We start from the raw sequence: 109,233 nt of genomic DNA on the forward strand, positions 1-109,233 counted from the left end.
CTTTCAACAGTTAATCGTAAGTGTTAATGATTGATGAAGAAAGCACTAGTTTATTATGTGGTCTTTGCGTGCGACAGGTTTATGTCTGTAGTGTTAAGAACGCCTACTTCAAACCCCAGAGGTAGAAAACATAAGGCTGTATGCACAGCCTTATTTCAGTGAAAATAATCAAATCAAAATCAGAAGGAAATAGACCTGCATGACAAAAGGCAACATTTTACTGCTTTCGTGATAAACATACCGCATCCTCATATGATACTCTGCTGCAGTATAAAATCGACGAAATAAGTTTTTCCTTGCTCCTTGTGTAGAGAAGGTGAAAATGTAGAGCCTCTCACGTTGATCGTGTTATCAAGATCCATTGATGACAGATTAAAACGCCAACCCTCACGGGTAAAAACTCTAAGTCTCTTAAAGAAGCGACTCTTTTACCAATACAAAAATCGCAAACAAAATATAACGAAATAACTATAAAGGAACCAAAAACGTAAGCTGCTTGTAGAAGGTAAAAAGGAAGCCCAGATGGGCAGAGATGAAATGTGAACAAGGAACATGTGCCCCTTTAATTTCTTTGTAAACTTGACGAAATTGGACAAAAAATGAAGATATCTATTCCCGATTACCCCCCCCCCCACACACACACACAAACAGCACACTTACAAACACTCTCTTTCAGGAAAAGCGTGAATCCACAGGTATATGCAGAAAAACTTATTCTGCACGGCATGCTGTACGTTGCACTGTCGCGTGTTGGCTTTAAAATCTGCGTTACCACTTCAGCCACCCGCAATGTTGTGTACAAGGAAGTATTGTAAATGTAAAACCCAAGGTTCTGTTTTTTAAGACACTGTAAAAACCAATGCATTTTTCTTATACATGAACTATCTCAGAGCCCTACGCGTCCGTATTTCGTCTTCTCTAACACAATCCCGCGCATGTGATTGTTTAGGACTTCTGCATTCGACCAATGAAATCTGATTGCTGAGCCTGACGATTTGATATCAAATATAATGGTTGATAAGCAGGGGCGGATCCAGGATTATTTGAAGGGGGAGTCCAGTTTTTTAAAGAGTGCCAGGCCTCGAATGCTAAGCCGACCCTTGCCCTTTGGGTGTGAGGTTCGGTGTTTTGGAGGGCAAACAGTACCATAGTAACTATGATTCAGCTTTTCAAAATTCTAATATCATCAAGGGAATATTAGTGTGATTTTTTTCCAGAAACCGAAGGGGGGGGGGACCCCTGACACCCTCCCTAAATCCGCCACTGATAAGATGCAATTGTTTTGCCATTTTGTAACAGCAAACCCAAACCACCATCCCTGTAGGAATTTGGGGTCCCATGGATTAGTTGGAGCATTGGAGTTAGTATAAAATGGGACGAATCTCACCTGCAGTAAGCAATGCTGAACGGACTACGGTTTTCAGTGGACAACCATGCCTGTCACGCCGGCTAGAGATCCATTGTACTGCATCAAATATAACTATTTTACATCGAAGCTTGCGTGCGGAAAGCGGGTGACCTGTGCATTATTATGGAAATCAGGTGAGCATTTTGTGAGAGGTGTTCAGATAGGCCAAGTGTCAGTAGAAGATGGAGAAGACAGATTTTTCATGGTACGTTGATACAATTTCCACATAAGACAAAGAATTTAGCACGGAAAATGACAGCAAACTGCCGTATAAGTGTTGTATAGATGATATAAGATTATGTTACGCATTTTGTGTTGTTGTGTTCGTGCATTTTCCTACCTTCACCCGGTGTGCTCTCCCTGCGCGGAGAGCGCGCAATTACGGTAAGTACTGCGCACACCAGGTGGAAGGCCCAACTTCCCTGCCTGATCCCGGTGAGTACAACTCAACCACAGCTACCGTGCAGACGTGTACGGTACAGACGACAAAAAATAATCAGAATTGAGACACAATACACAGTGATCTACAATCTCACTCCGTAAGTAGAACCAGTGAATACTTTATTGGCGACAAGGATGAGATTGTTGATTTTCTCTAGCTGTAAGATCAAGAGAACATATTTGAATTTTTTCACGAATTTTTCTTGTTTCTTTTTGACTATTCGTGGGTTTACAAACATGTTGATAGTCCACCATATGTGTTATTGCGTCGCTGATGCTTGCTGGATGCTTTAAACTAGTATAACGCCCAGCATCCTGATCAATACAGTCTTGACAAAATTTTGATATTGTTTCTTTTGTCCTAAAAGACTCCGATTTATCAGGATAAGCATCTCTGACCAATAACAAAACGCGGCAAAGCCATTGGTTTAACGTTTCGTTTTGCGATTGAACGGCAGTAAGAAATGCCAGGCGAGCCGAATCGGGATGTTTTTTAATCCCGAACACTAAGTCCATTTCTTTCATTATAGATGTGTACGACACATTTTTATTTGCTCTGAGATGGCTATTATACAGGGCCAAAGCCTCGCCTTCAAGACACCACAGAAGGTAGTCCAGACACTCGTCTTCTGACCACTCTTTTATCTGGCGATAACTTTCATATCTTTTTCTGAAAGACTCCCAGTCGTCACTGTTTCCGTCAAACGATAATTGTTTAGGTAAATCACTGGGGTCTACTCTGTCCTTTTTACTTTTTGGACCTACTTTTTCTGGTTTGGGTAGCCGAAAGTATTCTTTTTCAATGTTATCCCTTTCATAAATTAGTGGTTCGTCACAGAAAACGGGAGGCGAGATTCTAGGGCGCGTATAATGTTTTCCTATTGAACTAGACCGGTATTCATGATTTTGTTGAACTGTATCGGCAAAATTTTGCTCAACATGTCGTTGCCGCCTTCCGGGTTTAGGAACATGAAACTGATACAGATCACAATTCACATCACCCTTATGGACAGACGGAGCAAAGTGCCGACTACTGTCCTTACCATTCGGAAAGGAAGTAACAGTATCAGGGTTCATGACGCGGCCTGGAGACTTTGCATGCACAGAAGATGTTACTTTTTTATCTTTGTTATTGGCACGCAGTCTCTCAATAGGCAGAGCAAAAATGTCGTGTTCAGAGGCTAAAGTGGCTGGCTGCGATGTGAAAGATTTTGGGTCAATAGCTGAGTGAAAATGTGATTTTGAACAAGATTTTAATTTAGAATATGTTGATGGTGAAAAATTAGCAGCGTTTTTTATATTTTTACTGCGAGAAATTTGTTCTTTGTGTTGAATTTTCTCACCCAGTTTGAGAATTTTTTCAAATTCCGCCCTATATCTCTCAGCAGCCGCCCTTCCTTCATGTTGAATGTAGGAAGTCACTTTAGAAGTTGTTTTATGACTTTTTTCAGTGGATAATACGCTAGGGTCTAGGTCACCCATCTTGACTTCAGATCCTATTTCACTTCGGTGAGTACTTTCAAAACAGAGATTTTTGCTTACATTTGATCCAATATTTGATCCACAAATCTCAAAAACGTTGGATCTGGTCAGCGGGATCCCATGTTCTCTAGCATATATCCTTTCTGCACGCTTAGGACCTATACCTGGCAGTGTAACGAGCTCATCGGAAGTCTCACGATCGATTGGCAACCTTGATGCACTCGCCATTGTACATTTGTAAGCGAGAATTAAATTGATTCAAAATAATTTCACCTATCAAAGCACAATACACTACCAAGCTTATAGCGAAATTCACTATAAATAGAATCCAAAAACGTACAGTTAATTCAAATTTGGGGAAGGAAGACTTCGGCACACAACGCAATAAGTTGAATTTAGACAGAAATTCTGTTCAGAAACCTATCTAAAATACAAAAGAATAATCAACAAAAACACTGAAGTCAATATTTTATTCTTTCAAATAAACTAAAGAAACAAAGAAACTAAAATATTACGTGTGCACCTCAGTCTTGGGGAAAATTCAGCTTTGATAACAACACACAGGGGAATGAGACCAACGTCTCCTTTATATCACAATTCACACACGTAAGCACTGAAAATACAGTAGATACGCAACAAATACCAGTGTCTCCTGAAGCGGTAACCTTTATGATCCAAAACTGAAACTACAATTTTGACCGCCGCTCCACCCAATTATTCAAAAGGATGTTAGACAAAGGAATTTCCCGCGTAATCTACTTTCAGCTAGATCGCAGCGAAAACTAAGCTTTAGGCCCGCAAAATTAGAAGTTACGAATGCCTTGTCGCCAATAAAGTAAAAATAACACAGATAAAACAGCACCAGTAAGTGTAGCGAAAAGAAAAGGACAGTGGTATCCCCAAAATCGGAACATGATTCCATGCGAAATCAATAAACAGACTGAAAGGTAGTCATGGAAAGAAATAAAGAGTAAAATGGGGTTACTGATTCAGAGAATGGTGCTGTCCGAAAATTCCGATCAATAAAGAAAACTTCATGCGATAAAGTCATGTGGTAGCTACAGTAGCAAATGATATTTTGGAAATCTCTAAATTGGATTGATATTAGCTTAGGGGGGTGGATTGTAAAGTTGAAAAAAAAAAAAAAAAATCTGTGCCTGCATTATCAGTTACAAAGCTGATGAGACAACATGTACCGATGTACCGGTGGGAACACCTGAAATTATTCGTAAAATCAGCTGTCCCTAAAACCGGTATCGAATCTTAAAATACGCTTGTGGGATAAAACATACTAGTGGAGGTTTTCATTCACCCTCCTATAACTGGTAACATCCCTAGAACAAGTGTACACCCGAACCAAGACCTAACTTGTGGGATTAAATTCTGCAGGGGTTTCAAGTGTTAATTCCCCTAATTTCGAGAATATCCCTAGAACAAGTAACCGATTGAAAAGGACTAAATGTCACAGACTCTGAAGGTGGGTGGAAGCACTAAGGGCCCTTCAAGTGCCCCATTCACTGGAAGACGTTTGTAAAACTAAAAATTAACACAAAACTACCGGTAGTATAACATCTTTCAAGACTCCAAACATCGGGAGTCCAAATTTAAATAAAAATGCTGGTGACGTTCACATCGGGCTAGACTCTTCGGGTTGCGTGTCTCTAGTAAAACAGGTTATCCCTGGACATCTGGAAGTGATGTTTAAAGTATCTAAAGGGAATAGTGTAGAATCAAATTTAGAAGGGGTGTTTTCTAAATTGAAATATGTTTTTACTAGAGACAATTTTGATCTTGGTCGGTCTTAAGTCACTCAACGTGGAAATGAAGCCGAGAATGCCGAATCCCTTAAATCGCGTATGCGGTGGATGCTTGCGTGTGTCATGCAGAAAACATAGGGGGCATTGTTAACGGAATGTTAACAACCGGATTCATGCAAGGCTGACAAGAGTCTCAGTTTGTGTGGACATTAGCACCAGTGTTAAATAAGAAAACGTGACGTCACGGTGAAAAATTTTCAATGGGGAAAATAAAAAAATATTGCTAGCAATATCCTTAAAGAATTAGACTATCACTTTGTGATGTAGTTTATTTTTGTGTTTAAGAAAAATGGCTACAGTCTATTAAGATCAATTAATGGACTATAACTGTTATGTAGCTTATTTCTGTGTTAACACATGACTACAGTCCATATGACTGTCACTCTGTGATGTAGTTTATTTTGTGTTAATAAATCGCTACAGTCTATTGTGATCAATGGACTATAACTGTTATGTAGCTTTATTTTGTGTTAACACGTGACTACAGTCTAATTTGATGAAATTTTTGAAATACCGGGATCTTATTTTTGCATTCCATTTTTCTTTTCATTTATTTATAAGAATTTTTGGAACGGACTATCACTTTATTTTTAGTGATGTGACTGGCTGGTGAATGAACAGCTCATCACAGTCTGTTCTGCTGTTTATTTATTTTTTGTATTTTTCTTCGGCGGACTATCACCTCGGTGATGTTGTTAGCACTAACAGCTAATGACAGTCTGTACGAATATTTCAACTGGAATCCACTTTATTTCATTTATCCAAAGGAATTTTAAGTTTGTACATGGACAAACATGTATTTATAATTAGCTCCTTTCAAATAAAAGTGGGGGGAATGTTGTGTTCGTGCATTTTCCTACCTTCACCCGGTGTGCTCTCCCTGCGCGGAGAGCGCGCAATTACGGTAAGTACTGCGCACACCAGGTGGAAGGCCCAACTTCCCTGCCTGATCCCGGTGAGTACAACTCAACCACAGCTACCGTGCAGACGTGTACGGTACAGACGACAAAAAATAATCAGAATTGAGACACAATACACAGTGATCTACAATCTCACTCCGTAAGTAGAACCAGTGAATACTTTAGTGTTGACAACGTTCGCCCAAATGGTGCATTTAGCACAATATAGTCCATATGGCCGTGGAGACTTCATAGTCATGTCAAAAACACTCTCTATTAGAAGTCCAAAATCATCTTAAAATTTGAATAATTTTTATTCTGTAATTTTAGTTAGGAAATGCATTTGACAAAGAGGCGGGAAGGGTCTTATTTTGGCTGTCTGGAGGTCTGAAAATGTTCTCCGTTTTCAATAATGTAAAACTACTGGACACCGATTTCTTGGCGAGGACATTGACTTGTTTTTCAAAGTACGAAAAATGTCCTGTTTATTTATCAAACTTTAAACATGCACCTTTAGCAGTAAGAAGTTGAAATATTGTGTCACATTCCTGGAAATGGCGGAACCAAGCTAGTGGGTGGTTGAAACGAAATGAGACAAACCCAGCTATTTTTCATCAATATGCCATACAAATAGCAGTAAATGTATCCTCGTCTTATGTTCTTATTGTGCTCACCCCCTTCTTTTAGAAAACCCTTGTTTGGCCTAAATGCCTAAATAGTTTTTTTAGATTCTGTAAATTTTATGCAAATTGGGCCCACACGTTTTCATTCACTGGCTGTTGTATCCGTGATTATCTTCTTAATCCGACATCCTGGTCTTGTCACATTGCATCTTACGTATGAATCTAAAGAAGTTTGTTGAGTTTAAATAGTGTGCACAGGGAAGAAGTTGTAGTTCTACAACTTCTTGGCACGGGGTATAAAGAATAGGAATCACACCGTTGCAAAGTGTGTGATTGCTGAAAACGTGATGCTTCATTTGATATGTTTCAAAGTTGAATGGTGTTTTGTTAATGTAATGGCATGCGTACCAAATGACATACTGTTTTTTTGTGAGTGTGATTTTCTTCTTTTAATTTCAGTGACTCCTACCTGCTGCTTTACCGGGCGATTGGATGCGTCCTCCATCAAAGATTTCTGATTCGTGTTCAGCAGCGCCCGAACCCATGCCAAGTTTATTTTGCCTGCCAGAGTTTGTGTTTTAGTTAATTTGAAGGGTTAAATTTTTATATGAACTGTAATGTTTGCGTAGGATTCCAATGCAATGCATAAAATGTGCATCAACTTAACGGTAGCACGCAGCGATCATTTTCTTTAATAAACTTATGATCAGAAAAGAAAAAAGAAAGAAATGGACTAAATCTATACTAAGCACCAACCTTACATGTTGTTGGTTGTATGTTATACACTTGCTTTTAGGTCGTAGTACAGTACTCTGCCCGACAGCATGGCGCTTTGCGTAGTTTATTCAAACATCTGTGTCGGGAGGAGGTATCCATCAATTCTCGAACTGGAGTTATGGCAAAGATAATTCCAATGCATTGTGTTTTGCCTAAGTGCTGGATGAAAAGAAAAATGATAGTTATGAAGTTATCACTGAGCCATGTTCCGGTAAAGTATTGTCCTAACACCACTGATTTTTATTTGATGGGCAATAATTTTCTGTGGGTAAATTGGGTAAATCTTCAGTTAGGCACTTGGCTGATTATTGATTTTTATGATAAGTAAAACTCTGGGGAGCAAAATATCTCAACTTCATTACGTAAAATGCTTTGACATAAAACTTTTAGGAGATAATCAAATACTTCCAGTTTAAAAAAAGAGCTTCCAGGTTTTTAATCAAGAGGATTTTTCGTGTGAGCAGCGATTTCCAAATGCATAAAATTTCCAACACGTTTTAGTTAGCGATAGTGGGCCTTTTTTGTTTTGTTTTTTTTTTTGTATTTTGGCGTGATTTATATTTCGGAATACGATGTTGTAAAACAAAAATGTCTTTATTATAAAGCAAAATCATACTTTTCAGTTTTCATATTCAAATGTTTTGTTTGTATATGTTTGGACATAAATAAACCTATATATGTAACTTTGTTACAATATTTGCAAAATCTTAATTTTATTACTCGCCGCGAACCCTTATCACCCTTACGATTCTCTTGTCCCTGAAGAAAATCCATCTGTTTTTATCTCTGTGCAACTACCTCAGCTTTCCTTCTAGAGTTCGTGCGCCCCTCTTGTAGTAATATAATGGATTATTTTTGCAAAAAGAAAGTTGCTGGGACCCAGGAGCGCCAGCATTCGAACCCGGGACCTGCTGACTCGGAGGCAAGCGCGCTACCTACTCCTCTAAGTGTTCCCACCCACCCACCTTAGGTAGACCTTCATCTTATAGTAACCAAAGGGAAAATTATTTTAAAAAATGCCATGCGTGAAAAGTATTCAGTGATATCTAAGTACCCAAATTGAACTCTAATCCAATGGGTACCACCGAGTCAATGAAAATGCTACATTTTGCAACTTTGGAAAATCCTTTATTCAAAGCAAAACAAAGTCTGTTAATGAATGCAATGAAATTCCATTTATTTTAAAGTATCTGCATGTAAATGCACAGTTTTGAAAAATGCCTTAAGGTTTAAATATTCAAATATAACAACAAAGAAAATGTTATTGATACCTGCATTAGAACTCTCTCAACAGTGTGACAATTTCAATCTTTTTCTTTATTTGATTTGCAGAATAAACCTTTAAACCAAACTACTAGCATTTTCAATGTCTAGCATACTACATAATCAAACGAATAACAAATGATAAATAAGGATGCGGAACTTAAAAAGTCACAAATTCTGTTACATAAAACGATATTGTACAAAAGTATTTGCCACTTGTACGGCTATCAGATCTGGATAATTGTGACAGATCAATGAATAAGTCCAGGCCTGTAGCCAGCATTTTCAAAAAGGGGGTTCTTTTTCTGAAAAAGTGGACCCTTTACCATGAAACCTCCTTGTACCTAGATACAATTTTACCCAGAGGGCACCTGTTCCCGGCAAAAAAAGGGGCGGTTCTTTCGAACCCCCCGAATCCCCACTGGCTACGGACCTGAAGTTGTACTGGATACATTCATTATCTATACCAAAAATCCCGTAACCTTCATAACATAACTTGCTCTCACACACGAGTAAATAAACATCATTACTGCACGAAGCAGTCGAAAGAATGAATTCAATTTCAATTCAGTTAATTAAACCTTTGAGCCCTACGGCTCATCAGAATATAAAACAGTGACAATATAAAGTTATATCTAATCAACTGCCATTACTACAAGCAACTACTACTGATACAAACAATAATAATAATGATAATAATAATTCATCGGACTGACATTAATCTTAGTTCCGATGCACATTTCAGATATTTTTCTAAGTTGTTTAATTGTGATACATTGTTAAGTGATAGTAATTTAATTAATTTAAAGACGCTTGGCTTTGTATAATAAAATTTCTTAATATATTTCTGCCTAATCGTGTTGTAGTGAGGGCATTTAAGGATAAAGTGAAATTCATCCTCTACATCATTTAAATTGCATAACTTACAGATTCTTAATTTCTTATTTGTGTCTGTGTATCGGCCAGTCTCTACAGCTAGATTATGTGATGAAAGCCTAAATTTTGCGATAAATTCCTTATTTTTCTGTGAAATTGGCTTATTCAAGTAAAATTGCACTGTGAAATTATCAACAAGGTGTTGATACAGAAGCCCTTTACTCGCTGTGAATATTTCTCCTGTCAGTACTTGTCTAAAATGATCCTTCAATCTTTGTTCTATCAAGAACAGTATACAAACATCCGACGTTTTCATAAAAAGTGAATGTTGCTGGTGAGAGAAATTTCAAAGAACAGCAGATTCTTAGAAAATAGGACAACTCAAATGAATGACCCCTTCAACTTAACGCAGTTTTGTCCAAGATATCATTGTCACTAATGCCAGTTATACCAGTGTTTTAATATAAGAAGTTTCACATTGTACATTCTATGAACCTGTACTCAAGAAAATGGATGTTATTGATCTACACAATTAGACTAACCTTAATAATTAAGATTAGATCCACAACTGTGGTGAGCAAATCAAGATAAATGCTAAAAAAAATTCTTTTTTTCGTTTTATGCACGTCAATACAGATTCTATTCACACCTGTCAAAGCAGCTTTTCAACCTCAGGAAATATTTGCTGATGGAGATTGAAATTTGCCAGCTCTATTTACACGTCAATTCTAAAACTAAACAATCGGTCATTATCTTGAAATGACATTGAACACAAACAAAACACTTTTTTCTTATTTCATATTAAAGCATTTAAAGTAAAAAAAAAACGTTTCAGGCACGAAAAACAACAATCAAAATGTGGAAAAATACCCAAACAAAGTTTCCAAGCATAGCATAACTAGAACTCAGCTCAAATATTTAAACTTATTGAAATGTAACAACTTTTAATTTTTGGAATTAAATTACTACTACTTGTTTTATATTATTACTACTAATATAGGCCCTATTACGTTCTTTAGGGGTACAGAGCCAGGGCTTGACAAAAACTCATATTACTACATAAGCGTACATGTTTTGGATAAAAGATAAATATTCATTGTTCATGGACGTCATTACATTTATACTAATGGCATTTTACCGATGACGTCATAATTACAACTTGGGTAAAGATTTCAAAATCACTTTCAAAAGTCTCTCCTATACCTCAGCTCAAGTATTTTTAAATACGTACTGAAATATAACAACACTACGAAATTAAACTATTATACCTATAATCCGTTCTTTAATTTAGAAATGGAAATATAATACTCAACTACTGGGCACTAAATATCAACAATGTTACATGTTAATAACTATGGATTCAAGCTGCCCAATCCACAACATTTCCCCATTCTTGACATTTCCACACGTAAACATTTTACTGCCACTACTATCTCTACCATCAAAATAGTAAACATGAGATGCAAATGCATTTGTCATTTCCGTGGGCTGTGAAGAGCTGAAGGAAATATGGAGGAAGCAAAAAGGGGGAAATTGGGGCATTACAAAAACCATTTTGAGCATTTCGATATGAAATACGAATCACAAATAAGTTGTCGTCAAATACCTAACATTAATATCTTACAACGTTGTACTAAATCGGTTGAAAGTACCATATTCGTATACTTAGTATCTTGACCGTCTCGCATCCACCTCCTGGTCACTCTGAACTGATGGAGAAGTGACATCTCTTTCTAGAGTGCGAGTTCAATTAGATTCACGGGGGAGGAGGCAGAATGTGTTGGACGCATTTTAGTTCAATACTCATAATTATCCTATAGTTCAACCTTTATTTACAATTTACAGCAATAAAAATTCATAGGACGTATATGTGCTACATACTGGTATACTAGTATTTCAAAACACACCACTGATACAGTAAATCTCATATCCTAATCCACCCCTAGATGAAACAATATTATGAAGATCACTGGCTGTGTGAACAGTTTTAAGTATGCTTGACATGTACTTCCAGGGTTTGATCAAAGTTTGGTCACTTGGAGAAAAATACCATTAATCCCAGGGAATTTCGTGAAGTATTAATTTTTTGCCAGAAAATCTTACAATGCACATCTTTACATAAATAATTCAACACGCTTTAGAACAAAATTGCATAAAGACACAATAATATGTACTATGCCGGATTACTATTGTTTCACTTTGCGCCATTTACATGTATTTTAAGTTACACCAGGTCTGCCAGTGATATTGACAGGGCTACGTACGCTTTTAACGAATTTTTGCTCAAATTTCGCTCTGAATTATATTCATTCAGGGGGGGGGGGGGGGGGGGGGGGGGGGGGGGGAGGGGGACAGCTGCCCCCCCCCCCCTCGGATTTGAGGTGCAAAAAAAAAAAAATAAATAAATAATAATCGCAAAGGTAAAAAAAAATGCAAAGTTGGTATCAATTCTGTGAGAAAATGCACTCATGGCCACTAGACAATCATTCAACAATCTGTTTACAAAGGAGTACTGTTTTTAGCCAACTCACTTCATGCTCACTCTCCCTTAGGGAGCTATCCCCCAGGCCAATTGGCGTGTTGTGTTGAAAAAATGACTGTACTTATGGCAAAATGAACCCACAATTTCTGACTTCTGATTGAGCAATAAATAACAGTTAAAATGCACCAGAATGCAGTATTATACTTACAGTTTTTTTAAAAAATTTTCCACACCGTGGAAGGGGGACACCCCCTCCCACACCTTACCCCCTAGGGGGCTTCGCCCCCTCGTGTCCACTTACTGCCCCCCCCCCCCCCTGGCATTTTGCTCAGGCTACGGCCCTGTCATTAGTAAAATCAATAAGTTAGAATTCCACAAATTGGTGCAACTTTTTTACTCTGCCGTCTTTAGACTTACGACTGCGACTGTATGTTTGAAATGACAGCAGTTTAAGTAACCTGTCGGTACTGTTTTATTGGCAGCTACGTAAACAAACGTCAATCTCTACAAACATCCACATGATAGATAATATAACTATAGCTGTCGAAGAGAAAGTAGGCCGAAGAGAGCCACGGTCCTCAGAAGTATAAATCTGAGCAGATGAATGAAAAAGGTCTGTTTTCACATAGTTTAAAATATGTATCATATCACTAGCTGGTGAAGCATACTATTTCGGTCTCTATGATTTTAATTATTTTATTTTTAAAAAATTAAAAATTTTGTTTTAATCACAGGAGTGTTTGGAAAAAAACTGTCAGCTTAAGCATCGTTCATGGGGGGGGGGGGGGGGGGGGGAGAAGCGTACTTCTGAGAGCTGTTAATTAAAAAAATTAAACCAAGTTTTCAGCTCACCTAATTTACACCTGAATTAATACACGCATTTGCACCCCCACCTTTAATAATTACATATTTCTTTTTAGTTAATTAGTTAATCGTGTCACTATAATATATCAGCCTTATCGCATAATTATTTTTTAAATTCCATTACAAAACATTCCGGTGACTCCCTTCGCCACATAAGTTTTCATGTAATTATTAAACAGAGCAAAAAATGTCCTTATCTCTGTAGTATTATAAAGTAGATCAACAACGCCAGATTAGGAATGGGATGGGAGACTTGAAACTCATTATCCATAATTAAAGAATTTGTACTTCTTTTTCTAATTATAAACGACCAAGGTGGTCACATTTTGAAACCTGTCATGTCTCAACATGGTTGTGCTTGTTGAAGCTACTCTTAAAAAGGTTTACTCTAGAAAAAAAGGAGGCAAATCACATACAGCATTATATGCTCTCCTTAAGAAAACAGAAGGAAAAATATAAATAATGTTTATGTCCGTACATATAGAAAATAGAAAAAAAGAAAATTTAGATAAGAATTAACAGTCACAAATGAAAATTATGCTAATAAGCAAATAAATTGATGAGTAAAAAAGAATTTATCAATAGAAAGATTTACATACTCAAAGAATAAAAAATATTGAAATTAAAAAATAATAAAAACTGGTTCAGTTCTAAATATCAAAAATAGGAAAAAGTTAAGGATTGAAGGGCGTTGACGAGCCTGTATCCGCTGCACAACGACAACAGTAAATAAATAAATAAATAAATAAATAAATAAATAAATACTTTTCAAACTAGGGCTTCGACACAGTCCAGACTGACATACTGAAAATGTACAGATACAAGTAAATAAATAATGTAATAGAATAAAGACAAAAATAAATGATAAACAATGATTGCAATAAAATTCTTAAAAGAATGCCCCCCCCCCCCCAAGCTTACAACGTTGGACAGGGAATTGTTAAAAAACCACAAAGACGACAACGTCATTTGACCTTACACACTGAGGGTAGTAAGTCAGTGTGACGTGCCGGACAAACGGGGTCACGGTGTGCCGTCATCAGCCGAGCGAATCCTTCCGTATTTCAGTCTTGCCTCGGGTATAGACTAACATGCAATTTGTTTGCGTTAAGACATCCTTTAAGTGAGATGTTCTTTTACCTGGCTCATTGTTATCAATATGGCGAAGGCAATGTCGACAATGTCCTCCCAGCACCCCTAACACCTCTTGTCTTTCAACCCGTCCTCACCTCACCGGCCCCTGTCATTACGGGGCGACACTGCCATTTACATAAAGGCTAGTTCCAGCTTTGTTCTTTTTCAGTCCGTTTGAATATCTGTTGACTGTTAACTCCAGTGCAGGTATGTCTTTCTATCGTATTATTTTCTATATGTAGTATAACGCCAATGAAGGCAAGCGTTTTATTACATGTACTGGTATATTCTGATTCTTTATTGACAAACACCTTCACATAAAGGTATAATCAATTACAATACGATACTAGTGGCTTGAAGCACAAGTTGAAGTTGTATAAGCACAAGCACAAGTTGAAGGTATAAGCACAAGTTGAAGTTGGTCACCTTTGGAGTCAGCCGATGGAATAGGATATTATGAAGATATGAACAACCAAGATAGCTGTGTTTTACTTTTTCTTCTAGAAACGTAACATGCGTATTTACCAGTATATGTGTCGCATCACTCTTCAAATGATGTATCGATTTAGCCCATTTTATAAGCATGGAAATGCTTGTCAATTTCATCAGTCGGGATATTTGTGCCTTAAAGCTGCTAAGAAAGACGTGTGTCGGTTTCTAGCACAGATTTACAATATTTGGGACTCCATGTTAAGGTGTTTCATACATGCAGGGCAAATTCAAGCGAGAACCTTGGTAAATAATAAATCTACAAAAAGTGGCCACTTAATATTCTGTAAATGCGCGCACTGCTTTTAAGGCATTCAAACGGACAACTAACACATTGTTGTTCTAGCCGACATTAATTTCGTCTGTTTTTCATGTTTCAATGTTCTCCACTAAAGTCATTTTCCGCGTATGCATACTCCAGCTACATTTTTTTCTTTTGACTTTCCTTGCTCGAAGTAAAACGCCATCCAAGTAATTCAGCATCCACTTAATTATAAGGAAATATATTAGTAAGTAGTTAACAAATGGAATATTATTCTCGGTCTGTTTTAACAATAGCACAGCCTTTTAAAAATATGGCCACGCCAAACGCCGATGGGAGGACGTTAACATCTAAGATGTTTCCCAATTTTATCAAAACAATAATTCTTTTGTTACACTAGTTTTCCGGATGGAATCCTCTCTAATCTGTTTCACATCTTACAGGTTTCAGTGTTAGGCGTCCCAAGTCATTGTATGGTCTTTAGGAACACGTGGTAATTACCGCCATTACGTAATCTCAAGCACACATATTAAAAAGCCCCCCGTGTATGTATGCAGACCCCTATGCACGATTATGTATGTATGTGGGTCACACTGGCTTTGTCTGAGCATTTGCACAGTATGCATATGTGATATTATCACTTCAGCTGAAGACGGAGGTACGAGTAAGGGCAGGGAATTAACCAAACCGCAGAACGAAGGACGCGAACGGCACGTACTTATTGCATCGACCTGAACGCCAACGGTTGGGTTAAATATTAAGGTAATGTGTGCTCTCTTAGTTTCTGTTTGTTGATTGTTTTTAGACACTTGCTTTTGGTTTCTTATCTAAAAATTGCTGTATTCGATGAGGCAGCTAAAATTCTGCTCATCAGGCTGAATTTATCTTTGTTTGGAAAAATTTCACCTTGCCCGGCCGGTTTGTATGGAGAAAAACTCCTTCTCGGAATGCTCTTTTAAACAACGTGTTTTAGTGACAGAATTGTACTAAGTACTTTCTCAATGAGAAGCCATCTTTTGGGGAATTTCTTTTCTGTAATGGCTACCAAGACAGTAGACAAGGTGAAAACGGCCTCCGAGTATCGCTGGAGTATCAGCAAGACTCCCCTGCAGTGTACATGCACGTTATAAGCATATACATTTGTGATACCGGAAAATTTTATTCTTTTGAAATGCCACAAGAGTGGGAGACCTTTTCTTATAATCATATATAATCATAATCATATATCAAATGTGGAAATATGATATTCAAGTTTAAATGTAATCGTCAGTCTCCCAATGTAACGATAGTTTTTTTTTCACAGGGCAGTGTTAAAGAATGCCGTGGAGGCGTCTTCTTTTCGCTCTCCAACTGGTTGGCTTAAGCAGGTTTCAAGTCAATGGAGAGGATACATATTGTAAGTATGGTACAAAAGTGGACCCAATGCCCCTTCCCCATTTTCCTAAAATACGAAAAACGGATAAAACGGATAAAACTATTTAAACAAATATATACACTTAAATGAAAAGAATAAACATAATGACAATAACAAAAAGAAATTAATATATAAAAACATGAGAATATAATGAAATTATAAAACGATGGAATAGGATTTCAACCCCTATTTCTTACAACGTATATATATATATATATATATATATATATATATATATATATATATAAAACGACCAGAGTTAGTGCACAATTAAAAAAATTAAAGCCATTAAAAAAAGTTACTTATCCTCTTTGTTTTTAAAACACTTGGAACAGGAACTTATGATGTTTTATGAAGAATAGAAGTGGAAGAATTTTAATATAATTAAGTTGCAGCGCCACCTGCTAAAAGTAGTTGAAGATTTTGCTTCAGTAAATGATGATTTGTCTGCTCGTCGTCTTGACATCTTTTCTAAAACATTGACGCTGGGTTCTTTAATTTAGACCCGCTGTACAATTCTTGTGAAACATTCAAGATGTGACGAACGAAATGGCATTATCTCGGGATGATAAACTGCATACTTATCAATAGTGAATTGAAATATTTATTTCTTTGCACCCTCCCTCCCCCACTTCCCCGTTTCACCACCACCACCACTTGTGCTACATGTATGTTTCACAAATGGAAGTTTAAATGTTATGATGAAATATTTGGTCTACTTCAGTTCGAGATCAGTTTGTGTAAGCCTTCCAAATCAGAGTTACTATTTGTCAGAAATAATATTTTCCTTATGTAATAGGTACAATATTTTTCTTATTTGCACTGCTTCTGATTTATCCTGGGACAGAGAAGACTAATTGCTAGTCTGAAAGTTCTTTTATAAAGCAGACTTAAGGGTGGTCACCTCAAGTTACGTGTCCTTACGTGTCTTTATTGATATACCTTCACAAATAAGGTACAATCAAAGACAGCACATCTAACTTTAACAGAGTACAATCAAATTAATGAATAAATATACATGATTTTAATGTTTGCATAAAGGCGATATAGATAAATACGTGTTAAAAAATCAGTTTACCAGGTCTGGCAGCTTATATTAGATCTCACACTGGAAAAGGAATGTTTACTGACCTTTACTGATCTCGACCTTTACGTATAAAGTACATTCATAGAGGTTAAACAGACAACTCCTGCTACAGATACGTAAATCTGCAGGACGTGGACACACATTTAGATCCAATTAAATAAATGTATAATAATACCAATAAATTAATTTATAAAAAGATATATTTAAAATGTACAATGATAATCTATAGGTGATGAGTTTAAATACATATACTGGAAAGAGTACAATGTATTAAGAGAGGGCCTGTTCCCTTTGTTGGAAGCATCTATTTACAAAACACATAACCATTCTAAGAATATCTAAGTCTTGAGCACCCAGAAGAAAATTAAACAGTTCATTATTGCTGAGGTCACCTAGGGGTAGGAACTCTGACAGCTGCCCTCTAAAGGGATCACGTATTGAATCATATGCTTTGCACTCTAGCAGGAGGTGGAACTTATCTTCTACTTTATTCGAATCATAATTCAAGGCCTAAAGTTCAGAACATCACTTGACCGGATTCATTAAGACGTGGTCCTTTTCCATGCGCCTACACAGGTGTAATTATGTGGTAAGTGCGGTGTAATAACCTCACCCGGCCTTCTTCCTGTAGTTAGGCTGTTTGAACGTCTACTGGAAACTCACCTCTAACATCAGCGAACACTGATGGAAGATACAACGCCGCGGGGAGGTGTACTGAAATCAGGGCCTACGGATTTTATAAAGTGCGCAGTAGTAAGGGTTGCTGTTGGTTGTAGCGGATGGTTGAGTGTTGAGTCGAGGGGACGGACAACTATTAACGTCGTTCACTGGTCCAAGCAAAAGATGCAAAGCGGTGGTCCACTTTACGCCAACCAGTAAACAAAGCAAAGCGGGGTCCCATCTTCATCCAACCAATGATAACCAATGCAAGCAGCCCCCCAGCCCCCTCATACATGTAGACCACGTGCAGTACAGTGGCATCACAAATGATATCTCATTTTGTAATCTTCATTTTACCTACTCGTGTCTGGAGACCAGGTGTTCTTTCTTCATCGAAAAAGAACTTGTTATCCCAAGTTCCACTTTTTCGTTTCCTGTGATGTATGTATGCATCTGCGCTGTTGTAGTCTCTGATGGAAAGTTTACAAAACAAATATGCCCGAAAATAAGTCAGTTTGTGTCGATCACTTTTATTTGTGAAATTGCCCATCAAATACTTCATCTGTGTGAATTGTAAGCGTTCAGCATAGAAGAGGGTTTTACTGATGAGTGAATGAATGTTTTCTTTATTTTAATAGACTCGATGGACGATGGCGGGAGTTGCTGGAGGAAGAACGCCAAGTATAAAGCACTGTCGTCTGCGTCAACTGTGGAAATGTACGCGTGGGGTCCTGGCGGCACGAGCAGCGGCGTCGTAGGGGATCCGACAAGCTGTCGTTTTCTTTTCAAGGCGCAGGATTTGGATCATGTTCTCACTGTAGACTTCAAATCAGGCTTCTTCTGGAGCAACAGAAGTGATTCCTATTTAGTCTTTTACGACGGCGACCAAAGCAGTCATGAAATGGTACGTTAACAAAACCGAACATCATGAAATTCGAATCTTATTTCTAACTAGAGGTCTTCCACGATGTGTACGCCCTCTTCTCTTTCTTTAATATATTTCTTTTTTTTCTTTCGTTCTTCCTATTATTTTGTATCGTTACATTTTTATGAAACTATACACAGAGCTCATGAGTGTAAACTTGGAAGTGGTATGGTAAATAGTCAATCTGTTTTTACATTTTAGTTGCGTTTATCTTCCAAATCATCGACACCTAAGATGCCATACAGTACCAACAGTCGATTCCTATCTGTTCGCATGATAGCGGGCAGTAGGAGCAGCATAGATTTTCACTTTAAAATAGTCGCAACACTGCGGATAGAGGAGAAAGTTAAAATGATGACGCGTGACCCAGACCTGGGTAAGTTAAACCACCCCCCCCCCACACACACACACACTCTCTCTCTCTCAGATACAGGCTACTCGTAACATACTACCTTCATTTGCTAACTGCATTGCATTCTGAGAAAAGTAAAGGTTGCACATAGTTCCGATTCTGACAGAGAAGTGCTGCCGCTGCTTCGCTAACACAGTTGATTGTAATCTTGTAAGTAGTGAGTGATTTAGAGGGAAACGCATTATCTATATATAATGTTATATGGCATTTACTTTGAATCCCTCCTAAAAACGCATATTTCACTGTTTTTGTTGAAATATAGTGGATTTAACTAAAATAAAATTGGACAAACAGTTCAGACAGAAAATATCGGTTCGCCCATTTTTTTAAAAATAAACTACGTCTACTGAACCGATTCGGCGTTAGCCTACTATTGTTAAATGTGACCTACGTTCACGTCTGCATTTTAGACTTTTCTTCTTCCACTGGGATTTTCAGCGTATTATCATCGCTCCATGGACAATAGTGGGAGCTGCGGGGAAGTCGTATCTGTCTATCGCTCCGACGTGGAGGACGTCAGAGCTGCGCCGGGATCAAATCTGCCATCAGTGTGTCAGTTAGTATTCAAATCCGCGCTCGCCCCAGTGTCGCTCAAAATGGAGTTTCACGAGATGAATCTGATCAGCATTTGGTCGATCCTGAGACTTTACGATGGAGATAATGTGAAGAGTCCACTTTTAGTAAGTTTTTATGTATTTGTTTGCAGATTATTAGTGCAATACGTAATCAATCTGTGTCCCTGCAGTTCTTTTTTACCAATATGTAATTACCTTTGATGTATATTGGACATGAATATCGACGACAAGTCTCCCTGTTAGACCAAAACGATATTGTACAACCATGAAAACTGAAATCTGGAGAGGGGACAGAGGTGAATTATGACCGGGAATTCCTCCATGAAACAGGTTGCTGCTGAACTTTCTCTGATAATGTCTATATTGGCTTTAATTAACTAGTTAATACCAAATCACAATCTCAGCATTGGTTTGTAAACAAGATACACAAGAGTAATTATGAACAAGCTATTCCGAATACATAATTTCATCACAAACTTACTTTCCTTTTTTTTTATTGTTTTCAGATGACACTGAACAGTACCACAGATATGCCCAGCGAACCCATCCTGACGTCGGGCGGGTTTCTTTTGGTGCATTACAGTCGTGACTCAAGATCGTTAGACTCGCTTCACTTTACTGTTCGCCAAGGTAGGTTGAATCCGTGTGGGCCCTCGCACTCAGACTGAAAAAGACGTCACCAGATAGGTGCAATTTTGAAAGTAAGCGCCACGGCGAAAGAATTTTTTTTCACTAACTCTCTTTTGTTGTTCGTATGCCGTCACGTCTCTTGTTCCTTTTTATAAACAAGAAAAGCAGGAGATATCTCGTAAAACACGAATGGACAACATATGATAGCAAAAAAAAAAAAAAAAAAAAAAAAAAAAAAAATTATTTGTGTAATTTCGCGATTGTCCCGCTTCATAAATAATACCCCATGAGCTCCCGCTACTCCGACGCAGAAGCCACGAAAATGGGCTCATTTCTTTAGTCACAACCTAGTTGATGCGATAGCTAGATCAAATATATACATTAAACAACGTTATCTGGACATAAAAAAATCTCTTCGGTATCTTGGAAAAATTCTTTTAATGGAAGGCTTGAGCTACTCTGCAAAGTCATATATTTTTCATCGAACTTATGCTCATGGTGGACTCAAGAAATCACCCCGTTTTGCTTCTTTTCAGGCACCCCTTATAAAACTGGCCAGGCGTTCCACGCTGCTGCTGTGTTGGGAGGCATGTCGGCCACTTTGGTGGTGTTTCTGATCATCACAGCGGGTCTATGCACCTACTTTCCTCAACGTGCCGCAGAGCGAAGACTAATGGAACAACGTAAGTCACTGAGAGTAGACCCCATAGTTTCTATGGAGGTGCATGGCGGTATTGATTCGTTTCGATTGTTTATTTATCTATTTTCCCTTTTTGCGTTATTGAAGATTAATTTAGAAATTTTAGTTTTCCGTTTTTTTAGATTTATTAACAAGGTTGAATATACAATCAAGGCGATTTATAAGGCTTGCTGACGACAAAATCTCGGCTGTTTACATAAATCAACAAAGTTAATTATATTTTTCACAATCGCATCAAAGTTTTATAAGGAGCAATCGTGGAGAATGTGATGAGGTTGCATAATGATGGCATCAGTGTGAGTAGCTTACAGCACATGGGGATTCTATCATCATTTGTATCTAGGCCAGTGATTTATGGGGTCCCTAGGGCTACCTAGCTACTTGAAGGGAGTTCGAAAAAATCAGAAAACGTGTAAGATAAAAGGCATGTCGTCGTTTTATAAATCAAAATTACAGTATTTACGTAATTTTTAGGAAGAGCGCAGGCAACAGAGCAAGCCCATCGTCAAAACCAGGAGCATATTATACGCAGTTACGTCATAGCTCCGCCCCCTGCCTACAGCGACTTGGACTTTCCGGATCCGTCTTCTCTTGCTCAACTACCCACTTATAGTGACATTGAAGCAAATCCTCAAGCATATTTGGTAGTGATGCCTCTTCCCTATGGTTTTATCCCACGGCCGACGAGTGCAGACAACCACTGTGATAGTGCACAAGGCATTGACCATGATGCTTCTACGTCATGCAAATCCACGTGACGAACGGAAGTGACGACATGATGTGAAGAGAGAGAGAGAGAGAAATAGAGAGAGGCAGCATTCACAACAGATGATCCCCAGATTTACCAGTCCGAGGATCAAATATTGCCAACTCCACTTGAAAGCAATGCCGATTAATCCCCTAATGGTCTCCCGCCTACCAAATGCGCCATCCCCGCAGGGGTCTAGCAATCAAAACCATTTTTATTTAGCTTTAATTGTTAGGCCTCTACAAGGATGGCTCATGTGGTAGGCAAGAGACCATTAAAGGTTAATCGGCATTGCTTTAAAGTATGGTCCACCATATTTGATCCACGGACTAGTCTGTCCGAGGGTCCTCTGTGGTGAATGGGACCAGAGAGAGCAGAAAGAGGAATTTTAAATTTAAATAAGGGACAGATATTTTTTCAAAAGAGTGAAGTGCAGACTAACATGGGTCTGCTCTTATGGAACACATTATTTTCAAGATAGATATGTGCTTTTATGGAAAATTTGACTGTGGACAATCTAATTAAAACAAAGCAAGGGGGGTATGGAGAGATACCATTATTATATGGGGATACTGGGTTCACTTCTCATCATGGGCTTTGGAGGACATAAGAATCGAGTTAGGGTGCATTCCCTATTAAACCATCAATCTATACATAGATTGTGACTCTGAATGCAAATAAGCTTAATTGAATGACAAGCCTCTTCAGCAGCAAGGGGGGTATTGATTTTGTGTGAAAATATTTTTCTTAAAAGCTGAACACACACAAAAATTAATCACTCCTTAGATGTTGAGAAAATGTCATTCAGTTATTCTTGACTGCATTCAGCAAGGGTCCCTGCAAAATTGGATCGATTTAAAACAAGTTTCGTTGGATTATGAAACAGTCACTTTGAAATGCAGGATATAACCTCCATCACTGCAAAATATTCAAGGTCTCAACCTTTTCATAAGTATGCTTGTGTTGAAGGGAATATCCAACATTTGACAAGAATGTATGTATCCATGTATTATATAAAATAGAGCTTTCTCTAAAGTGATCCTTAAAAAATGATAGATACAATTCAAATCACTCAGTCAATTTTATTCTGCAGTTAAAGAAACAGTTACAAATACAAAGAGTGACTGTAACATACATAAGAGACTGGACGTGCACATGGTAAAGTTACGTCATATCGTGTGACGTCATGGTCACCATGTTACTGTCAAGACTGTTGCATGTTGGAAGATACTGGCCTACTAAGTTGGACGCTATAATTCAATCATTTATCACTTGGAATAAACTGATGTTAAAACAAAGCAACTATGGTATACAAGTCCTGTCCTTTATGTGTGGGTGATGTATATTTATCGTAAAATATGAAATAATGGATATTCAACACCTTGTAATGCTTCCAGTAGTCATTTGTATAGAGTTAATTTTTTTAATACTTGATAGAGCTGTTCCTGAATTTCTCAGGAACTATCTTGAGTTGAGCTTTTTCTTCACTACTTTTTCTAATAAATATTATTCCATAGATAACAATTCTAACTGTTATGGAAAATTGATAAGAAATGACACTTTTCAATCGAAAAATATACACACCCATAAAGCCAACAAAAGTTTATGAAGCATTTTTACAAGTATTTGAACAAAGTAATGAATAGGTAAACTCTATGTAAAGAGAAAGATTTAGATAAACATACAAAGAAAAAAACAACTGAATCTGATCATTGCTGATTACATATTTTTGTACCCTGGTGCCGATTCAAAATATACAAATACCGGCTTGAAATACCAGCAATACCGAGTTATAATCAAGTCCATAATTATATCCAATAAACAAAGTATACAAAGATGATATCAACTGTAGCAAAACCACTACTAATTTAATGTAAATGCAGGAATTTAATTTCATCATTCGTTGTTTCATCATTTCTATCCCTTCAAAAGGAACTATTTTTATATTTGTTCATGATTTACAATCAATTGTCAACCTTTTTCATTATTAGTAAAAATCTATAATTTTGCTACTTCTTTGTAAGAGGATCACAACAGCTGTCATATATATATATATATAGTAAAGTGTGCTGCAGGTTGCCAAACCACCAATTATAAGAAGAGTAGTTGCATAGTTATCCAGTGGTTTGTATCTAGAGGATGATTCAGGCATTCAGCCACACCAAAATTCAGTACGTATATCTCTATATATTTTTATACATATATTGGATTCTTTTTTAGTACAGTCTAAAGCATTAACAGCCAAGAAAAAAAAAAAGTAGCAATTAATTGAGGCAATGACTACATTCCCCAACTGAAAAACTGTATGTAATATACTGTAATTCATTTTTTTTTTTACTTTTTCACAAAAATGTCTTTATGTCTTGCAGACCATATCATCCTCAGATAATAATACCCACCACAGCAATAAAATGAAGCTGACCTTTAGGTTGATGCACTTAATCAATGTAATCCCCACTATGTTCCTTCACCAACACAAAATTAATGTAATAGTATAATCACTTAAAACTACATCTATACTAAAAGTTTGAATAAACTACATTAAATGAACATACACCTTAGCTAATTTTAACATTTGCTTTAAGCTTCATTCCAACTTTTCTACGCAATTAAAACAGTTGGACTTCATCAACACTCTGTGTACATTATTCCATGACATCATTAATGTATGTGTATTACATCATTAACAATGCATATTACATCATCAAAAAATGAGCACTACTCATCACACAGCACTTCACTACATATTGCCTCAGGCAAATAGATCATCAACAAAATATACACAAATCACCTTCTAGTGCTTGTCCTTCGTCAATTTTGTGACACTATGTCACAAGTTTGCATAGATCTCTCCCCCACCAGATCACGCTATATACAAGTATTAAATTCATTTAAAAATGCTGTTAATTGATACATATTTTCTCTGCTGGATTAAAAGTTGCAGTTTATTAGGAATGATAAACAAAGGAAGATAACTATGAGAAAAAAATTATATATATATATATATATATATATATATATATATATATATATATATATACGTATATAATCATAATCTTCCTTTTGGTCCTCTTGGGTTATTTGTACTGTACTGACATATCTAAATCATCTCATTCAAACAGGCCTGAGCCTCTATACCATATAGTGTATGTGATAATACTAGTCTTGCCTGTTACAACCCAGCTTCACAATATGGTTTACCTTAAAATTAAGTGCCAAATATACAAAGCATAAGCAGATGACCAAAGTGATTGAACAGAAAGGCAATGTGCACACACTACTACTCTATCCTACCAGCAGTATTACAGATTATGTACAGCAATATTATTTCATGGTAAGAAAAAGGCACTTTCCTAGTATGGTCCTGGATATATATTAATGTGTGTGTGTGTGTGTGTGTGTGTGTGTGTGACATACTTGTGTGCTTATTTAATCAATCTATACATATTAGCCCCTAACTAGCTTTACATTATATTATAATAATTAGAAGTTATATGTAATTTATTTTAGCTTAACTATAAAGCTTGCATAAAATATCAGTAAATAAAATGTGCCTAAGAGATAAATACGCATATCTGCCAGTACTTAAGAAAATATTTTAGACTGCCATACTTGTGACCTCATATTCTTTCTTTCTACAGTAAATTTTTCATGATTATATGGTGAATCATAACAAAAATTAACAGTTGAATTTGGTCCCTCTGAAGAACTGGGTCGTTGCCAATGAAATGGAATTGGATGGAAATAATGTCTTCAGGAATGTTATGTTTTATATTTATATATACATATATTCAAATATCGGAAAGCAGATGGAAAAGGTACCTTTCACAAGGAAAGGCAACACTGGAATAAAAACTCTCAGAACCCATCTGTGCTCAAAGACTGCTCACAACAACAACAACAACAAAATATTATTTGCTTAGGATTTACTGGCCTTTTCTGAAAATGTATTTGAGAGAGAGAGAGAGAGAGAAAGAGTTACCTCAACTAAGAAGCAATCTGTAAGGCCACCCTTTTAAGACAACTGTTTTGCATCCTACCAACATTTTTTCATAAGATTAACCTTGGTTTTCACACCTAAATTTTGACATCGGATTTTTGGGGAAATGACCCATGTTTATAAAGATAAAAAAGAATATAAGGCCCAAAAAATAATGTCTCCATACATGAAAACTAAGACCAATTGAAAATATTTGCCTTTCAAAAATGTAAATACTTCAGCTATCTGCAAGCCAAAGTACCAATATGTCACTTCTGAGACTTGTTGTTATCTTTTAATTGTTATGTTACAGAAACAATTTTATAGTAACAATTTATAACACTGCATCCATTGGCCTGTAGAAAATGCTAAAAACTGGGTGACCTAAGCTGTTATAAACATGTCACATGTTAGTCCAGTATGTCTGTAATAGGCACTGAATATTAGGTTTGGTTAGCCTGAATCAGTATTAAAAGAGGTCAGCAGTCCTAATTCTAAATTTACTGGCAATATGCAGCATCATAACATAGTCATGATGCAGTCTCCAACTTTTTTTTTTATTCAGCATAAGCTGTGTTGTGTGTACTGATGTCAGTAGATTGGTACTCATTTACTGTCAGGGTTAACATGATCATATGGTCACTACCAAATACAGTCTTTAAGAGCATTCTTGAATTTGCCCAAGTTTGATACTTAAAAGGTACCACTGATGGCAGTTTAAAGCCTGCTTGATTATCATACAATAGTAACATTCATTTCATTCAACCTATTCAGCAAGAAAATAGTTCCTCAGGTTATGTATATCAGTCCATAACTTATAATCTAATTGATAGCTTTAGCATTGTGCTTATATGCCTATATATGATATATATGTAATACTATTGTAAGTAAATGTCTCTACTGGCCTTTTCTCAAGTACCGCTGGCCATTCCATTTTTCTGATCCATCATATTACCTGCAACATGAGCAAGGGGCCCAAAAAAAAGTTCGATGTCTGCCAAAGGATACTTCAGTATCCATACTTTAAAAGTCCACAGCATGTGATATGAATGACACTTCACTTTTCTAGCAAGATCAGTCTTGATAACTTTCACCGAGCAAAAAAAAAAACAAAACAAACTTGGTTAATTGCCATTCTGATATCCTCTTACTTAAAGGTACATACGAACCGAGCATCGGTGGAGTGTGGATTCCGAGTAACACATGTAAACCACTTCTACTAGATTCTTATATGACTCAAATAAATTCGACATGCCAAGGGATAAACTGAATAGATCACTCGATCAGCCATAAAAGACCTTTAGACTGCTCCTTTCTTTAAATTTATGGTTGTAAATTTAACCTACTTCCGGGACCTACTTTCCTGCCCCATTGACATACAGCTTAGAATGCCAGCAGAAAAATCTGTTCAAACATCATTTTCGGGTAAAATTAAACAATGCCTTTTGGTAATTCTCTTAGTTATACTACATGAAACTATATGCTGGCATTTGGTTGGTTTTTGTGATAAAAAATTGACTTTGTATGCATCTTTAAAAAAGTACATCTCATCAACAAATTGACTTCTTCCTATGGATCCTTTATATGCTTTCAGGACTTTTCTCAACTTTTGTCTCCTAAACAAACGGCCTCAGTAAGCAAAGTGGGTAGCAGTGCTTATCATAAAAAGGACATGCTATCATCCATTACAGGTACACTGACATTCCATCTTACACCCTTTTTCAATGCTTTGCACATGCCAATCCACTATTTCTGTACACCATGCCTCATCTCAGAGAAATTTTTATGTATAAACTACAGGTCAATTGTGGGAGAAAGGTGGACATTGGACAAATAGAAAAAAAATGCTGCCCTAAAAACGTATCATGTGGTTCCAGTAACAAAAAACAATTGTTGGTATTATAGACCAAGTTTTTAAACTCCAGGATTGAGTAATGTTCATGTTATCACAAGACAATGGGCTAAGTGAGTGGGACAAATGATGGAAAAATTCTCTACCTTGCTCATCTGAACTTGTCCAATGATATGAACTGACCCTGGCCAGCAGTACCTGATGTAAACTATATACAGTACACCATAAGATATTCAACACAAATGTTATATGAAAGAAAAAAAATAAAATAAGGGGAGTGCTCTTAAATTAATGCCTTAAACTTCAGTCGTAAAAATTTAGATTAAACTGAAAAAAATGAAGCCATAATCCAATGAATCATCAAGTTCAACTCTGCATATCAACTTGAAGCTAATAGCTATCAGAATTAAAAAAACTTAATTTTGATTAAGAATTGAACACATGACCAGACTATTACAAGGAATGATTCCACTCACACCTTCTGTAATCCTCACAAATCTAATTTAGATGAGATATATTTGGTAGTGACACGTTTTCCAGAAACATTGTTTTTTTTAGATTGGTGAAGCTGATGGTTAAAACTGTCACTTATTTGAAAGCTTTGTCAGCAGTCAACTATACCTGCCAATATACCATAATTGTGGTTTGATGTATCCAGTGACTATATGCTACCCCAAAATTTTACTTTGTCAGCAGAGGACTTAAAGCAGGGATTAAAATCCTTTGGAACATTTTTAGTCAATGGACACCGGGTTTCACTGTATGACTAAAAAAGTGTATTTTTGGATGGTTATCAAAAACAATATAAATATACCATTTTTAGATTAATGTAACCATCACTAACTGGCCTTGGCAAAAATACTTCTGGTTTGTACGAAAAATACAACTGCTTTTAAATCTTGATAAATTCTGTACGGGCAAAGATTTTATATTCAGTCTATATACACTGAAAAATGATGTAATATAAAATCAAATGTGTCTGTCTTATTAATAGAATCTTTAGCTTCAAGACAATGTCTGCAAGGAATGGAATATCTGAAGATTTTTTAAAATCAAAATTCACACACTCTGCCTCGCATTTTCATATACTTTATCAAAAATAAAAGTAAATGTCTTCATTTTCTGGTTCAGTACCAAAACCTCCAAAATTTAAATTATATCTTTGTAATTTTGTTTTTTATCATAATAAATAAAACCCTAATCTGAAGCACAAACAGAGCTTCTCATCTTGGAAGAGGTGTCTGCAGAAAACCTTTCGGCAATATGTCAACAGTCAAAGAAAAAGCTGACAACCTCTCTTTTCCATAATGGAAACTTACCAAAGCTTACATAGGCACTGCATCTCTGATAAAGCAAGGCACTTAAAACTGACACTTAAATCACACTTAACCACTATAGCATTATCAATATTTCCCAATACACATGAACCATAAGGCTAAAAAATGTCAAACACACAAGGTTAAATGTCGATACCAACGATTCATCAAAATAAAATCCATCAAACCTTCAATTTATAGAATGCAAGATATATCCTCGAATGATTAGTTATTTAAATGTATAACAAATTGAACAATTAAATTGTTAAAGAAAGAGTCTACAATAGACATTCACACTTGACACTAAAGCAGGAACAAAAAGTAAACCTTTCAAAATGAGCGAATAAAATTCTGAATGTACATAACTACTGACCTTATTATCATTTTTATTAAAGAAACTTTCAAACCTCCAAAAGGCACTTTTAATTTTTTTCTAAAAACTAAGATCATGTAATGACCTTGACCTTGGCCTCTCCCACCTAGGTGGCACTGATTTGCTGAGCTTGCGGTGGTGACTGTGGCCCATCTTGTGTATCCATATCTTCTGCTGCTGTGGGGAATACTGGCTGTTCCCTCTCAATGCCTGGAAACACTGGCTGAGAGTCAGGCACGGGAGTGGGAGGACCTTGTGATGATGAAGCCTCCTGGGACGAATCCCCGTCCATAGGTGCTAATTCTGGAGGCAATGGGGACTCGGCCTCCAATGGGCTCTCTGGTTCCTGCAGTCCTGCACCTGGGGTGTAGTCTTCAAAACCCTGCATGTAGCCCACAGCGTCTGGGCCAAGGTACTGATAGTGGTGGTTCATATAATCCAGGTCAGCATGCTTGAGGCGCATGTGTTTCTGCAGGTCTGCCTTGTAGCCAAAGGTCTTCACGCAGATGTGACATGTGAATGGGCGCTCCTTAGTGTGTGAACGCATGTGCTCAACAAAAGTTGAGCGGAACCGGAACCGTTTCAGGCAATACTGGCACTGAAAATGTGCAATCCCAATTTGCTGGCTTCCAGAATTTTCATGGATCACCAGGTGACGTTCCAGTAGACTCTGGAATTTGAAACGCTTGTGACATATGCGGCACTCATAGGGATATGTCTTGGACTGATCGTTGTTGCCTCTTTGCCTTACACGGTTGACATTGTGGTATTTCTGCATGTGCTTGTTATAGCTGCTGCTGAAAGAAAAGCCAGCATTGCACTGCTCACAGACGTAGGGCTTAGCTTGGGAGTGGACAGGCATATGTTTGCATAGATCCCCTTTATAGGAAAAGGCTTTGCTACACACAGGACATACGTAAGGCTTCTCCTTTGTGTGTGTACGGATGTGCTCATTGTAGCGGCTCTTAAAGCGGAACTTCTTGTGACAGTACTCACACAGGTAGTATGGAATGGATTCGAGGTCAATACTTTTGTCGGCATCCACTATATCTGGGTCATGGGTCAAATAGTGACGTTCCATCAGAGATTTCTGCTCAAACATCTTGCCACATATTGTGCAGCCAAATCCTTCATCCTCTCCACCTTGGCCTTCTGTGCCCCCGTCCTTCTTCTCCGAACTCGAACCTACTGTTGATGGGGAGAGAGAAGCTGGGTTGCTGCCGTTCCCCTCACTCTGTTGCAAGACAGGTCCGTTACTGATACTGGAGTCCAGAGAAACAGGACTGGCATTAGGGAATGTATCATTTTTGTTGTTATTATTGTTGTTGTTGTTGTTGCTGCTGCAACGTTGTGCGTTTACATTGTCGGAAATAGATAAAGGAGCCGAACCACCTTGGCTGCTGCTGCTGCTGGTCTTCTTTTGTAGTTTCTGCTTCAGGCTAGCAATGGTTTGGTGCAGAGACTTGGAGCTGATGGCGGCTTTGCTGCTGCTCTTCTGACTCAAATCAAGACAGCCTTGATCATCCATCTCTTCATCCTGCTGCTGTGGTTGTTGTTGTCCAGCCTCGTAGACAGATTCCATGGGGCCATTGTGCCTGACACTATTGCCCTTCGGCTGATTCCCCTCTTCTTGCATATACTGACCCTCCTCGTCAGAAGTAGGCTCCTGCTTAATATCGATCACCAGATTGCTGTCAGCATCTGTGTCTGTAGAGAGGCTTCTATCCCTCCTATCCTCAGACCCTGCATTGCTATGGTTACTGGAAGGCGGAAAGTGAGCAGCTTGCAAGTCATCTTTTTGACCCGACTGCCCACCACCCAAATCTTTCCTACGCAAATCCTGTGCCACAATTTCCATGCCCTCACCTCCTTCGCTTGCAGGACTGCCCCTGGCATTCATGGGAAAGTGGGGACTGTAAGGGGTAGGGCCTCTCAGATACATATTCACTGGAAACATTACCTGGTCCACCTGGGCTCTGATCTGGGATGGGCTCAGCAAAGGTGGAGGCATCACATGAGGGGGTCTGTGCCCTGGTGAACTCATGGGGCTCATCTGACCCTGCTGCTGTTGTTGCTGACCTTGAGATGGTCTTCTCAAGAGGTCCCGAATGGAGCCATCTGTGGCACCACCACTCGCAGTGCCATCTGGTGACAGATATGATGGACTCACTGTCTGGCTGTTACGACGTCGACAAGAGGCACTGATGAGAGGAGGCGGTCCACCTGGTGGGCTGTGCATATACTGCCCAGAGACTGGGATGATGAAAGGCGGGTGACCCATGGGGCCTGGGAAATATGGCATCTGGAAGACAAAAATGTAGTGATGTGAATGTTGAGGCCACTATACTCAACAACATGTGTCACATGTTATAATTCTTTCTTTGGGCAAATAAAAATATACTTGTTTTGACAATTTGGTAACATTTCTTTAGAAGCATTTTTCTAAATAATAAATCAAATGTTTCTGGGAATATCTCAATTTACTAAGGAAGATAAATGGCCAATTTTGTCAGTACTGGACACAAAACTGCGACATGTTCATGCAGCATGTAAGATGTTCAGAAGGTATGATTTAAATGTAACTGTTCATGAACATTTTCAAATTCCATTTATTGAAACTGGAGCAAGTTTTTTTTTTTTCTAATATCAAAATCAAAGCATTATTAACAGACAAGCTATAGGGACAGACCTACAGTGTATATGAAGATACTGGCTGCCAAAATCCATATATAGGAACTAGGAATGTTTAAAAGGAAAAAGACGCCCCTCCACATCTGTGAACTCTCCTAGTGAACTGATATTTTTTACAAAATCCAGTAATTTTCTTAGCTTAATTTTCACATGAAAACCAGAATACCTCTTCTCTAAACAATTTACATTGGTCCCACTGAGCAATTTCAAAAACCACACCTACGCGTTTTTTTTTTTTTTTTGTATTTGATTTCTTCAATTCTTCACAACAGACAACTAGTTTTTTGATACTCAATCCACAGGTGAATAAAAGCAACTCAATTCCTCAAAACGAGAGAAAATCATGATTCCAAAACAGATTTGGCAATAAACAGATAGTGGACATTCACTTGTGCCAAGTGAGAGGAATTAGGACCATGATGCAAAGTTAGATCATCTAGGGGAATTCTTCAAAATATCTCTGGTAAGTGACCAATCAGAGGCCTACAATTTTACAATAGTGAACAGTATACCTGCGGCGCTGGTCCCTGAGATGCCATGCCATTCTGTAGAGCTTTGCCTTGTGAGGTAGTCAAAGAGGAGGCTTCTACACCTGGGAATACACCAAGTTTATGAAAAATATAAGATAAGATCTTCATCACTGATATTTTCATTTATAATTTAGACAAAGGTCTTTTCATGCAAATTAAAAATTTTTATTATTATTATTTCAAAGTTAACATTTATTTTTTATTATTCAATCAATAGAAATTTACAAAAGAGAATTAGCAACATTGAACAGATAAACAGGAATAACTCAAGGCGGCTAAGAATTTTTAAAAGAAATAAAAAATAGTTAATCAGATCAAACCTTTAACACTTGATGCAAAAATAATAATAATAAAGAAAGAAAGAACGAAATAGCACAACTAATCCTTGTTAAAAGCCAAACCATCTCTTTTTATGTACGTTGGAAAATGTGCAGATAGACAAAACCCATCTTTTTTTCTTACCCCCTTCTGGACTCAGGCTACTAGTGCCAGGTTTACGCCCTGTCCCATTTCCCTTTTTCACTACTTCAGTGATCTGAACAATCTGGACATCGCCGCTGTCTGACGACACACACACAGTGCCTTCGATGACGAGGCATGCATGGTGACTGATCTGGTTTCGACACAGCTCTATAATAGCCTGGGTCATCAAATTTTTAATGTGTTTTTGCTTTTCCACAGTCATTGTCTCAGGTTCTCCTCATCTCTTTCATAATGATCTGGAAATATAGAAAATACAGTGATTATGAATTATCTTTGTTTTGCCTTGCCACTGTTATATGTCTTGGCTTGTTGGCATTTCTATTCATTGAATTCTCTTCTGGAATAAAAGGCATGCAGAAACAGTGAAAATGGTCAGAATCATTTCATAAGTTTGACCACATATTATGTTAATATATAACGTACAAAAGACTGCACTTTTTTTCAATGTCCAATATTCAGTCCTATTAAATAGACTCATTCCTCATATTTTCGGAGATTCTTAATAATTTTCATTTCCATCGAAAAATATGCTTAAATAAAATTGCATAAAATTAATGGAAGCCTTACTTTATTCAAAGCATCAGTTGGAGAGAGATTAGACGTTATGCTAAAAAGGGCATGATGTTCACTCAACTCAACATTAACAGAAACAAATTAACTTCTAAATGTCTCTGAATCTAAATTGTAAACCTATTTGTTTAGCATGAAAAAAACATAATTGTCTTCCATTGGGTATGGCATTTTTTCCTAAATATATGCAGTCTCAGCCTCTCAGGTATAAATTTCACTGGCAGACTATCCACAAACAGGGAAATGGCCTACAGGTATGAAATCCATCTTCACAAAAACTGACAGTGTCCCTCTTAGACACGAAAATCACATCAATGTGACAAAACCATATATAAAACCTTTTAATCTTATGACAAACCAGTAACAGATTAAATTAAAAAAAAAAAAAAACCTGAATGTTAAGTATTTCCTGCCCCTAAACTTTCAAGGAAATGCTCAAGTTTAATCGAAAGAAAACACATTTGCCACTGCCAAGCTGCGGGGCAAAGTACAGGATGTGTTAGATTAAACTATTGAAAATTGAAATTGAATTTTATTTGGTATGTCAGCCATATCCTTTTCCCCAGTTTGAGGTTTAAACATTTTTCTCTACATGGAGAATATGAAGTTTTCACAGTCAGCATGTATGCAAGTCAAAGTGTTAATATGTTGGTACACTGAAGTTATCCTCATCTCATTAAATGCTTTCACATCAACAAAAATTAAAATACTTTCCACTGATTGCAGCTAAGCCATCAGAGTTGCCAGCCAAACTTGAGGCCACTTGAGTGCACTGTACATTGCTAGATAATTTAAATTGGACAATTCAATGATTGTAATTGTGAGACTTTATTACATTTGCCTTGAATATATTGTTACAATGAAACTGTTTCAAGTTTGCATTTTCTGTTTCTGCTTCAACATGTCCAACTTGGCCTACTTCTTTAGTGGGGTTTATCTTTGTGGTGACAGATCATGAAATGGAGAGCATATCCTTACTGCATGTATTTACTCACTGTAATACATAAATAAATAATTGTTTTTACTGATGTAACCTTAGCAAAGGTCAACATACTCTGTAGTCTTCAAATTCATAAAAATTCACAGTAAAAATCAGAGAATGGTTTAACATTTTTCTTCTATCAAAAAAAAAAAAACATTTCTGGGTGAAAAACATTCACTTTAAATTCTTCCAGTTCATAGAAATTAAAACTAAAATTCACAGAATGGTTTAACATTTGCTTCTCCAAACAAACCACATTTCTGGGTGAACTGTGATTACAAGCAGCAGGAAACCCAACCCCGCCACCAGGATGTCAGATAGTACTGAGGAAAACATACTGTAAGAAGACTCCACACCAACTTCAAGAAACTATTAAGTTGACAAAGCCTTTTTTTGTTTTGTTTTGTTTTAAATTTCATCTGTATTGATGGTATTCCACATTTTGATCATAAAATTTTAACACTTGTTGGTATAAATAAAGCATTCTTCATCTCATATTTTTATGTATATTTAAAATACGAAAGTTAAGTGACTGTGAGAGTGGAGGCCAGTGCTGGGAATAATACAATGCATTCCTGTTTTTTCAGTATCACAAAGCATTCTTCTTTACGTTTTGATACACAAGCTGGTGTTTGGAATACTACCATACAAACACAACCAAATAAGTTGGGAATACTATTGCATATACAAGATCAAACAAGTCAGAAATACTACTACATTTACAAAACTAAATATGTTCCATTATACTTACGTTTTTGCACTACAAGCACCAACTGGCATGATAAACTTGTAATTTCACAAATTTCAATATTTATCATCTTTTCTCTGGGGAATATGTTATTTACATTGAATAAGATGAATACCTACATTATACCTATCAAACGTTAACAGATCAATGACCCGAGGTCTCAGATGATTGATTTTCAATAAACACCTGTATAAATGTTATGATACTATTGATCACTAGATCACACAGATGGAAAAAAACCCCAATAGTTTAAATACCATGTCTCCGCATTTAATTCAGATATGGAACATAAGACCTTTCAATTATATAAGAACTGCACAGTTGCCATGTGTCAAACTCCTCAATTTTTTTTAACATTCCAATTTTAAGCTATAAAAATAATAATAACAAATAACAGCAGTACATACCAAGACTTAATACATATGTATGACAAGTAATTTATACAATCAATAATGTCAGTCACTGAACATTCACATTACTGGCATAATAAAACTTCTACCATGAAAATGTTTAATAGCTATCCCTGTCATTATCAGAAATATGCAAAGGCAACTGTATTTTTTTCAAGCACTGCTATAAAAGCTGATATGTAAAATGATAATATTCCTTGGTCATACTTTTTACTGTTTTTGACATGATTATAATACATCCCACACTTGAAGAGCCACTGATTTATATGCCAGGCTCTGGATCGACTGAATAAGACAGCTGTAATTTTCATGTACAAATTTTAAAGTAAGGTTCACAGGAAAATCGGATACATACTCCTATTTTTATTTAACTGTTCTGTGTGATGAGAGATCCCTTTTACTTGCTTGATTGAACTTTTTATAGCCAATGAGTGTTCCAATCTTTAACTTCAGAATTTTTATGACCAAATCACTCAAATACTTTGAACATTTGTTTTAATTATAGCTGTCTTCACTGCCTTCAGAATCCAGCTCGGTAAAACATGAAAAAGTGAAAAATTTGTCTGGACACCTCCTCAACAGGTGGCAGCACTAAAGTAGATTGCCATGTGCAAAATAACAAGAACCAGGCATAAGAATACTTTCAAATCCCATTTGCAATGCAATTAGTGTAATTTGGTAAGTCCTGGAGTCTAAATACAAGTTTCAATTGGTCGATCAATGATCAATTCCAATAACTATTGCCGAACTTACAAATTGATCTTCTGGGTCCTTGCTCTTTGTGCTCTTTCCCTGGTAATCAATGCAACATAATGGTAACGCAGGAAAACATGGGACAATTACTTGTATTTATGGGAAACGGTCATCGAATTTTTGGATGCTTAATATTCACATGCCCATTCCCTCTCCTTTTAATATAAGGACTTTGATTTTCATTCCATGTTAAAATATAGGCACTGATTCATGTACATGGACGCTAACTTTACCATTAATTCAAAACACAAAGAAAAAGGTATCAAAATTGGAAAGATAATCATTTCATCCAAAGATGAATTTCAGGAACAAAATTCCTGCACATGACTTCTTTAATGACTAACCAAACTAAACCTCAGATAATAGATAAAATTTCTTTTGTTTGTCTTTTCTGAATTATCTGAAATTTCAAATACCCCTTTGATTTGAAAAATAATATTAGAAAGTTCACGGCAATTTCCATCAAGATTTAATGATCCATTTTTGTCTTTTTTTAGGCAAAAAACTAGGATATTTAGGTGTAACCAGAATATATAATCTCCATCCTCAACTCCCCCCCCTTCTCCAAATAAGCTCATTTTATGATCCAGACATTTAAGATTTATATGTAGCCCTTTGTTAAATAATACCAAGATGTCATCTCCCAGACACTAGAATTAATGTGAAAGTACACGGAACAGTCTAGCCAAAAGCATAGCATTAATTTTTGGACATATCCGCTGCATATCTTTATGGACTGTTTCACAAATTCCCCTTGCAAGATTTTCAATTTTATTTTTGAATTCAAACTTCTCACTTATTGCTCATCATATCCTAGAGGCAGAAAACTAGTTGAACTCCCCCTGATTATTTCACATTAAAGGGTGCCCCTATAACTTAAACCTGTGCTCTTAATGCTATGTAAAGGACCTGGTATGCTAGCCCCTTTGGCAGAGCTCTTAGCACCTGTATAGAAATTTTGAAAATGCTACACCAGTCCTCTTCTGAAGGTGTCACCATATCATTGAATAAACCTTTTGATATAACTGTTAATTTTTAAAGAAATAAATACATTTGCACATGCATAAACACACACACACACACACACACACACACTGATGGCCAAACAAAAATAATAAAAAAAAATTTAAATTACATAGTACCCTCCCCCTCCAACAAACATTCACACTTCCTTATATACTGAACTAGTGAACTTAGTTAAACTTCATAAGATTTAAAAATTAATAAAAAAAAACTGATGGTGGGCATTTTCTTTCATTTGTTAGCACAAAAGAATTACATGGTAGTGGCTAGATTGTCTAGTCTGAAATTTCACCAGATTTATAATAAATTTAAAGCTGAAGTGACCCCCCCCCCCCCCCCACACACACACACCAACTCAAATTCTTGAAATCTGAACCTCTGCTCTGAACTGATTCTACAATTCAAGTAGAACAGTTCTTTAATTCTTATACATGTACCAAAGAAGAAAGAACTTTAACCAAGAATACCACAGATTTTTCATTCTCAACTCATTTAATTGGGAAAAGGCAATAGTTTTCAACAAAAATTCAACGCAATTGATGAGTAGGTCTGTCACAGCACTCACATAAGAAAAAAAAACACTACCACTGACTAGATTGGTGGTTCATCTGCTGAGTAACAGGAGGCCTTATATATTGACTCTAATATGGCTGGTACACTACAAGCTTGCACAAGAGGCTCCACATCACACAGGTCATTATATAGAGGCTCTTCCCTGCTGACCCATGTCTCTAGAATAGACTGTTGTGGTTGTAAGAGCCCATTATATTTGGGAAAGAATGCGTGTCCCAGTGAAATTACAGGTAAAATGTCTGCAGCTTTTCTCTGGCCAGGTACGGTTACCATAGCAGTGACTTGTGATTTCAAGTTGACTGGATTTCAAAGGTCAAGTCCAGAAAATGTCATATTTTGCACTGTGTTAGTGTCAGCTTCAGTTTTTTTTTAATCTTTCTAATTCTATATTGTTTTTCTCCTCAGATTTCCCCTAAATTGTTAATAACCTGTAGTACTAGTGGGAAGCATCTTCTCATTTATGTTTTATAGGTATTTATATGTATATTATATATGTGTCACTGCATCAAATTAAACGGGGTATTATTAAAAGAAATTTCCAAAATTTATACCAAAATTTAGTCAATTTAACCAGTTAAATCTTGGAACAATCCAGTTTTTTATTCTAAAATAAATTTCAACCACATTTTCATTCTATTTATCAAGTTGGATGTCTACCTAAACTCAGACTTATTTAATAAATCTATATGATAATCTCTAGACTCTTAACCTTTTGAATATAATCTTTCTATCTAAAATGATAAAGTTCAATCTTTTTTAAACAACTGATGTGCATGGACCTTTTATAAGGTATGATGTATCAGTAAATGTAAAAACTTTATATATTTGTTTTTGCACAATAGTATGACATTTTCTATGACACTCGACACCTCCCAACTTTTATCGATTACGTAATGACATACCTTGAGCATCATGGTATTGAAGTTACATATGTAGCAAGGGTTATTCCCTGTAAAACACATGAATTTCTACTACCAGTATCTCACATAACTCAAATAAAGTCCACATGTTAACTTGATCAGCAAATAAATAAATAATAAAATAAATAAATAAAATAAAATAAAAACTGCATCTTCTACAAATATCTGGTCATAAACTTGACCTATTTATCTGTCCTTCCAGTTTGTAAAAGTCTGTCAAATGACGTTGGAATGCATGAGGCATTACTGCTGCACATGCAATGGCATAATTCTTCAAATGAGGTTTGGCAAAAAGGACCTAGTGTTATTTAAGAGCAGAAAAAAGCAGAAAAAACCATTCAAATATAATTTTTCAGGAAATATGAAATGACACCCTTTGGTGTTTCTTTAAGTTATGCTATTTGAAACTATACTGTGGCATTTGATTAGGTTAAGTGGCAAAAATATGACATATCAACTTGCTTCATATGTAACTTAAAGTCGAAGTTTAAGAATGTTGCATTTATATAATATCATCAAAACTGTTTGGTGCTTAACAGTATCTCCCATTTACCCCAGTTTTGGTAATCATTAAATGGAGCAAAAAAGTTCTTAGAAAGATAACATTGTTTCTTTTATTAGGATATCTTATGTTGTGATAAATCAATAAAATGTCCTTGACATGGGTACACAGAGGGGCACAGAACCTTCTCCAACAGTGCTTTTTGCTGACCAGTACATAAGCTGACCAAAGCAAAGAAAGCAGTATTTCCCTTATCTTAAAGTACATCACTTTTAAAAAGATACTCCTGTTTATAAAAAAATTCTCCTTCAGTACATTGTTACCCAATTGACAACACTTTATTTCCACAGAAACACCATTCTAAGAATGCCTCAGAGCCAAGATGTGTTAACCCAAGTCACTACAAATGCAAAACTACTCATACCTCTTTATTTGTGAAATATTAACTGATCTCAATAAGGTAAATTGCTTAGATGCTAAAGGATTTTTGCCCATCTTCCCATGACAAATCATTTTGAGATAATCTGAAAATAACAGCAGAATTAAGAAAAATGTATTTTTGTTGGAAAAGAGATGAAGCCGCAAGTCTGAACCTAACAGAATCTGCGGTAATAATGACCTCAGTTGCAAAATGTTAGAAGATTAACAAGAAGATTATATCTCCGACCTATCAAATGGGCTGCAACGCAGGTAAAAACATGGTACCTTAGTTCCATCACTTACGTCAAAAAATGGACATGAAACGCAACAGACATGCAGAAGCACAAAGAGAGGTTGGTTTTCAGTGGTAACAGGCCCATTCAGAATGACTTAGGCTGCACCAGCTACTCTGCCCAAACTCTGTGGGGATGCTCCCCAAATGCAATCAGATTAACATACCTCTTTTGTCTCTGGTGTACTCACATAATCACCAGCTTCTCTATACTAAGTATTCTACTCAATGCCAAGGGGAGGTTTGTCAGTCAGTTAATTTGTAGAGTTCGTGTGCATTAGCTGTTGCAACCTATCTCACTCTGAAATGGCCCCTAAGACTCACAACGACAATATCTGCTAAGAAGTACAAAGCCACAAACTGACTGGAAATTCACCTTCCACTTCATGATCCATTTTTTTTTTTAACTTCTTGTTAAATAAAATAAACAGTTTTATGCTCTTCGGCTGAGAGGCTGTTTTCAGAATCTTATGGGACCGTCCAACGGTAAGGCAGCCATTGTTTTGCTCGGAAATATAAAATTCACCATGAGTCTCACGTACCTACCTGAAACACACACATGCTCTTGCATGCTGCACATTCAAATACCAAACAACGCACAAAATCTCCCACTTACCACTCCCTATGAAGCCAATGCGTCTGCAACCATTTGTTGCCTTGAAGTTGTGGTTAGCTTAACCTTCCCGTATTCAGTAGTTTCTTTTTGCTTTCCAGGAAAACCTAATCCCAGGAATATATTCTTTTAAATGATAAGTGTACTACCTAGAAAAGCAGTCTACTGCAGTATCAACTCCTGTGAAATGGGGGGGGGGGGGGGAGAGACTATCACTTGGAATTAACAGTAAGTGACGATTCTGAGAAACTATCGCTTTCATACAAACCTAGAAAAACAATATTACACTATGTCTTTTTTTTAATGCCCTCATTACTTGGAATAAAAGCAATTTGTGTCACTTCAATAACAGTTTCTATATCATTAAACCAATCAATATTATTTAATGTCAACTTTCTTTCTGGTTTCTGGGAAAATCCTTTCCTAGTAATATTGGTGACAAGAAGAAAACTACACTTCCTTTAACACCCTCCATGTGCAGGCTTTTGAACCCTTTTTAATCTCTTAAATTGAAAAAAGAACCTCCTTAAGGAAGGAAAAGTCATAGTCTGTATGGTAATTTATGAATGAGTTATTTTTTTTTCAGTGACAGATGAGATATTATTTTTAGTATACAGAACCTGATTAGTCAGTCAATGTGTTGTGTGCAAGTGCATGTACACACAAGTATAAATGCCCATATGCATGTTTGTTTACTATAGGTATTGGGAATAACAGATCACATCTTCAGAAGGCAAGGGTATTTATTTATGGCAATGGTCAAACTAAATTACCCTCAACTGAATAGCCATTTTTATTTTTTTCAGATACCATGACCTCAAGGTCGACTGAAATTTGGTACAACTAGTCAATAAGCAAACTATGGAAAACAATGAGAAAATATAAAAGATAAATAAAATAAATAAATAAAGTTACTTTCATAATTTTCAACTCAGAACATCTTTCAACTCAGTCTACGTTATAAAATAAGTTGAATTTAGAACATTTTAATAAGAGCAATCAAGAGAAGTTGCCCGAGCTTGATGATGCAAGCACTGAGCCTCTGAATCTTGGAAATAAACTCGTCACCTTGAATAGGGGAATGTGAAATTACTTTCATGCAGTCATATCAACCAATTTTTGGAATCGACCTTAGATCCCTTCTGTTTCAGAAATTTGGATGCAGTGTGATGATCAAACCATTCTCAGCTAGTGAACCAAAGAAAAGTTAGCCTTCCATTCAACTCCTTTGAGAGTAAATGCTATTAGGCTATCTATAACTGCCATTCCGCAACTGGTGCAACTAGGGTTTTAGCTGCCCTGTGGCTTTTTTTTTTTTTTTTTCTTTTTTTTTTTTTGGGGGGGGGGGGGGGGGTTAAACCAACTGTCCTTTTCACCAGGAAAAGGTCCAATCTTGATGCAGATGCTTGAAGGTTTTATGGTAAAAGGTGCAGTATTTCAGAAAAAAGAACCCTCACCACTATTAAACTGCTGACTATGGGCCTGGTTTTAGGGTCTTATGCCACCTACATTTTTGATCAACAGACTTTATATCCTCAAAGAGAATTTAATAAATTATTGCCTGATAGATCCACAACATACAAATTCCCTTTAGTGCAAATGACATCAAAAATACTCCATACAAATTTATAGATGGCCAAAAAGTAAACTGTACTCAATTGATAGACTTGGTAAAATACTAATAGCTTAGTTTCTAAAAGTCACTTTAAACAAGTTATCTCTGTCGCATTCACAAGTTTAACATGTGAAGACCTGTCTAACCCTACAACTAGAGTGTTAGCAATACCCAGCAAGGGCCCTCTTCTGCATATCTCTGATCCAGAAACTGGACTGTTATGAACGTTCAGTCTACGTTTCCTCTTTGGGATCACAGGATGCTTAAAAGGTAAAGACATTTTCACGCAAATGGTAACAAACATGCTCTTCTTTATGGTTTCGAGGCTCACACCAGCACTGAGAAATACCAAAATCATAAAGTAGTTGCCTACGGCTAAAAGAACAAAAACAATATCTGATTTTTTCACACAAAATTGTCGTGTTTCTAATATTTAATTTGGTAAAATAGAAACGTCCACACCCCTTCCCTCCTCCCAGACAATTAAAAAAAAAAAAAAAAAAAAAAAAACTACTGTAACCCCAGAGCAGAAAAATCCATTTTTAATATATAGTGCCATGCTTTTGTCACCTTATCTTATTTGTCATATCATCCTATATGAATACATTCTAAGGGATATCTTTTTAATGGGTATTAACAATATAATGAAGAAAATAAAAAATACTAAAAATCAAATAAAAGAGAAAAATATCTGATGACAACTCAATCAGTAGGGCATAAGTTAACTCCTTTCTAACCTTGTAAGATACTGAAGTGAGCAGGCTGCCTGTTTTAGCAAAGCCCTCTTTATATTAATCCTTCCTATTCTCTGTAGATTTTATCTCTCCATACCCACACATCAATTTTTTAATGTTTCAATTTTGTTTTTCTGGTAGACTCAAGGAGTTGTAGCAAAAGATACTTTAAACATAGCAGACTAGAAAGAATATGCAATGAGAGCTATATACTTTATTTTGTTCTTTTCCATAATAATATTTTGTTGTTTCCAAAATGAAGATAAAATTCATTCTGTTCTTTCTCTCTAGAGTAACATGAGGTGCTTCACCTGTGGAGGTAAAAAAACCTATATGTCACATGACACAGTGCATTAGTACTATTAGGAATAAAAGTGTATATGAAGCCTTCTTTAGTTTTTGCATTGTTTAAGGATAATTTGCACATATGAGATTTGTAAGAAATGAAAAATTATAATATAAAAAATATCCTGCTTTCTTGTCTGTATCAATTACACTTTTATTCTGATATAATTCTTCATTCCAGTTGGTTGAAATAGTCAACTGACCTATTCCACTGTTTTATATCACCTCTTTTTTTCCTACTAAACTACAATCATAATAGCAAGGCTATTTTTAACATTTTTGCAAATTGCTGTAACAGTTAGCTACATTTAAGAAAAATGATAACCAAAAATTGCTAATTTTATACTGCTTTCAGTCATTTATTCCACATGACTTACTTTTCGGCATTTGGACTTCAAATATTTTACTAGCTAAGAACAGCAAAATACATCACTTTGCTTTCATATGAAAAAAAAAAACATTCTTATTGTTTGTCAACCTATTCCTACTTAAATAAAAATTTGTTTATTTGCCAAAAACAATGGCCTTACCCATTTTTTCTCAAGTTAATTTTTTTATCAATGACAAATGGTAGTTTTCTTTTCCGCTTTTTATCCTTTCTTACAAGGGGCCCTGATGTTTTGTATCATAAATACAGAAAAAAACCTAGACTGCAATACTCGGGGCCCTTCAAAATGGATAACTAGCCAAGTTCTCAGTGACTATAATTCAGTGAACTGTCAGTCTTAGTTCTTCAGGCTGAGAGTCCCTTTTCAGGTCCTTGCACACTTTTAAAGACAGCCCTGGTCAAGTATTTCAAAAGACACCTGTAGCTCCTTTCAATCTTCCCTCAGTGAATTGATCAACTACAAACCCCACAGACAGAAGTGGAATGCAATTCAGAGCCCAAGGTGTGCATTAAGTGTCCCCCATTAATTGGGAATTCCTTGAACTCCATTCACACAATACCCATACCCTGAGTCTAAGAAAGACCCACTATACCAGCCAGAGACGTAACCTGAGACTTTATTATACTGCTGTTATTATTCCTTTGAAATTGCAGCATAGCCCTGTACCTCCGCATACAATTGAGCCCACAAGAGAACAATGGGAACGGGGCCCAGGTAAAAATCAATATGACCAACTAGGAGGGAGATGAATAGGTCTTCCAAGCGACAAGTGAGGCAGCAAAGGAATTGAGCTACCTTGAAAGACCATGCCTACAACCTGATAGCTAGATAAATATGGAGAAAGGGTTGTATGAGTCACCGGATTTCGCTACATATACCTCGTCTTATGTTGTCAGTGTCTCTCACCAGATTTTTTTTTCTTTCGCATGTGTCATAGAGGAGTGGTTTCTTATTCATTTAAAGCTTAACAAATTCTACTTTCACTTTATCTTTTAATCCAAAACCCTGGAATTTTGCAATATTTCACAAGCACAATTGCTAACTTAACTTAATTTATGTTATCTCAAAGTCTTCAGACATTTATCTATATATATATATTTAAACATGCATGATCAATATCAACCCATCAGAAAAGATTACATGGGTATGGATGCAACTATTTCTCAAAATGATATTTACAGGCAAACAATTCTAGCACATAGTAAAATAAAACTGTAAAACCAACATAAATTACATTATACCAACAACTCCATCCGTAAAATAAAAGTGGAAAAATTGGTGGATTCCAATCTTTCAAACTATTCAAGAGTAACTTGCCAGATGCAAAATTTGACCAATTTTCCACTTCATGATTTTAGGGAGTTTCCCGAAAATGCCACATTACTAACATCCATAAATGGTAATATCAGTCAAACATACTTTAATAGAAACCCAACTTAGAAAAAACACATAGGTTTGAAGTATATTATTCTTATATAAAGAAATTAATAAAGAAAAATTAAGTCAAATATATTTCTCATGCAAAAAATATTATAATATTCCACTAATGATTGTGAGAAAAAAGTTTTGTTTTAAAAGATATCTAGATGGTCCCACCTCATCATGTAGAAACAGAATTAACTTCATACATGGCATGTCTTTATTCATCATCATCATTGAAAAAATTTAATAACTCAAAATCTCACAGCAATTAAAACTCCTCTTCAACTCAGGTATAAACTTCTCACACACAACTGATGGCTAAAAACCAGTTAAACAACTTCTTAGTAAAATGCCTCTCATTGTCACACACCCAGACAGTTCCTTGATCTGATCACAGACATAACAAAAGTCACTGTCTCGCTTTTAGTCAGAAAAAAATCAATACTAAGAACCATGGTATAATTGCACAAAAGGCATTAAGAAACATAATGAAATTCTTAAATGAAAAAATGAAAGTAAAGTGGATTTCAACCAACTTTAAAGCATGAATCACACTTCCTCAACACCATTTGGTGGTATGAATTTATTTCATGTAAATGTCTCTACAACCAATAATACTAATAAATGTAAAAGAAATTGATTCCAATGAACTTTTTATTATATAAATAAATTTATCCATGCGACGATGAATCATGCCACAGTAGTAATCTATGTTATCTGTGTTTGACTTTCAAATAGAAAAAGTACAAAAATAAATAAATAAATAAATAAATAAATAATAAGGAAAAGCAGAATAAAATCAATAGCTGATTTTTATCAAACTTGACTTAATAATTTGAACACATTTAGGAAAATGTCCAGTCCTATAATTACATATGGGTTAGCTTACACCACAGAGGTGTCTCTGCTTTCAACGTGTGCTTCTGTATATAAAAGACACCAGAGTATAGAAACCACCTGTGTCCAACCAAGCGCTACATACCTATGGTCACTGCTGCGGAGGCTGGACATAGGTCAGGCAACATATGAATCTACATTAAGACTACCTGTGCAAACAAATAACTCTGTGCAAATAAAATCAATATTACATGATTCTGAAAGTAAACTTTCACTTTCATGCCATGCAATTGTCTTTTGATTATGTTGGCAGAGGATATACTGTAACTAAATTGTCTTACAAATAGAACTTTATTTTTTATTGAAAAAAAATGAAGGCCCAAAATGAACACCTGTGTGCAAATGTATGCAAAATATGCCAGCAGCCAAAGAAATGTATGTCATGTACTTAAAATAAATGTATCTGATGTTAAAATACTAAATAAACATTATGAGAGCTGATAGGTCACCCAGGTGAGATATAAGTTTGCTAACTACCTTGTCTACAACGCATAAACTATGCATCTCCAACTCTTGACACGTCTGGAACTCTTCACGTGCTTAAAAAAAATCCAGTTTTAACTTTTCTGCTCAGCTTACCTAAATTCCAAGAAATAACCATCAATGCACATTTCACGATTGTCGGCAGACTCTGCACCCGCCCGTCACTTCCCCGAACTACGATCCCACACCGGTGAAATGAACACGCCGTTTGACCTACTTCCAGGAGGATAGGTTCCAAAGGTCAGCTTAATGTCCTGTTAATCTAGGCGCCCATCCCTCGAAAAGGGCCACCTGTTGATAGTCTACTTCTCCTATCTTACTGTCCATACATCTCGTGATAATCCAAAACAAAAATTAGGGCTGAAAACAACTAAAAAGTAACTTTGACGTAACTCCAAAAGTTGTCGAGAACTCCGTGAAAAGTTTTCCGGAACTTTTCAAAGTGTCCCACTTCCCTCGGAATATTGAAGCGGAAACGTAATTTTTATGCGACAGTCCTACTCACCTTTGTTATCCCCACTCTCGAATATTATTTTCTATCTTGTTTATGTTTTAATCACAGCCCAAGACTCGAGGAAACTGGTCCCTGTTAACGAAAGTATGCCATTCCGTCCCCTCCGGATGTCGTCTATTTGCAACACATTTTCATATGAATAGATTTTCTGTCCTCCCAGTATTGAACGCATCCGAGGAATGACAATAGAGGGCGCTATAAATTCCGTTGAAATATCTCAGAAATTCTAGGTATTCAATAGAAATCGACTTGTTATATTAAATTCCAGAATATCTCTTAGACAGGGGAGTATGAAAGCGCTTGCTGAACATCAAGAATATGAGTCATTTAGAATTTTATTCAAGTACCTGGAAATTAAGTGGCTCCTCTTGGATAAGTGACGTCTATCTTGCAGAGCAAGGTCACCAGGTGAGAGATGAATTCCCGGGAAATTCTGATCATTCATCTGAAGACGCATATTCGTCAGGTATAGGTTCCCCTGGCAAACAGAGAGATATTCGAGCAAAGTATGTTACCCAAAAATTGACAGAATACATAATATTGCATATTTTGGGAAAATTTTGTGGAGCAAATCTCACTCTTGCGGCTTTTCTGTGTATTAGGGTCGTTCACGACAGGTGTGTTATCATCCATTTGTACACGTCGCCAATGTGAAATATGCCATAATTAAATATTTATGACGATAAGGGTCCAGGTAGTGACTGAATGAGAGCCTTTACACAGCTGACTGTTAGATGATTTAGATAATTGTTATACTGTAAGTAGAGATTGTTTACGAGTGACAGCTAATGAACCAGGTGGAAGCTAGGATTTTAGGGGGGGGGGAGGTAGGGGGTATGTTCAACCTTTTGTTTTATTTATGCATTGTATTTCATTTGTTTATTATTATTTTTAATATTCTTTTTTTTTTTTTTTTTTTTTTTTTTGATAACTGTTTTTTGTCTGCTGTATAAGAAAGGCAAATATGTAGGAGGATTTAGGAGTTATAAATGATAATAATTTAAGCTTTGAAAAATATATTAGTGAAAAATGCAGGAAGGCCAACTCTATGTTCGCAATTATCAGAAGAATATTTCAACATTTGAACTCTAAGACATTCCTTCCTCTCTACAAATCACTTGTACGTACTCACCTGGATTATGCAAGCTCAGCATGGGCACCACACAAGAGCAAATTCATTGATCAAATCGAGGGAGTGCAGCGTAGGGCTACAAAACAGCTACCGGGTATGAATAACCTTAGTTACCCAGAAAGATTACGTAAACTTGGGCTACCAACACTTAGCTATAGGAGGGTGAGAGGGGACATGATTGAGATGTACAGTACAAACTAGTCACTGGGATATACGACAAATCAACTAGAGACTTTATTAAATTATGGTCCAGTCATTCACATAGGTCTGGTAATAGAGGAAATTGTTTCAAGCTATTCCCTCAAAGAGCCAAATTAGACTTGAGAAAATACAGCTTCACTGTGCGTACAACACAAATATGGAATAGCCTACCCTATCAAGTTGTCAGGGCAAAAAGCCTTGGCTCTTTTAAGAACAGATTAGACAAGTAGTGGGATGACCAGGAACTCAAATATGACAATTATAGGTCCAAAATTAACATCATCGGAAGTCACAAGTTAGTTTTGGAGGAAGAGTCCGATAAGGATCCAGTAGGAATCTGAATCAGAAATCAACGCTAATCTAATCTAATCTAATCTAATCTAATCTAATGTAATGAGAAAGGATATATGATTTTATTTTATTCATATAATGATTAATGGAGAGGCAAGTCAGTTGCCTCACCCTTATGTTTTATTTGCTAGGTGCTCACTGCAGGTCATAAACTTCAAATAGTCCTATGTTAAAGCATTACAAGCCAGAAGCCAGGGTTTTCCCAATAAAATCTCAAATTTAATGGATTTTCCACAGGGTAAACAACATTACCCCTCCCCCCAACTTTCCAACCTTGCATCTTCTTTTTCTGATACTCACCATAACTCTTTAACAATTTTGAAAAAAGGTAAATGATTTAAATTCCTGCTTAAATCGTGCTTTAAACTTCTGAAGATTGCAAGAGTCTCAGGTCAGATCTGACACAAGAGCCTGCATCATTTTCAAACTGTGTTAAGATAGCTGACCACTAAGGTTGAACAGGAGGCGGTGAATATGATTATTTTTTCCATATTGATTAAGGCCATTTTTATGTCAATATATGTTTTAAAAGCTTCATGCTCTTAGGATGCATTAAAAAAACTGGCTTTAGTCACTTTAAGAGCTTTAAATGCTATCAATTATACCCACATCAAGGGAAAACATAGCACCTTGAGTGGAGGGAGGAATCATGTGCCAGTTTGATTCTTTATTTCTCTTTTACTTCCTGCCATCCTGCAAAACTATCACCTCAGCATCCCATTTGTAAAACAGCATCTAAATCAGACAGTGTCACTAAGGTATTGTCTGCATAATTCTGAAATAATGACCTTTGTCTGAGAAATATTTGCCCCAATGTAGACAAGGTGCAGTTTCAATTACATTATATTTCTCCAACAAAGGCTGTACTTGCAGAACTGAAAATTTGCCTTTGTAAAATTTGCAATTTTCTGGGGTATATTTACAGTATAACACTGATGAGACTTTTCCGACTTTTTCAGGGTCATTTGGGTCATTCTTGTGAATCATGTTCCCTGGACCCCTGGCCAGTTTTCCTGCTTTTTCAGTGAGGACTAGTCTTATCCCTAGATTACTACCTGGATGAATTTTATATCACTGGTGCATCATGTTTGTCACGATAACCTGTGCACAAGTTGCCAAACAAGATAGACGAGAAATCTGAATTTTCAGGATTAAAAAAGTTAATGAAGTCTACAGCAGATCACTAGTAAATTAATGGTGCAGGGATGAAAGAAAATTAGCTGGCTTCATTTTGACATCTTGACAGCAGGCATATAACAAAGTGATACATGCCTGGCATTTAATAACATTTGCACATTTAACATTCTACTTATACATTTTTTTTTTTGGGGGGGGGGGAGGGGAGTCTCCTTGGATCTGTCATTTTAGAGATACAAAAATATGTTGATGCTCTCTCAGTCTGATTTGCAATAACATGTAGGTGCAGTGACATAATTCAATAAAAAGGAAAAAGGGGCTTTAATGAAGACAAATACAACAGGGGATTGGTGTTGATGTTAGGAATTGGGATTTCCCAGTTTACATTTGAAATTTTTTTCTCTTTTATGTGAAAATGAGAGTTGAAAAGGTTGCTGGAATATATATATGTATATGAACAGATAGAAGATAGGAAGGTGTACTTATTTAAGCATTCTCTGTTCCCATCCCTGCTATATAGGGTCATGTTCATAGTTTTTGCATGTATTTAAAAAAAGGACTTCATAGTTATTCTTGGATTTTGTTTTTATTTCTGAGTAAACATGTGTTTGTAGCCTTGTAGAAAATTCACTTAGTTCCTGTATCCATTGGTTTTATCTTACAATACCAGTTTAGTATAAAAATCATGTGATATACACAAATTATTTTATTTCTGAGTAAACATGTGTTTGTATAGCCTTGTAGAAAATTCGCTTTGTTCCTATATATATTGGTTTTATCTTACAATACCAGTTTAGTATAAAAATCATGTGATATACACAAATTACATGTATTTCAGCTTTGTTCTGAAGATGTTATCTCATCAATATCACTTGACCTACTTTGGGCTATTTACCTGGCTCTCTTTATGACCCTTTTATCTTTGCAAGGTGATAGCTGTTAAAGCATGTGACCTAATAATGTAAGTCTAAGCTATGACAAGCATGTACACCTCTCTCCCTCCCTCCACTCGCCTGCTCACACACATGCCCTTACCTTTGGTCACTAAACCTACTATCAGTATGAATTAGGAATGTGGAAATAAACTTTTAGTAAAGTATATACTGAAGGTGACTGCATTGGAAGTAGCAATCTGGGCTTATAAATTTCTTTCTTTCTTTCTTTATTTATTTGTCACTTTGAGGAGTTAATGAAAAATAAAGAGGTTTGTTTATGGGAGGGGGTCTTTTTTTACCTGGTTTTACTCAACATGTTACTGTTTTAAAACTTACTGATGTTTGTACACTGTAATATGTATTTTTTCAGCTTTGAAAATTTAATTCAGTGACTGTGATAGTGAGCCAACTCACCAATTTTTTCATTTTCATAGCATCATATATTTCTTTTTCTTCCATACTACATTTCCCTGCCCAACTTGACTGCTCACAACTAGTTTCTAAGCTTTGCCCTGGGTGTTTGATTAATATGATTTGTATAGTGAATTTTTATTAGAAGCATTTTGATAATAAAAATGCTATCTAATGGAGACTTAGAATGTGTCTTAGCAGCCTTTTTTTTAATTGAATGCTTTTTGTAATATCCTTTCATTAAACAAAATGTGGTCAATCATTTCCACAATTCATCATGAGAAATATGGATAAGGATGTATACTTGAGTTGAAGCTGGTTTATAAATATCTATACTTTATACTTGAGACATTTAAATATTACATTTAAATATTTTTATTCATTCCATTCCTATATTGTTTACAGTCAAATGCAGTAAAGGATGTACTGTATGACATTTTAATAAAAAAATGGTGGCTGGAAATTCTGGCCTTTTTAACCAGGTGTAAAGAAAGTGTGCTTATTATAAATATCAAGAATAATTTGAAATTCTCTCTCTCTCTCCCTCTCATCCTCTCTCTTTTTTCCCCTTATTTTATTTACATGTATATACATTTTTTCTGTCACAGTCAGGGGATTATATATTCTACATGTACAACCCAGTATATTGTGTGCACCTTTGAAACTGTATATCAGTAAAACCAATGTGTTTTTGTGTTAAAACTCCTTGGTAAAACTGACTCCAATATAGAATTGTAAAGATTTTTGAAACTTGGAAAGTGGAAAAGGCAATGTCGTTTTATGTGTCTTTGAAAAATTTGAATAACATCTAAAGTTATGTGAGATTATTAATAGTCATTAAGAGAGATTTGCAAATTTATAATATTAAAATAGGAAAATACAAACTTTATTCAAGGTGACATATTACTAACCTTGAAGAGTTGCTGCATGCAGTGATGTTTTACCATTTATGAAAATAAATGTATGCCTTTGTTGCTGTGATGTTTGTCTTTGTCATAATCTTACTTGTGCTGTGAGATATATAAAATCTAATGAGGTTTACAGATTTCTATGCTTTCTCGTGTGCACTAACTAAAAAATTGTCCTCACAAGTTGCAAGTAATGTATATGAGTCAAGTTCTCCTGGATACTCTCCTAGGGTTGTGTTACTTCTATATGACATATGACAGTACAGCTATTCTGAGCCTTGAAGTCCTTAAAAAATTTTCTTAAATCAGAAGACTTAGAACTATAATGCTCCATAAAGAGCGACAAAGTGCATAAGCAGGGAAGAGGTGAGTCACCTCTATATAAGAGGAAAAAGATAAGAAGTAGGTGTTTTAAATCACTTACAAGTTGAGGCTTGGTGAATGTAAACAAACTCTACGTGACGTGATGTTGATTTTTATGTGATCAGCTAATGTGGTTGCATCTTCTTTCTAGGGAGTTTCCACTGAAGAGCCATGAATCAACAGACAGTTTTCCTGATAATTGTCTGCACTTGGTGCCAGTTGCAAGGTGGCTGTGCCCAGAGTTCAAGGCCACATATCATTGTAATAGTGGCAGATGATTTGGTAAGTTTACCCTTGAGATGCAGTCACGTTACTGTTTTAAAACTTACTGATGTTTGTACAGCGTCTCTTTGATGTCCGTACCAACTCTGCTATCCTTTATTTTTAACATATTGAATGTTTGAGCAAATGAATTGAGGGTGAACATTGAATTGTATTCAAACTGTCTTATTCCAGTAAATAGTCTTTTACAAATCTTATAAAGTTTATCTTTCATTAAATGTAGCATTAGTTGATTGTTACAGTATCATTACTGTATATGTCAGGTCTCTTCGCTGTACATATTCTAACAGTTCCCCTGTTGGTTTTAATCATGGCCCTCTGGCCCCATCCACGAACACGCATGCATGCATGTACCTATGTACACAGTGATGAAACGAGTTAATTCACTAAATAGCATATTTATATCCATATGCCAACATTATTTCCACATTATTTGCAAAGATACAAACAATTTAAAAGTTGTGTTTATTTCAAATCGTATCCAAAATATGAAAATGGACAATAAGTTATTCTCATATTTTAGGGCTGGAATGATGTCAGTTTCCATGGTTCTAACCAGATCCCTACCCCAGCTCTGGACACTTTGGCCTACACTGGGGTGATGCTGTCTAATTACTATGTCTCTCCAATCTGTACTCCCTCTAGGAGTGCCCTGATGACAGGGAGACATCCTATTCATACAGGTGTGTGTGTGTGTGTGTGTGTGTGTGTGTGCGTGTGCACATGTGTGTGCATGCTACAGAGTGTGTGTGTCACAGTGTCTCTGAATGTCATAGAGTGTGTGTGTGTGTGTGTGTCACAGAGCATGCGTTTTTGTCATAGTTTTATAGAGAAAAAAAAGGATTTTCCTGAAAATTTCATCAATTTTCCCATAATTGATAAGGTTTACCCTATTTCAAATAAAGGTCCATTAGGCCATTTTTTAGTTCAAAATTGTCAGCTTCCATCTCCAAATATGGCCCGCAGAGGGTGCAATGTTATCTTTAAGTGCCCAAATGGAGATTAGGAAATGTCTTGCAAGCATGGTGCTAGGAGAGGTAAGAAATGCTAGTCACATTTTCTAAATATAAATGTTACCTGCAGTGCATAATTAAAGATTGATGGTGATTATGCTATTAACCATTTAAGGAAAACCATTATGATTCCATAACTTACAGAAAATATTGGAAGGCCCAAAATACTGGTTTAGTTCTAAAAAAAGTCTGGTTGGATTCTTTTTTATTTTTTTAAGTAATGGATTTATTTATTTATTTTTTTTTTTAATTTATTTATTTATTTATTTATTGTGAAAATTTTCACATATTGGCATTTTCAACTCCATGTGCTTTTGAACTCCATGTGCCTGAAGCCCTTTACTAGTTATTTTTTGTAATGATACAGTATATTGTTTTAAAGTTGGTGGTGATTGTGCTGTTTAGCATTATGTAACCTATAAAAAATTTTTGCACTGCCCCTATAAATGCTCTAAGAGAAAAACTGTGTTACCTATTATTTTGTAACTTACAAGAATAATTAATAGGATTGACATACAGTTGACATTGGAAAACCAGCTTGATTAGATTATTTGTCTTTCTTAAAACTTTTGTGAAATTTTCATTTTATTTCTTTTTTTTTTCATTTGTAAATCACAGGCATTTTTAAGATGTGACTTGTAATTCCCATCCACCAGAAGCTCTGTAACAGTTACATTTCCTATATTTCCACAAAAATGGTGTACATGCTGTTAAGCATTATGTAATGTTATTTTGTGCACTGTCATCATTTTTCTCATATCTGGGATTTTCAATGTTGACTGTGCTGTTAAGCTTCATATATTCTGTACATCATTGTTTCTAATTTTGTAAACCCAGCTTTGTGTCAGGTGATATATTGCTGCATATGATCAGTCTTGAATGTCCCTTGTGGATAATTACTAGCTGTGAGATAGGAGTTGTTAAATCATTTGACTCATTAACTAACAAGTGGCAATGATATTTTATAACCAGGTTAATTAAACAGGGCCATAAATTTCTTAGCCATAGTGTTTAAGTGTGCACAGACTTTCTCGGAAATCCTTAATCCCAGCATTAGGTAATATTGCATCAAAATTGACATCACAAAAACCAAATAAAAGGAAGACCACAGAGGTGCTTCACAGAACTTAAAGCCTCAACTGAGAAAATTAGTCTGATTGGATTAATATCATTATTTTGAAGTTATTTGAAGTTTTTTTTTTTAACATTTTCCCCTGTATTGTATGTCTGACTTTCAAGAACATAAAACATACCACATGATTTTGAATTCTTATGTGCTTGAAGCCCTATGCTAGGTACTTATTCTGAAGTGGTGGTGATAATGCTGTTAAGCATTATATGATGTTCTTTTTAAATTAACAAAAAAATTGCTTAACATTTTTTTCCTGCTTTGTCTGAACAACTGACGACTTTGCTGCCTTGTTTTATTCAGTAGGTTGAAATAGCCCAGTTTAAATGGGACTAACTGTTTATAATCAAAAATAATATTATGCAACACAAATATGATTAACATGTTTGCTTCTAATGCATATTGTCTATCTTTAAGTTGTGAGTCAATATCAAAAACTTTATACTGAATTGAAATTCAGGTGGAATTTTCGATGAATTATCAAGAGCATCTGTAAAATAGCAGTTCCTTCTTGCTTTTCATCTTTGTGGTATTTATGTTATTTACATGCGCATGTTATTACAGCTGATATCTAATGTCATGATCTCTATAAATTACATAGGCTGGTCACAATCAGACATGAAATAATTTTGCATAGTATGTTTTTTTAAGCAAAATAAATAAATAAGTAAAATATGAAACAAAAGAAAATTACTGTTTTAAGCAAAAGTGTATATATTTTCAGGCCTCCAGCACGATGTCTTGGTGGGTGCTGCCCCCTATGGTTTGGGACTGAATGAGACCATCATGCCTCAGTATCTGAAGCAGCTCGGCTATGAAACTCACATAGTGGGGAAGGTAATGAGAGAGGATTTTTAATTACAGACAAGTTTCTGTATATATTTTAACAAGATGAGCATCTGTCTGCAGGCCCATAGCCAGCAATTTCAAAAAGGTTCTTTTTCTGAAAAAGTGGACCTTTTTCCTTAAAAACTTCATGTGCCTAGATCAAATTTTACCCAGAGAGGACGTTTTCCCAGCAAAAGGGGCGGTTCTTTCAAACCCCCGAACCCCCCCCTGGCCTGGTCTGTGACATAGCTGTCTCTGTTGCTGTCGCTGCCCGATGCATGACATTTGCCCTGTAACCTCCAAACCATATTTTTGTTTGATTTTAAAGTTACTAAGTGGCTTTGTTTGGTAAAAGGGCAGGTTGCTTTCGAAAATTGGCATGATCGATTTACATTTACAGTAATTGTTCTGTTTTTTTTTATGTGAAATTTTCATTTTTCACACATTAGCATTTTCAGTGGCTTTTATATCCCATGGAACTAGGTTTTCAATGTCCATGTTACCTGTAGTACATCATGTAAGAGGATAAGAAGGATTATGCTGTTTTAAAGCCTTATGTAACAGTGGATCAAAATTGACCAAAACATTATTTTGTGCACTTTTTCCAGCATAATGTCTGAACATTTGATAGCTTTGCTGCCTCGTTTCCTGGATGCTGTCTGTATATTTGCCAGCTTTTCTGTCTAGTTTTAAATTAAAATTAACGGGAAAAGAATTTTCTTGACATTCACCAAGAAAGGAAAGGTTTATGGGAGATGAATGCACAGCCCCAGCATACTGCATATACAGTAGATCAAAAGATAATGAAAAATAATAATAAGTTAATTGAATTATCTTGCCTTTAAAAGATCTTCAAGATACTAATGGTATTAGATACGTTATCTATTTTGACATAAAATGAGGATAAAACTTATTTTGTTTCACAATTTTAATGATAATCTAGCAAATATACTGGGAAATTGGGTCATTGACATACCTGCTTTTCTCCGTAAGGAAATTCATCCAAACTTTTTCATCGCCTTTTGAAAGAGCTCAAATGATTATGATATTTAAAGGGATAACAATTATTCATTTTGGCCAAAAAATGATTTTTCTTGGGGTAAAGAACAATTTTCCCATAGACTTGCCCTTCAAGAAATCGACGGAAAATAGCTCTTTTTCAATTTTGAATGGGCACTGTAGAAAACATATAACAGTTAAAGCTCTCAAATTAAGCACATATGTGTGATATCATGTGAAAAATAAGTTCTGTAAATTTCAATCCTAGCAGTTGAGTACATTTTGAGACAGAATGCTTTAAATGTGCAGCAAACCGTAACGCTAATCCCTTCAAGATCTCGACGAAAACCGGAAGTGCGTCATGACGTCACTCGCTTGTACTTGGAAAGCTGCTGGGTGATTTTCCAATGAGAAATATTCCGTAGCTTATACAAATGTTCGGAAAATGACCATGCAGATAAAAGAAAATTCACTAATCAAAATTGAAACTGTGTAATTACATAGAAAAACATTGTGCATTCCTGACCTCGACTTGTCAGTGTAAACAAATTGTACTGAACGCATCGCAAGCAAGCACGTGAATGCCGCGTTTGATACTTTGTATCAGACACTTCATTTTACTTGACAACACAGTGTTTACGATGGGCATGACAGGAAAAACAGTGCAAAAAAACACGCACTTCCGGTTTTCGTCGATTTCTTGAAGGCGTCGATTTCTTGAAGGGCGAGTCTACCTCCCAATGGTTAATGAATCCATTTCTACATTCAAAGTTAGTCCCTGTTTTTTTTTCTAAAAAGTTTTTTTTTTTTTTTGTAATATTCTCTTAAGAGTTTTTTTTTTTTTTTTTTTGTAATATTCTCTTAAGAGATTATCACAAAGTGTAGCCATCTATTATAGAGGTCAAGTGATGTGATGGCAAGCATAAACTCCAGAAAAAATGTGTTAACCGCCATTTTGGTGGTAAAATAGAATTTATTATATTTCTATGATTTGTTTGCAATGTATTTATAGTAAAATATGGATATCTCACAAACAGTTGTTATCCCTTTAAGTGTTAAATTTGATTTTTATTCAGGTATTTCTTTCAAATCCAACATTGTTTTGGAAAATTTTCATTTTTAATGGTTTTGTCTGAGATTCGTGAGAAGTTACGGTATGCTAAGTGAAAGAATTTACAGTGTGTTAAAAGTCGGGTATGTTAATTTTAATCATGGAGGATCAGCCAGTCTGGAAATGTACTCAGTTCTAGTGAAACCTGTTAATCTAAAGGTGTCCTTGTACTCTCTTTTTAGGGCATTGACACAGTTGTGTCAGCGGTGCTATCAGCAGATTTAGGTCATAGATAGCTACAATGTTATGCAAAACAGTGGCTCATAAATTGATACCCATCATTTATGCATGGCAGTGGCTCACAGATTTGCATTTTTTTGTTTCAGGGTTTATCACAAACCTTTTAAAGTTAAAAAGTTCTGTTGGACAAAATATTTTCGGTATGACATCATCAGTTTTTGTGCATAGAATATTGATTTTTAAAGAAGAGGTTTTGGGGAATAATTAAAGTGCTTCACCCATCAATAAATATAATTGCTGATCATATCCCTGATGTATGGCAATGACTTGATTTTATTTTTGTGAATATTACAGTTATAACAGTTGTTTTTTTTAAAGTCATTAAGTCATAAAATTTGACCATTTCCATCAAAAGGCAGCAACTGTTTTGTCAACTTATAGCTGTATTCTATACCATAAAAGCACAAAAAATGCTGCAAAGAATTACATTTTTAACACTTCCAAATTTTAATTAAAATGTATGTGAAAAATTGATAATTTATCTTCATTGAAAAGATTGAGTCATTACCGTGTACACTCATAATATTACTGACTGTGACCTGAAAATGACCTGATAACAGTTTAAGAACAACTTGATTAGATTAGGCCTGTTCACATGAGGTATGTCAAGGCTGGAAGTTGTGCCAACTGTGGTAATCAGATTTATTACTCAGTCTTTTCTCTGTCTGAGGTATAGTGGGAACTATGGAGAAAGGGACACAAATCATTATTAGCATTTGACTATTGTTTTATTTATTTATTTGGGGGCGGGGGGGGGGGGCAGTTTCCCACCTTAAGCAGCTGCAAGACCCCCAAAGCCACCAAGATATTTCTTCCTACTTTTATTGCACAACCCAAGAGCAAGTCTGGTGGTTACGACTGTGTCATTACTAATTGTTCACTTCTGTTGAAAGCATTGTTGTGTATAAATCCTGTAAAGAGAAGATGTTTGTTATGAAGTCTAAGTGAAACAGGACAATGGTTTTGAACTATTTATTTTTTTCTTTTTCGCACTGTCACTGGCTCATTCAGTTAGGATATATACCAGCATTCAATGTTTTAATCAGAAATTATATATATATATATTATAAACCCAGTGGCTGCTCAATGTTTTTAAGCCACAGCCCATTAAATTAATGGGAAAAGGCTGGATTGCAGCATGGCATAGGGCAAATGAATTTGTTTAAGTATTGTGTATTAAGTATTGTGCTAGGAGAGATGAATGTGTCTGGCACAGCCATCACAATTTTTATTTTAATGTTTGACCTTTTGAGCAACAAACAAACTTAAAGTGTACATGTTTTTATAAGAAATTTTTTCTTTGTAGTTGTTGTATTTTTTCAAGTGCAAAATTTGTCTCCTAGGCCATTTTAAAATTTGGACAGATAAAAGGACAGTGTATAACATTGATATTGTCTGTGAAATGTGTATTGAGATAAAAAAAAACACAACATTAGTGCTAGATACCCTTGCATTGTTGAAGACTCCTGAAAGTTTATTTTTATATTTTTCCACCCCAGTTCCACTCTATGTCTCCACCACCTTTTCTCCACTGACTAACAATTTACAATTTATTTTAAGCTGTAAATGAATTTTATGCATGTGTAAATATTGTGTGCATACATGTGACTTGAGAGGGTTTTTTTAAATTTACACATGAGAAAGTATTTATATGTTAAGCTGCATTATAACATTGATGTGTGTGTTTGTGTGTGTGTGTGTCTATATATATATATATATATATATATATATATATATATATAACCTCTTTTCATAATTATTCCTCACAGTGGCACCTTGGGTTCTTCAAGAAGGAGTACACCCCGACTTTCCGTGGCTTTGACAGCCATTTTGGCTACTGGCTTGGCGAGGAGGGCTACAACAATCACAAGGCTTATGCTTATGTATGTACCTCAACTAACTAATGAGTAATTTAAAAGATATCAATTAGACTGATTTCAGTATTATGGTATGATGTGCATTGTACAGTATGCCTTTTGCAGAAATTTCAAACTGTCTTTCATTATATGGAGCAAACATAGCTTTTCATTTCATTACTCTGTTTGAGAAAAAAAAAGAAAAAAAAATTATTACCAAAATTATAAAATTCATCCTGGTTTTCCAGCCAGGAGCATATGGTCTTGATTTCCGCCGTGATATGGCTCTGCAGTCAAACTACAGTGGGAGGTATTCAACAGAACTTTTCACTGAGGAAGCCACCAAAATAATTCAGAGACATGACACCAACAAGGTAAACTTTTGGAAATTTTTTACTATGGGTATTTTTTTTTAATTTCAATACCAGCCTAGCCACTGGCAATACCATTAACCCTACTTCTCCGCAACTAAGACCCATACATTCATACCTTTAAAATTTTATGCACTTACTCCCACTGGTGGTAAAATACCAGGACACGGTCTCACCTCTCAGATTCTTTAGTTATTTTTTTTAATATATATAATTGAAGGCGCTGGTGGTACCCATGGTTTTAGTCCCAACCCGTATGTTCCGCTGGCTCCTGCGGCTCTGCCGCCAAGTCATCGTTACTGCTTCTCCTCCTAGACTACAAGGGCCTACGTACCCATCTCTTGGATTTAGGTCATGTGTAATCTTAACTCGATGCACGTAAAAATTTGGGCATAGTCGGCGCTGGGGTCTAGGTGTGGCGCTTGTTGCAATGCACCCTTGTCCAAAATTGGCACAATTATATGCTAAATATCTACCATACCGAAGGAATTATGGGAAAAATTTCTACAGACGGCTGATTGAAAGTCATATGTGGAGATTTCAAATATGCCCTTGGATTTGACCTTTGACCTTTATTTCAAGGTCAAACGGGCCAAAATTTTCTAAAAATGGAAATTTTTTAAGATAGAAAATTTATTTCTTCCGATTTTTTAGAAACTACACAGACCTTACTTATAATATTATGGGCAGTTCATCTTTCATCTCCGTGAGTTTTGGGTAAATTGCTGCATTTTCACGGGAGTAGCTGCCATAAAATACTGAAACTGAAAACCCTCTCTGATTCAGGGACAGTAAGTGCTCTTGTTTTTTGCATTCTGTAGAGCATGTCAAGCCCAACACTGGAGGTGGCGTCCATTTTTTTGTTTTCCATATGGTTTACGAGTTATGCTGTATCAAAAAGTACATTGTGGTGGTGAAAGTAAAATGTGCAATACGGTAATATGTATAAAATTTCAAACGTCTGGAAAAGATAACATAAGGCTTAGCGAGGCAGACAACTTCTGGTCAAAAATGACATTATTTCATGAAATTCGAACATCTGGAATTTCTGAGCACCTCCCATTTCATGAATATCAACCAAAATTATCTTGTCTTTATTTCAGTGTGATATCTATATTTCACAATAAAAACATTGTGAATAACTCATAGAAATATAATATGTTTTGTTTTACCATAAAAGCGGCAGTTATAGCTATTTTTTCTGATATCTGAGCTAGTCTTTAGACCACGTGACCTCCATTGATGGCTATACTCAGTTAAAATCTCTTAAGAGATTTTAACAAAAAACCAAACTTTTTAGAAAAAAACCAGGGACTAACTTTGAATGTAAAAATGGATTCATTAACCATTGGTAAGTATGGGAAAATCGTTGTTTACTCTAGGAAAATTAATTTTTTGGCCGAAACGAAGAGTTATTATCCCTTTAAGTTCTTCTTTACTAAATTTATGGCACATTACTGTAACTCCAAAATTGCAATATTTTAGTCCCTTATATCCCCAAAACTGGCAGAGATAAGGCCATAGTTACTATTGAAACTCAAATAGGAAGTCATATACTGGCAATCTAAATGTGACCTTAAAATTGACCTTTGACCTACTTTTAATCATGAACTGAACTTTGCATTATTATAGTCCCTTACATCTCCAAAACTGGTAGAGATAGGGCCATAGTTACTATTGAAGTTGAATAGGAAGGCATATACAGGCAATGCAACTGTGACCTTATAATAGACCTTTGGCCTATTTTACACCGTGAACTGAACTTTGCAACTTTTCTATCCCTTATATCTCCAAAACTGGCAGAGATACGCCCAAAGTTACTATTGAAGTTGAATAGGAAGTCATATACTGGCAATCCAACTGTCACTTTCAAATTCACCTTTGACCTACTTTTTCACCACGAACTGAACTTTGCAACATTTTGGTCCCTTATATCTCCAAAACTAGCAGAGATAGGGCCCTAGTTACTATTGAAGTTGAATAGGAAGTCATATACTGACAATCTAAAAGTGACTTTGAAATTGACCTTTGGCCTACTTTTCACCATGAACTGAACTCTCCAAAACTAGCAGAGATAGGCCATAGTTACTATTGAAGTTGAATAGGAAGTCATATACTGGCAACCTAACAGTGACCTTGAAAGTGACCTTTGACCTACTTCTCGTCATGAACTGAACTTTGCAACATTTAGTCCCTTATATCTCCAAAACTGGTAGAGATAGGGCCATATTTACTATTGAAGTTGAATAGGAAGTCATATAGTGGTAATCCAACTATCACCTTAAAATTGACCTTTGGCCTATTTTTCACCATGAACTGAACTTTGCAACTTTTCTATTAACCCATTACAGTGACGTCATATTTGCTCCGTAACACTCGTCCAGCGGCCATTCTGGAGGGAAAGAACGACGGGGAATAGTAGCGTAAATATAGGTGAACCAGATAAAATGAAATAATCTTCATATCGTGATCAAGTACACCAAAAGGAAATAGTATATACATGTGAAAACTTCAGCTGATCAGCGTGATGGACCCATATAAACTCAAGACAGTCCAAAGACGTGAAATCCTGACCTACCCCTGTATCCCAACATCGTGGAATGTTGTCAGAAGCTAGTTCAGTTATCTTGTACTTCATTTTTCTTGTTCATTGGGTAATAAAAGTTATAGTTTTAGAGAGTTTACTGTGTAATCATAAGTTCAACCTTTCATAGAAGCAACTTTGTACATAAAGGATAGATATAAGGAGAAATTTGAGCTGACTATCGGGATCAACCCTTACGGACTCAAAGAAGAGAGTATGCAGGGTTGTGACAAGAAATATTGCTGTCAGATATGATTTAACTGTACATCATGAAGCTGTCAGAAATTATTTCAGCATTCTTGTGCTTCATTTTGGTTCATTAGGAAGTATTTGTAACATGACTGTTGTTTGAGAGTTCAATATTTTACCATGAATTCAACCATTCACAGTAGCAACATTGTTAGCATTTTATTATTAGTCCATACCTTCACAGAAGCAATGTATTTTTCAAACTTATGACATTCAATGTAACATAACAACAAGTCAGTTCATGAATTGATCTTTATTTGATTGAAAATATAGGAAAATGCACATTTTGTATGGATAAAAGTAAACATGAAATGTAAAACGTTGCACAATTCAATGACAGATTATCAGGGTCCCTTTCCTTTTGGTTGATAACACTGACATGAAAAATATTTCCATACTTTTAATGATGCAATGCAACATGTACATGAGCATATTAAGTCGAATCAAGCCACCATAATTTGAGAAACCTGTTTAGTATATTTTTTATCTATGTCTAGAGAAATGCTTGATTGAAGACTCACAATTGATATGTGCTGTGTGGGTATGTACATATAAGGCCTTAGATGGTGTTACTAAGCAGTTTGTAATTTTATTTAGGAGAATTCCACAACTGGTGGTCACAATTAAAAAATGCACAACCTACATGTACAACAGCCATCTGTTTCTGCATATCAGACCATCTGTGGGAGGTGCACCATACAAAATTATATATTTCTTGCAAACTTTTCCATTTAGCCTTTAAAAATATGAGAAAGAAAAAAGTGTTTTCATTTCTTCTTGTGCTTCTGCTCACAATTCTAAATAAATCGAAAACCTATCCTTGTTGTATGCAAGCTATCAGGACAACAACTTTAAAACAACAAATGAACAATTAAATAAATAAACATATCCAATTAAATAACTCCTGTCATGCACTGAATTTCACTCTCCTGATGTTCAGATCCTGTCTTCTCAGCTGGTCACAAAGATATAAGAATATTTTTTCGCTGCTTCTACCTTGTGTACCTGTCACCTTTTTTTTTTTTTTTTTGATAACCAAGATTTATTTGCACCCAATCATTCAGTGTGGCTTGGTGGGAAAATGTCAGATCAATTTCCTAAATGTAAATTAACAAAAAAAGGTAACAATAGTTATTTTTATTCATATTGTAACTTGCATCATAATACAGTAGGAAAACACAGAATTCAACATTTTTCAAATTCATTTCATAAGTTCATTCAATTAAATGGTACCTGAGCTAGAATATATACTTACAAAACAGATTTACTCCTAACACTACACTAAATCTAAAATCAAGCCACTAACTTCCAAATACACATGACACAGGTAATTGATTTAATTGGCCCAGCTGAGCTGTGTACATTGTACTGTAGCCTTGACACTAATTGACAATAATGCTAACCAGGTATTAAAGAGGTAGATGACAGCAGATAAAATCCAAAGAGCACCATAACTGATAACAAATTACACCCAAGGCAATAAGTGAGTCTTCATAATGAAAGTTGAAACCCTGCCTGGGTATTTCCACACGTTTTTACAACACACTCTCCACCAAGACTTTTTGGGCACTACTAATATGCAGTGTACGTGCGCTCATATCACCTCGGTCATTGGTTTTCTACTTTTTTTCTTTTATGGTAAAGGCTGCACAGCTGGGTCTTCATTCTTTGCTGTAAAATAAATTAGTTTTATCCTTTACTTGTCCGATGAGTCTTGATTCAAAGCCACTCCTCAGTCTCTCCTCCGTTTACGGTTTTCGTCCCTACACCTTGGATTGTTACCACTGCAGGCAGTCTGTGAACGCTTGTTAAGTTATTTATCTTCTCTCGATCATATACCCTGCAGTAATTTATCATTTTACTCGGTTTAATATCAAAGAAAACACAGAAATTAAATGCTAAATTGTACATGTAAACATGATCATGCGCAGCAGACGATTCCGGTCTCCCTCCAGTATGGCTGCCGTTTGTTTTGATGACGAGGGCTACAATGGGTTTATACATTATATCTCCAAAACTAGCAGAGATATGACCTTTGACCTACTTTTTGCCATAAACCGCATTTTACAAATTTGGAATAAAACTAATTCAAATTTTTACCCATGATTTTGTTTTAAATGGTAATTTTCAACAAAAATATTGAGAACTTTTGTTTACAGCATTTTGTAGAGCTTGTCAAGCTCAACACTGGAGGTGGTGTCCCTTTTTTTGCTTTTCCATACAAATGTACTTACTCCAGCAGTGGTATCACCTCTCTGATCCTCTAGTTTAAAATATTAGAATATTCAATTTTATTTTGAGTTATGTAGCGTTCATGAAATTGACATCAGGTGGTATATATAAGTTGCTTAGAAAGTTCAGTATTTTTCCAAACTTTGCTGGTGAAATCAGTTAGTTAAGTAGTGATGTCATTATACAAGGAGCTTGCCAGAATTTATACTTGTATCTGTAAATAATGCCTATAATGTATTGTTCTTTATTTCAGCCCCTGTTTCTGTATCTTCCACACCAAGCAGTCCACAGCGCCAATCCATGGGATCCACTTGAAGCACTGGACAAGTATTATAAACTGTTTCCTAACATTCATGATGAAAATAGGAGAAAATTTGCAGGTAAATACTGCAGCCATGGTCTGTGATTATAATACATGTCAAAGCAGAAATGAATTTCTTTTTTTGTTATTTTTAGGGTTAGGGGGAGTGTTTTAACACCTATAATTTTTAAAGCTACTTAAATTGTCTTTTTGACAATTAAATTAAATTGTCAAATATTTTGCAGCCATGGCAGCTGCCTTGGATGACTCGGTGAAGAATGTGACCAAAGCTCTGAATGAACGGGGCATGTTGAACAACTCTGTGATAGTGTTCAGCACAGATAATGGTGGTCCTGCTGCTGGTTTTAATGCCAACCATGCCTCCAACTGGCCACTGAGGTGCTCATTCTCTCTCTCTCTCTTTCTCTTTCTCTCTCTCTCTCTCATGTATTCACTCACCAAAACTTTTCCTCAGTAATATACTGCTGTACAGGTGTAGCAGCTAAATTTGGCATTGTATTTGTATGGCCAACATCCAAACATAATATGTCCAAAATTGATGAATTTTGTCATTTCTTTTTGAAAGACTCTCAATTGGCATTGTACTTAAGTGATTAAGAAATTGAAAGAAATGTTGCTAATGAGCCTAATGTCTTGTATTTCACATCTGTACGTGTACCTTTCATATTTGTTTTCTAGAGGTGTGAAGGCAACACTTTGGGAGGGAGGTGTGAGAGGCGCTGGCTTTATATGGAGCCCTCTCATCAAAAATTCTGCCAGAAAACTTCCTGATCTCATGCACATCTGTGACTGGCTACCAACCCTGTATCATATTGCCGGAGGAGACTCATCCACACTAAAAAATCTTGATGGATTCAATGTGTGGAATACTCTATCACTGGATGCCCCCACCCCCAGAGTTGATTTGCTGCATAATATTGATCCCATGTTGAATTACTCAGCTGTAAGGGTTGGCGAGTACAAGCTTATCTTGGGTCATACTTATGGTGGTACTTGGGATGGCTGGTATGCTCCCGAACAATACCATCTACTGGATGAAACAAAGCTCGATAGAGACTCGCAGCAGTACAAGACATGGCCAGACATTTCTGATACAGCAAAAAACACTGTGAAGATGACACAATCTGAGACAGGTAATAAGAAAAATGACATATCACATGAAGTAAAGCCCGATGGACGAATACTTCTCAAGAGGAGCATTGGATATTCAGACCAAAAGAGTGATTTCATGCCATTTTCTGATAAATTGGCGGCACATATTGGGATGTCTGCAATTAATTCTGGGAAACATGCAATGGAATCTGGGAAATCTCTAAAAAATCATGGAATTGAAAATAATGTGGTGCTAGACAAAGAGCTTCTTGGCATTGTGTCCCGATATATTCCAGTAGATGTGGACACGTTTCACCTCACAGTGACTCCAGATGTGGTGACTTGTGGAGCCAAGCCTGCCAATGCTAGTACCAACTGTCAGCCCACGATATCACCCTGTCTGTATCACATAGTGAAAGACCCTTGTGAGTACAACAATATAGCAAATGAAAATCCACAACTCGTGGCAAAAATGTTGACAAGACTGAAAGAATTCAATGCTACTGCAGTGCCCCCTAGGAATAAACCACAGGACAAGAGAGGCCTCCCTATGTTCAATAATGGCGCCTGGGTACCATGGATGGATGGGCTATGAATTTTCCATTTTTTCTTGTTAATTTTTTTCTATCTTTTGTATTCTTCTGTATCCCTTTTTTAAAATCTCTTTTAACAGTTTGAACTTGAATTGTTCACAGTATTTGTTCATCATTTTGATGTGAAATGATGTTCTTTGCATGGGTGCTTGATGTTATACATCATCATCATTTATTAACGTGTCATGTGTATAGAACACTGAGCCCTTCGGGCTTATAAGACACTTGTTGCATACAATTTTTCCTGTCTTAAATCAAAAATCTTAACAATAAATTTTGCTAATTGCCTCAAACTTTTTTCCATTAAGTCTTCTATAGAAATGTCATTTGTATAATTTTTTTGAATCTCCAACTTTTTATAAAATTTATATCTTTCCTCTGTGTAAGTAGTGCACCGAAGTAAGAAATAACTCTCATCTTCTAGTTCTTTTTTGCATACTTGGCATATTCTTTCATTTAAAGGTGTATTTGTATACCGTCCAGTTTCTACATGCAAAGGCAAAATTCCCAATCGAAATTTTTTTAAATGTCATATATGTTTGAAATTAAGGAAATTTCAAAATGTCTTTTTTCCATTTAATTTGGACTTTTTCATAAAAGAGTTTTTTAATGTATTCTATATCCACAATTTGTTTGTTTAAAAAATGGGTTTCCATATTACAGAATTTGAGTATCTCTCTTACCTCAGAGGAACAGTTTTTTTTTCCCCAATTTGTAATCTTCTAAAAAAATCTGTTTACCAAGTCTTTCATTTTGGGCGAGTATTAAATTGTTCCAAAGTCTAAGTATGTTCAACCACCTATTAAATTTCAGTGATATCCAACCTGAGTTGTACAGACTAATTTTTGGTGTAAATCAGTGTACTCCTAAATAGTATCTTAACGCATTGAACATAACTTTTTCACAGGTTTCACTTTCTGAAAATCCCAAGCCACACAACTGTTAAACAATTTTTGGTATGTGGAGAATCCCATTTGACCAACCTTTTTTGATTTTGCTATAATTAAACCCAGTGCTAATTATGGATGAAAGCAATCTGAAAGTCAAATGCATTTCTTTTCTCCATTTTCTGTCATTGGTCTCTGGGTTAAAAGAGTGTACTGGGTTATTTCTTTTTATCTTGTATGTTTTCATATTATATTTTCTCCAACTATTTGATCACCTGTTTTTGTTCATCATAATGATTTTTTACTTAATTTACTGTAGCATAATTTTTCTATAATTGACTCAGAACAATAAAGGCTGTCCTTTTGTTGTCAGATTTTAATTTGGTGGTTCTGGTCTGTACATTGTAGATGATGTACTCAGGATTTTTACAATCCTTGGAAGATAATCTTAGTTACCTGACACTTTAGGATTGGATGAGATCTGTCAACATAATGTACAAGTATAAATAATATTTGTTGTAAGTTTATACCATAGAAAGCACTTGCCTTTTCTATAAGTTTTCCAGATTTTTTTTCACTTTTGACTGCTGTCCCTGGAAAGTGGTTTTTGCTTCCTGAAAAAGGGGAAGGCATGCGCGTTATCTTCTATTTCCAATTCCTCAAAACTGACATGCACAATTTTATTTCTTTTTTGCGTATCTTGATATCTTCTCACATATCATCAAATTGTTTTTGAGAGACAAAAGGTAGATATAAGATAGATTAGTCATTAAGACCTTTAGAGATTATAATAACAACACTGTTTCCTCACAAACAGAAAATTTCCTATTTACTATTTTATGATAAATATTTTTATTGTATTATTCTTTTTTCAGATATTATTTCTGAATATTTCTTAGAACATAAAATCAAGTGCAATATATAACAATACTTTTTGTATTATACTTTATGATACATTGGGCAGTTTATTCTTATTAAGGTGGAGGGGCTTCTTGTTCAAATATTTTATTCAGAATAGATGAAATCCACATTGGAGATTTATTTAATAAATATGCACATACTAGAATCATACCAATGGGTATCCGTCTCAAATGTGTGTTACAGCATGTATAATTGTACCACCAGCGTTAGCGCTGGCGGTACACATGGTTTCGGTCCCGTCCGGATCGTTCCGCCGGCTCCGCCGGCTCTGCCGGCTCCGTTGGCTCCGCCGGACGGCTACCGTTACCGCTTCTCCTCCTAGACGGTAAGGGCCCCCGTACCCATCTCATGGATTTAGGTCACCTATAATCTCAACTCGTTCCACGTAAAATTTGGGCTTTGTCGGTATTGGGGTCTGGGTGTGGCACTCATTGCAATGCACCCTTGTCTAAAAATGGCAAAATTAAATGCTAATTATCTACCCTACGGAAGGAGTTATGGGAAAAATTTCTATAGACGGCTTTCCAAAAGTCATATGTGTAGATTTCAAATATACCTTTGGATTTGACCTTTGACCTTTACTTCAAGGTCAAATGGGCCAAAATTTTCAAAAAAATTAAATTTTTTACGAAAAAAATTTTTTTTGCCCTGTTATTCAGACACCACACAGACTTAACCAATAATATTATTGGAAGGTGTTACCCTTCAGGTCATCTTTCATCTCCATGAATTTGGGGTCAATCGGTGCATTTTCACGGGAGTAGCGGCCATAAGATACCGAAACTGAAAACTGTCTCTAATTCGGGAACCGTTAATGCTAGAGACCCATTCTTTTTTGCATTTTGTAGAGCATGTAAAGCCCAACACTGGAGGTGGTCTCGGTTTTTTTGTATTCCATACGGTTTTCGAGTTACGCTGTATCAAAAAGTGCATATTGGTGGTAAAAGCAAAATGTGCAGTACGGTAATGGATAATAAATTTTGAACTCTGGAAAAATAAAACATAAGGCTTGGCAAAGCAGACAACTTGTGTTCAAAAATGACATTATTTCATCAAATTTGAACTTCTGAAACTTCAGAGCACCTCCTATTTCAAGAATTTTGACCAAAATGACATTTTTTTTATTTTAATTAATTTTTTCTGTACGAAATTTAAGGCACATTATGGTAACTCCAAAATTATAACATTTAGTCCCTTATATCTCCAAAACTGGCAGAGATAGGTCCATAGTTACTATTGAACTTGAATAGGAAGTCATATACTGGCAATCTTACTATGACCTTGAAAGTGACCTTTGACCTACTTTTCACCATGAACTGAACTTTGCAAATTTTTCTTCCCTTTTATCTCCAAAACTGGCAGAGATAGGTCCATAGTTACTATTGAAGTTGAATAGGAAGTCATATACTGGCAATCTTACTATGACCTTGAAAGTGACCTTTGACCTACTTTTCACCATGAACTGAATTTTGCAAATTTTTCTTCCCTTTTATCTCTGGCAGAGATAGGTCCATAGTTACTATTGAACTTGAATAGGAAGTCATATACTGGCAATCTAAATGTGACCTTAAAATTGACCTTTGACCTACTTTTCACCATAAACTGAACTTTGCAAAATTTGCTTCCCTTTTATCTCCAAAACTGGCAGAGATAGGTCCATAGTTACTATTGAACTTGAATAGGAAGTCATATACTGGCAATCTTAATGTGACCTTAAAATTGACCTTTAACCTACTTTACACCATGAACTGAATTTTGCAAATTTTGCTTCCCTTTTATCTCTGGCAGAGATAGGTCCATAGTGACTATTGAACTTGAATAGGAAGTCATATACTGGCAATCTAAATGTGACCTTAAAATTGACCTTTGACCTACTTTTCACCATAAACTGAACTTTGCAAATTTTGCTTCCCTTTTATCTCCAAAACTGGCAGAGATAAGTCCATAGTTACTATTGAACTTGAATAGGAAGTCATATACTGGCAATCTAAATGTGACCTTAAAATTGACCTTTGACCTACTTTTCACCATAAACTGAACTTTGCAAAATTTGCTTCCCTTTTATCTCCAAAACTGGCAGAGATAGGTCCATAGTTACTATTGAACTTGAATAGGAAGTCATATACTGGCAATCTAAATGTGACCTTAAAATTGACCTTTGACCTACTTTACACCATGAACTGAATTTTGCAAATTTTGCTTTCCTTTTATCTCCAAAACTGGCTGAGATAGGTCCGTAGTTACTATTGAACTTGAATAGGAAGTCGTATACTGGCAATCTAAATGTGACCTCAAAATTGACCTTTGACCTACTTTTCACCATAAACTGAACTTTGCAAATTTTGCTTCCCTTTTATCTCCAAAACTGGCAGAGATAGGTCCATAGTTACTATTGAACTTGAAAAGGAAGTCATATACTGGCAATCTAAATGTGACCTTAAAATTGACCTTTGACCTACTTTACACCATAAACTGAATTTTGCAAATTTTGCTTTCCTTTTATCTCCAAAACTGGCTGAGATAGGTCCGTAGTTACTATTGAACTTGAATAGGAAGTCATATACTAGCATTATAAATGTTACATTAAAATTGACCTTTGTCCTACTTTTCACCATAAACTGAACTTTGCAAATTTTGCTTCCCTTTTATCTCCAAAACTGGCAGAGATAGGTCCATAGTTACTATTGAACTTGAATAGGAAGTCATATACTGGCAATCTAAATGTGACATTAAAATTGACCTTTGTCCTACTTTTCACCATGAACTGAACTTTGCAAGATTTGTTCCCTTTTATCTCCTAAACTGGCAGAGATAGGTCCATAGTTACTATTGAACTTGAATAGAAAGTCATATACTGGCAATCTAAATGTGACCTTGAAATTGACCTTTGACCTACTTTTTATCATGAACTGAACTCTGCTAATTTCTTTCCCTTTTAACTTCAAACTTGACAGAGATAGGTCCATAGTTACTCTTGAACTTGAATAGGAAGTCATATACTGGCAATTTACTGTGACCTTGAAATTGACCCTTGACCTACCTTACGAAGAACTTAAATTTGATTGTACCATATATATTTTTTGCAATAGTTTAAAAATTCTTGTTGATTGCATTTTTACAGCTTGTCAAGCACAAAACTGGTGGCTATGTCCCTTATTTTGTGTATGTGGGGGTCTATACGAATGCGCTTGCTCCAGCTGGTGGTACAATATTCGGAGGCGGTATCGCCTCTCTGATCCTCTAGTTATAAGTATAATTTGATGGAAAGGAATATGAAAATACTTGAAAATGAATAAATACATCAGTAAAAATACATGAACTATGTTTTATACTCACTTTGTAATAAAAGTAAGCATGAGTGTTTGGTCCTAATTGAATCATAAAAGTGTCACATGTAGCAGCCCCCTTGCTCAATATACTATATAACGATTAAATCACATCAAAAATTAATTTCTATTCCCTGGAATGGTGAACATCCTAAACGTCCTGGATCTGCCCTTATTTTGGTTCTGTAAATGTTTATTAACAACAAATTTATTTATTTTTGACTTCTTTATTATCCCCACATTTTGGGACAAAAGTCGGTGTTCCTGTTATCCTGCCCATGTGTGCATTCGCAATTCCCACCGTCTTCCTGTAATGGTCTCTAAGCCTCTCACATGCCTCCCCACGTGTCGTCCCTAGACTGGTTGCATTGAGACGAGTTTTACTTACTGTGCCCCTGCAGAGAGACCATTACAGGATTAAGCGGTCTTCCTTTCATGTAGGTCTGCCATATTTAGGCCATGGACCAGCTAACACTCAGCTTTTCTCATTTTGAATGGCCCCAATGTTACATTGTGTACCCTAACTGGCTCTCTAAGCTACAATTAAAATTGTAAAATACACTGTACTATATACATATCAGGCTAACAGAAACATATCCTTTTAGTTCCTGATGGCATGCTCACAACATTTCAAGACTTGGTATATTATGGCATCATGCATTATTAAATAATACATATCATGAATGTTAAAGCTGTCAAGATATTTCCAAGATCTTTAAGAGAAAATTAATTCTTTGGTCATGTGAGGTACAAACATCATTTAAATTATTCTCTGAAGAGGTCCGTGCTGTCCATAAACACTTGGGGACTTTGTATCTGTCATGTATTGAACAACAAAATCAACTTTGTATAGATGTATTTGTATATATACATTAAAACATTGTGTAGGGATTTTCCTTTTTTCCTGGTATATTAATAGTAATTTTGTAATCATTATTAATTTTTATTCAGGCAGTGGAGCACCTGTTGGAATATGGATTGGACAAAACACCAAAGATCTGCCAGCCAGACTTTTTAGTTCTTAGGCTAAATATAGCCATTCTGATTTTAAGAAATATTGCTATGAATATGGAATTTAATTTTGTTCAAATAGTAATAATGAGACTTCAGATATTTTGATTTACAAGAAAGAGTTGGACGTTACTTTTAAAATACCAAAATTGTAATTCTAAGAAAGACGTAATGTGTATTATTATTTATTTTTAAGACATGCATTAATATTTAAATTTATGGATTAAGTTGGCAAATTCATTAAATTGTTTAAAAGTTTACTGTTTGACCTTGAATAAAGGTCGAATGTCAAATCCAAGGGCATATTTGGAATCTCCACATATGACTTTTGGTCAGTCTTGTATAGTAATTTTTCCTGTAATTCCTTCGGTTTGGGAGATATTTAGCATTGAATGATCAAATATTTTGACAAGGGTGCGTTTCAAGGAGCGTCACATCCAGGCCAATGTACCGACTGAGACAAAAAAAAAAAAAAAAAAAAAAAAAAAAAAAAAAAAAAAAAAAAAACGGGGTTCAAGTTGAGATTATATATGTGACCTAAATCCAAGAGATGGGGGCACAGGCCCTTGTGGTCTAGGAGGAGAAGCGGTCACGGTGACTTAATTGTATCCCAGGCTGGGAGCTGGCAGAGCTGTACGAGACTGGTCAGGACTAAAACCATGAGTACTGCCAGCGTACACGCTGATGGTACTAATAATTTAGAGTGTTTCCCCCATCTCTTAAGAGATTATGAGAGGTTAATCACCTGTGAAGACTGAATGTCACATATGGTTCAAGGGCAAGCACAGATTCTAGAATAATTGCAAGAACCACCATTTTGGTGGTAAAATAGAATGTATTATATTTATCTGAGTTGTTTACAATGTATTCAATGTGAAATATTAATCTCATATATATATATATATATATATATATATATATATATGGCCTATATATTTATATGTAAATAAGTATGTATGTGTAATATATCCCATGATGGAGATTTATTTAAACTTCCTTTATAAACTATATCTTTTTCCTTCTTCCTTTTTCTTCAAACTACTTTTTCTGTGGGTGACATGGTTATGCTAAAAGTATTATAAGACTTATGTGAATAAATATATTTTTGGTGTTTTTGGTACTACACTTTTTTAGTTTTTGCTATTATTTGGTAACCAACGACATTGCTTAAAAGCGGACATGCATGTGCAAAACTCCCGACCCAATGTTTCAAAGGTTTAAGGGATCTAGGATATTAACGAAAAACTCCAAAACTAATGCAGCTAATGAAATTTCCTATTAACTTAAAGATAAGGTCTAGCAAGCAAAACAATTTTTCAAAGTTTGTAGTCACAGTGTAACACTAGTGACGTAATATCAGCGTTTTGAGGCTAAAATTGTCTTTTTTTTAATCAAGAATTTCTCTTAAACAAAAAGCCCTATTCATACGATTGAAATAGCTATCTAAAAGTTAGCACAAACTCCAGTGATCTCTGTCAGGATTTTCTCTTTTTATTTTTGCTTTTGATTTTATTTTGATAAAACGTGAATTTTACGAAATATATATGGACCTTCCAATTTCAGTATTAATAACTTCAAAAATAAAAGGTCAATCCAAAAACCAAGACTCAGTCGACTAGATATTATACTGAAACAGAGACACATCAAATTTCATGTCAATCTGACAGTTACAGAATGAGATATGGGTATTGAAGTTTAGACTATGTTATCAATCTTCAAAGCTGAGAAATCGCTCCTAAACCATTTTGCTCAGGTAATTGGGCTATTTAAGCAAAATAATTGCACCTCCACCTTACCTGTTATCATCTTGTTGATCGGGAAGGTCTATACACCATTACGTGTTAAAATTGGGTTGTTTGTTTCTATCTAGATGCCAGAAAATCTTACTTTTGTACGCAAACTTATTCGTACCACGAAAGCCGCTCTTCCCTGAGAAATGATTGACAGCTGAGTAGGTCTACCTTCTCTCGTTTCACTGACGTAATTAATCATAATTGTGCCTGACGCAGTAGGAGTCTGTGCACTGTCTAGGAAGTGTCTAAGGAAGCGCTTACAAACAAAAAGAGGATTACTTGGTGTGCCAGCAGAGGACATTTGCCACCCGTCGTGCGTGGACGCCGCTCTACACACCAAGACGCGAAAATTGAGAAAGCAAAGCAAGATTTACTCCGAGAAATGGCCGAATGTGGGTACGCATATGCCATGATGCCACAGAGTGCCAAGACCGTAATATGCGAATTTGAAAATGTTTTGGGTGGCAATATTACTTAAAAACTTGCTTGCTATTACAATCTTTATTGTGCATAAAATGATTGCCTAACGATTTTTTTCTGACAACCCCAGACGTTGTGCGAATACTCAGCAGTTCAAGTGTGATCTCGAGTCTTTACCTACACGTGATTTAGACGCTATAGGAGAAAATTTAATATATCGTACACTCTCTTTCAAAATTCTCTTGCTTTCCTCGCTCATCCGTTTTCTCACGACTTTCTTTCTTCCCATGACTGTGTATATAACTGTGTTCTGCTTAAGGCTGGGTCACACTGCGCTTGCAACCTTTTGGCAACCTCTTTGCAACCTCAGTCGCAAGGAGGTTGCCATAGGTTTTAAAGTGGTCGCATTAGGTTGCAAACAGGTCGCCTGCGATCGTTGACACACGAAGGCCATTTTTTTGGCACCGACAACCAGTGCGACTGATAATGAAAACGATTGGTAACTGAGAGGTTGCCTATAGGTCTCCTCTTGGTTGCCAGTAGGTCGCTGTAACCAGACTAAAACCAGTCGCATACCACCTGTAACTGCACGGTCGATTGACGGTCTTTAGTCGCTTAGTTGCAAACAGGTTACTAACCGGTTGCAAGCGGTGGGCAGCAGGTCGCAAGGAGGTTGCAGTTGAAACTTCATGGTCGATTAACGGTCTTTAGTCGCTTGGTCTCTAACAGGTTTCTTACAGCTCGCATGCACTCGAAAACATGTCGCGAGAAGGTCGCAAGCAACCGTGATAAAATAAGCGTAGGATGGTGGCCACTAAATATATAAATATATTTTTCATTTATATCATGCCATTAAGGCTTTCTAAATACCTTGACAAAAATCGTTATTTCTCAATTAAAACGTAGATTGTATTTGTTGTCATCCTTTTAAATTTATTTAGAAGGTTTTCATAAGTATTTTTTTTCAATAAAATAAATAAATGTATGAGTCCCTATCAGCCACCATACTTGACTAAAAGTGTTGTAAATAGAAGCCGCTGAGCCCGTGTCTTCAGTCCCCAGTATGTCATCCAACAGCGTGGGAAGGGTGGCCAGAATGTATTTTGAGAAAGCAAATGCCCGTGAAGAAAGTTCTTCACAAAGTTCCAACACAGACTCTGCTTCCCACGAAGAGGATCAACCGAAAGATGATGAACGCGGAGGAGACAGGGAGCCTAAATTTACTATTAAAGAGGAAGAAGAATTAGTTGATTTTTTTAAAGGTTTTTCTATAACCAACAATTGAAAGACTTTAAAAACAAATCAAATAAAGTGCCAAAACAATCAATAATGATTATCACAATGTAAACGATAAACTGTTATCTTTTTATCCATTCCTATATCATGGCTAATTTTTGACAACTATTGTTGTCAAATCTACTGGAAACATTTTTAATGACTAAAGCAGCCGGAAATATCTTACTTTTTAATTTGCCAAGTCATAATTTGCCAAGTCACAATGGAAGAAAAATTAAGCAAATAGGCGGGCGCAGAGAAAAAAGTAAATAGCAAAGTTTGATTCATACTTTTTACAATAAATTTAATTGTCAGGCATTTTTATAACAGTAAAACAGTGTCACCAATATAAAGAAGGTCAAATAAATACAAATTAACTTCCTCCCAGTACTTAGAATTCGTACCACAAGGACGGAAACAAATTGATGACGCGCAGGATCCTTCACTATTTAAAGATGTTGTATTGTAAGTGTAACGCTTGGGGCTACAAAGACAAAGGGAAAGCCACACAATCGGTCGCAAATCAGTTGCTAAGCAGTCGGCGACCTTTTAGCAACCGGTTGGATACCACAAATAGGCTTTTCGGTCGCCAGGAGGTTTTCGGTGCTGCACCGAAAACCGGCGCGACCGGATAGTAACCCAGCGTTCATTTGGAGACCACTTTGCGAGTTGTTGCAACTTGTCGCCCACCTTTCTGCAACCGGTGACAGTTGCAAGTCGCAAGGAGGTTTTATGTTCAGTGTGACCGTAACTGCACAGGCCTTACGACCTCAAAGATACCAAGTATTGAAAAAAAAAACTATGCATGCCTATTATTACATTAATAAGGCTGAAAAAACATCCAAATATGTGTTTTATTACACCACTGGTTTGATATAAATGCCAATATATAGTACAAATATATTTCTTATTTATTATTGTAAGTTTGACAATATTGGTAGTACAGAAATCGACTGTGACGTTATAACAGAATCTCATAGCAGAATCATACTTTAATATTCAAAATATTAAATCATTTGAAGCTGCTACGGAACGGATCCAATCGTTGTATAATAATGTTTAAAATATTCCCTCTGTTGTCATCCGAGAGGGAAATTTACGAGAAGGTAGCTATCGTCACAACTTATAAAATATATATAGTCTGTGCAACCTTGCTGCTACCAGTTGGCAAGCGATCGCTACAGTCCTGCAACCGGTTTTCAGTCTCCAAGTGGTTGCTGACAGGTTGTTTATCGCTCGCCTAACGGTGTGCGACTGGTAACCTCTGACTTGAAGATTGTCTGTAAGAGGTTGCAGATACCATACTGTAACCTTGTTGCAACCGGTTAGCAACTGCTTGCCGATCAAAATATGCAAATTAGGTCGCAAAGTGATCGCAAGCGACCACCAGATTTTGTGGTTGCAAAGAGGTTGCCAAAAGGTTGCAAGCGCAGTGTGACCCAGCCTTTAGCTGACGTAAGACTTATGAGCTGCCAGGGCACGCGTAACAGCTTAAGAAGTTAGACAATCATTCTTGCACCGCCCCCCATAGTAACGGTGCTTGACAACGGAGGCGGAGCCTAAAGCCTGCCACCCGTACCAGTCAGGACAGGTAGAAAAACTCGTCCAAATGTATATTTTTAGTCCGTGTTTCACAAATATAACTTAATTGAGTATTAGATACAAAATTGATTATTTCTAACGTATAAAAAACTAAAAATCGAGTTTTAGACGTATTTTTAATATCCTAGACCCCTTAAGCTCGGTGGATTACATATGTGCGGCTTAGTAAAACAGCGCGCAGTGAACAAATTATTCACTTCTACAATCCAAGTTACAGGATTCCTAACAAGAAAAAAAAACACCAAAACAAAATTGAATTAACAAAAGAAGGAGAGTTTAAACAAAAGAAAAATATCCATCTACAACAAATATTTTTCATATCGAATCCCTGATTTTGATTAAACATTCATTTTATAAGTCCTAAGAGATTGCTAGGTATCTAGTACGAAAATTCAACATGCAGGTAACTTTACACATTGATAATACCCCCGTCACACTAGAGGCGGAATGAGCAAGAATGCCGTCGGAAAGACAATTCTTTGTGCGTTCCTGGATATTCGAAGAGCATTCTCAGGCCTACCCAACTACCAGACTCGGCACATAAGGATACTGAATTAACCGGTATATCGGACCACACTACCCGTTTTCAAAGTGTGTGTCAGATCGCATTTCGGAGTATCAATCAGAGCACCGACAGGATGAGCCCGCGGTCGTCCTACAAAACGGGTAGTGTGGTCCGATATACCGGTTAATTCAGGATCCTTATGTGCCGAAGTGTATTCTAAATATTCTGACTGCATTCTGACAGCATTGTTGATATTCCTAGTTTTCCAACTACATTCGAGCAGCAATACAGCCGAAATGTGCACGAATCATTCCAGGCGGATTCAAGCGCATTCTGAGTATCCCAACGGCATTCTTACAAGAATTTAGGCCAATTTGAAATTTCTTCCCGAATGTAGTACGAATTTTTAAATTTAGTCATTCCGGCTGGTTCTGCTTGATTCCTGCTGATTCCGAATAAGTGTGACGGGGGCTTAAGTCAGTATCACCTGTTGCTCGAAAACATTCAAGAATACCTTTTCATCTCAGAAGCAAATTTGATGAAGAACTGAAACGTTTAGAAAACGAGGACATTATTGAACGTGTAACTGGACCGACAGAATGGATGTCAAGAGTGGTCATTGTTCCAAAACCGAGTAACCATGAGGAGATTAGAATGTGCATAGACATGAGAGAACCTAACAAAGCAACTTTTACGTACGTGGCACGTTACGCCTAAGATTGAAGAACTCATTGCAGATCTAAAGGGTATGACAGTATATTCCCATATAGATCTAGCCCGTGGTTATCATCAGCTCGAATTACACCCGGACAGTTGATATATCACATCATTTTCCACGCACGATATGGCATATTCAGGTACAAAAGACAGCTTTGGTATTAACTCAACTTCGGAAATTGTTCAATACACCATCCAATCTGCGTTACAGGGTGTTTCAGGAGCTAAAAATATCAGTGATGACATCATTGTACACGGAAAAACGCAAGAAGAACACGACAACGCACTACATGCGACGTTACGACGAGTGAGTGAGAAAGGATTAACTGTAAACGCTAAAAAGTCAAGTTTAATTGCAGAGAAATTTCGTTCTATGGACATGTATTTTCCGCTGAAAGACCAGTGATTTCACTTTACCCAGGTAAAGTGAAATCACAGGTCGAAATGGAAAAAACCAACAAATGTGTCTGAACTTTGTTCATTGTTAGGCATGGCGCAATATTCGTTGAGATTTATAAACAATTTTGCAACTATTACGGAGTCACTGAGACGACTTAGGGGAGACCGGGGCTAGTTGGACCCCGGGGTAAGTTGGCCCCCCGTCAATTTATGAAAAAGTAACTACGAGGTAAAAAAAATAATTGGCCACGGTACTCTTGTAAAGTGACCGTAGCCTACAATGCTAAAGAAGTGTCGGACGTCAAAAAGTTTTACTAAAGCGGCGAGTCGAAATAAACGATTTTTGCTCCTAAAAGTAATTTAAAAATCTATTTTCATAGGCTTTTGATCGAATATAATATATGTATAGGGCATCAAACTGAAGCTCATTGATTCAAGTTTCACAGAGATGTATCATAGTTGCTCATTCTAGCACCATAAATGGCTACCATCCTTCAAAATAAAAAATGTGCATCCGGGGCTAGTTGCCCCCCTTGACTCGGGGCAAGTTGGACTCTCATATTACCCACAAACCTTTGCGCGCAACAGAGCTAGAGACCATTGTTTAAACAAACTCAATGGTTTAAAAAATTTACTATTCGTTTTCATTCATTAAAAATCTGCTTTATACCATTATTAATTTATTCTTAATTAAAACAAAAATTATATTTATAGATATTTTGGTTCTTGCAACACATACAACGTACGGAAACCCCAATAAATCTGCCTCATTTGAACTACTTATTCATCAAAAACTCTCAAAAATTAATTTAATAAATTAGAAATGTATAAAAATGTATTTCAAGGCGTTTACATGGGATACTTACTTCATTTTCGTAAAGGGTGCCAACATGCCTCGACCCTGCCACGAGGCAAGTTGTCACCACTAACGTCTACTGCGTTTTTTGTCAAATTGTGAGCCATCTGGGATTATATATGAAAAATAATGAGGTTGCATACGTAGCTTAGTTCATGGGGCTTACTTTGAAACCGGGTTTGTTGCTCTAACTCATTCCTATGATGTGAAAAAACCGGTAGAAATCTATGTAGATGCCAGTCCAGTTGGCATTGCAGGTATTTTAACGCAAGACAAAAAACCGATATGCTACGCAAGCCGTCAGTTGACTGATGTAGAAAAGCGATACTCTCAGACAGAAAGAGAGGCATTGGCTATTGTGTGGGCATGCGAACAGTTCAATCTTTACGTAAATGGCTCACAATTTTCCGTAATTACTGATCACAAGCCTTTAAAGGTACATACGAACCGAGCATTGGTGGAGTGTGAATTCTGAGTAACACATGTAAACCACTTCTACTAGATTCTTATATGACTCAAATAAATTCGACATGCCAAGGGATAAACTGAATAGATCACTCGGTCAGCCATAAAAGACCTTTAGACTGCTCCTTTCTTTAAATTTATGGTTGTAAATTTAACCTACTTCCGTGACCTACTTTCCTGCCCCATTGACATACAGTACAGCTTAGAATGCCAGCAGAAAAATCTGTTCAAACATCATTTTCGGGTAAAATTAAACAATGCCTTTTGGTAATTCTCTTAGTTATACTACTTGAAACTATATGCTGGCATTTGGTTGGTTTTTGTGACAAAAAATTGACTTTGTATGCATCTTTAAACATATGGAAAAAGACAGACCCTCCACTGAGAATTAAACGATGGGGACTTCGATTACTCCCATATTCGTTTGACATTATATACCGAAAAGGCAAAGAAAATCCCGCAGATTACATGTCACGACATCCAGACTTGACGAGAAAATTATCCTCCCGTGAGAAGAAGATTAATTACTGAGGAATACGTTAACTTCCACGTAGAAGCAGCGTCGACAGCCGCAATTACGATACAGGACATCGTAAAAGCAACTGAAAAAGACAAAACTTTACAAGCCATCATTGAACTGTCACGAAATAATAAATGGCACGAAATCAAGAAAATATTCAGAAAATGATGACATTGACATTTCAGCATTGCAAACCTTCCGAAACGTGAAGGAACAAATAACCGTTAGCGACGAAGGTATTGTTCTGAAGGATAGTCAGATTGTCACTCCGACAGTGCTACAACGCTTCCCTCTACCAGGGCGAGTGATAGATTTTTTACAGATATTCACAGATATGCCTCTAGCTAGATAGATGGTCATTTAGGGCTGTTTGTTGGGATGTCACGCGGATTCTGGCGTTCATTCGAGACCAAAATAACTTCTGGCGCGAAAAGCCTGATGTAATACGCAGACGTAAGTTGCAAGTTTTTGTACAGTGCGTTGGATAACGAAAAGCCCAGAATAGCACACATGGTAGATATAAATGCATTTTGAGCAATAAGACGAATATATCTTATGAATCTTATATTATTGTTATGTAGTGTTGTTGTTGTCTGCTTTTCCCGCGGTTTTAAGTAGGTCACCAGAAACTATCGCTCGATATCGCGTGACTATGCCATGTCAGAGTGGGCTCCGTCAGTTAAAATCTCTTAAGAGATTTGAACAAAACACCAAACGTTTAGAAAAAAAACCCTGGACTAACTTTGAATGCAGAAATGCATGGGGTCGCTGAACATTGGTAAGTACGGGAAAATTGCCGTTTACTCCAGGAAAATCCAATTTTTGGCCAAAATGAAGAGTTATTATGACTTTAATTTTTTCTTTAAATTCAGAAATGCTCCACGACTACTACAAAACAAACAATGGATTTATCAGTGTCTTTGAACAAGCGCGTTTCTTTTCATAATGTTTTAAGTTAGATAATCCTTTAAATAAGTACTCTGTTTAACTTACTTGAACTCTGTTTGAAGAGAAAGAGAACAGTGCATCTCATCGATTGGACATCGAGAAAAAAAAAGAACTTTGGCTTACTTAAGAAAGGAACTTTTATTCGGAAAGTACTCACCTACAATTTACAGGGTTACTACTTAATATGGAATATTTTTATCATTGTTATTTTTTAGGGTTGATTAAAACAAATTTGGCTTGATTCATCAAAAGAGTATGTAATTGTGTGATAAAAATATCCAGTCTTCTATTGTGCGATATTTTGGTCAATAATATCAAATACGACATAAGATGTCATTCAAAAGAAAGGAACACCCACAGAAAACCATATCAACAGTTTGATGTCAGTATTTTAGTTAAAACTTTAAGATAAGATATTAAAGAAAATGATAGCCTCCCGACAGTAGCGGGTATGACCTCCAGCAGCCGCTTGCAGCGCCCTCATCCTACATGGCATACCCTGTGAAATGTTTTTTAGAGTTTGGATGGGGATATCATTCCACGCAGTGATATTTGCCTGTCGCAGTTCATCACTATTTACCGGCCGTTGACCATAGCTATTAATTCTGTGAGTTACTTCCGCCCACAGATTTTCAATTGGGTTCATATCTGGGGAGTTTGCAGGCCAGGACATTTGCCGAACCCATTGGTTTCGAAGAAAAACAGTGATTCTGCGAGCTCGATGTGGGGTTGCGCAGTCGTCTTGGTACACAAAGTTGTTCCTGAAGATGACTCTTACAAATCGAAGCATTGTTTGCTTTAGAATGTCCCTGTAGGAACCCTGGTTGAGGTTGCCTCCTAGAAAAACCAACTGTTTCTGGGCACCGGCATGAAATGCTCCCCAAACAGAGACGTTAACACCCTGTGCTTGTACCTTAGGCAGTACACAATTATCGTTTTATGCCTCCCGTACACGTCGGCGGACACGGATTCGACCGCCAATCCTAAAAACTCCATACCTGGCCTCATCACTGAACACGACGTGATTCCAGTGTTTTGGCTGCAAAGGCACGTGGTCCCCAGCCCATTGCAGACGTCACTGTATATGACGTACTGTTAACAGTGGATTCCCTACTGGCCTTCGTGCAAAATAACCGGCTTGCAGTAATCTCTTGTTCACGAGGGACCTTGAAACGGGCGTTTGAATGACATTCTGCCACTCTTTTCTGAAGACACTGGTTTCCCATTCTACGACCAGCACGGCGCACTCTAAGGAGAAGGCGATCCCGTCTTTTTTGTGTGATACGCAGACACCCTGGTCGAGGTATTGGAGTAGGTGCCCCTGTTGTAGCATTTCTTTGGAGGACTTTACTAACGGTTCCTGATAAATGTTGCATTGCCTGGCAATGGCTGTCCGTTTCTGGCCATTTTCTCTGAGAGCAAGAATCCCATAGTAAGCTGCGAACCATATCTTCTCTAAGGTACCTGTCAAGTTTCAGAACGATTTCTTTGTTGCTTCTCTCAATACACCCCAAAGATTGGCCAAACCCATGCGTTTTTATACAAGGGCAAAAAATGGCCGAAAAGACCACCCCTCACATTTCTGACCACAGAAAATGCAACTGCATGCATCAATTGTTTCGACAGTTGTGTGGTAATTAGGTAACACACCTGGCTACACATGGGGTGACACCTCAGTTTTGGATTTAAAGTAGTTAGATAGAAAATAAATCTTCTGTAGAAAATTTACTCGCCAAATATAATATTCCATATTAAGTAGTAACCCTGTAATTGTCATAGTTTTATTTTTAGATATAAATGTTTGTTTTTTTAAAATTTTTTTATTATTATTTGGTTAAAAAAAGGAGGGATGTAGTATCCTCATAAATATTCATGTGTATCATGTGACCCCAACGCTTACTATAAATGTCCACGTGTAGTGAAATAAAGTCAGTGTAAGTAAGCCTCCAGTGCATTAGCGTTCTCATTCATATCAAGAATATCACACATCTGAAGACGCATATTGGTCAGGTAAAGGTTCCCCTGGCAAACGGAGAGATATTCCAGCAAAGTATGTAACACGAATTTTGATAGAATACATAATATTGTATTTATTGGGAAAATTTTGTGGAGCAAATCAGTCTCACTCTTGGCAGCAATGAAAAAGTTAATGATATACTACAGCTAATTTTAAACATCTTAATTACCCTATTTTTATTTTACCTGCTATCTATACTATTTGTTTGTGTGATTGTTAGTTAGTTAGTTAGTTAGTTAGTTTTTTATTGTTAACTTTAAACAAATTTGACTTTGATAAAAGTGTATATATTCAGACCTTGTAACAACATGAGGGTGCATTTTGTTATAACATTTTTCAGAAAAACTGCTGAACTTCATATGAAGTAGTGAAAAAAATGTGCATAGTTTTGATAAACAGTTGAGAGTTGACACTGAAGAATTAGATATATCATACCAGGATATGCATCCTTTTGATGTGTTTTATTCCTACAAACGCAGTTCTAATTTTGTCAGTTGGAGTAATTGTAACATTTACCAAGCTGAAGTCTACAGCACATCACTAGTAAATTAATGGTGCAGGGATGAAAGAAAATTAGCTGGCTTCATTTTGACATCTTGACAGTGGGCATATAACAAAGTGATACATGCCTGGCATTTAATAACATTTGCACATTTAACATTCTAATCATACATCTCTCTCTTTCTCTCTCTCTCTCTCTCTCTCTCTCTCTCTCTCTCTTTTTATTCATTTATTTTTTGTAGGGGGGGAGTCTCCTTTGATCTGACATTTTAAAGTTACATAAGTATATGGATGCTCTCTCAGTCTGCAATAACATGTAAGTGCGGTGACGGCTTTAATGAAGACAAATACAACAGGGGATTGGTGTAGATGTCAGGAATTGGGACGTGATAAACAAATATTTTTAGCTTTGTTCTGGAGTTGTTATCTCATCAATATCATTTGACCTACGTTTGACTATTTATCTGACTCTCTTTATGACACTTTTATCTCTGCAAGGTGATAGCTGTTAAAGCATGTGACCTAATAATGTAAGTCTAAAGCACCCCGCGCACGATGAGCAATTGGCGCGCGCCACTTGCGCTGCGCCGTTTTCTGTCACCGTTTGCGGGGGTATTTTGGTGATATTTTTGCCTCTCGCGCAGCGCAAAATATCTCACGTGTTTGATATTTTTGGCCTCTTGAGGCAAATGGCTCAGCGTGTGCGTAATATCGTCAGCAGATCGTTCGCGATCCAAGCGAGACGAGAAGGCAATTTTCATATTTGTAGCGGACTCTGTTCGCGTAATATCGTCAGTGGGAGATCGTTTGCGATTCGAGCGAGACGAAAAGGCAATTTTCATATCTTCGGCGAGAGATCGTTCGCGATGTAAGCAAGAATAAAAATGCAATTTTCATATTAGTCCAAGGACTCAGGAACTTCGTGGAAAATCGTCAGCGGGAGATCATTATTTAACCCCCCCCCCCTTTGAATTTTTTAAAATAATGTATATTTTTTCATCTTATCTTTAACCCCCCCCCTCCCTCGCTCATATCTTCAGCGGAGAATCGTTCGCGTAATATCGTCAGGACTTTGTTAGCGTAAGATCATCAGAGGGAGATCGTTCGCGATCCGAGCTAGACGGGAAGGCAATTTTCATGTCTTCATCGGGAGATCGTTCGCGATGTAAGCAATAATAAAATGCAATTTTCATATTAGTTCAAGGGACTTAGGAACTTCGTTCGCAGTAGATCGTCAGCGGAAGTTCATTATTAATATTTTAACCCCCCCCCCCTTTGAAAATTTAAAATAATATATATTTTTACATTTTATCTTTACCTCCTCCACCCCGCTCACGGCATATCTTCAGCGGAGAATCGTGTAGTATCGTCAGGACTTTGTTCGCGTAAGATCATCAGAGTAGGGAGATCGTTCGCGATCCGAGCGAGACGACTCGACTTTGAAACAGCAATTTTCTTGTCTTCATCGGGAGATCGTTGGCGATGTAAGGAAGAATAAAATGCAATATTCATATTTGTTCAAGGGACTTAGGAACTTAGTTCGCGGAAAATCGTCAGTGGGAGATCATTATTTTACCCCCCCCCCCCCCCCCCCCCCCCCCCCCCCCCCGGTTTTTAAAAAAATATATAGGCCTATTTTCATTTTATTTTTAACCCCCCCCCCCCCTCACCCGCTCACGACGCTTGGAAGAGTTGGACTCCCTGTAATATTTTAGGAAGTTACAGATGGCAATTTTAGAAGGTCTGACACCCAATCCTGGTAAAAGCCCTGCATGCAACAAACGTTGCCAAGTGCGTAATTTGTTACATAGGCCGCGTCCAGTAATGAGTTTATAATGCAAAGTTGCAATTAGGCTTATCTTGATCCCTCTCCTCTATCAGGAGGTATGTTTGTTACCGAAAAGACATCGAGATGCAATAATAAACAGATTATTATTTACCACTAAAATGACTAAGGAAGTAGTGATAAATATCCAACAATATATGAGGAACAAGGATAAAAGCCGGTAAGGATAAAAGCCCTAAGGTCGGAGTTTTGACAATTTCGTCTTACCCAGGAGTCGGGGAGACATAATTTTGAAAAATTCGTCGGATTTACGCAAATGAAAGTTATAATTAATTTTTAAGCGACGAAATTTTCAAGTTTTTACCGCACGTAAGCTTTTTAGATGAAGGCAATATTGTTGTAATATCAAAATAGGAAAATACATACTTTACTCTAGGTGACATATTATTAACCTTGAAGTCTTGCTGTATACAGTGATGTTTTATCATTTAAAAAAAATGAATGCCTGTGTTGCTGAGATGTTTGTCTCTGTCATGATCTAACTTGTACTGAGAGATATGTAAAAGCTCTTGAGGGCTACAGATTTCTATGCTTTCTTATGTGCACTAACTAATAAATTGTCCTCACAAGTTGCAAGCAATGTATATGGGTCAAGTTTAAGTTCTCCTAGATACAGTACTCTCACAGGGTTGTGTTAGTTATATATGGCATGACAGTACAGCTTTTCTGAGCCTTGAAGTCCTTAAGAAATTCTCTTAAATCAGAAGGCTTAGAACTATGATGCTCCATAAAGAGCAACAGAGTGCATACGGCCGTAAGCAGGATGAGTCACCTCTGCTCTATATAAGAGGAAAAAGATAAGAAGTAGGTGTTTCAAATCACTTAGAAGTTGAGGCTTGGTGAATGTAAACAAACTCTACGTGACATGACGTGACGTTGATTTTTATGTGATCAGCTAATGTGGTTGCATCTTCTTTCTAGGGAGTTTCCACTGAAGAGCCATGAATCAACAGACAGTTTTCCTGATAATTGTCTGCACTTGGTGCCAGTTGCAAGGTGGCTGTGCCCAGAGTTCAAGGCCACATATCATTGTAATATTGGCAGATGATTTGGTAAGTTTACCCTTGAGATGTACTCATGTTACTGTTTTAAAACTTACTGATGTTAGTACAGTGTCTCTCTGATATGACCTTATATTATACCAACTCTGCTATCCTTTATTGACTTTTCTAAACAAATTGAATGTTTGAGAATTTTGAGGATGAACACACATTGAAGCTGCTAACACAGCAAGTACACATCAGAATCGTCAATAGGAGTGCTAACGCATGAATTTTCGTGCTAACATTGAAGACCCATTGAATTATATTCAAACTGTCTTACTTCAGTGAATAGTCTTTTAAAAATTTTGTGAAGTTTTAACTTAAAATCTTTCAGCAAATTTAGCAGTAGTTGATTAATGTAACAGCATCATTTCTGTATATGACAGGTCCCTACACTGCACACGCATATGCTAACAGTTCCCCAGTTGGTTTTAATCACGGAATTATAAAACCTTGCCCAATTCACACACACATACATACACATGATGAAAATGTGTATTCACTAAATAGCATATTTCTATCCATATGCCAACATTATTTCCACATTATTTACAGAGATACAATTTAAAGGTTGTTGTTTGTGTTTATTTCAAATCGTATCCAAAAATAATAATAATAATAATAATAATAATAATAATAATGGACAACAAGTTTCTCATATTTTAGGGCTGGAATGATGTCAGTTTCCATGGTTCTAACCAGATCCCTACCCCAGCTCTGGACACTTTGGCCTACACTGGGGTGATGCTGTCTAATTACTATGTCTCTCCAATCTGTACTCCCTCCAGGAGTGCCCTGTTGACAGGGAAACATCCTATTCATACAGGTGTGTGTGTGTGTGTGTGTGTGTGTGTGTGCACTACAGAGTTTGTACATCACCGTGTCTGTGCATGTCTTAGTGTGTGTGTGTGTGTGTGTGTGCATATGGCTCTATTCACAACAGTGGATTAACAGATCCTCATATCAAATGTGACTTACCTGCTTGAATGCTTGTTGCATAATCTCCCATGGAATCTAATCATTGTCTATTCAGGATTTACACGGCAAGCTTTTAACTGTGTCGCCATATTTGACCCGCAGATCTGTTAGTCCACTATTGTGAATGCAGCTTATGTGTGCTGCAGAGTGTGTACGCACAGTGTCTATGCACGTCTTAAGGCGTATTCCCAGAGCTTTTGGATCGATCTATCCCCGCGGGGAGTCTCACTTGATTACTGTCAGATAATCCAGCTTAAATGTCCATCCCGCCTACTACAAGCTGTAAGGGGGTAATTAACTTTCGTGCCCGCTTGGCTGACAGCTATTTAGCGTGAACCCCCAGGGAGTTAGGTCGATCTAAAGTAGATCGATATAATCTCTGGGAATGGGGTCTTAGTATGTGTGTGTATGCCAGTGGTGTGTCATAGAGTGCATTCCCAGAGATTTAGATCGATCCATCCGGATCGACTTAACTCCCTGGGGGTTCACGCTAAATTGCGCTCAGCCAAGCGCGCACTACAGTTAATTACCCCCTTATAGCTTTTAGTAGGCGGGACAGACGCTTAAGCCAGCTAAGCTGACAGTTATCTAGTGCAAGAAGTTATAATGAGAAGGAGTAGAAACAAGGGGTTTCCTTTCATCCTATCCTCGTAACGGGCTTAATCCTAATAATTACCCAGCTTGTGGTCTTAGGGAGAGCTTGTGCCTAATACATATTCAAAAGACCGTTCACGTGGGTTGCTTCAGCCAATTGGGATAAAGCCTCGCGAAGTCTCTAATAATCTCACAGAGAAAACATGGTGGGATTACAGAAAGGTGTAGAGAGAGATTTCAAGCCTGGACTCAACCATTTCGGGAAATAAAACTCAAATCATGCGAGATACATCTTCATTTGTTCTAGAGCCGATCAGTTATACAAAAATTAGTTACACATCAAGAATGTATGAGAACAATTTCACAAACCCACCTTCAACGCTAAAATTTGCACCTGTAGAAGTCTCATATTTATTTTAAATTATTTTTGTCGTGTAAAGGCGTGTAAAGGAAATTTACCTTCATCTAGGAATGACACATTGAATTCACAGCCGTGTGCACAAAACAGTAGTACTTGCAATTTCCGTATGCCAGCCTCGTTTCTTTCTTTTTTGGCACATTATTGCTTATATACCAGGTAGAGCTTAAACAGGAAAATTGGGGAAATGAAAATAAGATATTGCACTTAGTACGATTCTAAATAAAATTTCATTATTACATATTTTTGTTTATATCTTTGTCTATTACATGAGGCCAACTAATAGTAGACTGATAGTTTAAATTCATTAGAAGAAAAAATCAAAGAAATATTTTTATTGATTGATATTGCTTTATTTCAACATTCGAGCAACTTGTATAATATCTAAAACAAAGTACCAGCAATGAAAATATTTCAATATTGTTACACCCAACAGTGATTAAAGCAATACAAAAATGGTTAGTTTTTATTTTGATGTGATGACTATTTTATTTTATACTTTAGACAATTAGCCAGTGAACACTAAATTCCCTTTTAAAACTTGGACCACTAAATTCCCTTTTAAAACTTGCACCTCTTGTGCACTATAGTTTAATATTAGTGGTGGTAAGAAAACAGAGCCTTGTGCCTCATCAAGTTGCTGCTGGAAACAATCATTTTGCCAGCAAAACTAAAGATCTTTCACCTGCATTCTCTTCAACCTGAAATGAGTAAGTGCGGAATTCATTACAAAATATAACTCTATATCCTAAACGAAACTCTGCAAACATCATATTGCAATAAAAAATTGAAAAAAAAATTCCGAGAGTTCCCTGTCATCAAATTTTGGACCCACCATTTTGAAAAAGTCCCATGAAAAGTTGTTTATTTGAAACGATGTTTTTCATCTAAAGGATTGATTCATTTAATACCAAAGTGATGTATTGTAATGATGCACGTCCTTAACTAACCAGAAAAACATAAATTATTTGCATACACCACGTTAAAATTACCAAAAATTGCCCCAAACTGTCACCCAACTGTCTCTAACCAATTTAGGGACCCGCCATTTTGAAAAAGTCGGATGAAAAGTTGTCTATTTGAAACGATGTTTTTCATCTAAAGGATTGACTCATTTAATATCACAATGATGTATTGTAATGGTGCACGTGCTTAACTAACCAGAAAAACATAAATTATATGCATACATCACGTTAAAATTACCAAAAATTGTCCCAAACTGTCACCCAACTGTCTCTTGTGACCCGCCATTTTGAAAAAGTCGGATGAAAAGTTGTCTATTTGAAACGATGTTTTTCATCTAAAAGATTGATTCATTTAATACCAAAGTGATGTATTGTAATGATGCACGTGCTTAACTAACCAGAAAAACATAAATTATGTGCATACATCACGCACTTTAGAAGAAAAAAGTCCTAAACATGGAGGTCCCGCTGAATCGGCCTCAGATCTTCGAGCTAACGCTGCTTTCTGCACTGACAAATTTGACTGACAGCCACCGTATGAACATAAAACAATGCTCAAAGCAGATTATCAACTCTCACTCACCTTTATATCGCTCGACTTGGCGTTTTTCTAAGTATAACTTCCAAATATTCGCATTAAACATGAATAAATCAAGACGTATACGCACTGGTTCAGCTTCTCCGTCTTGAGTCACGCGGAGGCGAGCGGAGGATTAGACCAGTTACGAGGATCGAATTTCAAAGGACGCCGCTTTGAAAAGAATGCTGCGATCTGATTGGACGAGAGAGATAATTGATGTCCCGTTTCTACTCCTTCTCATTATAACTTCTTGTCTAGTGAGACTCCCCACAGGGATAGATCGATCTAAAATCTATGGAAATGGGGTCATGGTGCGTGTGTGTGTCACATAGCATGTGTTTTTGTCATAGTGTGAGTGCCACAGTGTGTGTATGTAGTGTGTCATTGTGTGTGTGTGTATTTTTTTTCTTGAAGTTATGATTTTTTTCTTTTTGTGAAATTTTTCACATTTTGGCATTTTCAAGGTGTGACTTTGAACTCTGATTGGATTAATATCCTTTTTTTTTTTTTTTTTTTTTTTGAAGTCATCCATTTTTTTACATTTTCCCAGTATGTCTGGTGATAATGCTGTTAAGCATTATATGATGTTGATTTTAAATTGACAAAAAATTGCTTATCACTTTTTCCTGCTTCGTCTGAACAACTGACAACTTTGTTGCCTTGTTTTATTCAGTAGGTTGAAATAGCCCAGTTTAAAAGGGACTTACTGTTTATAATCAAAAATAATCTTATGCGACACAAATATGATTAACATTTTTGCTTCAAACCTACTCCTATACAATGGTCTAATGCATATTGTCTATCTTTAAATTGTGAGTCAATATCAAAAACATTACATTGAATTGAAATTCAGGTGGAATTTTTGATGATTTATCAAGAGCATCTGTAAAATAGCAGTTCCTTCTCGCTTTTCATCTTTGCAGTATTTATGTTATATACATGCATATGTTATTACAGCTAATATCTAATGTCATGTATTCTATAAATTAGATAGGCTGGTCACATTCAGACATGAAATAATTTCTGTGCACATGCATAGTGTGTATTTTTTGTAAGCAAAATAAATAAATAAGTAAAATATGAAAGAAAATAAAATAAATATTTTAAGCAAAAGTGTATATATTTTCAGGCCTCCAGCACGGTGTCTTGGCAGGTGCTGCCCCCTATGGTTTGGGACTGAATGAGACCATCATGCCTCAGTATCTGAAGCGGCTCGGTTATGAAACTCACATGGTGGGAAAGGTAATGAGGGAGGATTTTTACTTACAGACAAGTGTCTTTACATATTCTAACAAGAAAAGTATCTGTCAGTGGCCTCGCTGTCGCTGCCCGATGCATGACATTTGCCCCATAACCTCCAAACCATTTTTTTGTTTTACTTTAAAGTAACTGAGTGGCTTTGCTTGGTAAAGAGGCCGGGTGTTTTTAAAAATCGACATGATCTGTTGACATTTGCAGTAATTGTTCTGTTTTTTTTTTTATGTGATTTTTTCCTTTTTCACACATAAGCATTTTCAGTGGCTTTTATATCCCATGGAACTAGGTTTTCAATGTCCATGTTACCTGTAGTACATCATGTAAGAGGATAAGAGTGATCATGCTGTTTTAAAGCATTATTGTATGTAACAGTGCACCAAAATTGGCCAAAACGTTATTCTTTGCATTTTTTCTGCGTAATGTCTGAATGTTTGACAGCTTTGCTGCCTGGTTATCTGCATGGCATCTGTATGTTTGTTAGCTTTGCTGTCTATTTTTAAATTGAAAATTAACTTGAATTAAGAATTGTCTTGACATTCACTGAGAAGAGAAAGGTTTATGGGAGATGTATGCACACCCCCATCATACTGCATATAGATAAAAGTAATCATGAAAAATAATAATATGTTAATAGAATTATTTGTCTCTAAAAGTTCTTCATGATACTAATGGTATTGGATAAGTTATGCATTTTGATATGAAAGCCACTGGGTTTATATATATATATATATATATATATATATATATATATATATATATAATCTCTCTTCATAATTATTTATCACAGTGGCACCTTGGGTTCTTCAAGAAGGAGTACACCCCGACTTTCCGAGGGTTTGACAGCCATTTTGGCTACTGGCTTGGCAAGGAGGGCTACAGCAATCACAAGGCTTTTGCATATGTATGTACCTCAACTAACTAATGAGTAATTTAAAAGATGCTAATTATACTGATTTCAGTATTATGGTATGATGTACAATGTATGCCTTTTGCAGAAATTTCAAACTGTCTTTCATAATCTGTGCTTTTTTATATGGAGCAAACATAGCTTTTCATTTCATCACTCTGTTTGACACAAAAAGAAAGAAAAAAAGATTATTACAAAAATTTATAACATTCATCATGCTTTTCCAGCCAGGAGCTTATGGTCTTGATTTCCGCCGTGATATGGCTCTGCAGTCAAACTACAGTGGGAGATATTCAACAGAACTTTTCACTGAGGAAGCCACCAAAATAATTCAGAGACATGACACCAACAAGGTAAATATTTGGAAATTGTTAACTATGGGTATTTTTTCATTTCACCACCAGCATAGGCATTGCCAATACACATGGTTTGAGTTCCGTCCACTGACTCTGCAGCCACGTCACCCTCACTGCTGCTCCTCCCAGACATGAAGGGCCTGTGTCACCATCTCTTGGATATAGGTCACATACAAATTCAACTTTTGTCTGTTGTGATGATAAACCAAGAACCAATAATTAAAACTATCATCAAAACTATAGCCTGTGTACAATCATAACTCTTGCAGAGAAAACCATCTGTTCCAAAGAAATCACACATTAAATATTTCACAGTTGAATATACCCTTTACCCTGCTTCTGCCCATATAATACAGTGTACTACCACCACATTCACCCAACTCTACTTCTCCACAACTAAGACCCATACATTCACACCTTCCTTAAAAATTTTATGCACTTACAATACCAGGACACGGTATCACCTCTCAGATTCTCTAAGTTAGTTATATATATATATATATATATATATACTTTAAAATATTAGAATTTTCAATTAAATTTTGAGTTATATAGCGTTCATGAAATTGACATCAGGTGGTATATATAAGTTGCCTAGAAAGTTCAGTATTTTTCCAAACTATGCTGGTGAAATCAGTTGGTTAAGTAGTGATGTCATCATACAAGGAGCTTGCCAGAATTTATAGTTGTATCTGTAAATAATGCCTATAATGTATTGTTCTTTATTTCAGCCCCTGTTTCTCTATCTTCCACACCAAGCAGTCCACAGCGCCAATCCATGGGATCCACTTGAAGCACTGGACAAGTATTATAAACTGTTTCCTAACATTCATGATGAAAATAGGAGAAAGTTTGCAGGTAAATAATGCAGCCATGTCAAAACTGAAATGATTTTCTTTTTTGTTATTTTTAGGGTAAGGGGGAGTGTTTTGATGCCTATAATTTTTAAAGCTACTTAAATTGTCTTTTTGGTTATACTTACATCCAGTTTTGTTTGGCAAAATGGGAAAATCTTATCATAAATGTTGTATTTCATCAGTTTACTTCTGATCCCTCCCCCCCCCCCCCCCCCCCAAAAAAAAATCACATCAAATGAAAAAATACATGTGGAGTTTGCAACAGTGCTTTGAAATCTCTGAATTCAAATATTTTGCAGCCATGGCAGCTGCCTTGGATGACTCGGTGAAGAATGTGACCAAAGCTCTGAATGAACGGGGCATGTTGAACAACTCTGTGATAGTGTTCAGCACAGATAATGGTGGTCCTGCTGCTGGATTTAATGCCAACCATGCCTCCAACTGGCCACTGAGGTGCTCATTCTCTCTCTCTCTCTCTCTCTCTCTCTCTCTCTCTCTCATGTATTCACTCAACAAAACTTTTCCTCAGTAATATACTGCTGTACAGGTGTAGCAGCTAAATTTGGCAGTGTATTTGTATGGCCAACATCTTAACATAATATGTCCAAAATTGAGGAATTCTGTCATTTCTTTTTGAATGTCCCTGCATTGGCATTGTACGTACGTTATTGAGAAATTGAAAGAAATGTTGCTAATGAGCTTAATGTCTTATATTTCACTTCTGTACATGTACCTTTCATATTTGTTTTCTAGAGGTGTGAAGACAACACTTTGGGAGGGAGGAGTGAGAGGTGCTGGCTTTATGTGGAGCCCTCTCATCAAAAATTCTGCCAGAAAACTTCCTGATCTCATGCACATCTGTGACTGGCTACCAACCCTGTATCATATTGCCGGAGGTGACTCATCCACACTAAAAAATCTTGACGGATTCAATGTGTGGAATACTCTGTCACAGGATGCCCCCACCCCCAGAGTTGAATTGCTGCATAATATTGATCCCATGTTGAATTATTCAGCTGTAAGGGTTGGCGAGTACAAGCTTATCTTGGGTAATATTTTTGGTGGTACTTGGGATGGCTGGTATGCTCCCGAACAATACCATCTTCTAGATGAAACAGAGCTTGATAGAAACTCACTGCAGTACAAGACATGGCCAGACATTTCTCTAGATTCTGATACAGCAAAAAACATGGTGAAGATGACACAATCTGAGACAGGTAATAAGAAAAATGACATATCACATGAAGTAAAGCCCAATGGAAGAATACTTCTAAAGAGGAGCATTGGATATTCAGACCAAAAGAGTGATTTCATGCCATTTTCTGATAAATTGGCAGCACATTTTGGGATGTCTGCAATTAATTCTGGGAAGCATGCAATGGAATCTGGGAAATCTCTAAAAAATCATGGAATTGAAAATGACGTGGTGTTAGACAAAGAGCTTCTTGGCATTGTGTCCCGATATATTCCAGTAGATGTGGACACGTTTCACCTCACTGTGACTCCAGATGTGGTGACTTGTGGAGCCAAGCCTGCCAATGCTAGTACCAACTGTCAGCCCACCAATTCACCCTGTCTGTACCACATTGTGAAAGACCCTTGCGAGTACAACAATATAGCAAATGAAAATCCACAACTCGTGGCAAAAATGTTGACAAGACTGAGGGAATTCAATGCTACTGCAGTGCCCCCTAGGAATAAACCACAGGACTTGAGAGGCCTCCCTATATTCAATAATGGCGCCTGGGGACCATGGATGGATGGGCTATGAATTTTCTATTTTGTATTCTTTCTGTTTCCCTATTTTTATCTCCTTTAACAGTTTGAATTTTAATTGTTCACAGTCCTTTTGAAATGAAATGACATACTTTGCATGGGTGCTTGATGTTAATTTTTTTTCTGTCTTTTGTATTCTTTCTGTATCCCTATTATTATCTCCTTTAACAGTTTGAACTTGAATTGTTCACAAATCGTCTTGAAATGAAATGATATTCTTTGCATTGGTGCTTGATGTTATAATTATGGATGAAAGCAATCTGAAAGTCTAATGCATTTCTTTTCTCCATCTCTATTATTGGTCTCTGGGTTTAATGTATGTACTGTGCTATTTCTTTCAATCTTGTATGTTTTAATGTATGTTTTCTCCAACTATTTGATCAAAACTGTTTTTGCTTATCATTTGTTAATGATTTTTTACTTAATTTACTGTAGCATAATTTTTCTATAATTGACTCAAAACAATAAAGACTGTCCTTTTGTTGTCAGATTTTAATTTGGTGGTTCTGGTCTGTACATTGTAGATGATGTACTCGGGGATTTTTACAATCCTTGGAAGAAAATCTTAGTTACCTGACACTTTAGGATTAGATGAGATCTGTTAACATGTGAAATAATAAGTTTATACCATAGAAAGCACTTGCCTTTTCTATAAGTTTTCCAGATTTATTTCACTTTTGACTGCTGTCCCTGGAAAGTGGTTTTTGCTTCCTGAAAAAGGGGAAGGCATGTTTGTTATCTTCTATTTCCAATTCCTCAAGCCATCCCTGCTCAATATGCTACATCAACTAAAATTACATATCAAAAATTAGTTCCTTTTTCTAAATGTCCTGGATCTGCCCTTATCAGTATCACCAGGGTGTACATTGGTGGTACTCATGGTTTTAGTCCCGACCAGTCTCATACAGCTCCCCCGGCTCCACGGGGTAGTGTGGGATACAAGTCACCGTTACCTCTTCTCCTCCTAGACCGCAAGGACCTGTGTCCCCATCTCTTGGATTTAGGTCACAACTTGAACCGCCTGGTTTTTCTTTTAAATTTTGTCTCAGGTGGTGCATTGGCCTGGGCGTGACGCTTATTGAAATGCACCCTTGTCAAAATTTTTTTGAAAATTCAATGCTAAATATCTTCCAAACCAAAGGAAATATGGGAAAAATTACTACAGAAGTCAGATCGAAAGTCATATGTAGAGATTTCAAATATGACCTTGGATTTCAAGGTCAAATGGGCCAAATATTTTTTAAAATGGGTTTTTTTTGCAAAACAAAAATTATTTCTGCTGATTTTCAGAAAGTACACAGACCTAAGTAACCTAACCTATTACACTACAGTATGGGCAGGTGTTTCCCTTAACATCATCTTTCATCTTCGTGAATTTGGGGTCAATGGGTGCATTTTCACAGGAGAAGTGGCCATTAGATGCCGAAACTGAAAACTCTCTCTAATATTCTAGAACTGTAAATGCTAGAGATCTCGTTTTTCGCATTTTATAGAGCTTGTCAAGTGCAACACTGAAAGCGGTGTCCATTTGTTTGTTTTCCATACAGATTCTGAGTTGTATTATATCAAAAGTACAGTACAACGTGGTGGTGAAAATGAAATGTTAAATACGGTAATTTCCTGTGAAATTTTGAAAGTCAGGAAAAGATAACATAAGGCTTAGCAAGATACAGACAACTTCCGGTCAAAAATGACAGAATTTCATGAAATTCGAACATTTGGAATTTCTGAGCACCTCAAATTTCATGAATTTCAACCAAAACGATATTTTCTTTATTTCAATTAATTTCTCCTGTACGAAATTCATGGCGCATTACTGCAACTCCAAAATTAGAAAAGATACACCCATTTTAGCCCCTTCTACTACAGTATCTCCAAAACTGGCAGAGATAGGCCCATAGTTACAATTGAACTTGAATAGGATATTGAACGAACAACTTCAATAAATTAACCCAAGAATTTCAAGTCTTTGATTAAACCAGCCCGACTTATTCCACTATTAGTTTATTAATTTTTACACATTATTGAAATCTGGAGTTTTTTTATACTTATGAAGTACTAACAATATATCGTAGATTAAAGCTCAAAAGATTGTTCACGCATTGCAAAAATATGTTTTCAATTTTTATTTGGCAGTTTTAATTGTGTAGTTTATTTAAAAACAACAGTTTTCACGCACGCACCTCTCAATATACAGCGACGGGCTACTTATTGCCCCGGCCCTTTATAAAGTACGAACAAAACCGGTACTTTTTATTTTACCTGGCCACTAACATCATTATCTCGGCATTTTTTCTCTCCGTAGCTCACGAAAAAAAAAAGACAAGGTTTTACTTTTTATACCATTCGTTTTTTAAAAATGATCCAAAAATATTCATTGGGTGTAAAAGAACAACGTTATACCATTCGTTTTTTAAAAATGATCCAAAAATATTCATTGGGTGTAAAAGAATAACATTAATTCATGTATAGTCATTTTACATCATATCCAGAAAAAGAATGACAACTGATTTTTATCACAATTAAAAACGCCTGTGAAAGAACCCGGGACTCTTTCATGTTGTTAAATTTCAGTCTCTCGATTGAAATAAAGAACCCGACGTTTTTTTAGCGCTGCAAAAAGAAAAAGAAAATAAACTACCCCCTACCTCCAGAATGTTACGACGTATTTTTATAGACGGGTATGAATCAAATTCAAACAGGCTTATTCAACTTTGATGGAAGCTGTCAAGCGCACACGACTATGAATGACAGTTTTTTAAACAAACGTCAAACACAATTACTACACTCTTCTCTCCGAACATTTAAAATTCCAATATCCTTTGATTGACAAGATGACAATCAAATTCGTTAGTTTTGTTAGTTGTTGTCAAGTAATAACAGTTTGATTGGCAGGTTATATAAACAAACGTTAATTACAACCATTACACAGTGGAACACTATAGTCATCCAACACGTTTAGTTCAAGCTTCCTGCATCCTTTGATTGACAAGGTGTCAATCAAATTCAGTTAGTTTTGATAGTTGCTGTCAAGTTATAACAGCTTGATTGACAGGTTATATAAACAAACTGTGCTTTCTCTCGCTGTGAAACAGTGAGTACGCCGAAAGAGAGTGCTAAAATCTGAAGTTAGTAGTTAACTTGCAAAATATTTCAAGAGAATATATACAACATGTTTCCAAAACTAGTTTTCTTTCTGAACCCCGACACTCTAGATTACAAACTATTTTGTAAAAAGAATAAATTAAGCAAAAGAAACCACTTTAAAAATAGTTTCAAGTAAAGAAACATGACATTTGACGTTATTCTGGAGGTAGCGCATGGGTCATTTCAAAATTAGTACAACTATGTGCCCTAGTATGTGCGTGGAAGAAGGAAGAATAAATGTATTTGCATTATGTGTGGAATATTGGCAGATTCTTTTACTGTCAAAGTGTACTTTCTGCAAAATAAAGAAAGAAAGAAAGAAATAAAACGATACTAATTCATCCTCATTAAAGGTGACATTCGTGTTGTGGTTGAGGTAGGTGGTTTAATTTTTGCGAGGCTAAATGTTAGCAAGGACCTATGATAATAAGTGGATGGGAAACAAAAATATAACTGTCAAAAAAAAACATTACTATCCTATTTAACAAACAAACCACTACTTCGCTCTGGTAACAATTTTGTTAGTTTATTTTACTGCAATAAAGCGTGGATAAAATAGTTCAAAACGCCATCACAATGCAGTTGTTTTAGCGACTTCAGCTGCTGGGGTTAGGTGAAGGGGCGAGGGCAGGGCGGATCCAGGATTATTAGAAGGGGGGGAGTCCGGAACGACAGGCTTCGGATGCGAAGCCCCTGACTTACTGGGCACATCAATTTGAAAGCACAAGATTTTTATTTAAAAGCAGCAGAAGAAAAGAAACTACAGATAAAAAGACATAAAAAACTATAATTCAAAATTTGGAAATTCACAAAGTCGTACAACACTGTTGATGGGACAAAGAAAGCAAAAATAAAGGAAGTGGACCACACAGACATTGACCATCCTGTTTTGCCCTGCAAAGATTTTAATGTTCTAATCAAAGGACAAGAAACTCTGTATGAAGTATACACAACAGTAGGGGCGGATCCAGGATTATATGAAGGGGAAGGGGGGAGGGTCCGCGGATGCGAAGCCGACCTCCCCCCCTCTTAATCTGCCATTGAACAGGAGAGATTTTGAGACACCAGTTTAAAGCAGAAGTGATATTAGACTTGTTTCATGTGAACTTCATGAAAATTTACCACAAATAGTTTTATCCATGCAGAATCTCTTCAGTTGGACGTTTACCTCAATAATCCTCCAAAAGGTCTGCAGAAAGGTAGTGCTGAAAGCTACTGCATATCTTCTTTCTCAGGACATGGAAGTATATGTAGTTCCATGCTCAAAATGACCAATACTGTTGCATTATCACAATAATTATGGACAGGTGAGCGAACATTCTCTCTCTAAACCAATATCCTTCCCAAAGTGTTGACTGGACAATAGTATTAGGTCTTGGCGCATTTTGCAGTGGTTCTGGGAGGAGTCAGACACTAAAGGACGAATGGCTAAATGATATGTAGCAGTCAAAAGATCACAATTAATGTTTTAACAAATGGCAGAAACGTTTTACCATATAGACTCCCTGTTCTTTGTGGAAACTTTCAACAGCAACTCATCACTCAATATAGCCATATCTGTATGGAATTTGTTGGAATTTGCATAACGACAAGTCACTCAGCACAGCGCCAATTATCTTCTTGACTGGTCACTTGACAACTGGACCCTGTAAGAAGAGGACGCAGGACAGGTGTGGTGAAGTGGTGAAGAACAGATCATTCAAACAAAATTTCAGACCTATCATTCATTTCCAACTCAACATAATAAGATTTTTGACAGCCTTGGCAGTACATGTATGAAATCTCGTTAGATTAAATCGTTCTCTAAGCGACAACTGCTTTTTACATTCAAATTAAAAAAAGTTGATATCGCCCCTTGGCCTAACCTCAAGGGCAGTGAGCTCCAAAGACGAAGGTACGTTGAATAGAATGATCATTCTGACATTTTGTCACCTTTACACGCGTGACCTTTATACTTATAGTAATATGTACCCGGAATAACTACATTGCTTTCTTTGTCCCAGATGTGTCCATAAAATAAAGCACAGGCGCTAAGCTTATTTATGCCCCGTTCTGGTGAGTTTTTCTATGCATATAACACCAAAATGCCTAATGCATAGATAACATTAGCCACGGACATGGTGCAATGAAATCGTATACGATTTTCCGTGCGATTTTTATGGCACAGTAAGTGCTTCGCAGACTACGACTACGGCGAGTACGTTTACAATGCGGGTGTCGTGCGTGTCATTTTGTCGACATGACCTTGAGGTCATAAAGGGAAAATTCGGTTTGTCGGTTGAAAAATGATCGTATGGAGCCTTTTCAGTCTCAGAGCGGTTGCCGTACCCTTCCGTGCGACATACTTGAAGATCGACTTGTTATCGCGGCAGACCCCTACTGACTTTAGCACCCATGTGATCTGAATAACAAAATGCGCAGCTTTTAAATTCGTGCGAGTGAATTACACCTTTAAACAATATTTATATTTTTACACCTCCTAAAACCAGAAAAGTGGGAGGAAAAGAGACCAACAATAGGTTCAAGCGTTATCACGATCACCGCAAGTCTCCCGAACAATGCCGAAACTGTGCCATGCCATCTACAATAATACTAAGGCCTACGGGCTTATGATTTTCAAAATTTGTCAAAAGTTTTAGCTTGACAAAATCGGAGAGGCTATGGAGGCCGTAAATCCGTACTTTTACGTTTTTTTTTTTTTTTTTTGTTTTTTTTTTTTTTTTTTTTGTTTTTGTTTTTTTGCGAGTGTAAATAGTGATTAACAAAAAATCTTGCGGTTGTAAACGAATACCACAAATGCACGTTATTTGGAATTTATTTAAACATATCTGTTTTTTCCGTGGTGAAAATTGGCAATTTTCTTGAAAATTATCTTCTAAAAACATTATCCAATGCTGTCTGATATTATCAGTTTCTTTATTTCGTGCAGTATTGCGATGATCAGGAGAAAACGACTCAATGGGTGGTACCCGGAACTTAGCATCTCAGCCAGCACTGTTATTAATATCCTATTACCCTATCGACAGCACAGCTCACATTTACTTCCATCTTTGTACCCTGTAGCTGAGGATGCGACTCCCCACGAGATGACGACTCTACTTCAGTATAGCCTTGTTAATTAGATTTTCGCCAATTGTCTTAAGTTGTTCAGTTTTAATTTCTAAGTCCATATATTTTTCAGTCTCTCCATTTTCCTTGTAAATAATCTTTTCTATGATCTGAAGGGATGTTTAGCCATAAAATCGTGATATTTATTTTATTTTTTTAAACACTTTCTCAATAGTTGGACTATAAGCGTGACTTGGGTTTTGTAATCGCAGGGCATTTCTAAATGGACTTCTAAATGGGTAAATATAAAAATGCTTCTTTTCATAATCTATTTCATTACACCCGATACACGAACGGACCCTCAGAGAGTATAAGGTATTTCAAGGAAGGGGGTATACAGTGAAATACATTTACTTAGCATTATATTGTAGGAGCCCCAGGGTAAAGCCTGTGGTTATAAAAGGCCCAATCCCCATTAATATTAACTACCAGGGTTCAGACATCTCTGGCTAACTCCTGGTAGACCGCAAAGACGGAAAGAGATTGTCACGGTATCAGGAGACGTGGTCCAATTCCAATGAACAGTGACGGAAGCGAATTTTAAATTCCGATTGGAAAGTACAGTAATAGCCGTGGCAGATGCAGTAAAATTGAAGTCATTAAAGGTCCCGTTTTACAATAACAATATTTCGTACTAAAATTTTGTTTGCTATTCAGTGTGTTTGCTGTGAAAGATAGAGCTCGTGTCTAAAACTAATACTGATATAATAGTTAAATAATTAATATAATGTTTAAAATTAATATGATAGTTTGATTGCCACGGTTATTCATAGATGAAGTTATGGCTGCCAGAATGGTGACGGTAGCTCGAAGGAAATGCCCTTATGGAATTATCTTTTCTTAAAAGTCACAGAACCACGCAAACCCACACACACACACACACACACACACACACAGAGAGAGAGAGAGAGAGAGAGAGAGGTGCATGTATAAACTCGTTAAAATGATTGCGGTTAAAACAACTTGATAAATAGGGACCCATATTTACAGCGATGTTTACTTTGTATTAAAAAGTGCTACGAAAAACCACCAATTTTGCATAATTATATGTTGCAAGACACAAATGGACCGTTTTCCCCAAAAAATTACGTTAGACAAGCAACGCCAAAAGCTATAAAAACGAAGAAAAAATTCTCAATGTTCATTACATCAACACCAATTTCACTAGCGTCAAATGAGAGCAGCAAGATGTGGAAGCAAACGCTGGTACTTGTGTTAATCGTTGCCGTGGTTTGCGCTACACAGACGTCTTACAACAGATATCCGTACAAAAAAGGCTACAGCGGTTACCGTGGCAACCAGCTTGGCGGTTACCACGGTGGTAAATTTTTGAGCAACAGATACAAAGGTTACCATGGTGGCTATGGTGGGTTATACAGTTACTATGGTAACTACCGCAGCCGTACACGTTACGGCAGAAAATATCGCAGACCAAGCTACAATTTTAAACGAAAACCAACTTGGTACACGAAAAAGTACAGACACCCGTATTACTGAGCAGTTGAGAGAAATGAGTTTAGATTTTCGGCGCAAATAGAAGGTAAGTATTTTTTACTACTTTGTTAATGTAGAGAATACTATTACTAAGAATCTGGTTCTCAGTTAAGTACTGGGCATTCGCACAGTATGGCCTGTTACAAAGATTGATGAAAGACGACCCCAGTGGTAAGAGTAATTGAAGCCTGCTTCATACTTTCGCTGCAATGGTGATGAATGGAGAAGTCTTATTTCGTGGTATTTGAAACGCGTCACTTCTTTAGCAATGAAATTTTTTAATGAATAGTCATAGTAACATTTGGTGTAATCAGCATTTTACAGGTGTCACGTTAATTACACATACATTACAGAGTTAAAATATCATTTTTCAACAAGCCGAAGCCTACATGTACATTAAATATAAATCGACCGATGATCCCTTGTAGGGCATAACGCATATATTGTGGTGCATTTTAAAGCCCTTTTCTGGCTGATCGACACACACACACACACACACACACACACACACAATGGTTTAACCCTTGGCATGTCGACATTATTTGAGTCGTATAACGCTCGCTGTAAGTAATTTAAACATTTTTGTTTGCTCGTTTCAGGTTGAAGGCGTTAGTCTCGTGACATAGCTGAAGCAGTATCTCTGATATTTGGCTGTCATTTTATCAATCTTTATTCAATATTCAACGTTGATGCGGTTACGTCCAATCTTGAAGGGCATCGGAAACGTAGATTCAGTTTGAGAGTAAGGCTGGAAAAAGAAGTTCTTGGCTGGAATTTGCTTGAAAAAAGATGCAGCTCGTTTCACCGATACCACAAGGGTGTCCTTAAACTGGACGGAAAAGTAGAGACAATTTACGGACCTCTATAGTTATCATTTTCACATACATTCGTGCAGGACTCCGTTTAACATAGATCTTCAGTCAATTAAAATGAAGCACGCTTTTATCTCTACCTCATCTTAGTGTGCGCCATTTGTTTTTCTTTTAACGGAAAAAGCTTCTTTGTGTGCTAGCGTAATACTATTACAATGATTTATCTATCACCCAAAGTACTTAATATTTACGGTTTCACAAGTTGAGGCAAGTTTTTAATTTTAGGTCTCATAAGTTGAAGCAAGTTTCTATTTTAAAAGTAGGCCCCCGATCTGCACTTAAAGGGATAATTGGTCTTGCATTTTTACATTTTTCATATTCAGCAAAAGAGGTTGAAAACCCGAGATTTCCCCCAATATACTTTGATGCGTCTTCAAATAAAGGCAAATAAATCATTGATTTCTGTCCTATCCTTTGTTGCCTTTGCCTTGGACTAGTCAAACGATGGGTCCGACATGCTACCAACATTACCTTGTTCATTCAAAACAACATTAAAAAGTTCATTTCTTTAACTTTTGCAAATTTATTTGGTACAAACAAAATTCACCTTCGTTTTCCCCACCTGCGAGCTCGTCTTGTCAGTGACGCGGAATTTACAATTTTTTATACGGGCCAGCTGCTAATGTCATACACATTACGTACTTCATCGTATCAGACTAATCACATCCGTCTTAGTCTGATACCACATTTGAATATTCTGTCGTATGTAACAGAAATTTTGTAGGAACTCCATGAAGTAGATCATTCATCAAATGTTCTAAATAAGTTATTCATAAACTAAATTACTACCACCCTTGTTAACAAAAAAGAAGTCTGTTTACTGACAACAATTATCAAATAAATCAAAACTTTCAATTTTATTAAGATTTGTTATATTCATCATACTAAGTATGTAACATTTATATAAACAAGGCAGCAAAGCTGTCAAATGTACAGACAAAAAACAGAAAATAAAGATGCAAAATAGGTCATTTTGTCAATTTTGATGCAATAATAAATAATGCTTATAATAGCACTGTCAGTCAACACTGAATTTTAATCATGCACAACAGGTAACATGGTCAATAACAGGAGTGGACCCAGAGATATTGCAAAATTTACCTGCATAATTATCACTGCTTCCTTATTATTAATCTAGCAGACTGGCTTAATCTTTGGGAGTTTACAGGGAAATATCAACAACTGTGCTTTATGTAATCTCATTTAATAACCTATTAATTAGGCAAATGACTTTATAACTCTGAACTTAGCTTAGTGATACCAAGGGAAATTTACAGACTGACCCTCTCAAAGGTCTTTCAGGCCCATAAGTCACATCTTAAGAAAAGCACAAAGTAATAATGCACAAAATAGGATGCTGTCAATTCTGATGCAATAATATATTACGCTTAACTGCAAAGTCAACATCAAATTTAAATTATGCAAAACAGGTAATACCGATGAAAGTAAAAGCAGGCCCATGAGAGTTCAAGTTCATACTTAGAAAATGCCAGAATGAGAAAAATGAGAATTTCACAAAAAGTTGCGTTAATTCAATAAAAAATGATAATCCAATAGAGCTGGTTTTCTTATTTGAGCTGTATGTCAATCCTAAGAATCATTCTTTTAAGCTAAAAAAATAATAAGTAACACAGTTTGCTTTTTATCATAACGTTTGTGATGACAGTGCACGAAGTTGGCTTTTTGTCAATTTTGATGCAATATTACATAATGATTAACTATAATTACCACCATTTATTTTTATTAATAACGTGGTCATTTAGAAAATTTGATTACCACTGGGCTTCATGACCATGGGAGTTCCAAGTCCCACATTGAAAATGCCAATATATGAAAGATAACAACTTCACAAACATGTACAACAGAAAAAGAAACCAATTAGATTGCTTTTCCAACACAGGCTGCATTTTAGACCTGTGTTTCTTTCCTGTAAGTTTTAAGAAGAGTAAGTAACATGGTTTTTCTTTAATGGTCACTATAAAAGCAGTGTCCAAAATAGAGGTTTCTTCATTTTCGTTGCAATATTACATAATGCATAATGACCATCAATTTTAATAATGAAATAAAATTATCATGGATATTCAGTCTAGCAAAGGTCTTCAAACCCATGGAAGTTCAAAGTCACACCATGAAAATGTCGATATGTGAAAAATTTAAGGATGAGTGCAGATAACCATTGGCAAAGTGTCCATCGTCAATTTTTTAAAATAATTTGCTATTATAAAGTTTATGCATATATTTGTTGTGTGAAAAAATATTATTTGGTTTGAGGCATCGTTTGAGGCATCGTATTTTTAATGAGTAATATGTGGGGGTGGAGGTAACCAGATTTACCTGTTGTATGCAGTCTAATATGAATCAGAGCAAGTTATTTCAGCATATATATTGCATAAATAATTTTTTCTAATGAAACTTGTCTTGTGGTGAAAATAAGAGTTATATGTTAAATAATTGCGATGTGGCACAAGTAAATGGGAAAGTAATTGTTTTTTTTTGTTTGTTTGTTTGTTTTTTTTTAATCCTAGAGAAGAGAGGGAGGGGTGGTGTATTACAATATTTTCTCACAGAAACCATCACTGATTTCACTTAACTGTATAAAAGTCTTGTAACTAGAAAAACTTGTATCAGCGTATTTATTAATTTTATATAACTTTTCTCACAGACCAGCATTTGTTGGTCTAAATAATTATTTTGTTAACCAATACACATTTTGTACAAAGCCCTATAGAATAGTAAAAAATGCTAAAAGCAAAAGGCTGTTACAGTAACACAAAAAAAATCATGTGTTAAAGCACTCTAAACACCTATTTGGAATGTTTCCATTAACCATACAATAAACAAGGTATAAATTGTACCAAAATAATGATAAGGTAAAAGTAAAAACTAAATGAAAATATAGTACACATAATAACAGTAATGGCCAATAATCTGTATGACAATGAAAATAAATCACCTAAAAGTACTTCATATCTGATAATGTATGTGATAAAGACCTTGTATAGAAAGCAATGCAAGAGTTATTTTATACAAAATATATAAATATGAGAATAAAAAATGTATAATAAACAATAGATAATTAATCAGATGTGCTGTCTGAAACACTTTCTGCCTCGCTAATACTCTCACCACTTGATGT

General features: G+C 36.3%; 4 protein-coding genes and 2 long non-coding RNA genes across 9 annotated transcripts; 5 read left to right on the forward strand and 1 right to left on the reverse strand.

The window, feature by feature from the left end:
* Positions 1-816: 816 nt before the first annotated feature.
* Positions 817-8,128, forward strand: LOC106160929 (uncharacterized). The gene is made up of 2 exons (XR_015335356.1): positions 817-1,542; positions 7,130-8,128. It is a non-coding gene; the product is annotated as an uncharacterized LOC106160929 (long non-coding RNA).
* A 6,052-nt stretch (positions 8,129-14,180) lies between these two features.
* On the forward strand, positions 14,181-23,270 carry LOC106160938 (uncharacterized). The gene is made up of 9 exons (XM_087018424.1): positions 14,181-14,273; positions 15,464-15,579; positions 16,121-16,213; positions 18,617-18,882; positions 19,105-19,279; positions 19,754-19,995; positions 20,397-20,520; positions 21,057-21,203; positions 21,695-23,270. Exons 3-9 carry the CDS (start codon positions 16,135-16,137, stop codon positions 21,976-21,978), a joined length of 1,317 nt encoding a protein of 438 aa, XP_086874550.1. The 5' UTR covers positions 14,181-14,273; positions 15,464-15,579; positions 16,121-16,134; the 3' UTR covers positions 21,979-23,270.
* LOC106160937 (uncharacterized) lies at positions 23,031-47,583 on the reverse strand. Of its 2 annotated transcripts, none has more exons than XM_087018421.1 (4): positions 47,389-47,583; positions 33,172-33,428; positions 32,692-32,771; positions 23,031-31,790 (listed from the first exon to the last, which is right to left on the reverse strand). In XM_087018421.1, exons 2-4 carry the CDS (start codon positions 33,392-33,394, stop codon positions 29,595-29,597), a joined length of 2,499 nt encoding a protein of 832 aa, XP_086874547.1. In that variant the 5' UTR covers positions 33,395-33,428; positions 47,389-47,583; the 3' UTR covers positions 23,031-29,594. The 2 variants fall into 2 exon arrangements, with proteins under 2 accessions (XP_086874547.1, XP_013393196.2); XM_013537742.3 differs by lacking the exon at positions 47,389-47,583 and adding an exon at positions 46,980-47,309.
* Positions 47,584-47,777: 194 nt separating this feature from the next.
* Positions 47,778-69,694, forward strand: LOC106160922 (arylsulfatase B-like). Its single transcript, XM_087018423.1, has 9 exons — positions 47,778-47,903; positions 52,987-53,117; positions 53,641-53,800; positions 55,984-56,096; positions 60,207-60,320; positions 60,542-60,667; positions 65,983-66,109; positions 66,276-66,429; positions 66,730-69,694. The coding sequence occupies exons 2-9, from the start codon at positions 53,007-53,009 to the stop codon at positions 67,736-67,738; spliced, it is 1,914 nt and encodes a 637-aa protein (XP_086874549.1). The 5' UTR covers positions 47,778-47,903; positions 52,987-53,006; the 3' UTR covers positions 67,739-69,694.
* Positions 69,695-85,299: 15,605 nt separating this feature from the next.
* On the forward strand, positions 85,300-98,112 carry LOC106160231 (arylsulfatase B). Of its 3 annotated transcripts, none has more exons than XM_013536767.2 (9): positions 85,300-85,431; positions 88,667-88,797; positions 89,455-89,614; positions 93,453-93,565; positions 94,368-94,481; positions 94,715-94,840; positions 95,575-95,701; positions 96,000-96,153; positions 96,454-98,112. In XM_013536767.2, exons 2-9 carry the CDS (start codon positions 88,687-88,689, stop codon positions 97,469-97,471), a joined length of 1,923 nt encoding a protein of 640 aa, XP_013392221.2. In that variant the 5' UTR covers positions 85,300-85,431; positions 88,667-88,686; the 3' UTR covers positions 97,472-98,112. The 3 variants fall into 3 exon arrangements, with proteins under 3 accessions (XP_013392221.2, XP_013392220.2, XP_086874548.1); XM_013536766.2 differs by lacking the exon at positions 85,300-85,431 and adding an exon at positions 87,728-87,905; XM_087018422.1 differs by lacking the exon at positions 85,300-85,431 and adding an exon at positions 88,395-88,549.
* A 6,233-nt stretch (positions 98,113-104,345) lies between these two features.
* On the forward strand, positions 104,346-107,651 carry LOC106160223 (uncharacterized). The gene is made up of 2 exons (XR_001238107.2): positions 104,346-105,271; positions 105,825-107,651. It is a non-coding gene; the product is annotated as an uncharacterized LOC106160223 (long non-coding RNA).
* Positions 107,652-109,233: the final 1,582 nt, after the last annotated feature.

Source organism: Lingula anatina, chromosome 7 (genome assembly GCF_051362555.1).
Source record: "Lingula anatina isolate TDL-2025a chromosome 7, LinAna3.0, whole genome shotgun sequence".
In the NCBI taxonomy this organism is placed as follows: domain Eukaryota; kingdom Metazoa; phylum Brachiopoda; class Lingulata; order Lingulida; family Lingulidae; genus Lingula; species Lingula anatina.

Bases quoted from the DNA above. Each gene is read 5' to 3' on its own strand.
- LOC106160938 (XM_087018424.1), top strand. From the start codon at position 16,135: ATGCCGTGGAGGCGTCTTCTTTTCGCTCTCCAACTGGTTGGCTTAAGC. The intron at 19,280-19,753 runs GTAAGTTAAACC...TGGGATTTTCAG, and splicing joins GACGCGTGACCCAGACCTGG to CGTATTATCATCGCTCCATG. The intron at 20,521-21,056 runs GTAGGTTGAATC...GCTTCTTTTCAG, and splicing joins TCACTTTACTGTTCGCCAAG to GCACCCCTTATAAAACTGGC.
- LOC106160937 (XM_087018421.1), bottom strand. From the start codon at position 33,394: ATGACTGTGGAAAAGCAAAAACACATTAAAAATTTGATGACCCAGGCT. The intron at 32,772-33,171 runs GTAAGAAAAAAA...GTGTATTCCCAG, and splicing joins TAGCCTGAGTCCAGAAGGGG to GTGTAGAAGCCTCCTCTTTG. The intron at 31,791-32,691 runs GTATACTGTTCA...TTTGTCTTCCAG, and splicing joins CTCAGGGACCAGCGCCGCAG to ATGCCATATTTCCCAGGCCC.
- LOC106160922 (XM_087018423.1), top strand. From the start codon at position 53,007: ATGAATCAACAGACAGTTTTCCTGATAATTGTCTGCACTTGGTGCCAG. The intron at 53,118-53,640 runs GTAAGTTTACCC...CTCATATTTTAG, and splicing joins TAATAGTGGCAGATGATTTG to GGCTGGAATGATGTCAGTTT. The intron at 53,801-55,983 runs GTGTGTGTGTGT...ATATATTTTCAG, and splicing joins GAGACATCCTATTCATACAG to GCCTCCAGCACGATGTCTTG.
- LOC106160231 (XM_013536767.2), top strand. From the start codon at position 88,687: ATGAATCAACAGACAGTTTTCCTGATAATTGTCTGCACTTGGTGCCAG. The intron at 88,798-89,454 runs GTAAGTTTACCC...CTCATATTTTAG, and splicing joins TAATATTGGCAGATGATTTG to GGCTGGAATGATGTCAGTTT. The intron at 89,615-93,452 runs GTGTGTGTGTGT...ATATATTTTCAG, and splicing joins GAAACATCCTATTCATACAG to GCCTCCAGCACGGTGTCTTG.